At 47.7% G+C, this 143,891-nt stretch overlaps 1 protein-coding gene and 1 long non-coding RNA gene across 3 annotated transcripts; one reads left to right on the top strand and one right to left on the bottom strand.

The window, feature by feature from the left end:
* The first annotated feature begins 23,003 nt into the window (after positions 1-23,003).
* ARMC5 (armadillo repeat containing 5) lies at positions 23,004-111,063 on the top strand. Of its 2 annotated transcripts, XM_073546321.1 has the most exons (7): positions 57,183-57,594; positions 71,386-71,416; positions 72,196-72,303; positions 79,792-80,602; positions 91,310-91,896; positions 99,790-99,922; positions 110,128-111,063. In XM_073546321.1, the coding sequence occupies exons 1-7, from the start codon at positions 57,319-57,321 to the stop codon at positions 110,885-110,887; spliced, it is 2,706 nt and encodes a 901-aa protein (XP_073402422.1). In that variant the 5' UTR covers positions 57,183-57,318; the 3' UTR covers positions 110,888-111,063. The 2 variants fall into 2 exon arrangements, with proteins under 2 accessions (XP_073402421.1, XP_073402422.1); XM_073546320.1 differs by lacking the exons at positions 57,183-57,594; positions 71,386-71,416; positions 72,196-72,303 and adding an exon at positions 23,004-23,236.
* LOC141049673 (uncharacterized) lies at positions 80,974-91,008 on the bottom strand. Its single transcript, XR_012220410.1, has 2 exons — positions 90,510-91,008; positions 80,974-81,612 (listed from the first exon to the last, which is right to left on the bottom strand). It is a non-coding gene; the product is annotated as an uncharacterized lncRNA (long non-coding RNA).
* Positions 111,064-143,891: the final 32,828 nt, after the last annotated feature.

Here is a 143,891-nt window from a genome sequence, read left to right as displayed (position 1 = left end):
GGCACTGTCGCAGGCACTCGGGACCGTAATGTGCGGCTCCATGTATTTCTATGCAGCTGAGCGCTCCGGTCCGAGTGCCGGCGGCAGTGCCGAGTATTGAGACTCATGCGAGTTTCTCACAAGTGTGACCCCGGCCTAATCAGTATAGCGGCGCTGACCTGACTCTGTCTATAGTTACTGAGCACAATCCTGCTGACAGGGGCACTTTAAACCTGCACCTTTCATCTGTGTTCACTATTGATCTGCCTCTGCCAGGCCTCATTCAGCATGGCAGCATTCTGGGTCCATTACCAAATATCACTAACTTAAAGGGGATTTCCTCTTTTAGAAAGTGGACCCCAATTTGTGCAAATTAGAATTAAGTCTCAGAGAACTCGCCTTTCCTTGCTCCACTGCCGCCTCCCTGCTGCTGCTCCCGCCTCACAGTGCACATCACTGCTGCAGCCAATATGCAGAAACTGGAGATGGGAAATCGGAGTGGAGCCGTACCCGTACTATACAGTGAGGATATTATTTACTGTACTTAGTAAATGGCGGGATTGATTTTTTTTCTCTATAACGTATAAAAAATGTAATCTAGGTATAACACTGTGTCTGTGTTCAGACCTAGCATAAATGCTGTGGGTTTTTCTGCTGCTTTTTATCTGTGACTGTTGCTAGGTTTTGGGTGTGTGCTAGTTTCCCCTCCTTCTCCTACTTTAGTTTTACCCCATCCTCCAATCCCCAGTGCATACCTCTGCTGTTTGTGTCAGTATATTTGTATCATTGGTATTTTCCTTTATCCCTGTTTGTATTACCTGTTACAGAACCCCCAGCACCTCGAATAGGAGATGTATGTCCTTAATGCAGCAACCGACCGGCTGCGACCCCCTGGGCAGAGGTAAACGAGATATCCCACTTCTGACCTCCCCCCACCTTTGTAAATCCCCCGGCTATTGTAATGAACGTCTGGCGTCTTAATTGGAGACTGTTATCTACTGGCACAACACATATTGATTGTCCTGTCCTCTATATGTAGATATATTCTGAGACCGATAAGTAAAATGTTGTCACACTGGAAATACATGGAGTAGCAGTGATCTTTTATATGTTCCCATGTTACAAAGCCTTTCGAGCCAGCGTCCTTCATCCAGAAGTGAGGAAAAGCAGAGTGGACCTCCTGAGAAACGGGGTGGTAATGTAAGAGGTATTACAGCACAGAAGACCCCGTTACACTGGTGACAGTGGCGGGATATGATACCCCATCTACTGTATATGTAAAACAACTACCAGAAGTTAAAGAGGACTACATTAAAAACCTGGTGGAAGCGCAAGGATTAATCGCCAGCAACAAAACAAAAGCGGATTTGATAGCAGCCATCATGGAACACGACAGTGCAGCGCCCCCCAATGTGAACGTGGAAGAGACTGAATTCCAGAGAGAGGTAAAGAGCAGACAGGCGTTCTATGGCCCAAACCCTGCGGTAGAGATCATACGAGAGGTGATGGCTGATGTGCGTACTGATCTTAAGGAAAAGATGGCCGAGCGGACCAGGATAGAGCTAGCCAAGATGGAGATGGCAGAGCGGAGAGTCAGCGAGCAGGGGGAGCTCTGGCCTGCGCCCAGGTACCGTCAGCAGTAAGCCACAAAAAGATCCAGTATAATGCCTTCTGACAGTTGGGGGAGGCAGAGGAAGACATTGATGGCTTCCTGCAGGACTTTGAGCGGCAGTGTGCCCTTCATCAAATGAAGGTGGAGGATTAGGTTCAGATTCTGGCCAGCAAGCTGACAGGCCGGGCAGCGGACGCCTATCGCACGGTACCTGATGAGGACTGTATGGACTATGAGTGGGTCAAAGAAGTGATCTTGGCCCGGTATGCGCTGACACCAGAGGCCTACCGCCAAAAGTTCCACTGTTACACCCAGTCCCCGTCCTGGCGCTGCGCCCAGATCTGCCGCTGTTACACCTGGCCCCCGTCCTGGTGCTGTGTCCAGGCCTGCCGCTGCTCTCCGTTCTGGGCACTCACCTTGTGCCTCTCATGCTGCTACTCAGCATTCTGTCCTCCCTCCAGCTATTAGGGCACGCCCACCCTCTTGCCTTCTTAAAGGGGCAGCGTGCATTATTCAAAAAATGCAATCAACCAATGGCAGCGCACTGGCTGCTATTTCTGGCCTCTCCTCCATAGGGAGAGCACCGAGTATCTATCATTGCTACATCCGGTTCTCATGCTAACCTGTCTGCGCTGCATCTGCAGTCTCTGTGCATTGTCTAATGCTCTCTGTTTCCACAGTATCCTGTGTTAGCTGGTTATATCAGCAACCATCTGGGCCTAAGCCATCTGAGTCCAAGGACTGTGTGAAGGTCACTGGAACCGACTCCTTACCAACTAACCGGATCCAGGACCCAGCGCATTACGGACTCTGCTGTAACTTTTTTTATCTCTTTTGGTCCCGCTGGGACAGCTGCCACGTGTTCGGGGTCTAACTGGAGGGAGCACCTGTGTCCTCCGGGTATTCCATTCTGGCCCTGCCTGAGGGGCTTTACTACGGGTGCCCGGGGCTCACTAGTCACGCCCCCTTCGGAGGTTCCACTTAAAAACCAAAAACGAATGTGAACTTCACCATCTCTGCCTCTGCTTCCATTCGTTACATCCGTAGACTTATAAAACAGGTAACAGATACCCACGCTGAATGGGCCTGTAAACTATGGCGGTCACTGCTACAGTGGGTACAAGGGAGCCAAGCAACCACTAAGGAGGACGTCCTCCAGCTCTTCTTGTTAGAGCGATTCTTTACTGGACTAAACCCCGAGACACAAGAATGGCTTCCGGACAGACGGGATATGACTCTTGAGGAGGCCGCTCGTCTGGCCCATGAACATCATGATGCCAGGAGGTCTCAGTTGTCAGGGTCAAAGACTGTCACTAGGGGCCCTCCCATGGGTCTGGAGGCCCCTGAACCACAGAAGATTGTCGGGGGACCAGCTAAAACCCCGGCTTACCAGAGTCCCCATGGGGAGTCGGGGATGGCCTTGTTGAGGTCGGCCTGATGGAGGATTTGCCTGCAGACGTCTTGCTGGGAAATGACTTGGGGCCCATGTTGTCTGCATTCTCGGTGGCCCCTCTGGCTGAGACCTATCCTGTCACCACCCGGAGACAAGCTTGAGCTGCGGAGGCAGAATAATACTCAGAGGAGGCCCAGGTAAGAAACCCCAGCCCTACACGTATCCCCATAGCCAGACACATTTCTTGGGCCACCCCAGCTGAGTTTAAAAGGGAGGTACTTGAGGATCCTTCATTACAGGGATATCGTGGGAAGGCGCAGGAGGGGAGAGGAGTAATGGAAGGGGAACAGTTTGTATGGAAGCAGGGACTCCTCTACCAGGTTACAGAGCAGCACCACACAGGGACGAGCCCCACTATAAAACGACAGCTGGTAGTTCCCAAGAAGTATAGGCAGGAGCTACTGCGAATCTCTCATGACATACCCTTGGCCGGGCACCTCGGCATCAGTCGCACCAGGCATCGTCTGACACAAAACTTCTTTTGGCCGGAGGTAACCTATGATGTTCGTCAGTACTGCCAAACCTGTGACAGTTGTCAGCGCATTGGCAAGAGGGGGGATCGATGCAAGGCCAAATTATGCCCCCTCCCCATTGTGGAGGAACCATTTAGCCGAGTAGCGGTCGATCTGATAGGGCCGTTAACCAAACCCAGTCCGTCAAGGAAAAAGTATATATTGACAGTGGTAGATTATGCCACACGGTATCCAGAGGCGGTTGCGTTACCTAACATACTGGCAGAGACAGTGGCGGCTGCCCTGCTCCAGGTGTTCTCACGGGTTGGATTTTCCCAGGAGATTATCTCGGACCAGGGTACCCAGTTTACAGCAGAGGTGACCAACCAACTGTGGAAGCTGTACGGCGTAAAGTCCATCAGAAGCGCCCCGTACCACCTGCAAACCAATGGGTTGTGTGAACGTTTTAACGGAACATTAAAACAACTCATTGGGACTTTTACCAGGACCTGCGGGGACTGGGAGAAATTCCTGCCACACCTCCTGTTTGCCTATCGGGAGGTGCCCCAAGAATCCACAGGGTTCTTCCCGTTCAAAGTGTTATACGGGAGGCGGGTAAGGGGACCCCTAGACTTAGTGCTGGAACACTGGGAAGGGGAGGGAACCACAGAAGGGATACCTATTGTGCCCTATGTGCTGGGATTCCGGGACCGCCTACAGGAGCTGACTCAGGCTGTACGTGAGAACATGCAGGCGGCCCAACGGTGCCAGTGCGTATGGTAGAATCATAGAATCATAGAATCGTAGAGTTGGAAGGGACCTCCTGGGCCATCAAGTCCAACCCCCTGCTCAAAGCAGGATTCGCTAAATCATCCCAGTCAGATGTCTGTCCAGCCTCTGTTTAAAGACTTCCATTGAAGGAGAACTCACCACTTCTCGTGGCAGCCTGTTCCACTCATTGATCACTCCAACTGTCAAAAAGTTTTTTCTAATATCTAATCTGTGTCTCCTCCCATTCAGTTTCATCCCATTGCTTCTAGTCTTTCATTGTGTAAATGAGAATAAAGTTGATCCTTCTACAATGTGACAGCCCTTGAGATATTTGTAGACAGCTATTAAGTCTCCTCTCAGTCTTCTCTTTTGCAAACTAAACATTCACAAATCCTGCAACCTTTCCTCATAAGACAGGGTTTGCAGACCAGTCACCATTCTGGTCGCTCTTTTCTGAACTTGCTCCAGTTTGTTGTTGTCTTTTTTAAAATGTGGTGCCCAAAACTGGACACAGTATTCCAGATGAGGTCTGACCAAAGAGGAGTAGAGGGAAATAATGACTTCACGTGATCTAGACTGTATGCTTCTGTTAATACATCCTAGAATTGCATTTGCCTTTTTTGCTGCTGCATCACACTGTTGACTCATATTCAGTCTGTGATCTTTTAGCATACCCAAGTCTTTTTCCCATGTGCTGTTGCTTAGCCCTATTATTCCCATTCTGTATATGCTTTTTTCATTTTATTGCCCAGATGTAGTACTTTGCATTTTTCTCTGTTAAAAACCATTCTGTTAGTTGCTGCCCACTGCTCCAGTTTATTTATATCTTTTTGAATCCTCTCTCTCTCTTCTCTAGTATTAGCTATCCCTCCTAGCTTTGTGTCATCAGCAAATTTAATCAGTTTACCCTCAATTCCATCATCTAAATCGTTGATAAAGATATTGAACAGTACAGGGCCCAGGACAGAGCCCTGTGGTACCCCACTTGAGACATTCTTCCAACTGGATGTGCAGCCATTTACGACCACTCTTTGGGTCCGATCACTAAGCCAGTTATGAATCCACCTAACAGTTGCCTTGTCCATTCCATACTTAGTCATTTTTTCAATAAGGATTGTATGAGAGACTTTGTCAAATGCTTTGCTGAAGTCATGATATACTATATCTACAGCATTTCCTTGATCCACCCAATCAGTGATTACGTCATAGAAGGAAATTAAGTTAGTCTGACATGACTTATTAGTTACAAACCCATGCTGACTCTGTTTAATCACTTCATTCTTATCCAGGTACTGACATACATGTTGTTTAATAATTTGTTCAAAGATCTTTCCTGGTATAGAAGTCAGACTCACCGGCCTATAGTTGCCTGGGTCCACCTTCTTCCCCTTTTTGAAGATAGGAACAACATTTGCTCTTCTCCAGTCTTCTGGGACTTCTCCTGTTCTCCAAGAATTTTCAAAGATTATGGAGAGGGGTTCAAAAATTTCTTCTGCTATCTCCTTCAGTACTCTGGGGTGTAATTCATCTGGACCTGGAGACTTGAATTCATTTAGGTTAGCTAAGTGTTTCCTCACTATCTTTCTGTTTATAGATATCCTGGATTCTTCTATTCCCTTAATAGGACAGTGAAGAACAGTTGATGTTACATTTCCTTTCTGAGAGAAAACAGATGCAAAATAGGAATTTAAAAGTTCGGCCTTCTCAACATCCTGTCTTACCATTTCATAATTTTCATCCTGTAAAAATCCTATAGCATCTTTGACTTTTCTTTTACTTTTGACATATCCCCAAAATCCTTTATTATTGCTTTTGACATCTCTTGCAAGCCTCAATTCATTGTCAGCTTTAGATAATCTGATTTGTGCCTGCAGGTTCTGCAGACAGCATTATATTCTTCTTTAGATATGCCTCCCTCTTTCCATTTTATAAACATTTTTTTCTTCCTTTTTAGCATGTGCTTAAGTTCTGTGTTCATCCATCCTGGTTTCCTTAAATGCTTCCTATTCTTCCCTCTTTTCGGAATTGTTAACAATAGTGCTTTGAGAATTTCATTTTTCAAGATTTCCCATCCTTCCTGGACATTTTTGTCTTTAAGGATATCCAGCCATTGGATCCCTCCAATTCTCTTTCTGAATCCCTTAAAATCTGCCTTTCTGAAATCTAACCTTGACGTCTGAGTCTTCACAGGTTTTCCTCCTAGTTATCCAAAATTCTAAAATAGCATGGTCGCTACCTCCTAGGGTCCCAGCCACTTTTACCTCCTCAACCATTTCCTCCCTGTTTATAAGGATTAGATCCAAGGTAGCAGTTCCTCTTGTTTTCTCCCCTACCTTTTGGAAGATAAAGTTGTCAGCAAGAGAGGATAAGAATTTCCTTGACCTGTTAGTTTTGCCTGAGAGAGATTCCCAACAAATGTCTGGATAGTTGAAATCTCCCATGACAACTATGTCATATTTTTTGGAGAACTTGGCCATTTGATGCCTAAAGAGTTCATCCATATCTTCAGCTTGCACAGGCGGCCTGTAGTAAATGCCTACAATGGTGTCCTTTCCATTGTTCTGTCCTTGTATTCTTACCCAAACAGTTTCCACAGAACTCCCAGTCTCTGAAGCTTCAATCTCTGTGCAGATATACGCGTTTCTAACATACAATGCGACACCTCCTCCTCGTTTATCAAGTCTGTTTCTTGCAAATAAGTTGTATCCTTCAGTCTTGTATTCCAATCATGTGTATTGTCGGTACGATACGATACGGTACGATCGGAGGCCCAGAGAACGCACCTTTGAGATAGGACAGAAGATCCTGGTGTTAGAACCAACTAGGCAGAACAAGTTCCAAGCTGCATGGCAGGGGCCCTACCAGGTAGTGGGGAAAATAGCCGACACCACCTACAATGTCGCCGAATGTGACGACCCCAGGGTTATCCGCATGTTCCACGTGAATATGCTGAAGCCCTACCGGGAGCGCCCTGAAGAGGTAGTGGCCATCGGTGCACCTGAAGCAGAGGATTTAGCAGGACTACCCTTGCCTGATGTCTTAGGGGAGAGGACTCAGTCTAAAACATGGGACCAGGTACATGTAATACTATTGTAGGAACTCGAGGATTCTGATAGCGTGGGGCAATGAACAGAGACTGGTTTCTTTGTGTGCAGTGTATTTTTACACAGTGATAATATCCCAAACGGTATACTGATAACCTGCAATGAGACCAGTCCTCGACCTATATAGCAAGTCGGCAGAGTTCCCAAAAACAGAGTCCTCACAAAAATGTGATCAGAAGGTGAGTGTGACACTCTGGTGACGTGGTGAGGTTCACACTAGTGGTGAAGAGAGAGTCAAATCCAGATATGTAGCAGGCACAGGGAAGTCCAGAACAAGTTCACAGGTTGATCCCAGACGCAGCAAAAACACAAGAAATCCAGAAGCTGATTCACAAGTTGGTCCCAGAAGCGACGTGAACCAAGTGAGTCCAGAAACAGGTTCACATCAAAGTATAAGGTCGGTGATCGTTCCCACAGCTCTCACTGGGGAGAGTGAAGGATTGCGGCAACACACAATTCAGAAACACAGTCCTTACCGAGGGTTAAGTTCCAAAGTCAACAGACTAATGATAGCACGATGAGTGCAGCTTTCCTAAGCAGAGAACAGAGAATGTCCCGAGCCACAGTAGAAGCACCCTGAGGGAACAACCAGCACAGCTGACAGGAAGCAGAAGCAAAATACTCCAGCAAGGAAGGCAGCACCTGAACCGGGTTTTATACAAATGAACAGGAAGTAGGGCACACATAACAGCAACCTCCATCTTGACAAAGGGCAAAGTCATTCACAAGATGATTTAGAAAAACCCCGGATTACTGACAGTACACTTGGGAGAAAACCTAGGCCTCCGGGAGAGACAGCAGGCGGAGGCATTGTTGAGGCAGCGACAGAGGATGTTTTCGGGAAGACTGAGATACACTCGCCTGGCACAACACAAGGTTGAGACCCAGGATCAGACCCCCCTGAGATAACCCCCCATCCGCATCCCTGAGTCTGTACGAGAGGGGATGCGACAAGAGATACAAGAGATGTTGCGTTTAGGGGTCATTGAAGAGTCAGATAGTCCCTGGGCATCCCCCGTAGTGTTAGTGCCCAAGAAGGATGGGACTACACGGTTTTGTGTAGACTATCGTAAGCTCAATGAGAAAACAGTGACGGATGCATATCCCATGCCACGTGTGGATGAGTTGTTAGACCGGCTGGCGGGGGCAAAGTATTTGACCACCATCGATCTATGCAAAGGCTATTGGCAGATCCCCTTAGTCCTGACACTATTCCCAAGTCGGCATTTGTCACCCCGTTCGGCTTATTCCAGTTTCGAGTTATGCCATTCGGGATGAAGAATGCCCCGGCGACCTTCCAGAGGCTGGCTGACCGGCTTCTGGATGGTCTCCAGGACAATGCTTGTGCCTACCTGGACGACATCGCCATCTACAGTGCGACATGGGAAGAGCATCTAAATCACCTAGAGACAGTATTGGACAGGATCCACCAGGCCGGAATCACCCTGAACCCAATTAAGTGTCACGTGGGCAAAGCAGAGGTTCAGTATTTAGGGCATTTGGAGGGAAGTGGGAAACAGCGACCAGAACTAGCCAAGATTGAGGCCATAGCCAAATGGCCCATCCCATTTGTGACGAACGGCCCACCGCCATTCGTCCAAATACGGAGGACTAACGGGGATCCCGCTGCCACCAAAACGCGACGGACAGCAGACCCTGTGTCACCACTATGTCACAGTCCCACCACTGACACGGGTGTATCAGTGGACAGAGGGACGAGACACAATGCCGGCACACGGCTATCACAGGCACAGTGGGGGCGTATCTTAGTTATCCCACCACTGGCACCATGTGACAAAAATATCCAGCAAGCTAATCTCGCTCTGACAATTTGCCGCAGGGGGAGTTTAATTTGGATGCCCCACCACTGCTATCAATCTTCCAAGTACTGCAGGGATTTATGTATATCCCACTTTCTCAGTTCCACTTTGGAACTCGCAGCTCCCCGGCGCCCCCCTTACCCTTAGGTCAGTCAGGGAACTGCACCTAGGATAATTAGTCGCCGGACGGGCTGCCTGTTGTGAACCGGCAATTAGGCTTCTGCAGTAAGGGAATTATCAATGCTGTGGCCGCAGCCCCTCATTCAGCAATATAAGACCCTTCTGTACTGCCAGCAAGCCGCAATAGCCGTACACAACGTGCTGCCACCAGCTCCTGGTTTCTCCGCTTAAGTTATAGACTCAAGGGAGGGGTTCGAAGCCAACCCGACAAATTAGTAGCGATTATCTAACAAAGGCGTATAGTTCGATTCTTAGAGCATGGAGACAGGCTAAATATTAAATCATTTAATATGATTGGAATACAAGACTAGAAGGATACAACTTATTTGCAAGAAACAGACTTGATAAACGAGGAGGGGGTGTCACATTGTATGTTAGAAATGCGTATATCTGCACAGAGATTGAAGCTTCAGAGACTGGGAGTTCTGTGGAAACTGTTTGGGTAAGAATACAAGGACAGAACAATGGAAAGGACACCATTGTAGGCATTTACTACAGGCCGCCTGTGCAAGCTGAAGATATGGATGAACTCTTTATGCATCAAATGGCCAAGTTCTCCAAAAAATATGACATAGTTGTCATGGGAGATTTCAACTATCCAGACATTTGTTGGGAATCTCTCTCAGGCAAAACTAACAGGTCAAGGAAATTCTTATCCTCTCTTGCTGACAACTTTATCTTCCAAAAGGTAAAGGAGAAAACAAGGGGAACTGCTACCTTGGATCTAATCCTTATAAACAGGGAGGAAATGGTTGAGGAGGTAAAAGTGGATGGGACCCTAGGAGGTAGCGACCATGCTATTTTAGAATTTTGGATAACTAGAGGCGGAAGACCTGTGAAGACTCAGGCGTCAAGGTTAGATTTCAGAAAGGCAGATTTTAAGGGATTCAGAAAGAGAATTGGAGGGATCCAATGGCTGGATATCCTTAAAGACAAAAATGTCCAGGAAGGATGGGAAATCTTGAAAAATGAAATTCTCAAAGCACAGTTGTTAACAATTCCGAAAAGAGGGAAGAATAGGAAGCATTTAAGGAAACCAGGATGGATGAACACAGAACTTAAGCACATGCTAAAAAGGAAGAAAAAAATGTTTATAAAATGGAAAGAGGGAGGCATATCTAAAGAAGAATATAATGCTGTCTGCAGAACCTGCAGGGCACAAATCAGATTAGTTAAAGCTGAAAATGAATTGAGGCTTGCAAGAGATGTCAAAAGCAATAATAAAGGATTTTGGGGATATGTCAAAAGTAAAAGAAAAGTCAAAGATGCTATAGGATTTTTACAGGATGAAAATGATGAAATGGTAAGACAGGATGTTGAGAAGGCTGAACTTTTAAATTCCTATTTTGCATCTGTTTTCTCTCAGAAAGGAAATGTAACATCAACTGTTATTCACTGTCCTATTAAGGGAATAGAAGAATCCAGGATATCTATAAACAGAAAGATAGTGAGGAAACACTTAGCTAACCTAAATGAATTCAAGTCTCCAGGTCCAGATGAATTACACCCCAGAGTACTGAAGGAGATAGCAGAAGAAATTTTTGAACCCCTCTCCATAATCTTTGAAAATTCTTGGAGAACAGGAGAAGTGCCAGAAGACTGGAGAAGAGCAAATGTTGTTCCTATCTTCAAAAAGGGGAAGAAGGTGGACCCAGGCAACTATAGGCCGGTGAGTCTGAATTCTATACCAGGAAAGATCTTTGAACAAATTATTAAACAACATGTATGTCAATACCTGGATAAGAATGAAGTGATTAAACAGAGTCAGCATGGGTTTGTAACTAATAAATCATGTCAGACTAATTTAATTTCCTTCTATGACGGTATTACTGATTGGGTGGATCAAGGAAATGCTGTAGATATAGTATATCTTGACTTCAGCAAAGCATTTGACAAAGTCTCTCATACAATCCTTATTGAAAAAATGACTAAGTATGGAATGGACAAGGCAACTGTTAGGTGGATTCATAACTGGCTTAGTGATCGGACCCAAAGAGTGGTCGTAAATGGCTGCACATCCAGTTGGAAGAATGTCTCAAGTGGGGTACCACAGGGCTCTGTCCTGGGCCCTGTATTGTTCAACATCTTTATCAACGATTTAGATGAAGGAATTGAGGGAAAACTGATTAAATTTGCTGATGACACAAAGCTAGGAGGGATAGCTAATACTAGAGAAGAGAGAGAGAGGATTCAAAAAGATTTAAATAAACTGGAGAAGTGGGCAGCAACTAACAGAATGGTTTTTATCAGGGAGAAATGCAAAGTACTACATCTGGGCAATAAAAATGAAAAAAGCATATATAGAATGGGAGGAATAGGGCTAAGTGACAGCACATGTGAAAAAGACTTGGGTATACTAAAAGATCACAGACTGAATATGAGTCAACAGTGTGATGCAGCAGCAAAAAAGGCAAATGCAATTCTAGGATGTATTAACAGAAGCATACAGTCTAGATCACGTGAAGTAATTATTTCCCTCTACTCCTCTTTGGTCAGACCTCATCTGGAATATTGTGTCCAATTTTGGGCACCACATTTTAAAAAAGACATCAACAAACTGGAGCAAGTTCAGAAAAGAGCGACCAGAATGGTGACCGGTCTGCAAACCCTGTCTTATGAGGAAAGGTTGCAGGATTTGGGAATGTTTAGTTTGCAAAAGAGAAGACTGAGAGGAGACTTAATAGCTGTCTACAAATATCTAAAGGGCTGTCACATTGTAGAAGGATCAACTTTATTCTCATTTGCACAAGGAAAGACTAGAAGCAATGGGATGAAGCTGAATGGGAGGAGACACAGATTAGATATTAGAAAAAACTTTTTGACAGTTAGAGTGATCAATGAGTGGAACAGGCTGCCACGAGAAGTGGTGAGTTCTCCTTCAATGGAAGTCTTCAAACAGAGGCTGGACAGACATCTAACTGGGATGATTTAGCGAATCCTGCTTTGAGCAGGGGGTTGGGCCAGATGGCCCAGGAGGTCCCTTCCAACTCTACGATTCTATGATTCTATGATTTATTTTCCGAAAGAGGACAGTGATTACAGATAAAAGTTGCTATAAAGTTGAGACATTAATTATGTACAGTTACAAATATAAAATAAAAGATGGATGAACATAGAAAGTACACTCACGGTTGTTCATGGCTCTTTAGGCAAAACCATGCGGCGGAGAAAGAAGGCGGAGCCACACATCTCCACTCATCTGGAGTTCTTGTCAGCACAAGGACTGGAGCTCTTCTGAGCTGGGTTTGCCCAGGGAATGCCTTATAGACTTTCCTATGTGACATCACGGAGAGGTGCATTCTGGGTTAATCTCACCTCTCTCATCCCAATGTAGGAATCTTGCTAAAACTTATAATCCTCATAACTCTATGGGGGAAGCTAGTATGGACTCATCAGTGGTATCAATGGTTGCAATTTACCGAATAGAATCAAACAATACCATGCACGCCATAGGTATGACCTTCTATTTGGGAGCAAATCATATCTCAGGTTCTGGACAGGTTAGAACTTCGAAAGATACCCTGTAGCGGAGCTGGGACCGCTCAGATTACCAAAATATGATTTCATATCTCTACTTTGTACGGTTTTTGCAGGGCAGGCTCTTAAAGGTTTACTTCTAACTCCGGATTTCAGACAAAGAGTTTTTTTCCCGCACTTTTTTCCCTTTCAGCTGAGGAGAGGAACCAAATGGTTGTGACAGGAAGTTGGTTTATAACACTTGGGGGGGAAGGGAAGCTGCTGCAGTGTGCAATGTAACTGAGACACTGGCAGGCAGCTACTGACAAAATGGAGGATTTTTTAGCACATTCCAACAGAAAACAAATCTTGCAGACATTGTACATCACACCTCCCCCCTTAAGAGGGCGCTAAGGAGGCATTACCTCTCGGTAATCGGCCATGCGCACCTCAGCAGGTTCGCCCCGGCGGGACAACCCATCGGCATTGCCGTTTTCACTGCCCTTCCTGTGTTTTACAGTGAAGTCGTACTGTTGAAGGGCAAGGCTCCAGCGGAGCTACCTTCCATTGGTTCCGGACACTGTGTGCAACCAGCTCAGAGGGTTGTGGTCGGTTACCACCGTGAAGGCGCACCCGTACAGGTAGGGCTGCAAACGTTGCAGTGCCCACACCATGGCCAGACACTCCTTCTCGATGGTCGAGTATGCCACTTCCCTCGGCAAAAGTTTCCGGCTCAGGTACAACACGGGGTGCTCTTGGTCCCCCGAGTCGACCTGGCTAAGCACAGCACCGAGGCCAAACTCGCTGGCGTCGGTCTGTACCAGAAACGGGCGACTGCTGTCGACTGCTCTCAACACTGGAGAGTTGCACAGGGCTGCTTTCAAAGCTTGGAAAGCCGCCTCACAGTCATCTGTCCAGTTGACTGTTTGGGGTAGCCTCTGCTTGGTGAGGTCAGTCAAGGGTTTGGCAAGGGCGCTATAGTCCTGTACGAACCGCTTATAGTACCCTGCAGTGCCCAAGAAGGACTTCACCTGCTTCTTGGTCCTGGGGGTGGGCCAGGACACGATTGCATCCACTTTTCCTGGCTCCGGACTCATGGAACCCCCGCCTACCCGGTGCCCCAGGTAGTGGACCTTGTGCATGCCTATCTGGCACTTCCCCGGCTTGATGGTCAGGCCTGCCTGGTGAAGACGCTTGAGCACCTCCTGGAGGTGCTGAAGGTGTTCCTCCCAGGTGGAACTGAAGACGGCAATATCGTCTAAGTACGCCACTGCGTACTCCTCCAGTCCCCGAAGCAGGTGGTTGACCATCCGCTGGAAAGTGGCAGGGGCATTCTTCATGCCGAAGGGCATGACGTGGACTCGTACAGTCCAAAGGGGGTGATAAAGGCGGATTTCTCCTGCGCCTCAGGGCTCAGGGGAATCTGCCAGTATCCCCGACTCAAATCCATGATGGATATGTAGTTGGCGTTTGCCAACCGCTCGAGCAGATCCTCGATGCACGGCATCGGGTGAGCATCAGAGGTTGTGATGGCGTTGAGCCCCCTGTAGTCCACGCAGAACCGGGTGGTTCGATCCTTTTTAGGCACGAGGACTACAGGTGAAGCCCACGCGCTTTTTGACCATCGACTCACCCCCAGCATTAACATCTCATCGATCTCTTGGCGCATAACTTGTTGCACCGTTTCAGAGATCCGATAAGGTGTTCGCCGTAATGGGGCGTGATTCCCGGTGTCCACCTCATGAACCGCTAACTCCGTCCTCCCAGGACGGTTGGTGAACACGGCCCAGAAGGGTTCCAGGGTGGCCATCAACTGCAACCGCTGGGATACGGTTAGCGAATCACTTATCTCCATGTCCTCAATGGACCCATCGGCCTTGCCAGGGCCAGCATGTCCAGGAGGGGATCTTCCTCCCCATCGTCGGGCAGGTTGCAGACCGGTAGGACGCAAGCTTCACGTTCGTGGTGCGCCTTCAGCATATTGACGTGAAAGGCCTTGCGCCTACCCCGATCATGGTCAAGCGTGACCACGTAGGTGACCGGGTTGAGCTGTTGGTGGACGACGTACGGGCCTTCCCAGGCTGCCTGACGCTTATCCGTTGGTACGGGGACCAGCACCCACACCTTTTGACCCACCTGGTAGGTCCGCTCCCGGGCGTTCTGGTCGTACCAGTGCTTCTGGTCAGCCTGAGCCTGCGTCATGTTGTCATGCACCAACTGCGTCAAGGTCTGCATCTTGTCACGGAAGTGCATGACATAATCCACGATGGACACTTCTGTGGGGTTTGGCTCATCTTCCCAGGATTCTCTTATCAAACCAAGGGGTCCCCGGACTCGCCTGCCATACAGGAGCTCGAAGGGGGAGAACCCGGTCGAGGCCTGCGGAACTTCTCTGTAAGCGAACAGCAGGTGTGGGAGGTACCGCTCCCAGTCGCGCCCTTGGGTCTCAACCAGTATGCGGAGCATCTGTTTGAGGGTACCGTTGAAGCGTTCACACAAACCATTAGTCTGTGGGTGATACGCACTCGATACCAGGTGCGTCACCTGCATTTTCTCACAGAGAGCCCCCATTAGGCGAGACATAATTGGGGCCCTTGATCGGTAAGCATCTCCCTGGGAAATCCTACTCTTGAAAAGATGGTCACCAGTGCGTCAGCCACCTTATCTGCCCTGGTTGAAGACAGAGCTACTGCCTCTGGGTACCGGGTAGCGTAGTCTACCACGGTGAGAATGTATCGCTTTCCGGAGTTGCTGGGGACAGACAGCGGTCCTACAATGTCCACCGCGATTCTCTGGAAAGGCTCCTCTATCACCGGCAAAGGAATAAGGGGAGCCTTAAGAGCAGGCCCCGCCTTACCCACTTTTTGACAGGTGGCACAGGAGTGGCAGTAGTGTGTTACATCTGTCCCCATCTTGGGCCAATAGAAGTGTTGAGACAGCCGTGCCTTTGTTTTGCTGATCCCCAAGTGTCCAGCGAGTGGAATCTCATGGGCAATCCGCAACAACTCAGTTCTGAACTGATAGGGGACGACCAGCTGTCTTTCCCTCAACCACTCCTTTTTAGGATCTCCGGGTACTGTCTCCCGGTACAACCTTCCTCGTTCCCAGAACACCTTCTCCTTATCAGACTCGACGAGTCTTGACGAGGCCTCTCAATTTCTCCAGGCTGGCATCTGAGTGCAGAGCAGCCTGGAACTCCATGCTGGAGGCTGCCAGAAGTGACGTCAGGGTCCCCTCTTTACAGGGACCCTCTGGAACCGGCTCTGGGTTCACCCCTGGTTCAGTCTCTCCTGTAGCAGCAGAGGGTCCAGAAGACAGTGCGTTACCTGCGATCTGGGCACTCTGACTGCGTGTGACAGCTGCTATGTATGCTGCCTCCCTGGGGATTTCTACAGACCCACCAGCCGGTGCTGCCCTGGGCTCTACCTCCCCATTCACCCCCAACACTTCAGGAGCAGTGCTACTTATGGGCCAGTTACCTTCCTCGGTGGCACTGGTCAGCTGCATGGCATTACCTTCCTCATGGTCCCCATGCACCTCCCCATTTCCTTGAGCACCGTTGCTTGCTCCTGCCAGGGGTTCCTCAGCCGTCTCACTCTGCAGAGTGACGGGGCTGAGCACTTTGGTACCTGTGGACACATCTACCGTTTCAAAGAAAGGGTTAACGGGTTCAGTCGGCACAGATACATCAACATCATCATCATCCTTCCTAGGAAAAGAATGGTTATCAGTTTGCTTTGGTACATTCACATCAGCATCAGCATCGTACCTGGGGAAAGAATGGTTGTTAGTTGCATCATTACTCATCAAGGCATTAGCAGGTAACACATTCAGTTTCCCATCATCAACATCATCATTATCATCAGGGTTAACGTTACCCTTATTATCAGTTTGGGGAAGGGTGTCAGGGACATAGTATGCAACCATCCTCCGCAAGTCAGTCCCCAATAAAACATCAGTGGGCAAATTTTCAGACACTCCCACCTCCCTCAACCCGCTCCCAGCACCCCAATCAAGATAAACCCGGGCCACTGGCAAGGGACAACGGGTGCCTCCAATCCCGGTGACAGTCAGGGTTTTCCCCTTGACAAACTCTTCAGGGGCCGCCAGTCCAGGACGGATGAGGGTTCGTTCAGCCCCGGCGTCCTTGAGGCCTGTAGCAAGACGGGCCACCCACCTGAACAGGTTGAACGTTGTCGTCAGCCCTCCCAACAACACCTCCCACCAAAAGGACGGAGGCATTGGGCCCGGGGGCCTTGGCTGGGGGGTTCTTCGGCCTATCCGAACAGGTGTAAGAGAAGTGACCAAGCCGCTTGGAGAGGTGACACAGGCGACTGTCAGTAGCCGGCATGCTGTAGGCAACAGGGACTGGGCCTCTGGAGGGACGGCTAGCTGGGGCACTGGGGTTGGTTGCAGGCTTACCCCCTTTCCAGCTGATGGCAACTGGCCTCCGCGTCTCGGGCTTCCGGTTGGCCTCGTAGTTGTCAACGATCTGTGCCGCTTTGTCCGCATTCGTTGGTTCGCGGTCCAGGATGAACTGTCGGACCTCAGCTGGGCAGAGATGCAGGAACTGGTCTTTGATCATCAGGTCCTGTAGCTGCTCAAAGGATTCAACGGACAGTCCATGGATCCACTGGTCACAGTGGGTCCTGAGTCCTTGCACGACATCACTGTAGCTATCATGTGGGCCACGTTGGAGGTGTCGGAACTTCTTTCGGTATACCTCAGATGTCAGCCGATATTTGGCGATCAGCGCCTCCTTTATGGCGCGATAGTCATCATCATGCGCTTGCGGAAGAGAAGCAAACGCCTCCAGAGCTTTGCCTTTTAGCCCTGGGGTCAAGTACCTGGCCCATTGGTCTTCGGGCAGACGGTACTGTCTGCAGGCTTTCTCAAAAGCTCGCAGAAACGTATCCAAGTCCCCGTCCTTTTCCATCACGGGAAAATGCTCTGGCCGGGGTTTAGGAGTCTGGACGCTGCTGGGCTCACCGCTTTGGGCTGTGGGGGCATTCCCACCCCGCTGGAGTACCTCCAGTTCATGGGCCCTCTGCGCCTGATGCTCGGCTCTCTCAGCCTCTGCTTGGCACTCGCGTCTCTCCGCCTCCCGCTCGGCTCGCTGCTCTGCTCTCTCTCGAGCTTGCTGGATCAGCTGCAGGCGTCCGTCACTGTCTTCGGCAGGGAGTTCGTCCAAGGCCATTTGCAGATAGGGGTCCACCCCGTTCTGGTTGAATGTGGGGCCAGCGCTCATGAGTGGAGCCTCTGCTGCAGCCCCATTGTTACTTGAGCCCGCTTCTGCGTTCGCTGGGCTCTGGTCGTTTTCCCGTTGCACCAGAGCCGCGATCAGTTGGGCTTTGTTTTTGCTCGTGGTGTCGATCCGCCACACCCCGCAGAGGGCAATAAGAGATGCCTTGTTATGCTGCTTATACCACTCTGCTCCCATCGTAGCCATGGTTGCCAAATAAAAGACAGAAAAGAAAAACGGAGAGAAAGGGAGGGAATACTTGCAAGTACACACTAATGTCTCAGGACTAGTAACCACTGAGTCTGTTCTCCAAAACCTATGATGCAGGATTCCCGCAGGAACCGTGCAGGTTTTTAGTGAGAGGAATGATTGCTCAAACCAAATCACTAATGCTCTAGGATTATCCCACCGCTCTGCCACCAATATGTGACGAACAGCCCACCGCCGTTTGTCCAAATACGGAGGACTACTAACGGGGATCCCGCTGCCACCAAAACGTGATGGACAGCGGACCCTGTGTCACCACTATGTCACAGTCCCACCACTGACACGGGTGTATCAGCGGACAGAGGGACGTGACACAATGCCGGCACACGGCTATCACAGGCACAGTGGGGGCGTATCTTAGTTATCCCACCACTGGCACCATGTGACAAAAATATCCAGCAAGCTAATCTCGCTCTGACAATTTGCCGCAGGGGGAGTTTAATTTGGATGCCCCACCACTGCTATCAATCTTCCAAGTACTGCAGGGATTTATGTATATCCCACTTTCACAGTTCCACTTTGGAACTCGCAGCTCTACGGCGCCCCCCTTACCCTCAGGTCAGTCAGGGAACTGCACCTAGGATAATTAGTCGCCGGACAGGCTGCCTGTTGTGAACCGGCAATTAGGCTTCTGCAGTAAGGGAATTATCAATGCTGTGGCCGCAGCCCCTCATTCAGCAATATAAGACCCTTCTGTACTGCCAGCAAGCCGCAATAGCCGTACACAACACGCTGCCACCAGCTCCTGGTTTCTCCGCTTAAGTTATAGACTCAAGGGAGGGGTTCGAAGCCAACCCAACAAATTAGTAGCGATTATCTAACCAAGGCGTATAGTTCGATTCTTATAGCATAGATACAGAACTAAATAATTTTATCATTTATTCCCCGAAAAAGTAGGGCAGTGGTTACAGATAAAAGTTGCTATAAAATTGAGACATTAATTATGTACAGTTACAAATATAAAATAAAAGATGGATGAACATAGAAAGTACACTCACGGTTGTTCATGGCTCTTTAGGCAAAACCATGCGGCGGAGAAAGAAGGCGGAGCCTCACATCTCCACTTATCTGGAGTTCTTGTCAGCACAAGGACTGGAGCTCTTCTGAGCTGGTTTTGCCCAGGGAATGCCTTATAGACTTTCCTATGTGATATCACGGAGAGGTGCATTCTTTGTTAATCCCACCTCTCTCATCCCAATGTAGGAATCTTGCTAAAACTTATAATCCTCATAACTCTATGGGGGAAGCTAGTATGGACTCATCAGTGGTATCAATGGTTGCAATTTACCGAATAGAATCAAACAATACCATGCACGCCATAGGTACGACCTTCTATTTGGGAGCAAATCATATCTCAGGTTCTGGACAGGTTAGAACTTCGAAAGATACCCTGTAGCGGAGCTGGGACCGCTCAGATTACCAAAATATGATTTTCATATCTCTACTTTGTACGGTTTTTGCAGGGCAGGCTCTTAAAGGTTTACTTCTAACTCCGGATTTCAGACGAGTTTTTTTCCCGCACTTTTTTCCCTTTCAGCTGAGGAGAGGAACTAAATGGTTGTGACAGGAAGTTGGTTTATAACACTTGGGGGGAAGGGAAGCTGCTGCAGTGTGCAATGTAACTGAGACACTGGCAGGCAGCTACTGACAAAATGGAGGATTTTTTAGCACATTCCAACAGAAAACAAATCTTGCAGACATTGTACATCACACCACGCACTAAAACCCAGGTCATGGCATTTCTAGGGACAGCAGGGTATTATAGGAAATTTGTTCCCAATTACAGCAGCGTAGCCAAGCCCCTCACTGATCTGACCCGTAAGAACCAACCCCGCCAGGTAACCTGGACCTCAGAGTGTGAGGAAGCCTTCTGCCAGCTAAAGGACACCCTCACAAATACCCCGGTATTGTCCGCACCCGATCCAACTCAACGTTTTGTGGTGTAATGACCACTGTGTCCACTAGGGGGCGCTGTGTGGATGTCCCAAGAGAACGGATGAGTGGCAGAATCCTGAAGGATAGTTATGTATCTCAAAGTGGGTGGCTTTGAGTTGGAGACTTGTGTATGTGTGATCAGCAATATCATGGCTGAGGTGTTGTTTCTAAGGATAAGGGAGAAGTCTTCAGGTAACTAGAGAGATGGGCGGGATCTGGTTACCTACAAATCCACCCAGGGGTGTGTCTGATAACACCTATAGTAAAAGGCTAGTAGGTGAAGGACCTGTGATGAGGTCATAGCCATGTGACCCGGTGGGCGTGGCTACGGACCATATATGGTGGCCAGGGTAGGTCACATGGGTGAATGCTGGGACCTGATTGGTCCAGTTTGGAAGGTCCCGTGAGGAGAAGGATCTCCTCACAAACAGCCTGTGGAGCGGCTGTGTGTGTAATGGCGGCCGGTGTCTGAGAGTCCCTGAGGAGTGAGTGGATGTCTTCAGCCTGGAGAAACAGCCATGTGGGAACCCTGACGTGGGTGAGATAAGGATGAGGCTGAATAGCCTGTATAATGGACGCTATCCTGTAATGCTGTTTATATTGTTGTGGTTTATGATGACAAATAAACCTCATGGACTGTTATGGCTTATGAAAACCCGTACCGGATGTGATTGTGTGGCTGCCAAGGAGTGTCCCCCAACCTTGAATGACAGCGCTACCTCACAGTTTCCTTATTCACACAGACGCTTCTATGTTTGGATTGGGGGCAGTACTGAGCCAAGTCGGGCCGGACGGTCAAGACCACCCGGTAGCTTACCTGAGTCGGAAACTATTGCCCTGTGAAGTAAGCTATGCGGCCATCGAGAAGGAGTGCCTGGCGGTAGTATGGGCACCCAAGAAGTTACAACCATATTTGTATGGACGAGTTTTCCCTCCTAACGGACCATAATCCCCTAGTCTGGCTTAATCGGGTCTCTGGAGACACCAGATTACTGCGGTGGAGTTTAGCCCTACAACCTCAGGACTTCACCATCCACTACAGACCCGGCAAACAAAACGGTAATGCCGATGGACTAAGTCGACAAACGGAACTTGTACCAACCCCATAGACTTCGGTCATCCCCAAACCAATCTGTTAAGGATCAGACGGTGTATGCCGAATGCGTCGCTGAAAAGGGGGAGCCATGATACAGAACTCACCAGCACACCGAATAGGAGATGTATGCACTTAATACAGCAACCGACCGGCTGCGACTCCCTGGACAGAGGTAAATGAGATATCCCACTTCTGACCTCCCCCCACCTTTGTAAATCCCATGGCTATTGTAATGTACGTCTGGCGTCTTAATTGGAGCCTGTTATCTACTGGCCCGGCACATATTGATTGTCCTGTCCTCTGTATGTATATATATTCTGAGACTGATGAGTAAAATGTTGTCACACTGGAAATACATAGAGTAGCAGTGATCTTTTATATGTTCCCATGTTACAAAGCCTTTCGAGCCAGTGTCCTTCATTCAGAAGTGAGGAAAAGCAGAGTGAACCTCCTGAGAAAGGGGGTGGTAATGTAAGAGGTATTACAGCACAGAAGACCCCGTTACATGGAGTATATCCTGCACTGTATATGTGTCACAACTGCAGCCGCAGACGCGGCCCAGCAGGCACCTCGACGCCATGGCGAGGGGGCGGGCATCCCCCGGGAGCGCAATATGGACCTTCTGTACCACAGAGGGGGACCCGGGCCTACCCGAACTGGGAAGGGCAGCGACCAGGATTCTGTGGCAGCTGAGCATGTGGACAAGGACACGTAGGACTTGATGACACCGCACAACTTCAAGTATAAATAAAGTAAAGTTTACTTAAAGTAATCTCACAGTACACAGACAAAACAGGGCTATACCAGGCTCCCGATTCCACACCTCCCAGAAGGGTACCACCCAGTGGTCCCCAAGGCACCATCGGATCACCGAGGCACAAATAAGCGGGACATCGGGACACAGGCAGGACGTCAGGACACACAAGGTCATCAGGACACACGAGGTCACCCACAGGACATCAGATGGGAGTCGTTGGTTCCGGACATCCAACACGACCTACAGGCACCACTGCAGTCATCCAGCTCCAGGCAGCGGTCATCAGGTTCCAGACTGCGGTCGTCAGGCTCCGGGCATCGGACCTAGGAAGGAACTCAAGCGTGATGGTGCCAACACCGCAGGATTGCTGGGCCTGCATGGAGCTAGCACCGCATGGTAGTCAGAGCACAGGATAGTAGATGTTCAGCAGGAACACCGGTTACAAGAGTCTCAGAGTCACTGGGTGCGGGGCTCCAAACACAGAGGGATTCCAGGAAGATAACACAGCAGACAGTTCAGACATGGTCAGGTACAGGATCAAGGATTCAAGCCTGGATACACCGCCTCTAGGACAGGTCGAATTTAGACAGGGTCAGGTACAGGATCAAGGCCCGGATATACCGAGGGAACAGGACAAAGCGGAAGTCAAGGCACGGAATTTGATAGAATAACTGAGACAGACGAGGGCCACAGACACGAGACACACACAGCAAAGTCCAGGAGCTTTGTGAGTAACTCTGGCCCCACAAATAGCGCAGGGTAAGTTTAAAAAGGGGCTGCCCCTCAGCAATTGGCTGGGGACAGCATTTCAAGCACACACACTAACCCTGATAAAAGCAGGGAAGGTGTCGCTGCGCACACCCTAAGCACACACAGAAACCATTACAGCACAGTCAGTGCAGGAACTGCAGCCTAGAGCACCTGGCATCGTCTGCAAGCCTAGACACATGTGGAAAGTCATGCACCAGCTGCAAATGACCTCGCAACCCGCGGACAGCTTCCACAGCGGCCACCAGAGACCGCACATGAGAAAGGTCAAGCAGCAGAGCAAAGCCCTAACACCACATGTGCAGCAACGCAGCAGAGCAGGGAACTGAGCTGGCTCCATACAGGTAACAGCCAGCAGTATCCCAGCTCAATTAGGGTGAAAGGAGCAAAGGGTTAAAGCAAAAAACATGCATTGTCATGTGGACAAGAAAATACAAACAGAACAGGAGAATATCCTGCACTGTATATGGGGTATATCCTGCACTGCATATGGGGTATATCCTGCACCGTATGTGGGGTATATCCTGCACTGTATATGAGGTATATCCTGCACTGTATATGGGGTATATCCTGCACTGCATATGGAGTATATCCTGCACTGTATATGGAGTATATCCTGCACTGTATATGGAGTATATCCTGCACTGTATATGGAGTATATCCTGCACTGCATATGGGGTATATCCTGCACTGCATATGGGGTATATCCTGCACCGTATGTGGGGTATATCCTGCACTGTATATGAGGTATATCCTGCACTGCATATGGAGTATATCCTGCACTGTATATGGAGTATATCCTGCACTGTATATGGAGTATATCCTGCACTGTATATGGGGTATATCCTGCACTGCATATGGGGTATATCCTGCACTGCATATGGGGTATATCCTGCACCGTATGTGGGGTATATCCTGCACTGTATATGAGGTATATCCTGCACTGCATATGGGGTATATCCTGCACCGCATATGGGGTATATCCTGCACCGTATGTGGGGTATATCCTGCACTGTATATGAAGTATATCCTGCACTGCATATGGGGTATATCCTGCACTGCATATGGAGTATATCCTGCACTGTATATGGAGTATATCCTGCACTGTATATGGGGTATATCCTGCACTGTATATGGGGTATATCCTGCACTGTATATGGGGTATATCCTGCACCGTATATGGGGTATATCCTGCACTGTATATGGGGTATATCCTGCACTGTATATGGAGTATATCCTGCACTGTATATGAGGTATATCCTGCACTGCATATGGGGTATATCCTGCACCGTATATGGGGTATATCCTGCACTGTATATGGGGTATATCCTGCACTGTATATGGAGTATATCCTCCACTGTATATGGGGTATATCCTGCACTGCATATGGGGTATATCCTGCACCGCATATGGGGTATATCCTGCACCGTATGTGGGGTATATCCTGCACTGTATATGAGGTATATCCTGCACTGCATATGGGGTATATCCTGCACTGTATATGGGGTATATCCTGCACTGTATATGGGGTATATCCTCCACTGTATATGGGGTATATCCTGCACTGCATATGGGGTATATCCTGCACCGCATATGGGGTATATCCTGCACCGTATGTGGGGTATATCCTGCACTGTATATGGAGTATATCCTGCACTGTATATGGGGTATATCCTGCACTGTATATGGGGTATATCCTGCACTGTATATGGGGTATATCCTGCACTGCATATGGGGTATATCCTGCACCGTATATGGGGTATATCCTGCACTGTATATGGGGTATATCCTGCACTGTATATGGAGTATATCCTGCACTGTATATGAGGTATATCCTGCACTGCATATGGGGTATATCCTGCACTGTATATGGGGTATATCCTGCACTATATATGGGGTATATCCTGCACTGCGTATGGGGTATATCCTGCACTGTGTATGGGGTATATCCTGCACTATATATGGGGTATATCCTGCACTGTATATGGGGTATATCCTGCACTGTATATGGGGTATATCCTGCACTGCATATGGGGTATATCCTGCACTGTATATGGGGTATATCCTGCACTGTATATGGAGTATATCCTGCACTGCATATGGGGTATATTCTGCACTGTATATGGGATATATCCTGCACTGTATATGGGGTATATCCTGCACTGCATATGGGGTATATCCTGCACTGTATATGGGGTATATCCTGCACTATATATGGGGTATATCCTACACTGTATATGGGGTATATCCTGCACTGTATATGGGGTATATCCTGCACTGCATATGGGGTATATCCTGCACTGTATATGGGGTATATCCTGCACTGCATATGGGGTATATCCTGCACTGTATATGGGGTATATCCTGCACTGCATATGGGGTATATCCTGCACTGTATATGGAGTATATCCTGCACTGCATATGGGGTATATCCTGCACTGTATATGGGGTATATCCTGCACTGTATATGGGGTATATCCTGCACTGTATATGGAGTATATCCTGCATTGTATATGGGGTATATCCTGCACTGTATATGGAGTATATCCTGCACTGTATATGGGGTATATCCTGCATTGTATATGAGGAGTATATCCTGCACTGTATATGGGTTATATCCTCCACTGTATATGGGGTATATCCTGCACTGTATATGGGGTATATCCTGCACTGTATATGGGGTATATCCTGCACTGTATATGGGGTATATCCTGCACTGTATATGGGGTACATCCTGCATTGTATATGAGGAGTATATCCTGCACTGTATATGGGGTATATCCTGCATTGTATATGAGGAGTATATCCTGCACTGTATATGAGGAGTATATCCTGCACTGTATATGGGGTATATCCTGCACTGTATATGGGGTATATCCTGCACTGTATATGGAGTATATCCTCCACTGTATATGGGGTATATCCTGCACTGCATATGGGGTATATCCTGCACCGCATATGGGGTATATCCTGCACCGTATGTGGGGTATATCCTGCACTGTATATGAGGTATATCCTGCACTGCATATGGGGTATATCCTGCACTGTATATGGGGTATATCCTGCACTGTATATGGAGTATATCCTCCACTGTATATGGGGTATATCCTGCACTGCATATGGGGTATATCCTGCACCGCATATGGGGTATATCCTGCACCGTATGTGGGGTATATCCTGCACTGTATATGGAGTATATCCTGCACTGTATATGGGGTATATCCTGCACTGTATATGGGGTATATCCTGCACTGTATATGGGGTATATCCTGCACTGCATATGGGGTATATCCTGCACCGTATATGGGGTATATCCTGCACTGTATATGGGGTATATCCTGCACTGTATATGGAGTATATCCTGCACTGTATATGAGGTATATCCTGCACTGCATATGGGGTATATCCTGCACTGTATATGGGGTATATCCTGCACTATATATGGGGTATATCCTGCACTGCGTATGGGGTATATCCTGCACTGTGTATGGGGTATATCCTGCACTATATATGGGGTATATCCTGCACTGTATATGGGGTATATCCTGCACTGTATATGGGGTATATCCTGCACTGCATATGGGGTATATCCTGCACTGTATATGGGGTATATCCTGCACTGTATATGGAGTATATCCTGCACTGCATATGGGGTATATTCTGCACTGTATATGGGATATATCCTGCACTGTATATGGGGTATATCCTGCACTGCATATGGGGTATATCCTGCACTGTATATGGGGTATATCCTGCACTATATATGGGGTATATCCTACACTGTATATGGGGTATATCCTGCACTGTATATGGGGTATATCCTGCACTGCATATGGGGTATATCCTGCACTGTATATGGGGTATATCCTGCACTGCATATGGGGTATATCCTGCACTGTATATGGGGTATATCCTGCACTGCATATGGGGTATATCCTGCACTGTATATGGAGTATATCCTGCACTGCATATGGGGTATATCCTGCACTGTATATGGGGTATATCCTGCACTGTATATGGGGTATATCCTGCACTGTATATGGAGTATATCCTGCATTGTATATGGGGTATATCCTGCACTGTATATGGAGTATATCCTGCACTGTATATGGGGTATATCCTGCATTGTATATGAGGAGTATATCCTGCACTGTATATGGGTTATATCCTCCACTGTATATGGGGTATATCCTGCACTGTATATGGGGTATATCCTGCACTGTATATGGGGTATATCCTGCACTGTATATGGGGTATATCCTGCACTGTATATGGGGTACATCCTGCATTGTATATGAGGAGTATATCCTGCACTGTATATGGGGTATATCCTGCATTGTATATGAGGAGTATATCCTGCACTGTATATGAGGAGTATATCCTGCACTGTATATGGGGTATATCCTGCACTGTATATGGGGTATATCCTGTACTGTATATGGGTTATATCCTGCACTGTATATGGGTATATCCTGCACTGTATATGGGGTATATCCTGCACTGTATATGGGGTACATCCTGCATTGTATATGAGGAGTATATCCTGCACTGTATATGCGGTATATCCTGCATTGTATATGAGGAGTATATCCTGCACTGTATATGGGGTATATCCTGCACTGTATATGGGGTATATCCTGTACTGTATATGGGTTATATCCTGCACTGTATATGGGGTATATCCTGCACTGTATATGAGGAGTATATCCTGCACTGTATATGGGGTATATCCTGCACTGTATATGGGGTATATCCTGCATTGTATATGAGGAGTATATCCTGCACTGTATATGGGTTATATCCTGCACTGTATATGTCGTATATATCCTGCACTGTATATGGGGTATACACTGCACTGTATATGGGGTATATCCTGCACTGTATATGGGGTATATCCTGCACTGTATATGGGGTATATCCTGCACTGTATATGGGGTATATCCTGCACTGTATATGGGGTATACACTGCACTGTATATGGGGTATATCCTGCACTGTATATGGGGTATATCCTGCACTGTATATGGGGTATATCCTGCACTGTATATGGGGTATACACTGCACTGTATATGGGGTATATCCTGCATTGTATATGAGGAGTATATCCTGCACTGTATATGGGGTATATCCTGCATTGTATATGGGGTATATCCTGCACTGTATATGGAGCATATCCTGTACTGTATATGAGGAGTATATCCTGCACTGTATATGGGGTATATCCTGCACTGTATATGGGGTATATCCTGCACTGTATATGGGGTATATCCTGCATTGTATATGAGGAGTATATCCTGCACTGTATATGGAGTATATCCTGCACTGTATATGGGGTATATCCTGCACTGTATATGGAGCATATCCTGTACTGTATATGAGGAGTATATCCTGCACTGTATATGGGTTATATCCTGCACTGTATATGCGGTATATCCTGCACTGTATATGGGGTATATCCTGCACTGTATATGGGGTATATCCTGCACAGTATATGGAGTATATCCTGCACTGTATATGGGGTATATCCTGCACTGTATATGGGGTATATCCTGCACTGTATATGGGGTATATCCTGCACAGTATATGGAGTATATCCTGCACTGTATATGGGGTATATCCTGCACTGTATATGGAGTATATCCTGCACTGTATATGGGGTATATCCTGCACTGTATATGGGGTATATCCTGCACTGTATATGGGGTATATCCTGCACTGTATATGGGGTATATCCTGAACTGCATATGGGGTATATCCTGCACTGTATATGGGGTATATCCTGCACTGTATATGGAGTATATCCTGCACTGTATATGGGGTATATCCTGCACTGTATATGGAGTATATCCTGCACTGTATATGGAGCATATCCTGCACTGTATATGGAGCATATCCTGTACTGTATATGAGGAGTATATCCTGTACTGTATATGGAGTATATCCTGCACTGTATATGGGGTATATCCTGCACTGTATATGGGGTATATCCTGCACTGTATATGGGGTATATCCTGCACTGTATATGGGGTATATCCTGCACAGTATATGGAGTATATCCTGCACTGTATATGGGGTATATCCTGCACTGTATATGGAGTATATCCTGCACTGTATATGGGGTATATCCTGCACTGTATATGGGGTATATCCTGCACTGTTTATGGGGTATATCCTGCACTGTATATGGGGTATATCCTGAACTGCATATGGGGTATATCTTGCACTGTATATGGGGTATATCCTGCACTGTATATGGAGTATATCCTGCACTGTATATGGGGTATATCCTGCATTGTATATGAGGAGTATATCCTGCACTGTATATGAAGTATATCCTGCACTGTATATGGGGTATATCCTACACTGTATATGGGGTATATCCTGCACTGTATATGGGGTATATCCTGCACTGTATATGGGGTATATCCTGCACTGCATATGGGGTATATCCTGCACTGTATATGGGGTATATCCTGCACTGTATATGGAGTATATCCTGCACTGTATATGGGGTATATCCTGCATTGTATATGAGGAGTATATCCTGCACTGTATATGAAGTATATCCTGCACTGTATATGGGGTATATCCTACACTGTATATGGGGTATATCCTGCACTGTATATGGGGTATATCCTGCACTGTATATGGGGTATATCCTGCACTGTATATGGGGTATATCCTGCACTGTATATGGGGTATATCCTGCACTGTATATAGAGTATATCCTGCACTGTATATGGGGTATATCCTGCACTGTATATGGGGTATATCCTGCACTGTATATGGAGTATATCATGCACTGTATATGGGGTATATCCTGCACTGCATATGGGGTATATTCTGCACTGTATATGGAGTATATCCTGCACTGTATATGGGGTATATCCTGCACTGTATATGGGGCATATCCTGCACTGTATATGAGGAGTATATCCTGCACTGTATATGAGGAGTATATCCTGCACTGCATATGGGGTATATCCTGCACTGTATATGGAGTATATCCTGCACTGTATATGGGGTATATCTTGCACTGTATATGGGGCATATCCTGCACTGTATATGAGGCATATCCTGCACTGTATATGGGGTATATCCTGCACTGCATATGGAGTATATCCTGTACTGTATATGGAGCATATCCTGTACTGTATATGAGGAGTATATCCTGCACTGTATATGGGGTATATCCTGCACTGTATATGGGGCATATCCTGCACTGTATATGGGGCATATCCTGCACTGTATATGGAGTATATCCTGCACTGTATATGGGGTATATCCTGCACTGTATATGGGGTATACCCTGCACTGTATATGGAGTATATCCTGTACTGTATATGGAGCATATCCTGTACTGTATATGAGGAGTATATCCTGCACTGTATATGAGGCATATCCTGCACTGTATATGGGGCATATCCTGCACTGTATATGGGGCATATCCTGCACTGTATATGGAGTATATCCTGCACTGTATATGGGGTATATCCTGCACTGTATATGGGGTATATCCTGCACTGTATATGGAGCATATTCTGCACTGTATATGGAGTATATCCTGCACTGCATATGGGATATATCCTGCACTGTATATGGGGTATATCCTGCACTGTATATGAGGAGTATATCCTGCACTGTATATGGGGTATATCCTGCACTGTATATGGAGTATATCCTGCACTGCATATGGGATATATCCTGCACTGTATATGGGGTATATCCTGCACTGTATATGGGGCATATCCTGCACTGTATGTGGGGCATATCCTGCACTGTATATGGAGTATACCTGCACTGTATATGGGATATATCCTGCACTGTATATGGAGCATATTCTGCACTGTATATGGAGTATATCCTGCACTGTATATGGGGTATATCCTGCACTGTATATGAGGAGTATATCCTGCACTGTATATGGGGTATATCCTGCACTGTATATGGGGTATATCCTGCACTGTATATGAGGAGTATATCCTGCACTGTATATGGGGTATATCCTGCACTGTATATGGGGTATATCCTGCACTGTATATGAGGAGTATATCCTGCACTGTATATGGGGTATATCCTGCACTGTATATGGAGTATATCCTGCACTGTATATGGGGTATATCCTGCACTGTATATGGGGCATATCCTGCACTGTATATTAGGCATATCCTGCACTGTACATGGGGTATATCCTGCACTGTATATGGGGTATATCCTGCACTGTATATGGAGTATATCCTGTACTGTATATGGAGCATATCCTGTACTGTATATGAGGAGTATATCCTGCACTGTATATGGGGTATATCCTGCACTGTATATGGGGTATATCCTGCACTGTATATGGAGAATACCTGCACTGTATATGGGGTATATCCTGCACTGTATATGGAGCATATTCTGCACTGTATATGGAGTATATCCTGCACTGCATATGGGATATATCCTGCACTGTATATGGGGTATATCCTGCACTGTATATGGAGTATATCCTGCACTGTATATGGGGTATATCCTGCACTGTATATGGGGTATATCCTGCACTGTATATGAGGAGTATATCCTGCACTGTATATGGGGTATATCCTGCACTGTATATGGGGTATATCCTGCACTGTATATGAGGAGTATATACTGCACTGTATATGGGGTATATCCTGCACTGTATATGAGGAGTATGTACTGCACTGTATATGGGGTATGTTATGATTGAGTCACCGTAGGAGGCAAAAACAGAAATGCTAGCTAAGTCCAGAAAACCAGAGAAGTTGGCAGCTATCGGATTGCAGACCCCTGAACCTATCACAACAACTAACAGTAGCCGTGGGGGGCTCCTACGATGCCCTAGACCCCTCGATCACAGCCGGAGAATTAAATAGGCCTAAAGTCAGAAAGGGAAATCTAAACTGCCCCAGAGCAGACCCCAAAGCAATAGGCAGCCCCCAACATATAATGACGGTGAAGCAAGATGAAAACACTAACACAGACAGAAAGATAGACTGAGCAAAGACGGGGCCCAAGCTAACTAGATAGGAAAGGACAGGAAGGCTGCTGTCTGCAATCCGTGAAAACCCTATGAAAATAAGAGCCAACAGACTGACAGTGAAAAAGGCCCTGAAGACGCTAGGCTTCAAAAAAGCTATGTCAGTACTCAGGAATATACTGAAGACAGAGCAACCGGCAAAAGGAGATTCAGCTCACCCCCAGCAGGGAATGGCAGAATACTGAAAAGCAAGGAAAACAAAAAACAAAACAAAAAGCTAACAGGCAAAACAGAAACTTAGCTTTAGAGGAGCAGGAATCAGACTGGTGTCCTAGAAGTCCACAGAGAAATCACCCGCAGGGCAGAAGGGCGTCGGCAGCCATATATCCAGTCCGTGACTCCACTCAGCCAGTCATCCTCATTAGACTCAGGTGCCTGATAATCAGGCTCATTACCTTCCTTTACCAGAATAGGGAGTTCACCAGACCCCAGTGACGAAGGGGAAAATGAACTCACAACAGTACCTCCCCCTTGAGGAGGGGTACCGAACCACGCCACCAGGGCGATCAGGGTGAGCCCGATGAAATGCACGCACCAATCTTTTGGCATGAATATCAGAGGCAGAGACCCAGGAATTATCCTCCTGACCATAACCCTTCCACTTAACCAAATACTGGAGTCTCCGTCTAGCCAGATGGGAATCCAGTATATTCTCTACCTCATATTCCATGTTACCTTCAACCAATACAGGGTCTGGAGGTGCCACCCCAGGAACAGCTGGTTCAACAAACCTCTTCAACAAGGACTTATGGAACACATTATGGATTTTAAATGTGACCAGGAAGAGTCAAACGAAAAGAGACCGGATTAATAATCTCCAAAATCTTGTAAGGTCCAATAAATCTAGGCTTAAACTTAGGAGATGCCACCTTCATAGCGATATTTTTTGATGATAACCACACCATATAACCAATCTTAAACTGGGGACCAATGGTCCTATGTCGATTGGAAAACCGCTGGGCCTTTTCCTGGGAGAGAGATAACTTATCCACCACTTGGTCCCAGATCTGGTGCATTCTCTCCACCACAGTGTCAACACCTGGGCAGGCAGAAGGCTCCACCTGCCCTGAAGAAAACCGAGGATGAAACCCAAAGTTACAAAAAAAAGGTGACATCAAAGTGGCAGAACTAGCTCTATTATTTAAAGCAAATTCGGCCAAGGGCAAAAACGAAACCCAATCATCCTGATCAGCGGAAATAAAACATCTCAAATACGACTCCAAGGTCTGGTTTGTTCTCTCTGTCTGCCCATTGGTCTGAGGGTGAAAAGCAGAGGAGAAGGACAACTGAATTCCCAGCTTGGAACAGAAAGTCCTCCAAAATCTAGACACAAACTGAACTCCTCTGTCAGACACAATGTTCTCAGGAATCCCGTGTAAGCGAACCACCTGTTGCAAAAACAGGGGCACCAACTCAGAGGAAGATGGCAACTTAGGGAGTGGTACAAGATGAACCATCTTAGAGAACCTATCACAAATCACCCAAATAACAGTCATCCTTTGAGAGACCGGCATATCAGAGATGAAATCCATTGAAATATGGGTCCATGGCCTCCTGGGGACAGGCAAAGGCATCAACAACCCACTAGAGCGAGAACAAGATTTAGACCGGGAGCAAGTCCCACAGGACTGCACAAAATTCCTGACATCATGAGACATGGTGGGCCACCAAATAGAGCGACTCACCAGATCTCTAGTACCAAAAATACCTGGATGACCAGCCAATACAGAGCAATGAACTTCAGACATCACTCTCTTCTTCCACTGGTCAGGAACATACAACTTTCCACTGGGACAACGCTCAGGTTTGTCCTCCTGGAACTCTTCCAGAGCAAGTCTCAAATCGGGCGAGATGGCAGAAAGAACTACCCCTTCGCCTAAGATGGTAGCAGGCTTGGTCACCACAGGAGAATCAGCAAAGAAACTCCTAGAGAGGGCGTCTGCCTTGATATTCTTAGTTCCAGGAAGAAAAGAGACCACAAAATCAAAACGTGTAAAAAACAAGGCCCACCTAGCCTGTCTAGGGTTCAAGCGTTTAGCCGACTCTAGGTAAATCAAATTCTTGTGGTCAGTGAGGACCACAACTTGATGTTTAGCTCCCTCCAACCAATGTCTCCACTCCTCAAATGCCCATTTCATGGCCAACAGTTCCCGATTCCCCACGTCATAGTTACGTTCAGATGGAGAGAACTTTCGGGAAAAGAAAGCACAGGGATTCATTTTAGATGTTACAGGATCCTTTTGGGACAAAACAGCTCCTGCACCAATCTCAGAAGTATCCACCTCTACCTGGAACGGGAGTGAGACATCAGGTTGCCGCAAAACCGGGGCGGAGGTAAATCTTCGCTTCAGCTCCTGAAAGGAAGCAAAAGCCTCCGGAGACCAATTCAACACATCAGCACCCTTCTTAGTCAGATCAGTCAATGGCTTGGCAATACTATAAAATTTTGCTATAAATTTCCGATAAAAATTAGCAAAACCCAAAAACTTCTGGAGGGCCTTCAAAGAAGTGGGCTGAACCCAATCATAAATGGCCTGTACCTTGGCCGGGTCCATTTCAATAGTTGACGGAGACAAAATAAATCCCAAAAATGAAATCCTCTGTACTCCAAAAAGGCATTTCGATCCTTTGACATACAGGGAATTCTCCCTCAAGTTCCGGAACACAGTCCGAATATGTTCCACATGAGAATCCCAATCCTTGGAGAAGATCAAAATATCCAGATAGATAATCAAAAATGTATCCACAAAGTCTCGGAAAATGTCGTTCATGAAGCACTGGAAGACAGAAGGGGCATTAGTGAGCCCAAAAGGCATCACCAGGTACTCAAAATGTCCCTCCGGAGTATTAAACGCCGTCTTCCATTCATCCCCCTGCTTAATGCGGATAAGATTATACGCCCCCCTGAGGTCAAGCTTGGTAAACCAGCAAGCACCTCTAACTCTAGAGAATAGATCCGAAATCAGGGGTAACGGATACTGATATTTAACAGTAATTTTGTTGAGGGCACGATAATCAATACAAGGCCTTAATGAACCATCCTTTTTGGCCACAAAAAAAAAACCCAGCACCTAAGGGTGAAGAGGATGGTCTAATATGACCCTTCTCCAACGCCTCCTTAATATAGGATCGCATAGCCTCGTGCTCGGGTACAGATAAATTGAAAAGCCGACCCTTGGGGAATTTACACCCCGGGTTCAGCTCAATTGCACAATCATAACTCCTATGAGGAGGCAGAGACGCAGACTCATTCTCACTAAATACATCATAAAAGTCTGCCAAATAGTCAGGAACATCATGCGACTGAGGAGAGGTGGAGAAAACAGGAGGATCACTAAGGGCACACCGACAACCCCAACTCACCACAGACACAGATTTCCAATCCAAAACTGGATTATGGATTTGCTACCAGGGAAACCCCAGAACAACGGCATCATGCAAATTATGTAACACCAAAAATCTGCAATTTTCTTGATGGTCTGGGAAGACCCGCATGACCACCTGGGTCCAAAACTGAGGTTTATTTTTAGCCAAAGGAGTAGCATCAATCGCCCTCAAAGGGATAGGCGTCTGCAGAGGTGTCATCGGAAATCCACAACGTTTAGCAAAATCCAAGTCCATTAGGTTTAGCGCTGCTCCCGAATCCACAAAAGCCTTGGTGGAAAATGTGGACAGGGAGCAGATCAGAGTAATTGCCAGAAGAAACTTGGGTTGAACACCACCAACAGAAAACGTGTGTGCAAAGCGTTTCTCTCGTTTAGGACAAACAGAAATAATATGCGAGGCATCTCCACAGAAAAAACACAGCTTATTACGCCTTCTGAACTCATGACACTGCTCTCTGGACAAAACTCTATCACATTGCATAGGTTCAGACGTCTGTTCAACCGGTGGCAACACCTCTCGTGCAGTCCTGCGTTCACGTAAACGCCGATCAACCTGAATGGCTAATGACATAGAATCGTCCAGACCAGAGGGAACAGGAAATCCCACCATAGTATCTTTTATGGCTTCTGACAAACCCTTCCGAAAGAGAGCAGCCAAGGCACCATCATTCCAGGTAGTAAGGACCGCCCACTTTTGGAACTTTTGACAGTACAACTCTGCAGAATCTCGACCCTGGTTCAATGCCTGGTTATATAACACCACAATAGCTGTAGCTTTGGAATCCGCTGCCCCACTTACACATACCAAAGCTCGCAAAATCAACAGACAGCCCTGGCACACCAGCCTGACCAAAGAGCTGAGGCGAGCTTCCAGGGCTGCTGAGCGCAGATGGAAAAGATCCCACTCCAACGAGCACTTCATCGCATTCAAACAGTCCCTCACTACTTTCAAGACCACACTCGCCACAGCTAAACAAACCTACTTCTCATCTCTCATATCCTCCCTGTCTCACAACACTAAACAGTTATTCAACACCTTCAATTCTCTCCTCCGCCCCCCAGCACCTCCTCCCTCCCCACTCATCTCAGCTGAAGACTTTGCCTCATTTTTCAAGCAGAAGATTGATAACATCAGAGAAAGTTTTGGTCAACAACCCCCAGAACCCTTCCTCCCGACTTCCCAGCCCTCCACCTTCAAAACCAACTTCTCCACCATTACAGATCGACTCTCCACTCTACTCTCAAGATCACATCTCACCACCTGTGCACTCGACCCGATCCCATCCCACTTCATACCAAACCTCACCACAGTCTTCATCCCAACCCTAACCCATCTCTTCAACCTATCACTAACAACTGGTGTTTTCCCCTCAAGCTTTAAACATGCCTCCATCACACCTATCCTCAAAAAGCCCTCTCTTGACCCATCCTCTGTATCTAGCTATCGCCCTATATCACTTCTCCCCTACGCCTCCAAGCTACTGGAATAGCACGTCTACCTTGAACTGTCCTCCCATCTCTCTTCTTGCTCCCTCTTCGACCGCTTACAATCTGGCTTCCGGTCACACCACTCCACTGAAACTGCCCTTACTAAGGTCACCAATGACCTCTTAACCGCCAAGAGCAAGCGACACTACTCTGTCCTCCTCCTCCTGGACCTGTCGGCTGCCTTTGACACAGTAGACCATTCCCTATTATTACAGACCCTCTCATCCCTCGGCATCACAGACTTGGCCCTATCCTGGATCTCATCATACCTAACAGACCGGACATTCAGCGTCTCCCACTCACACACCACCTCCTCACCTCGCCCCCTATCTGTCGGAGTCCCACAAGGTTCAGTCCTAGGACCCCTGCTCTTCTCCATTTACACCTTTGGCCTGGGACAGCTTATAGAATCTCATGGCTTTCAGTATCATCTCTACGCTGATGACACACAGATCTACATCTCTGGACCAGATATCACCTCCCTACTAACCAGAATCCCTCAATGTCTGTCCACTATTTCATCCTTCTTCTCCGCTAGATTTCTGAAACTCAACATGGACAAAACAGAATTCATCATCTTTCCCCCATCTCATGTGACCCCCCCTACGAACCTATCAATTACAGTAAATGACTGCCCACTCTCCCCAGTCCCACAAGCTCGCTGCCTCGGAGTAATCCTTGACGCTAATCTCTCCTTCAAACCACATATCCAAGCCCTTTCCACTTCCTGCCGACTTCAACTAAAAAATATTTCACGAATCCGTTCATTCCTCACCCAAGAATCTGCAAAAACCCTAGTCCATGCCCTCATCATCTCTCGCCTTGACTACTGCAACCTCATGCTCTGTGGCCTCCCCTCAAACACTCTCGCACCCCTCCAATCTATTCTAAACTCTGCTGCCCGACTAATCCACCTGTCCCCCCGCTATTCCCCAGCTTCTCCCCTCTGTCAATCCCTTCACTGGCTCCCAATTGCCCAGAGACTCCATTACAAAACCCTAACCATGACATACAAAGCCATCCACAACCTGTCTCCCCCATACATCTGTGACCTCGTCTCCCGGTACTTTCCTGCACGCAACCTCCGATCCTCACAAGATCTCCTTCTCTACTCCCCTCTTATCTCCTCTTCCCACAATCGCATACAAGATTTCTCTCGCGCATCACCCCTACTCTGGAACTCTCTACCACAACATATCAGACTCTCACCTACCATCGAAACCTTCAAAAAGAGCCTGAAGACCTACCTCTTCCGACAAGCCTACAACCTGCAGTAACCACCGATCGACCAAACCGCTGCACAACCAGCTCTACCCTCGCCTACTGTATCCCCACCCATCCCTTGTAGATTGTGAGCCCTCACGGGCAGGGTCCTCTCTCCTCCTGTACCAGTTATGATTTGTATTGTTTAAGATTATTGTACTTGTTTTTATGTATACCCCTCCTTACCTGTAAAGCGCCATGGAATAAATGGCGCTATAACAATAAATAATATTAATAATAATAATAATAATAATAATAATGCCAACAGGGTCTTTTCAGCCTGATCAATAGCATTAGGTTCATCATACAACAACCCCAAGGCTTGAAAGAATGCGTTCACATTAGTCAGAATAGGATCATCTGGTTTCAAAGAAAACGCCCAATCCTGGGGATCGCCACGCAGCAAAGAGATGACAATTTTAACCTGCTGCGCGGAGCTCCCTGACGAGTTAGGCTTCAAGGCAGAAAATAATTTACAACTATTTTTGAAACTCAAAAACTTAGATCGATCCCCAAAAAATACATCAGGTGTAGGGATCTTTGGTTCAACAGCATGCGAACGAGCAAGGTAGGTGGAAATTCCCCGCACTTCCGCAGCGAGCTGCTCCACACGATTAGACAATTGCTTTATCTCCATTGAGAGAAAAAAAATTCCCCCTACGGCCTCAGAGATATAGAGGAAAGAATATACACACTTTTTTTTTTTTTTAAACACAATTCTTTCCTGCTATTGAGTACCCTAGGATCTGCGGTATGGCGGGTGATTCTGTTATGATTGAGTCACCGTAGGAGGCAAAAACAGAAATGCTAGCTAAATCCAGAAAACCAGAGAAGTTGGCAGCTATCGGACTGCAGACCCCTGATCCTATCATGACAACTAACAGTAGCCGTGGGGGGTTCCTACGATGCCCTAGACCCCTCGATCACAGCCGGAGAATTAAATAGGCCTAAAGAAAGAAAGGGGAAATGACCCCAACATATAATGACGGTGAAGCAAGATGAAAACACTAACACAGACAGAAAGGTAGGCTGCGCAAAGACGGGGCCCAAGCTAACTAGATAGGAAAGGACAGGAAGGCTGCTGACTGCAATCCGTGAAAAACCCTATGAAAATAAGAGCCAACAGACTGACAGTGAAAAAGGCCCTGAACACGCTAGGCTTCAAAAAGCTATATCAGCACTCAGGAATATTCTGAAGACAGAGCAACCGGCAAAAGGAGATTCAGCTCACCCCAGCAGGGAATGGCAGAATCCAGAAAAGCAAGGAAAACAAAAACAAAACACAAATGCTAACAGGCAAAGCAGAAAACTTAGCTTTAGAGGAGCAGGAATCAGACTGGTGTCCTAGAAGTCCACAGAGAAATCACCCGCAGGGCAGAAGGGCGTCGGCAGCCTTATATCCAGTCCGTGACTCCACTCAGCCAGTCATCCTCATTAGACTCAGGTGCCTGTTAATCAGGCTCATTACCTTCCTTTACCAGAATAGGGAGTTCACCAGACCTCAGTGACGAAGGGGAAAATGAATTCACAACAGGGTATATCCTGTACTGTATATGAGGAGTATATCCTGCACTGTGTATGGGGTATATGCTGCACTGTATATGGAGCATATCCTGCACTGTATATGGTGTGACGAACAGCACGAACCGCCGTTCGCCACTTACGGGCGACTAACGGGGGTCCCGCTGCCACCAAAATGCGACGGACAGCGGACCCTGTGTCACCACTATGTCACAATCCCACCACTGACACCGGTGTATCAGCGGACGGAGGGATGTGACACAATGCCGGCACACGGCTATCACAGGCGCAGTGGGGCTTATCTTAGTTATCCCACCACTGGCACCATGTGACCAAAAATATCCAGCAAGCTAATCTCGCTCTACAATTTGCCGCAGGGGGAGTTTAATTTGGATGCCCCACCACTGCTATCAATCTTCCAAGTACTGCGGGGATTTATGTATATCCCACTTTCTCAGTTCCACTTTGGAACTCGCAGCTCTCCGGCGCCCCCCTTACCCTCAGGTCAGTCAGGGAACTGCACCTAGGATAATTAGTCGCCGGACGGACTGCCTGTTGTGAACCGGCAATTAGGCTTCTGCAGTAAGGGAATTATCAATGCTGTGGCTGCAGCCCCTTATTCAGCAATATAAGACCCTTCTGTACTGCCAGCAAGCCGCAATAGCCATACACAACGCGCTGCCACCAGTCACGGTTACTTAATTCACAGTGTTAAATTAAGAGGGTCTGTGGCAAACCCCTTGAATTAGTAGCGATTATCTATCAAAGGCGTATAGTTCGATTCTTAGAGCATGGAGACAGGCTAAATATTAAATCATTTATTTTCCGAAAGATGACAGTGATTACAGATAAAAGTTGCTATAAAATTGAGACATAAAATATGTACAGTACAGATATAAAATAAAGGGATTAAAAACAGAGGTACACTCACGGTTGTTCATAACTCTTTAGGCAAACCCATGCGGCGGAGAAAGAAGGCGGAGCCACACATCTCCACTCATCTGGAGTTCTTGTCAGCATGAGGATTGGAGCTCTTCTGAGCTGGTTTTGCCAAGGGAATGCCTTATAGGCTTTGCTTTGTGACATCACGGAGAGATGCATTCTGGGTTGATCCCACCTCTCTCATCCAAGTTATGTTTTGGCTACAAAACTTAGATTAGCTATAACTTTATGGGAGAAGCTGGTATGGACTCATCAGTGGTATCATGTTTCCCAGCGTAATGAGCCCATCAAGAAAACATCAAACATCTATGCGATATGACCGTCCATTTGGGCGCAAATCATATCTCAGGTTCTGGACATGTTAGAACTTCGAAAGATACGCGGTATCGAAGCTGGGACCGCTCAGGTTACAAAAATATGATTTTCATATCTCTACTTGGTACGGTTTTCGCAGGGCAGGCTCTTAAAGGTTTACTTCTAACTCCTGATTTCAAACAAAGAGTTTTTTCCCGCACTTTTTTTTCTCCTTCAGCTGAGAGAAGAGGAGCCAAATGGTGTGACAGGAAGTGTCCTAGCTAATTAACATTCCTGCTCTGCCAGAGGAAGTGGCAGGGTTGATAACACTTGGGGGGGAAGGAATTCCTACTACTGACAGTTTACAATGGCCTAGGATGGAGGATTTCTAGCACAGTCCAACAGAAAACATATTTTGCAGACATTGTATATCACACCTCCCCCCTTAAGAGGGCGCTAAGGAGGCATTACCTCTCGGTAATCGGCCATGCGCACCTCAGCGGGTTCGCCCCGGCGGGACAACCCATCGGCATTGCCGTTTTCACTGCCCTTCCTGTGTTTTACAGTAAAGTCGTACTGCTGAAGGGCAAGGCTCCAGCGGAGCAATCTTCCATTGGTTCCCGACACTGTGTGCAACCAGCTCAGAGGGTTGTGGTCGGTTACCACCGTGAAGGCGCGCCCGTACAGGTAGGGCTGCAAACGTTGCAGTGCCCACACCATGGCCAGACACTCCTTCTCGATGGTCGAGTATGCCACTTCCCTCGGCAAAAGTTTCCGGCTCAGGTACAACACGGGGTGCTCTTGGTCCCCCAAGTCGACCTGGCTAAGCACAGCACCGAGGCCATACTCGCTGGCGTCGGTCTGTACCAGAAACGGGCGACTGCTGTCGACTGCTCTCAACACTGGAGAGTTGCACAGGGCTGCTTTCAAAGCTTGGAAAGCCGCCTCACAGTCATCTGTCCAGTTGACTGTTTGGGGTAGCCTCTGCTTGGTGAGGTCAGTCAAGGGTTTGGCAAGGGCGCTATAGTCCTGTACGAACCGCCTATAGTACCCTGCAGTGCCCAAGAAGGACTTCACCTGCTTCTTGGTCCTGGGGGTGGGCCAGGACACGATTGCGTCCACTTTTTCTGGCTCCGGACTCATGGAACCCCCGCCTACCCGGTGCCCCAGGTAGTGGACCTTGTGCATGCCTATCTGGCACTTCCCCGGCTTGATGGTCAGGCCTGCCTGGTGAAGACGCTTGAGCACCTCCTGGAGGTGCTGAAGGTGTTCCTCCCAGGTGGAACTGAAGACGGCAATATCGTCTAAGTACGCCACTGCGTACTCCTCCAGTCCCCGAAGCAGGTGGTTGACCATCCGCTGGAAAGTGGCAGGGGCATTCTTCATGCCGAAGGGCATGACCGTGGACTCGTACAGTCCAAAGGGGGTGATAAAGGCGGATTTCTCCTGCACCTCAGGGCTCAGGGGAATCTGCCAGTATCCCCGACTCAAATCCATGATGGATATGTAGTTGGCGTTTGTCAACCGCTCGAGCAGATCCTCGATGCGCGGCATCGGGTGGGCATCAGAGGTTGTGATGGCGTTGAGCCCCCTGTAGTCCACGCAGAACCGGGTGGTTCGATCCTTTTTAGGCACGAGGACTACAGGTGAAGCCCACGCGCTTTTTGACCGTCGAATCACCCCCAGCCTTAACATCTCATCGATCTCTTGGCGCATGACTTGTTGCACCGTTTCAGAGATCAGATAAGGTGTTCGCCGCAATGGGGCGTGATTCCCGGTGTCCACCTCATGAACCGCTAACTCCGTCCTCCCAGGACGGTTGGTGAACACTGGCCGGAAGAGTTCCAGGGTGGCCATCAACTGCAACCGCTGGGATATGGTTAGCGAACCACTTATCTCCATGTCCTCAATGGACCCATTGGCCTTGGCCTGGGCCAGCATGTCCAGGAGGGGATCTTCCTCCCCATCCTCTGGCAGATGGCAGACCGGTAGGACGCAAGCTTCACGTTCATAGTGCGCCTTCAGCATGTTGACGTGAAAGGCCTTGCGCCTACCCCGAGCATGGTCAAGCGTGACCACGTAGGTGACCGGGTTGAGCTGTTGGTGGACGACGTACGGGCCTTCCCAGGCTGCCTGAAGCTTATCCATTGGTACACGGACCAGCACCCACACCTTTTGACCCACCTGGTAGGTCCGCTCCCGGGCGTTCTGGTCGTACCAGCGCTTCTGGTCAGCCTGAGCCTGCGTCATGTTGTCATGCACCAACTGCGTCAAGGTCTGCATCTTGTCACGGAAGCGCATGACATAATCCACGATGGACACTTCTGTGGGGTTTGGCTCATCTTCCCAGGATTCTCTTATCAACCCAAGGGGTCCCCGGACTCGCCTGCCATACAGGAGCTCGAAGGGGGAGAACCCAGTCGAGGCCTGCGGAACTTCTCTGTAAGCGAACAGCAGGTGTGGGAGGTACCGCTCCCAGTCGCGCCCTTGGGTCTCAACCAGTATGCGGAGCATCTTTTTGAAGGTACCGTTGAAGCGTTCACACAAACCATTAGTCTGTGGGTGATACGGACTCGATACCAGGTGCGTCACCTGCATTTTCTCACAGAGAGCCTCCATTAGGCGAGACATGAATTGGGGCCCTTGATCGGTAAGCATCTCCCTGGGAAATCCTACCCTTGAAAAGATGGTCACCAGTGCGTCAGCCACCTTATCTGCCCTGGTTGAAGACAGAGCTACTGCCTCTGGGTACCGGGTAGCGTAGTCTACCACGGTGAGAATGTATCGCTTTCCGGAGCTGCTGGGGACGGACAGTGGTCCTACAATGTCCACCGCGATTCTCTGGAAAGGCTCCTCTATCACCGGCAAAGGAATAAGGGGAGCCTTAAGAGCAGGCCCCGCCTTACCCACTTTTTGACAGGTGGCACAGGTGCGGCAGTAGTGTGTTACATCTGTCCCCATCTTGGGCCAATAGAAGTGTTGAGACAGCCGTGCCTTTGTTTTGCCGATCCCCAAGTGTCCAGCGAGTGGAATCTCATGGGCAATCCGCAACAACTCAGTTCTGAACTGATAGGGGACGACCAACTGTCTTTCCCTCAACCACTCCTTTTTAGGATCTCCGGGTACTGTCTCCCGGTACAACCTTCCTCGTTCCCAGAACACCCTCTCCTTATCAGGCTTGGAGGTGGGCGTCTTGGCGAGACCTCTCAATTTCTCCAGGCTGGCATCTGAGTGCAGAGCAGCCTGGAACTCCATGCTGGAGGCTGCCAGAAGTGACGTCAGGGTCCCCTCTTTACTGGGACCCTCTGGAACCGGCTCTGGGTTCACCTCTGGTTCAGTCTCTCCTGTAGCAGCAGAGGGTCCAGAAGACAGTGCGTTACCTGCGATCTGGGCACTCTGACTGCGTGTGACAGCTGCTATGTATGCTGCCTCCCTGGGGATTTCTACAGACCCACCAGCCGGTGCTGCCCTGGGCTCTACCTCCCCATCCACCCCCAACACTTCAGGAGCAGGGCTACTTATGGGCCAGTTACCTTCCTCGGCGGCACTGGTCAGCTGCATGGCATTACCTTCCTCATGGTCCCCATGCACCTCCCCATTTCCTTGAGCACCGTTGCTTGCTCCTGCCAGGGGTTCCTCAGCCGTCTCACTCCGCAGAGTGACGGGGCTGAGCACCTCGGTACCTGTGGACACATCTACCGTTTCAAAGAAAGGGTTAACGGGTTCAGTCGGCACAGATACATCAACATCATCATCATCCTTCCTAGGAAAAGAATGGTTATCAGTTTGCTTTGGTACATTCACATCAGCATCAGCATCGTACCTGGGGAAAGAATGGTTGTTAGTTGCATCATTACTCATCAAGGCATTAGCAGGTAACACATTCAGTTTCCCATCATCATCATCATCAACATCAGGGTTAACGTTACCCTTATTATCAGACTGGGGAGGGGTGTCAGGGACATAGTATGCAACCATCCGCCCCAAGTCAGTCCCCAATAAAATATCAGTGGGCAAATTTTCAGACACTCCCACCTCCCTCAACCCGCTCCCAGCACCCCAATCAAGATAAACCCGGGCCACTGGCAAGGGACAACGGGTGCCTCCAATCCCGGTGACAGTCAGGGTTTTCCCCTCAACAAACTCTTCAGGGGCCGCCAGTCCAGGACGGATGAGGGTTCGTTCAGCCCCGGTGTCCTTGAGGTTTGTAGCAAGACGGGCCCCCACCTGAACAGGTTGAACGTTGTCGTCAGCCCTCCCAACCACACCTCCCACCAAAAGAACAGAGGCGTTGGGCCCGGGGGCCTTGGCTGGGGGGTTCTTCGGCCTATTCGGACAGGCGTTAAAGAAGTGACCAGGCCGCTGGCAGTGGTGACACAGGCGACTGTCAGTAGCCGGCCTGTTGTTGGCAACAGGGACTGGGCCTCCGGAGGGACGGCTAGCTGGGGCACTGGGGTTGGTTGCAGGCTTACCCCCTTTCCAGCTGGTGGCGACTGGCCTCCGCGTCTCGGGCTTCCGGTTGGCCTCGTAGTTGTCAGCGATCTGCGCCGCTTTGTCCGCGTTCGTTGGTTCGCGGTCCAGGATGAACTGTCCGACCTCAGCTGGGCAGAGATGCAGGAACTGGTCTTTGATCATCAGGTCCCGTAGCTGCTCAAAGGATTCAACGGACAGTCCATGGATCCACTGGTCAAAGTGGGTCCTGAGTCCTTGCACCACATCACTGTAGCTATCATGTGGGCCACGTTGGAGGTGTCGGAACTTCTTTCGGTATACCTCAGGTGTCAGCCGATATTTGGCGATCAGCGCCTCCTTTATGGCGCGATAGTCATCATCATGCGCTGGCGGAAGAGAAGCAAACGCCTCCAGGGCTTTGCCTTTTAGCCCTGGGGTCAAGTACCTGGCCCATTGGTCTTCGGGCAGTCGGTACTGTCTGCAGGCTTTCTCAAAGGCTCGCAGAAACGTGTCCAAGTCCCCGTCCTTTTCCATCACGGGAAAATGCTCTGTCCGGGGTTTAGGAGTCTGGACGCTGCTGGGCTCACTGGTTCGGGCTGTGGGGGCATTCCACCCCCGCTGGAGCATCTCCAGCTCATGGGCCCTCTGAGCTTCTGCATGGCGCTCAGCTCTCTCAGCCTGGGCTTGACGCTCGGCCTGGGCTCCTGCCGATATTGCCGGATCAGTGTCAGACGACCCTCACTGTCTTCGGCAGGGAGTTCGTCCAAGGCCATTTGCAGATAGGGGTCCACCCCGTTCTGGTTGAATGTGGGGCCAGCGCTCATGAGTGGAGCCTCTGCTGCAGCCCCATTGTTACTTGAGCCCGCTTCTGCGTTCGCTGGGCTCTGGTCGTTTTCCCGTTGCACCAGAGCCGCGATCAGTTGGGCTTTGTTTTTGCTCGTGGTGTCGATCCGCCACACCCCGCAGAGGGCAATAAGAGATGCCTTGTTATGCTGCTTATACCACTCTGCTCCCATCGTAGCCATGGTTGCCAAATAAAAGACAGAAAAGAAAAACGGAGAGAAAGGGAGGGAATACTTGCAAGTACACACTAATGTCTCAGGACTAGTAACCACTGAGTCTGTTCTCCAAAACCTATGATGCAGGATTCCCGCAGGAACCGTGCAGGTTTTTAGTGAGAGGAATGATTGCTCAAACCAAATCACTAATGCTCTAGTATTATCCCACCGCTCTGCCACCAATATGTGACGAACAGCCCACCGCCGTTCGTCCAAATACGGAGGACTACTAACGGGGGTCCCGCTGCCACCAAAACGTGACGGACAGCGGACCCTGTGTCACCACTATGTCAGAGTCCCACCACTGACACGGGTGTATCAGCGGACAGAGGGACGTGACACAATGCCGGCACACGGCTATCACAGGCACAGTTGGGGCTTATCTTAGATATCCCACCACTGGCACCATGTGACAAAAATATCCAGCAAGCTACTCTCGCTCTACAATTTGCCGCAGGGGGAGTTTAATTTGGATGCCCCGCCACTGCTATCAATCTTCCAAGTACTGCAGGGATTTTTGTATATCCCACTTTCTCAGTTCCACTTTGGAACTCGCAGCTCTCCGGCACCCCCCTTACCCTCAGGTCAGTCAGGGAACTGCACCAAGGATAATTAGTCGCCGGACGGACTGCCTGTTGTGAACCGGCAATTAGGCTTCTGCAGTAAGGGAATTATCAATGCTGTGGCCGCAGCCCCTCATTCAGCTATATAAGACCCTTCTAGACTGCCAGCAAGCCGCAATAGCCGTACACAACGCGCTGCCACCAGTCACGGTTACTTAATTCACAGTGTTAAATTAAGAGGGTCCGTGGCAAACCCCTTGAATTAGTAGCGATTATCTAGCAAAGGCGTATAGTTCGATTCTTAGAGCATGGAGACAGACTAAATATTAAATCATTTATTTTCCGAAAGAGGACAGTGATTACAGATAAAAGTTGCTATAAAATTGAGACATAAAATATGTACAGTACAGATATAAAATAAAGGGATTAAAAACAGAGTAAAAGAACAGATTAATCCAGCTCACCGCACTGCCTTGCTGGTAGGATCCAAATCCTGCGCACGGATTTGACTAGGCAGTCAATCAATAGTAGAAAAAAGGGAAGAAAGTTCCAGCGCTAGGAATGGAAAATTAAAAATCCATTTTATTGTGCCAATGCATATTAAAATTCCAGCAGGTACAGCATATCAGTCGGATGACTGCAGAACAACGCGTTTCGACGTCTCAGGTCTTAATCATGTTCTGACATTAAATTCAACCAACTTCCTTATGTTGGATTCTCCCACCTCCAATAATCAGAAACAGATGTGTGAACTGCTCCAAAGGAGCTCCTGATATGGTAATGGTAGGAGAGCCAAACAGAATGGAAGGAAAAACAGTCAGTGTAGACAACATAACATAAATAACATGCATAATATACTTTATCTTTTTTTTTCTCTCTTTCTTTCCTTTCCCCTCTCTTTCTCCCTTTTCCTTTTTCCTTTTAAAAGGAGATATAAAAACTCCTAATGTAAAATAAAAAAGATGAATATGAACATCAATAATTGCAACCACATATTTTAAAGTACATATCACATATTCATGTCCCATAAATAATGTACCATAAATTGTACTACAAAAGGATATGTACAAAAAAAAAAAAAAAAAAAAAACACGCAATCAAATATATAGGTAAATTCAGTATCCACCAAGACATCATCCCATCATTATTAGGGACAATTCCTGAGAGAAATTTTTATCCACATTAAATAAGTATGATGTCTACTGGATACACAAAAATCACATCATCTGAACTGTATCAAAGAGCAGTCTTTTCTCTTCCCTATTTCTCTCCTCCTACCCCTTCTTCCTTTCCTCATTCCTTTCTTTATCATATTTTTATTTATCAGATTAATATAAAGGAGAAAAAAGAAAAAAAAACAAAAAAAAAAAAACGAAATGAAAACATCTCCAAAAAAACTTTTTAAAAATTGTTTTTTCTCTTTTCCCCTTTCTCTTTTCTCCTCCTTTCTCCCTTTCTTCTTTTCCCTCTCTCCCTTTCCTTCCTTTCTCCTTTCCCTTCTCTTTTCTCTTTCTTTCTTTTTATTTTATATAAAAATATTTGATAAATCTCCAAATGAGAAAACCCCAACCAATACACAACAAACGATCCATACAATATATTGCAACCCCTGAAACCCAGTTTCAAAGCACTTTGCCACAGTTCACAAGGGGGATGTCAGTGGCTTTTACTTCATGGGAATAGAACAGGTGCACAGACCGATTAGGGGTGGAGATCACAGAAGGAAACTCTTGAACAGGGAGTCCTTCTGGATCTTCACCCTGGGCACAAGATATCCAGATGGAATGAATAGCCGACAGGATCTTATATTGCATTATTAAATACGTTTATCCCAGACTCTCATTCAGGGGTTGCAATATATTGTATGGATCGTTTGTTGTGTATTGGTTGGGGTTTTCTCATTTGGAGATTTATCAAATATTTTTATATAAAATAAAAAGAAAGAAAGAGAAAAGAGAAGGGAAAGGAGAAAGGGAGAGAGGGAAAAGAAGAAAGGGAGAAAGGAGGAGAAAAGAGAAAGGGGAAAAGAGAAAAAAAAATTTTTAAAAAGTTTTTTTGGAGATATTTTCATTTCGTTTTTTTTTTTTTGTTTTTTTTTCTTTTTTCTCCTTTATATTAATCTGATAAATAAAAATATGATAAAGAAAGGAATGAGGAAAGGAAGAAGGGGTAGGAGGAGAGAAATAGGGAAGAGAAAAGACTGCTCTTTGATACAGTTCAGATGATGTGATTTTTGTGTATCCAGTAGACATCATACTTATTTAATGTGGATAAAAATTTCTCTCAGGAATTGTCCCTAATAATGATGGGATGATGTCTTGGTGGATACTGAATTTACCTATATATTTGATTGCGTGTTTTTTTTTTTTTTTTTTTTTTGTACATATCCTTTTGTAGTATAATTTATGGTACATTATTTATGGGACATGAATATGTGATATGTACTTTAAAATATGTGGTTGCAATTATTGATGTTCATATTCATCTTTTTTATTTTACATTAGGAGTTTTTATATCTCCTTTTAAAAGGAAAAAGGAAAAGGGAGAAAGAGAGGGGAAAGGAAAGAAAGAGAGAAAAAAAAAGATAAAGTATATTATGCATGTTTTTTATGTTATGTTGTCTACACTGACTGTTTTTCCTTCCATTCTGTTTGGCTCTCCTACCATTACCATATCAGGAGCTCCTTTGGAGCAGTTCACACATCTGTTTCTGATTATTGGAGGTGGGAGAATCCAACATAAGGAAGTTGGTTGAATTTAATGTCAGAACATGATTAAGACCTGAGGCGTCGAAACGCGTTGTTCTGCAGTCATCCGACTGATATGCTGTACCTGCTGGAATTTTAATATGCATTGGCAGATTAAAAACAGAGGTACACTCACGGTTGTTCATAACTTTTTAGGCAAACCCATGCGGCGGAGAAAGAAGGCGGAGCCACACATCTCCACTCATCTGGAGTTCTTGTCAGCACGAGGATTGGAGCTCTTCTGAGCTGGTTTTGCCAAGGGAATGCCTTATAGGCTTTGCTTTGTGACATCACGGAGAGATGCATTCTGGGTTGATCCTACCTCTCTCATCCAAGTTATGTTTTGGCTACAAAACTTAGATTAGCTATAACTTTATGGGAGAAGCTGGTATGGACTCATCAGTGGTATCATGTTTCCCAGCGTAATGAGCCCATCAAGAAAACATCAAACATCTATGCGATATGACCGTCCATTTGGGAACAAATCATATCTCATGTTCTGGACAGGGTAGAACTTCGAAAGATACGCGGTATCGAAGCTGGGACCGCTCAGGTTACAAAAATATGATTTTCATATCTCTACTTGGTACGGCTTTCGCAGGGCAGGCTCTTAAAGGTTTACTTCTAACTGCTGATTTCAAACAAAGAGTTTTTCCCGCACTTTTTTTTCTCTTTCAGCTGAGAGAAGAGGAGCCAAATGGTTGTAACAGGAAGTGTCCTAGCTAATTAACATTCCTGCTCTGCCAGAGGAAGTGGCAGGGTTGATAACACTTGGGGGGGAAGGAATTCCTACTACTGACAGTTTACAATGTCCTAGGATGGAGGATTTCTAGCACAGTCCAACAGAAAACATATTTTGCAGACATTATATATCACATCCTGCACTGTATATGGGGTATATCCTGTACTGTATATGAGGAGTATATACTGCACTGTATATGGGGTATATCCTGTACTGTATATAAGGAGTATATCCTGTACTGTATATGGGGTATATCCTGTACTGTATATGGGTTATATCCTGCACTGTATATGGGGTATATCCTGCACTGTATATGTGGTATATCCTGCACTGTATATGGGGTATATCCTGCACTGTATATGTGGTATATCCTGTACTGTATATGAGGACTATATCCTGCACTGTATATGGGGTATACACTGCACTGCATATGGGGTATATCCTGCACTGTATATGTGGTATATCCTGTACTGTATATGAGGAGTATATACTGCACTGTATATGGGGTATATACTGCACTGTATATGGGGTATATCCTGCACTGTATATGTCGTATATCCTGTACTGTATATGAGGAGTATATCCTGCACTGTATATGGGGTATATCCTGCACTGTATATGAGGAGTATATACTGCACTGTATATGGGGTATATCCTGTACTGTATATGAGGAGTATATCCTGCACTGTATATGGGGTATATGCTGCACTGTATATGGAGCATATCCTGCACTGTATATGGAGCATATCCTGCACTGTATATGAGGAGTATATCCTGCACTGTATATGGGGTATATGCTGCACTGTATATGGAGCATATACTGCACTGTATATGGAGCATATCCTGCACTGTATATGAGGAGTATATCCTGCACTGTATATGGGGTATATCCTGTACTGTATATGAGGAGTATATCCTGCACTGTATATGGGGTATATCCTGCACTGTATATGGGGTATATCCTGCACTGTATATGGGGTATATCCTGCACTGTATATGGGGTATATCCTGCACTGTATATGGGATATATCCTGCACTGTATATGGAGCATATCCTGCACTGTATATGGGGTATATCCTGCACTGTATATGGGGTATATCCTGCACTGTATATGGGGTATATCCTGCACTGTATATGGGGTATATCCTGCACTGTATATGGAGCATATCCTGCACTGTATATGGGGTATATCCTGCACTGTATATGGGGTATATCCTGCACTGTATATCCTGCACTGTATATGGAGCATATCCTGCACTGTATATGGGGTATATCCTGCACTGTATATGGGGTATATCCTGCACTGTATATGGGGTATATCATGTACTGTATATGAGTATATCCTGCACTGTATATGGGGTATATCCTGTACTGTATATGGAGTATATCCTGCACTGTATATGGGGTATATCCTGCACTGTATATGGGGTATATCCTGCACTGTATATGGGGTATATCCTGCACTGTATATGGGGTATACCTGCACTGTATATGGGGTATATCCTGCACTGTATATGGGGTATATCCTGCACTGTATATAGGGTATATCCTGCACTGTATATGGGGTATATCCTGCACTGTATATGGAGTATATCCTGCACTGTATATGGGGTATATCCTGCACTGTATATGGGGTATACACTGCACTGTATATGGGGTATATCCTGCACTGTATATGGGGTATACGCTGCACTGTATATGGGGTATATCCTGCACTGTATATGGGGTATACACTGCACTGTATATGGGGTATATCCTGCACTGTATATGGAGCATATCCTGCACTGTATATGAGGTATATCCTGCACTGTATATGGGGTATATCCTGCACTGTATATGGGGTATACACTGCACTGTATATGGGGTATATCCTGCACTGTATATGGGGTATATCCTGCACTGTATATGGGGTATACACTGCACTGTATATGGGGTATATCCTGCACTGTATATGGGGTATATCCTGCACTGTATATGGGGTATATGCTGCACTGTATATGGGGTATATCCTGCACTGTATATGGGGTATACACTGCACTGTATATGGGGTATATCCTGCACTGTATATGGGGTACATCCTGCACTGTATATGGGGTATACACTGCACTGTATATGGGGTATACACTGCACTGTATATGGGGTATATCCTGCACTGTATATGGGGTATACACTGCACTGTATATGGGGTATACACTGCACTGTATATGGGGTATACCCTGCACTGTATATGGGGTATACACTGCACTGTATATGGGGTATACACTGCACTGTATATGGGGTATACCCTGCACTGTATATGGGGTATACACTGCACTGTATATGGGGTATACACTGCACTGTATATGGGGTATATCCTGCACTGTATATGGGGTATACACTGCACTGTATATGGGGTATATCCTGCACTGTATATGGGGTATATCCTGCACTGTATATGGGGTATATCCTGCACTGTATATGGGGTATACACTGCACTGTATATGGGGTATATCCTGCACTGTATATGGGGTATACACTGCACTGTATATGGGGTATATCCTGCACTGTATATGGGGTATATCCTGCACTGTATATGGGGTATATGCTGCACTGTATATGGGGTATATCCTGCACTGTATATGGGGTATACACTGCACTGTATATGGGGTATATCCTGCACTGTATATGGGGTATACACTGCACTGTATATGGGGTATATCCTGCACTGTATATGGGGTATATCCTGTACTGTATATGGAGTATATCCTGCACTGTATATGGGGTATATCCTGCACTGTATATGGGGTATATCCTGCACTGTATATGGGGTATATCCTGCACTGTATATGGGGTATACCTGCACTGTATATGGGGTATATCCTGCACTGTATATGGGGTATATCCTGCACTGTATATGGGGTATATCCTGCACTGTATATGGAGTATATCCTGCACTGTATATGGGGTATATCCTGCACTGTATATGGGGTATACACTGCACTGTATATGGGGTATATCCTGCACTGTATATGGGGTATACGCTGCACTGTATATGGGGTATATCCTGCACAGTATATGGAGTATATCCTGCACTGTATATGGGGTATATCCTGCACTGTATATGGGGTATACACTGCACTGTATATGGAGTATATCCTGCACTGTATATGGGGTATACACTGCACTGTATATGGGGTATATCCTGCACTGTATATGGAGCATATCCTGCACTGTATATGAGGTATATCCTGCACTGTATATGGGGTATATCCTGCACTGTATATGGGGTATACACTGCACTGTATATGGGGTATATCCTGCACTGTATATGGGGTATATCCTGCACTGTATATGGGGTATACACTGCACTGTATATGGGGTATATCCTGCACTGTATATGTGGTATACACTGCACTGTATATGGGGTATATCCTGCACTGTATATGGGGTATACACTGCACTGTATATGGGGTATATCCTGCACTGTATATGGGGTATACGCTGCACTGTATATGGGGTATATGCTGCACTGTATATGGGGTATATCCTGCACTGTATATGGGGTATACACTGCACTGTATATGGGGTATATCCTGCACTGTATATGGGGTATACACTGCACTGTATATGGGTATACACTGCACTGTATATGGGGTATACACTGCACTGTATATGGGGTATATCCTGCACTGTATATGGGGTATATCCTGCACTGTATATGGGGTATATGCTGCACTGTATATGGGGTATATCCTGTACTGTATATGAGGAGTATATACTGCACTGTATATGGGGTATATCCTGCACTGTATATGGGGTATACACTGCACTGTATATGGGGTATATCCTGCACTGTTTATGGGGTATACACTGCACTGTATATGGGTATACACTGCACTGTATATGGGGTATACACTGCACTGTATATGGGGTATATCCTGCACTGTATATGGGGTATATCCTGCACTGTATATGGGGTATATGCTGCACTGTATATGGGGTATATCCTGTACTGTATATGAGTATATACTGCACTGTATATGGGGTATATCCTGCACTGTATATGGGGTATACACTGCACTGTATATGGGGTATATCCTGCACTGTTTATGGGGTATACACTGCACTGTATATGGGTATACACTGCACTGTATATGGGGTATACACTGCACTGTATATGGGGTATATCCTGCACTGTATATGGGGTATATCCTGCACTGTATATGGGGTATATGCTGCACTGTATATGGGGTATATCCTGCACTGTATATGGGGTATACACTGCACTGTATATGGGGTATATCCTGCACTGTATATGGGGTATACACTGCACTGTATATGGGGTATATCCTGCACTGTTTATGGGGTATACACTGCACTGTATATGGGTATACACTGCACTGTATATGGGGTATACACTGCACTGTATATGGGGTATATCCTGCACTGTATATGGGGTATATCCTGCACTGTATATGGGGTATATGCTGCACTGTATATGGAGTATATCCTGTACTGTATATGAGGAGTATATACTGCACTGTATATGGGGTATATCCTGCACTGTATATGGGGTATACACTGCACTGTATATGGGGTATATCCTGCACTGTTTATGGGGTATACACTGCACTGTATATGGGTATACACTGCACTGTATATGGGGTATACACTGCACTGTATATGGGGTATATCCTGCACTGTATATGGGGTATATCCTGCACTGTATATGGGGTATATGCTGCACTGTATATGGGGTATATCCTGCACTGTATATGGGGTATACACTGCACTGTATATGGGGTATATCCTGTACTGTATATGAGGAGTATATACTGCACTGTATATGGGGTATATCCTGCACTGTATATGGGGTATACACTGCACTGTATATGGGGTATATCCTGCACTGTTTATGGGGTATACACTGCACTGTATATGGGTATACACTGCACTGTATATGGGGTATACACTGCACTGTATATGGGGTATATCCTGCACTGTATATGGGGTATATGCTGCACTGTATATGGGGTATATCCTGCACTGTATATGGGGTATACACTGCACTGTATATGGGGTATATCCTGCACTGTATATGGGGTATACACTGCACTGTATATGGGGTATATCCTGCACTGTTTATGGGGTATACACTGCACTGTATATGGGTATACACTGCACTGTATATGGGGTATACACTGCACTGTATATGGGGTATATCCTGCACTGTATATGGGGTATATCCTGCACTGTATATGGGGTATATGCTGCACTGTATATGGAGTATATCCTGTACTGTATATGAGGAGTATATACTGCACTGTATATGGGGTATATCCTGCACTGTATATGGGGTATACACTGCACTGTATATGGGGTATATCCTGCACTGTTTATGGGGTATACACTGCACTGTATATGGGTATACACTGCACTGTACATGGGGTATACACTGCACTGTATATGGGGTATATCCTGCACTGTATATGGGGTATATCCTGCACTGTATATGGGGTATATGCTGCACTGTATATGGGGTATATCCTGCACTGTATATGGGGTATACACTGCACTGTATATGGGGTATACACTGCACTGTATATGGGGTATATCCTGCACTGTTTATGGGGTATACACTGCACTGTATATGGGTATACACTGCACTGTATATGGGGTATACACTGCACTGTATATGGGGTATATCCTGCACTGTATATGGGGTATATCCTGCACTGTATATGGGGTATATCCTGCACTGTATATGGGGTATACACTGCACTGTATATGGGGTATATCCTGCACTGTATATGGGGTATATCCTGCACTGTATATGGGGTATACACTGCACTGTATATGGGTATATCCTGCACTGTATATGGGGTATACACTGCACTGTATATGGGGTATATCCTGCACTGTTTATGGGGTATACACTGCACTGTATATGGGTATATCCTGCACTGTATATGGGGTATACACTGCACTGTATATGGGTTATATCCTGCACTGTTTATGGGGTATACACTGCACTGTATATGGGTTATATCCTGCACTGTATATGGGGTATATCCTGCACTGTTTATGGGGTATACACTGCACTGTATATGGGGTATATCCTGCACTGTATATGGGGTATATCCTGCACTGTATATGGGGTATATCCTGCACTGTTTATGGGGTATACACTGCACTGTATATGGGGTATATCCTGCACTGTATATGGGGTATATCCTGCACTGTTTATGGGGTATACACTGCACTGTATATGGGGTATATCCTGCACTATATATGGGGTATATCCTGCACTGTATATGGGGTATATCCTGCACTGTTTATGGGGTATACACTGCACTGTATATGGGGTATATCCTGCACTGTATATGGGGTATATTCTGCACTGTATATGGGGTATATCCTGCACTGCATATGGGATATATCCTGCACTGTATATGGGGCATATCCTGCACTGTATATGGGGCATATCCTGCACTGTATATGGGGTATATCCTGCACTGTATATGGGGTATATCCTGCACTGTATATGGGGTATATCCTGCACTGTATATGGGTATACACTGCACTGTATATGGGGTATACACTGCACTGTATATGGGTATCATCCACAGTACAGTGTTAGGTTCTTTAGAAGGACGGAGATCTGGGGATTTATTCTGACAGAATTTTATAGTCTTTTTTCGGCCTTACTATGTTACATGGAGACATGGTGTAATAACACACTTCAGCCTGTAGAGGGCAGTCAGAGTCTTATGTGAGTAACACATGCGCTGTGTCCACGCCCCACAATCCCGTCCAATCACATCACGTTGTCGCCAGCCTTGTGATTTCCTCCTTGCAGAAACACCAGGTCCCGACATGCTTCGCGGTGACCGACGTGGATGCACATGCGCGGTCCTGCGAATCTGCGTCCGCTCTGGTGTCAGCCCTGATGTCTAGTTCGTCGCTTTCTTCCTGTCTGTCTCGGTTGGTGGCGGCGGTTGAGGACCCAGCAGGCCTCGGGAGGGCGCTGAGTGAGCTGCGGAGCCGCCATGTGTCCCGGGCGGGGGGCGCCGAGCTCTTCCGGAAGCGGGGCGGGCTGGCGCTTCTGCTCGCGCTGTTCACGGATCCCGCGCGGGCTGCTGTGCTCGGAAACTCGCGCAGGAACTTGGAACTCGCCCTCAGTCTCCTGGCCAATGGCTGCACGGAGGCGGGGAGCCGCTCCCAGGTAAGACACGCCCTCTGCCGCACGTCATTGGCTGCCTGAGTGGACAGTCACTGGATGCCCCTCCTCTTGTGCGCGGGGGCGTTCACCTTGTACTGGACGATGGCGGGGGGGGTGATATCCTCCTTCTACGGTCGGGGGGGTGATTGGGGGGGTGATATCCTCCTTCTACGGTCGGTGGGGTGATTGGGGGGTGATATCCTCCTTCTACGGTCGGTGGGGTGATTGGGGGGTGATATCCTCCTTCTACGGTCGGTGGGGTGATTGGGGGGTGATATCCTCCTTCTACGGTCGGGGGGGTGATTGGGGGGGTGATATCCTCCTTCTACGGTCGGGGGGGTGATTGGGGGGTGATATCCTCCTTCTACGGTCGGGGGGGTGATTGGGGGGGTGATATCCTCCTTCTACGGTCGGCGGGGTGATTGGGGGGGTGATATCCTCCTTCTACGGTCGGCGGGGTGATTGGGGGGTGATATCCTCCTTCTACGGTCGGTGGGGTGATTGGGGGGTGATATCCTCCTTCTACGGTCGGGGGGGTGATTGGGGGGGTGATATCCTCCTTCTACGGTCGGCGGGGTGATTGGGGGGTGATATCCTCCTTCTACGGTCGGTGGGGTGATTGGGGGGGTGATATCCTCCTTCTACGGTCGGGGGGGTGATTGGGGGGGTGATATCCTCCTTCTACGGTCGGTGGGGTGATTGGGGGGTGATATCCTCCTTCTACGGTCGGCGGGGTGATTGGGGGGTGATATCCTCCTACGGTCGGTGGGGTGATTGGGGGGTGATATCCTCCTTCTACGGTCGGTGGGGTGATTGGGAGGTGATATCCTCCTTCTACGGTCGGCGGGGTGATTGGGGGGTGATATCCTCCTTCTACGGTCGGTGGGGTGATTGGGGGGTGATATCCTCCTTCTACGGTCGGGGGGGTGATTGGGGGGGTGATATCCTCCTTCTACGGTCGGGGGGGTGATTGGGGGGGTGATATCCTCCTTCTACGGTCGGGGGGGTGATTGGGGGGTGATATCCTCCTTCTACGGTCGGGGGGGTGATTGGGGGGTGATATCCTCCTTCTACGGTCGGCGGGGTGATTGGGAGGTGATATCCTCCTTCTACGGTCGGTGGGGTGATTGGGGGGTGATATCCTCCTTCTACGGTTGGGGGGGTGATATCCTCCTTCTACGGTCGGGGGGGTGATTGGGGGGGTGATATCCTCCTTCTACGGTCGGGGGGGTGATTGGGGGGGTGATATCCTCCTTCTACGGTCGGGGGGGTGATTGGGGGGGTGATATCCTCCTTCTACGGTTGGGGGGGTGATATCCTCCTTCTACGGTCGGGGGGGTGATTGGGGGGGTGATATCCTCCTTCTACGGTCGGCGGGGTGATATCCTCCTTCTACGGTCGGGGGGGGTGATTGGGGGGGTGATATCCTCCTTCTACGGTCGGGGGGGTGATTGGGGGGTGATATCCTCCTTCTACGGTCGGGGGGGGTGATTGGGGGGGTGATATCCTCCTTCTACGGTCGGGGGGGGTGATTGGGGGGGTGATATCCTCCTTCTACGGTCGGGGGGGGTGATTGGGGGGGTGATATCCTCCTTCTACGGTCGGGGGGGTGATTGGGGGGTGATATCCTCCTTCTACGGTCGGGGGGGTGATTGGGGGGTGATATCCTCCTTCTACGGTCGGGGGGGTGATTGGGGGGTGATATCCTCCTTCTACGGTCGGGGGGGGTGATTGGGGGGGTGATATCCTCCTTCTACGGTCGGGGGGGTGATATCCTCCTTCTACGGTCGGGGGGGTGATTGGGGGGTGATATCCTCCTTCTACGGTCGGGGGGGGTGATTGGGGGGGTGATATCCTCCTTCTACGGTCGGCGGGGTGATATCCTCCTTCTACGGTTGGGGGGGTAATTGGGGGTTTGATATCCTCCTTCTACGGTTGGGGGGGTGATTAGGGGGGTGATATCCTCCTTCTACGGTCGGTGGGGTGATTGGGGGGGTGATATCCTCCTTCTACGGTCGGTGGGGTGATTGGGGGGGTGATATCCTCCTTCTACGATTGGGGGGGTGATATCCTCCTTCTACGGTTGGGGGGGTGATATCCTCCTTCTACGGTTGGGGGGGTGATATCCTCCTTCTACGGTCGGGGGGGTGATTGGGGGGGTGATATCCTCCTTCTACGGTCGGGGGGGTGATTGGGGGGGTGATATCCTCCTTCTACGGTCGGGGGGGTGATATCCTCCTTCTACGGTTGGGGGGGTGATATCCTCCTTCTACGGTTGGGGGGGTGATATCCTCCTTCTACGGTTGGGGGGGTGATATCCTCCTTCTACGGTCGGGGGGGTGATTGGGGGGTGATATCCTCCTTCTACGGTTGGGGGGGTGATATCCTCCTTCTACGGTCGGTGGGGTGATTGGGGGGGTGATATCCTCCTTCTACGGTCGGTGGGGTGATTGGGGGGTGATATCCTCCTTCTACGGTCGGGGGGGTGATTGGGAGGTGATATCCTCCTTCTACGGTTGGGGGGGTGATATCCTCCTTCTACGGTCGGGGGGGTGATTGGGGGGTGATATCCTCCTTCTACGGTCGGTGGGGTGATTGGGGGGGTGATATCCTCCTACGGTCGGGGGGGTGATATCCTCCTTCTACGGTTGGGGGGGTGATATCCTCCTTCTACGGTCGGTGGGGTGATTGGGGGGGTGATATCCTCCTTCTACGGTTGGGGGGGTGATATCCTCCTTCTACGGTCGGTGGGGTGATTGGGGGGGTGATATCCTCCTTCTACGGTTGGGGGGGTGATATCCTCCTTCTACGGTCGGTGGGGTGATTGGGGGGTGATATCCTCCTTCTACGGTCGGGGGGGTGATTGGGGGGTGATATCCTCCTTCTACGGTCGGTGGGGTGATTGGGGGGTGATATCCTCCTTCTACGGTCGGTGGGGTGATTGGGGGGGTGATATCCTCCTTCTACGGTCGGTGGGGTGATTGGGGGGGTGATATCCTCCTTCTACGGTCGGTGGGGTGATTGGGGGGGTGATATCCTCCTTCTACGGTCGGGGGGGTGATTGGGGGGGTGATATCCTCCTTCTACGGTCAGTGGGGTGATTGGGGGGTGATATCCTTCTACGGTCGGTGGGGTGATATCCTCCTTCTACGGTTGGGGGGGTGATATCCTCCTTCTACGGTCGGTGGGGTGATTGGGGGGTGATATCCTCCTTCTACGGTCGGGGGGGTGATATCCTCCTTCTACGGTCGGGGGGGTGGTTGGGGGGGTGATATCCTCCTTCTACGGTCGGGGGGGTGATATCCTCCTTCTACGGTCGGGGGGGTGGTTGGGGGGGTGATATCCTCCTTCTACGGTCGGGGGGGTGGTTGGGGGGGTGATATCCTCCTTCTACGGTTGGGGGGGTGATATCCTCCTACGGTTGGGGGGGTGATATCCTCCTTCTACGGTCGGGGGGGTGATTGGGGGGGTGATATCCTCCTTCTACGGTCGGTGGGGTGATTGGGGGGTGATATCCTCCTTCTACGGTCGGTGGGGTGATTGGGGGGGTGATATCCTCCTTCTACGGTTGGGGGGGTGATATCCTCCTTCTACGGTCGGGGGGGTGATATCCTCCTTCTACGGTCGGGGGGGTGATATCCTTCTACGGTCGGGGGGGTGATATCCTCCTTCTACGGTTGGGGGGGTGATATCCTCCTTCTACGGTCGGGGGGGTGATATCCTCCTTCTACGGTCGGGGGGGTGATATCCTCCTACGGTCGGGGGGGTGATATCCTCCTTCTACGGTCGGGGGGGTGATATCCTCCTTCTACGGTTGGGGGGGTGATATCCTCCTACGTTCGGGGGGGTGATATCCTCCTTCTACGGTCGGGGGGGTGATTGGGGGGGTGATATCCTCCTTCTACGGTCGCGGGGGTGATATCCTCCTTCTACGGTCGGGGGGGTGATATCCTCCTTCTACGGTCGGGGGGGTGATATCCTCCTTCTACGGTCGGTGGGGTGATTGGGGGGGGTGATATCCTCCTACGGTCGGTGGGGTGATTGGGGGGGTGATATCCTCCTTCTACGGTCGGTGGGGTGATTGGGGGGTGATATCCTCTTTCTACAGTCGGTGGGGTGATTGGGAGGTGATATCCTCCTTCTACGGTCGGGGGGGTGATTGGGGGGTGATATCCTCCTTCTACGGTCGGTGGGGTGATTGGGGGGGTGATATCCTCCTTCTACGGTCGGTGGGGTGATTTGGGGGGGTGATATCCTCCTTCTACGGTCGGTGGGGTGATTGGGGGGGGTGATATCCTCCTACGGTCGGGGGGGTGATTGGGGGGGGTGATATCCTCCTTTTACGGTTGGGGGGGTGATTGGGGGGGTGATATCCTCCTTCTACGGTCGGGGGGGTGATATCCTCCTACGGTCGGGGGGGGTGATATCCTCCTTCTACGGTCTGTGGGGTGATTGGGGGGGTGATATCCTCCTACGGTCGGTGGGGTGATTGGGGGGGTGATATCCTCCTTCTACGGTCGGTGGGGTGATATCCTCCTTCTACGGTCGGTGGGGTGATTGGGGGGGTGATATCCTCCTTCTACGGTCGGTGGGGTGATTGGGGGGGTGATATCCTCCTTCTACGGTCGGTGGGGTGATTGGGGGGGTGATATCCTCCTTCTACGGTCGGGGGGTGATATCCTCATTCTACGGTTGGGGGGGTGATATCCTCCTACGGTCGGGGGGGTGATTGGGGGGGTGATATCCTCCTACGGTCGGGGGGGTGATTGGGGGGGTGATATCCTCATTCTACGGTCGGTGGGGTGATTGGGGGGGTGATATCCTCATTCTACGGTCGGTGGGGTGATTGGGGGGGTGATATCCTCATTCTACGGTCGGTGGGGTGATTGGGGGGGTGATATCCTCATTCTACGGTCGGTGGGGTGATTGGGGGGGTGATATCCTCATTCTACGGTCGGTGGGGTGATTGGGCGGGTGATATCCTCCTACGGTCGGGGTGGTGATTGGGGGGGTGATATCCTCCTACGGTTGGGGGGGTGATATCCTCCTACGGTTGGGGGGGTGATATCCTCCTTCTACGGTCGGTGGGGTGATTGGGGGGGTGATATCCTCCTTCTACGGTCGGGGGGGTGATTGGGGGGGTGATATCCTCCTTCTACGGTCGGTGGGGTGATTGGGGGGGTGATATCCTCCTTCTACGGTCGGTGGGGTGATTGGGGGGGTGATATCCTCCTTCTACGGTCGGTGGGGTGATTGGGGGGGTGATATCCTCATTCTACGGTCGGGGGGGTGATTGGGGGGGTGATATCCTCATTCTACGGTCGGGGGGGTGATTGGGCGGGTGATATCCTCATTCTACGATTGGGGGGGTGATATCCTCATTCTACGGTCGGTGGGGTGATTGGGGGGGTGATATCCTCCTACGGTCGGGGGGGTGATTGGGCGGGTGATATCCTCCTACGGTCGGTGGGGTGATTGGGGGGGTGATATCCTCATTCTGCGGTCGGCGGGGTGATTGGGGGGTGATATCCTCATTCTGTGGTCGGGGGGGGGTGATATCCTCCTACGGTCGGTGGGGTGATTGGGGGGGTGATATCCTCATTCTGCGGTCGGCGGGGTGATTGGGGGGGTGATATCCTCCTTCTGTGATTGGGGGGGTGATATCCTCATTCTACGGTCGGCGGGGTGATTGGGGGGGGTGATATCCTACGGTCGGCGGGGTGATTGGGGGGTGATATCCTCATTCTGTGGTCGGGGGGGGTGATATCCTCCTACGGTCGGTGGGGTGATTGGGGGGGTGATATCCTCATTCTGCGGTCGGCGGGGTGATTGGGGGGGTGATATCGTCCTTCTACGGTCGGTGGGGTGATTGGGAGGTGATATCCTCCTCCTACGGTCGGTGGGGTGATTGGGGGGTGATATCCTACGGTCGGTGGGGTGTTTGGGAGGTGATATCCTCCTTCTACGGTCGGTGTGGTGATTGGGGGGTGATATCCTCCTTCTATGGTCGGCGGGGTGTTTGGGGTGGTGATATCCTCCTTCTACGGTCGGCGGGGTGATATCCTCCTTCTATGGTCAGTGGGGTGATTGGGGGGTGATATCCTCCTTCTACGGTCGGTGGGGTGATTGGGGGGTGATATCCTCCTTCTACGGTCGGTGGGGTGTTTGGGGGGTTGATATCCTCCTACGGTTGGGGGGGTGATATCCTCCTTCTACGGTCGGTGGGGTGTTTGGGGGGTTGATATCCTCCTACGGTCGGCGGGGTGTTTGGGGGGGTGATATCCTCCTTCTACGGTCGGCGGGGTGATATCCTCCTTCTATGGTCAGTGGGGTGATTGGGGGGTGATATCCTCCTTCTACGGTCGGTGGGGTGATTGGGGGGTGATATCCTCCTATGGTCAGTGGGGTGATTGGGGGGGTGATATCCTCCTTCTACGGTCGGTGGGGTGATTGGGAGGTGATATCCTCCTTCTACAGTCGGGGTGATTGGGGGGTGATATCCTCCTCCTACGGTCGGTGGGGTGATATCCTCCTATGGTCGGCGGGGTGTTTGGGAGGTGATATCCTCCTTCTACAGTCGGGGTGATTGGGGGGTGATATCCTCCTACGGTCGGCGGGGTGTTTGGGAGGTGATATCCTCCTTCTACAGTCGGTGGGGTGATTGGGGGGTGATATCCTCCTTCTACGGTCGGCGGGGTGATATCCTCCTTCTATGGTCAGTGGGGTGATTGGGGGGTGATATCCTCCTTCTACGGTCAGTGGGGTGATTGGGGGGGTGATATCCTCCTTCTACGGTCGGTGGGGTGATATCCTCCTTCTACGGTCGGTGGGGTGATATCCTCCTTCTATGGTCAGTGGGGTGATTGGGGGGGTGATATCCTCCTTCTACGGTCAGTGGGGTGATTGGGGGTGATATTCTCCTTCTACGGTCGGTGAGGTGATTGGGGGGGTGATATCCTCCTTCTACGGTCGGCGGGGTGATATCCTCCTACGGTCGGCGGGGTGATTGGGGGGGTGATATCCTCCTTCTACGGTCGGCGGGATGATTGGGGGGTGATATCCTCCTACGGTCGGCGGGGTGATTGGGGGGGTGATATCCTCCTTCTACGGTCGGCGGGGTGATTGGGGGGGTGATATCCTCCTTCTACGGTCGGCGGGGTCATTGGGGGGGTGATATCCTCCTTCTACGGTCGGCGGGGTGATGGGGGGGTGATATCCTCCTTTTACGGTCGGCGGGGTGATTGGGAGGTGATATCATCCTCCTACGGTCGGCGGGGTGATTGGGAGGTGATATCATCCTCCTACGGTCGGCGGGGTGATTGGGAGGTGATATCATCCTTCTACGGTCGGTGGGGTGATTGGGGGGTGATATCCTCCTTCTACGGTCGGCGGGGTGATTGGGGGGTGATATCCTCTTTCTACGGTCGGCGGGGTGATTGGGGGGGTGATATCCTCCTTCTACGGTCGGCGGGGTGATATCCTCCTTCTACGGTCGGCGGGGTGATTGGGGGGGTGATATCCTCCTTCTACGGTCGGCGGGGTGGCGCTTCTGCTCGCGCTGTTCACGGATCCCGCGCGGGCTGCTGTGCTCGGAAACTCGCGCAGGAACTTGGAACTCGCCCTCAGTCTCCTGGCCAATGGCTGCACGGAGGCGGGGAGCCGCTCCCAGGTAAGACACGCCCTCTGCCGCACGTCATTGGCTGCCTGAGTGGACAGTCACTGGATGCCCCTCCTCTTGTGCGCGGGGGCGTTCACCTTGTACTGGACGATGGCGGGGGGGTGATATCCTCCTTCTACGGTCGGTGGGGTGATTGGGGGGTGATATCCTCCTTCTACGGTCGGGGGGGTGATTGGGGGGGTGATATCCTCCTTCTACGGTCGGGGGGGTGATTGGGGGGGGTGATATCCTCCTTCTACGGTCGGGGGGGTGATTGGGGGGGGTGATATCCTCCTTCTACGGTCGGGGGGGTGATTGGGGGGGGTGATATCCTCCTTCTACGGTTGGGGGGGGTGATTGGGGGGTGATATCCTCCTTCTACGGTTGGGGGGGTGATTGGGGGGTGATATCCTCCTTCTACGGTTGGGGGGGTGATATCCTCCTTCTACGGTCGGGGGGGTGATTGGGGGGGTGATATCCTCCTTCTACGGTCGGCGGGGTGATATCCTCCTACGGTCGGTGGGGTGATTGGGGGGGTGATATCCTCCTTCTACGGTCGGCGGGGTGATATCCTCCTTCTACGGTCGGTGGGGTGATTGGGGGGTGATATCCTCCTTCTACGGTCGGGGGGGTGATTGGGAGGTGATATCCTCCTACGGTTGGGGGGGTGATATCCTCCTTCTACGGTCGGTGGGGTGATTGGGGGGGTGATATCCTCCTTCTACGGTCGGGGGGGTGATTGGGAGATGATATCCTCCTTCTACGGTTGGGGGGGTGATATCCTCCTTCTACGGTCGGGGGGGTGATTGGGGGGTGATATCCTCCTTCTACGGTCGGGGGGGTGATTGGGGGGTGATATCCTCCTTCTACGGTTGGGGGGGTGATTGGGGGGGTGATATCCTCCTTCTACGGTCGGTGGGGTGATTGGGGGGGTGATATCCTCCTTCTACGGTCGGGGGGGTGATATCCTCCTTCTACGGTTGGGGGGGTGATATCCTCCTTCTACGGTCGGTGGGGTGATTGGGGGGGTGATATCCTCCTTCTACGGTTGGGGGGGTGATATCCTCCTTCTACGGTCGGTGGGGTGATTGGGGGGTGATATCCTCCTTCTACGGTCGGGGGGGTGATTGGGGGGTGATATCCTCCTTCTACGGTCGGGGGGGTGATTGGGGGGTGATATCCTCCTTCTACGGTCGGTGGGGTGATTGGGGGGGTGATATCCTCCTTCTACGGTCGGTGGGGTGATTGGGGGGGTGATATCCTCCTACGGTCGGGGGGGTGATTGGGGGGGTGATATCCTCCTTCTACGGTCAGTGGGGTGATTGGGGGGTGATATCCTTCTACGGTCGGTGGGGTGATTGGGGGGTGATATCCTCCTTCTACGGTTGGGGGGGTGATATCCTCCTTCTACGGTCGGTGGGGTGATTGGGGGGTCATATCCTCCTTCTACGGTCGGTGGGGTGATTGGGGGGGTGATATCCTCCTTCTACGGTCGGGGGGGGTGATTGGGGGGGTGATATCCTCCTTCTACGGTCGGGGGGGTGATTGGGGGGGTGATATCCTCCTACGGTCGGTGGGGTGATTGGGGGGTGATATCCTCCTTCTACGGTCGGTGGGGTGATTGGGGGGGTGATATCCTCCTTCTACGGTCGGTGGGGTGATTGGGGGGGTGATATCCTCCTTCTACGGTTGGGGGGGTGATATCCTCCTTCTACGGTTGGGGGGGTGATATCCTCCTTCTACGGTTGGGGGGGTGATATCCTCCTACGGTCGGGGGGGTGATATCCTCCTTCTACGGTCGGGGGGGTGATATCCTCCTTCTACGGTTGGGGGGGTGATATCCTCCTACGGTCGGGGGGGTGATATCCTCCTTCTACGGTTGGGGGGGTGATATCCTCCTTCTACGGTCGGGGGGGTGATTGGGGGGGTGATATCCTCCTACGGTCGGGGGGGTGATATCCTCCTTCTACGGTCGGGGGGGTGATATCCTCCTTCTACGGTCGGGGGGGTGATATCCTCCTTCTACGGTCGGTGGGGTGATTGGGGGGGTGATATCCTCCTTCTACGGTCGGGGGGGTGATTGGGGGGGTGATATCCTCCTTCTACGGTCGGTGGGGTGATTGGGGGGTGATATCCTCTTTCTACAGTCGGTGGGGTGATTGGGAGGTGATATCCTCCTTCTACGGTCGGGGGGGTGATTGGGGGGTGATATCCTCCTTCTACGGTCGGTGGGGTGATTGGGGGGGTGATATCCTCCTTCTACAGTCGGTGGGGTGATTGGGGGGGGTGATATCCTCCTTCTACAGTCGGTGGGGTGATTGGGGGGGGGTGATATCCTCCTTCTACGGTCGGGGGGGTGATTGGGGGGGTGATATCCTCCTTCTACGGTCGGGGGGGTGATTGGGGGGGTGATATCCTCCTTCTACGGTCGGGGGGGTGATTGGGGGGTGATATCCTCCTTCTACGGTCGGGGGGGGTGATATCCTCCTTCTACGGTCTGTGGGGTGATTGGGGGGGTGATATCCTCCTACGGTCGGTGGGGTGATTGGGGGGGTGATATCCTCCTTCTACGGTCGGTGGGGTGATATCCTCCTTCTACGGTCGGTGGGGTGATTGGGGGGGTGATATCCTCCTTCTACGGTCGGTGGGGTGATTGGGGGGGTGATCTCCTCCTTCTACGGTCGGTGGGGTGATTGGGGGGGGTGATATCCTCCTTCTACGGTCGGGGGGTGATATCCTCATTCTACGGTTGGGGGGGTGATATCCTCCTACGGTCGGGGGGGTGATTGGGGGGGTGATATCCTCCTTCTACGGTCGGGGGGGTGATTGGGGGGGTGATATCCTCCTTCTACGGTCGGTGGGGTGATTGGGGGGGTGATATCCTCATTCTACGGTCGGTGGGGTGATTGGGGGGGTGATATCCTCATTCTACGGTCGGTGGGGTGATTGGGGGGGTGATATCCTCATTCTACGGTCGGTGGGGTGATTGGGGGGGTGATATCCTCATTCTACGGTCGGTGGGGTGATTGGGGGGGGTGATATCCTCATTCTACGGTCGGTGGGGTGATTGGGCGGGTGATATCCTCCTTCTACGGTCGGGGTGGTGATTGGGGGGGTGATATCCTCCTTCTACGGTTGGGGGGGTGATATCCTCCTACGGTCGGTGGGGTGATTGGGGGGGTGATATCCTCCTTCTACGGTCGGGGGGGTGATTGGGGGGGTGATATCCTCCTACGGTCGGTGGGGTGATTGGGGGGGGTGATATCCTCCTTCTACGGTCGGTGGGGTGATTGGGGGGGTGATATCCTCCTTCTACGGTCGGTGGGGTGATTGGGGGGGGTGATATCCTCATTCTACGGTCGGGGGGGTGATTGGGCGGGTGATATCCTCCTACGGTCGGTGGGGTGATTGGGCGGGTGATATCCTCATTCTACGATTGGGGGGGTGATATCCTCATTCTACGGTCGGTGGGGTGATTGGGGGGGTGATATCCTCCTACGGTCGGGGGGGTGATTGGGCGGGTGATATCCTCCTACGGTCGGTGGGGTGATTGGGGGGGTGATATCCTCATTCTGCGGTCGGCGGGGTGATTGGGGGGTGATATCCTCATTCTGTGGTCGGGGGGGGTGATATCCTCCTACGGTCGGTGGGGTGATTGGGGGGGTGATATCCTCATTCTGCGGTCGGCGGGGTGATTGGGGGGGTGATATCCTCCTTCTGTGATTGGGGGGGTGATATCCTCATTCTACGGTCGGCGGGGTGATTGGGGGGGTGATATCCTACGGTCGGCGGGGTGATTGGGGGGTGATATCCTCATTCTGTGGTCGGGGGGGGTGATATCCTCCTACGGTCGGTGGGGTGATTGGGGGGGTGATATCCTCATTCTGCGGTCGGCGGGGTGATTGGGGGGGTGATATCGTCCTTCTACGGTCGGTGGGGTGATTGGGAGGTGATATCCTCCTCCTACGGTCGGTGGGGTGACTGGGGGGTGATATCCTACGGTCGGTGGGGTGTTTGGGAGGTGATATCCTCCTTCTACGGTCGGCGGGGTGATATCCTCCTTCTATGGTCAGTGGGGTGATTGGGGGGTGATATCCTCCTTCTACGGTCGGTGGGGTGATTGGGGGGTGATATCCTCCTTCTACGGTCGGTGGGGTGATTGGGGGGTGATATCCTCCTTCTACGGTCGGTGGGGTGTTTGGGGGGTTGATATCCTCCTACGGTCGGCGGGGTGATATCCTCCTTCTACGGTCGGTGGGGTGATTGGGGGGTGATATCCTCCTACGGTCGGTGGGGTGATTGGGGGGGTGATATCCTCCTTCTACGGTCGGCGGGGTGATATCCTCCTTCTACGGTCGGTGGGGTGATTGGGGGGGTGATATCCTCCTTCTACGGTCGGTGGGGTGATTTGGAGGTGATATCCTCCTTCTACGGTCGGCGGGGTGTTTGGGGGGGTGATATCCTCCTTCTACGGTCGGCGGGGTGATATCCTCCTTCTATGGTCAGTGGGGTGATTGGGGGGTGATATCCTCCTTCTACGGTCGGTGGGGTGATTGGGGGGTGATATCCTCCTATGGTCAGTGGGGTGATTGGGGGGGTGATATCCTCCTTCTACGGTCGGTGGGGTGATTGGGAGGTGATATCCTCCTTCTACAGTCGGGGTGATTGGGGGGTGATATCCTCCTCCTACGGTCGGTGGGGTGATATCCTCCTATGGTCGGCGGGGTGTTTGGGAGGTGATATCCTCCTTCTACAGTCGGGGTGATTGGGGGGTGATATCCTCCTACGGTCGGCGGGGTGTTTGGGAGGTGATATCCTCCTTCTACAGTCGGTGGGGTGATTGGGGGGTGATATCCTCCTTCTACGGTCGGCGGGGTGATATCCTCCTTCTATGGTCAGTGGGGTGATTGGGGGGTGATATCCTCCTTCTACGGTCAGTGGGGTGATTGGGGGGGTGATATCCTCCTTCTACGGTCGGTGGGGTGATATCCTCCTTCTACGGTCGGTGGGGTGATATCCTCCTTCTATGGTCAGTGGGGTGATTGGGGGGTGATATCCTCCTACGGTCAGTGGGGTGATTGGGGGGTGATATCCTCCTTCTACGGTCGGTGGGGTGATTGGGGGGGTGATATCCTCCTTCTACGGTCGGCGGGGTGATATCCTCCTACGGTCGGCGGGGTGATTGGGGGGGTGATATCCTCCTTCTACGGTTGGGGGGTGATATCCTCCTTCTACGGTCGGCGGGGTGATTGGGGGGGTGATATCCTCCTTCTACGGTCGGCGGGGTGATTGGGGGGGTGATATCCTCCTTCTACGGTCGGCGGGGTCATTGGGGGGGTGATATCCTCCTTCTACGGTCGGCGGGGTGATGGGGGGGTGATATCCTCCTTTTACGGTCGGCGGGGTGATTGGGAGGTGATATCATCCTCCTACGGTCGGCGGGGTGATTGGGAGGTGATATCATCCTCCTACGGTCGGCGGGGTGATTGGGAGGTGATATCATCCTTCTACGGTCGGTGGGGTGATTGGGGGGTGATATCCTCCTTCTACGGTCGGCGGGGTGATTGGGGGGTGATATCCTCCTTCTACGGTCGGCGGGGTGATTGGGGGGTGATATCCTCTTTCTACGGTCGGCGGGGTGATTGGGGGGGTGATATCCTCCTACGGTCGGCGGGGTGATTGGGGGGGTGATATCCTCCTTTTACGGTCGGCGGGGTGATTGGGAGGTGATATCATCCTCCTACGGTCGGTGGGGTGATTGGGAGGTGATATCATCCTCCTACGGTCGGCGGGGTGATTGGGAGGTGATATCATCCTTCTACGGTCGGTGGGGTGATTGGGGGGTGATATCCTCCTTCTACGGTCGGCGGGGTGATTGGGGGGTGATATCCTCCTTCTACGGTCGGCGGGGTGATTGGGGGGTGATATCCTCTTTCTACGGTCGGCGGGGTGATTGGGGGGTGATATCCTACGGTCGGCGGGGTGACTTTGAGGTATCCTCTTCGGATGGTTGCTTTTTGGGCTGATGAAGCTGTGAGTGGGGGGCTGTGGTGTCCAGTCCAGCACCATGTTTTGGGCAGAAGAGTTTGGGCTTTGGGGGGCGCAGCCGTTGGTATCATTCTTACTTTATCTTTCAGGTGCGGGAGCTGGATGGCATTCCTGCCCTGGGTGAGTTTTCTCGATTGTCCGGTTGCTGTCTGCTTTGTTGTGATTTTCTGGGACTCTGTTTGCTCTTACTGGCGGGTGGTTGCTCCCTACCTGCAGGTACTGTCTGTGTAGAGCTGTCTTGGACTGCTCCGGCTGGTGAGTCTGCAGCTTCTATTGACTTCTCGACAACAGAGCAGCACCTTCTCTCCAGCTCTACTCTATGGCCGGGGCGTCTCTTCCGATGTCCTGATGATTACTGACTGCAAGGAGCCGGCTGGCAGTCAGCATGAGCTTGGATATGACGCCCAGTAGACAGAGAAGTTGCTGCTCTGTCGATCGGAGCTCGAGTAAAGCTGCAGGACCGGTCTGGCAGAGATCGGTGTCGGGCACAACAGGTGGGTGGCTGGCATCCAGGGCTGTGGAGTCGGTAAGCCAAATCTCCGACTCCTCAATTTCCATGACTTCGGACTCCACCAAAATGGGCTCCGACTTCACAGCCTTGTTGGGAACGACCTGCCTGTAAGTTCTTATTCCCCGATAAACCCTTTAGGGATCACGACTCGTCCTCCCACTTATGTAGTTCCTATATAATGCTGGCCACGTTCCTGGCTCACCCCACGCCCGTAGTTCTAGTGTAGTGACGGGGTGACTGACAAGTTCAGGCATTAGAGAGGGTCCTGTATGCATTACTGTCAGGTGACTGGCCACAGCTGCTTCTCCCGGTCTCGGGAGACTGCCGTGTTACTCCCTGGGGGGCTGATGCGGCTTCATTGCACTTATTCTTTGCGCTTCTTTCACAGTTTCTATCTTGCAGTCTGTTTGCATCGATTCCATATGGAACCGTGTCTCGCGAGCTTTAGGGAATTTGGCTTTGGACCCACTAAATAGTGTGATAATCCACCAGTCGGGTAAGTGAGGAGACGTCGGCCGCGCTCTGCTCCGCGTTATCTAAATGTACGATGGAATCTCTGTGGCTGAGGGGAACATGGCCTCCTAACTGGTGACGTCAGGGATTTGGCCGCACTCGTTGCTCACCACGTCTTGCTCATCCTCACGTCTCCATGACCAGTGTGGTATCAGAGATCAGTGATTGCCCCTTGTCTTTGGAGATCACATTTTAGCCATTAGTGATATTGGGAAGATTTGTCGTCTGGCCATGAGATCATCGTGGCTGGCCATGAGATCATCGTGGCTGGCCGCTCGGCACTAGTGCTCACTGCAGAGTTGTACTGGAATGCTGATTGCACCAATCACAAGTGCCAGGAATTCATGACGTGTACTGGGAGCACCGGATCCGTGGTGGTGCTGCATGCTCCACTGGTGATGGACACTTCAACGGTAGTGGGCAATGTTACAGCCCCTCTCCGGCGTGTGTGGTGTTTGGGCTTCTGTTCTTGTTCTCTGTTAGAGATCACGTATGTAAATGTAATGCGTGTAGTTACACTCAACGGTTCCCACCATCTTTACCCGTTTTCAACCCCACTCTGGCACCACTTTACTGGCAATACCGCGCAGTAGTTGCTATGTGAAGCGGAGGTCCCTTATTGAGACTTCTCAATGTCTCTGGGATGTCAGAACCAGATCCGCAGTGTCATCCGGAGCAGGCAATGATCCGGCGTGGTACAAAAGCCTTTTTGTGATGCCGGTGTGGAGCTGACAGCAGGTGAAGATGCCGACCGGTGACTGTGTAACGACATGACTTCTACAATCTTTTCTCTTCATTTTTTGCAATGTTTAAGATCTAATAGATGGAAACGTGTCTGCTTGGCTTATGTGTTTTTAATTTAAGTTTTATCTAGATGCACTATGGATATCATTTTAAACATTTTGAAATAAAAATGGACTTTTAGTGCAGCCTCTCGGATTGTGGAACTAATTCCCATCAATTACCCTTGCTGCACAGTGAGTGTCCCTGCAATCTAATTCAAGAAGGGTGAAGTACATGACTTACATATGTGATCGCTAACAAAGGGAGAGGAAAACAAACAACCCCCTTAGGCCTGTTTCACACTTCCATTTTTGACCATCAGTCAAAATCCGCCGTTTTTAAAAAAAAAAAAAAAAAAAAAGCGGATCCGCCCTCTTGACGGATGGCCATCCGTTGGATCGTTTTTTTTACGGATCCGCCAAATTTTTTGCGTCCGCCGACATGCCCAGACGGACCATGCAACGTTTTTTTTTGCTGCAGGATCCGCATTTTAGAGTGCGCATGCCCGGAGGAAGGAAGTCAGCCGGATATTTAACCTTGAAATCATTTCTGGCGGACGGAAACAATCTCTCTCTCTCTCTAATGACCCTCATATATCAGCGGACCCCACAGTATAACATGTGTCCTGTATACCCTAATGACCCTCATATATCAGCGGACCCCAGAGGACCGGACCCCACAGTATAACATGTGTCCTGTATACCCTAATAACCCTCATATATCAGCGGACCCCAGAGGACCGGACCCCACAGTATAACATGTGTCCTGTATACCCTAATGACCCTCATATATCAGCGGACCCCAGAGGACCGGACCCCACAGTATAACATGTGTCCTGTATACCCTAATAACCCTCATATATCAGCTGACCCCAGAGGAGCGGACCCCACAGTATAACATGTGTCCTGTATACCCTAATAACCCTCATATATCAGCGGACCCCACAGTATAACATGTCCTGTATACCCTAATAACCCTCATATATCAGCTGACCCCAGAGGACCGGACCCCACAGTATAACATGTGTCCTGTATACCCTAATAACCCTCATATATCAGCTGACCCCAGAGGAGCGGACCCCACAGTATAACATGTGTCCTGTATACCCTAATAACCCTCATATATCAGCTGACCCCAGAGGACCGGACCCCACAGTATAACATGTGTCCTGTATACCCTAATGACCCTCATATATCAGCTGACCCCAGAGGAGCGGACCCCACAGTATAACATGTGTCCTGTATACCCTAATAACCCTCATATATCAGCGGACCCCACAGTATAACATGTCCTGTATACCCTAATAACCCTCATATATCAGCTGACCCCAGAGGACCGGACCCCACAGTATAACATGTGTCCTGTATACCCTAATAACCCTCATATATCAGCTGACCCCAGAGGAGCGGACCCCACAGTATAACATGTGTCCTGTATACCCTAATGACCCTCATATATCAGCTGACCCCAGAGGAGCGGACCCCACAGTATAACATGTGTCCTGTATACCCTAATAACCCTCATATATCAGCGGACCCCACAGTATAACATGTCCTGTATACCCTAATAACCCTCATATATCAGCTGACCCCAGAGGACCGGACCCCACAGTATAACATGTGTCCTGTATACCCTAATAACCCTCATATATCAGCTGACCCCAGAGGACCGGACCCCACAGTATAACATGTGTCCTGTATACCCTAATGACCCTCATATATCAGCTGACCCCAGAGGAGCGGACCCCACAGTATAACATGTGTCCTGTATACCCTAATAACCCTCATATATCAGCGGACCCCACAGTATAACATGTCCTGTATACCCTAATAACCCTCATATATCAGCTGACCCCAGAGGACCGGACCCCACAGTATAACATGTGTCCTGTATACCCTAATAACCCTCATATATCAGCTGACCCCAGAGGAGCGGACCCCACAGTATAACATGTGTCCTGTATACCCTAATAACCCTCATATATCAGCTGACCCCAGAGGAGCGGACCCCACAGTATAACATGTGTCCTGTATACCCTAATGACCCTCATATATCAGCTGACCCCAGAGGACCGGACCCCACAGTATAACATGTGTCCTGTATACCCTAATGACCCTCATATATCAGCTGACCCCAGAGGAGCGGACCCCACAGTATAACATGTGTCCTGTATACCCTAATAACCCTCATATATCAGCGGACCCCACAGTATAACATGTCCTGTATACCCTAATAACCCTCATATATCAGCTGACCCCAGAGGACCGGACCCCACAGTATAACATGTGTCCTGTATACCCTAATAACCCTCATATATCAGCTGACCCCAGAGGAGCGGACCCCACAGTATAACATGTGTCCTGTATACCCTAATAACCCTCATATATCAGCTGACCCCAGAGGAGCGGACCCCACAGTATAACATGTCCTGTATACCCTAATAACCCTCATATATCAGCGGACCCCACAGTATAACATGTCCTGTATACCCTAATAACCCTCATATATCAGCTGACCCCAGAGGACCGGACCCCACAGTATAACATGTGCCCTGTATACCCTAATGACCCTCATATATCAGCTGACCCCAGAGGAGCGGACCCCACAGTATAACATGTCCTGTATACCCTAATAACCCTCATATATCAGCTGACCCCAGAGGAGCGGACCCCACAGTATAACATGTGCCCTGTATACCCTAATAACCCTCATATATCAGCTGACCCCAGAGGAGCGGACCCCACAGTATAACATGTCCTGTATACCCTAATAACCCTCATATATCAGCTGACCCCAGAGGAGCGGACCCCACAGTATAACATGTGCCCTGTATACCCTAATAACCCTCATATATCAGCGGACCCCAGAGGACCGGACCCCACAGTATAACATGTGTCCTGTATACCCTAATAACCCTCATATATCAGCTGACCCCAGAGGAGCGGACCCCACAGTATAACATGTGTCCTGTATACCCTAATGACCCTCATATATCAGCTGACCCCAGAGGACCGGACCCCACAGTATAACATGTCCTGTATACCCTAATAACCCTCATATATCAGCTGACCCCAGAGGACCGGATCCCACAGTATAACATGTGCCCTGTATACCCTAATGACCCTCACATATCAGCGGACCCCAGAGGAGCGGACCCCACAGTATAACATGTCCTGTATACCCTAATGACCCTCACATATCAGCGGACCCGAGAGGAGCGGACCCCACAGTATAACATGTCCTGTATACCCTAATAACCCTCATATATCAGAGGACCCCAGAGGACCGGACCCCACAGTATAACATGTGCCCTGTATACCCTAATGACCCTCACATATCAGCGGACCCCAGAGGAGCGGACCCCACAGTATAACATGTGTCCTGTATACCCTAATGACCCTCACATATCAGCGGACCCGAGAGGAGCGGACCCCACAGTATAACATGTCCTGTATACCCTAATAACCCTCATATATCAGAGGACCCCAGAGGACCGGACCCCACAGTATAACATGTGCCCTGTATACCCTAATGACCCTCACATATCAGCGGACCCCAGAGGAGCGGACCCCACAGTATAACATGTGTCCTGTATACCCTAATGACCCTCACATATCAGCGGACCCCAGAGGAGCGGACCCCACAGTATAACATGTCCTGTATACCCTAATAACCCTCATATATCAGAGGACCGGACCCCACAGTATAACATGTGCCCTGTATACCCTAATGACCCTCACATATCAGCGGACCCCAGAGGAGCGGACCCCACAGTATAACATGTGTCCTGTATACCCTAATAACCCTCATATATCAGCTGACCCCAGAGGACCGGACCCCACAGTATAACATGTGCCCTGTATACCCTAATGACCCTCACATATCAGCGGACCCGAGAGGAGCGGACCCCACAGTATAACATGTCCTGTATACCCTAATAACCCTCATATATCAGCGGACCCCAGAGGACCGGACCCCACAGTATAACATGTGCCCTGTATACCCTAATGACCCTCACATATCAGCGGACCCCAGAGGAGCGGACCCCACAGTATAACATGTCCTGTATACCCTAATAACCCTCATATATCAGAGGACCCCATAGGACCGGACCCCACAGTATAACATGTGTCCTGTATACCCTAATAACCCTCATATATCAGCGGACCCCAGAGGACCGGACCCCACAGTATATCATGTGTCCTGTATACCCTAATGACCCTCATATATCAGCGGACCCCAGAGGTGCGGACCCCACAGTATAACATGTGTCCTGTATACCCTAATAACCCTCACATATCAGCGGACCCCAGAGGTGCGGACCCCACAGTATATCATGTGTCCTGTATACCCTAATGACCCTCATATATCAGCGGACCCCAGAGGTGCGGACCCCACAGTATAACATGTGTCCTGTATACCCTAATGACCCTCATATATCAGCGGACCCCAGAGGTGCGGACCCCACAGTATAACATGTGTCCTGTATACCCTAATGACCCTCATATATCAGCGGACCCCAGAGGTGCGGACCCCACAGTATAACATGTCCTGTATACCCTAATGACCCTCATATATCAGCGGAACCCAGAGGTGCGGACCCCACAGTATAACATGTGTCCTGTATACCTTAATGACCCTCATATATCAGCGGACCCCAGAGGAGCGGACCCCACAGTATAACATGTGTCCTGTATACCCTAATGACCCTCATATATCAGCGGACCCCAGAGGTGCGGACCCCACAGTATATCATGTCCTGTATACCCTAATGACCCTCATATATCAGCGGAACCCAGAGGTGCGGACCCCACAGTATAACATGTGTCCTGTATACCTTAATGACCCTCATATATCAGCGGACCCCACAGTATAACATGTGTCCTGTATACCCTAATGACCCTCATATATCAGCGGACCCCAGAGGACCGGACCCCACAGTATAACATGTCCTGTATACCCTAATAACCCTCATATATCAGCGGACCCCAGAGGTGCGGACCCCACAGTATAACATGTGTCCTGTATACCCTAATGACCCTCATATATCAGCGGACCCCAGAGGACCGGACCCCACAGTATAACATGTCCTGTATACCCTAATAACCCTCATATATCAGCGGACACCAGAGGTGCGGAACCCACAGTATAACATGTCCTGTATACCCTAATAACCCTCATATATCAGCGGACCCCAGAGGACCGGACCCCACAGTATAACGTGTCCTGTATACCCTAATAACCCTCATATATCAGCGGACCCCAGAGGACCGGACCCCACAGTATAACGTGTCCTGTATACCCTAATGAACCTCATATATCAGCGGACACCAGAGGTGCGGAACCCACAGTATAACATGTCCTGTATACCCTAATGACCCTCATATATCAGCGGACCCCACAGTATAACATGTCCTGTATACCCTAATGACCCTCATATATCAGCGGACCCCACAGTATAACATGTGTCCTGTATACCTTAATGACCCTCATATATCAGCGGACCCCAGAGGAGCGGACCCCACAGTATAACATGTGTCCTGTATACCCTAATGACCCTCATATATCAGCGGACCCCAGAGGACCGGACCCCACAGTATAACATGTCCTGTATACCCTAATAACCCTCATATATCAGCTGACCCCAGAGGTGCGGAACCCACAGTATAACATGTGTCCTGTATACCCTAATGACCCTCATATATCAGCGGACCCCACAGTATAGCATGTGTCCTGTATACCCTAATGACCCTCATATATCAGCGGACCCCAGAGGTGCGGACCCCACAGTATAACGTGTCCTGTATACCCTAATGACCCTCATATATCAGCGGACCCCACAGTATAGCATGTGTCCTGTATACCCTAATGACCCTCATATATCAGCGGACCCCAGAGGTGCGGACCCCACAGTATAACGTGTCCTGTATACCCTAATGACCCTCATATATCAGCGGACCCCAGAGGAGCGGACCCCACAGTATAACATGTCCTGTATACCCTAATGACCCTCATATATCAGCGGAACCCAGAGGTGCGGACCCCACAGTATAACATGTGTCCTGTATACCTTAATGACCCTCATATATCAGCGGACCCCAGAGGAGCGGACCCCACAGTATAACATGTGTCCTGTATACCCTAATGACCCTCATATATCAGCGGACCGACCGGACCCCACAGTATAACATGTCCTGTGTACCCTAATAACCCTCATATATCAGCGGACCCCAGAGGTGCGGAACCCACAGTATAACATGTGTCCTGTATACCTTAATGACCCTCATATATCAGCGGACCCCAGAGGAGCGGACCCCACAGTATAACATGTGTCCTGTATACCCTAATGACCCTCATATATCAGCGGACCCCAGAGGACCGGACCCCACAGTATAACATGTCCTGTGTACCCTAATAACCCTCATATATCAGCGGACCCCAGAGGTGCGGACCCCACAGTATAACGTGTCCTGTATACCCTAATGACCCTCATATATCAGCGGACCCCAGAGGTGCGGACCCCACAGTATAACATGTCTTGTATATCCTAATAACCCTTCTATATCAGCGGACCCCACGGTATAACATGCTTCACCTTATGGGGGCCGCAGCTTTGTGTCTCTGACCACACTTTCCCTCTTGCCTACTGACTGTTTCCTTTTTGTCTCTCTCTTCCGTCTTCCTACAGGTGCAGTCTCCAGTCTGGTGCAGATCTTACAGCGCTCTAAAGATGCCGGCTGCCTCCAGAGTTGTATGCGGGCCCTTCGTATCTTGGGGGATTCTCCAGCACACAGAGTTTCAGTCTGTGCCCTTGGGGGACTGGTGCCTTGTGTCCAGATGCTGAACTCTCCAGACTCCGATGTGGTGTGCACTGCTGTGCGTGCTGTTAGTGAGCTGAGCCGCAGCTGCACCCTGGACTGCGCAGAGCAGCTCAGCCTCGCTGTTCCCACCCTGGTGATTCTCGCCAATGGAGAAGGAGTGAAAGCCGCTGTGCGCCAAGCTGCCCTCGGAACACTGTCCAATCTCTGTAATCAGGGAGCCCTGCGCCCCATGCTTGGCAATGCTGGCGCTATTGATCTCCTCATAGCTGAAGTCAAGGCGGTACTGGGGGCCCCTACGCGGTGCCTTCCTCTCGTGCGATCACTGTGTCTGTGCTGCCGTGAAGCTTTAAATCGGCGTCGAGTCAAAGAATTGGGAGGATTGGAACTCCTTCTAGACCTACTGCGTGACCCTCACTATCGCTCAGCCCACCACAAGATAATCGCTGCATTCCTGCACTACTGCTATGACACGCCTGCCCTCGTCATGCTCAGCTCTGGAGGTCTGGCACCCTTGTTGGCAAAGAGGTTAGAGGATGTGGTGAGGGCCGCAGAAGATAGAGGAGATTCATACTGGGCCAAAGAGATGGATGGAGAGGAAGATCCTGGATCTGCTTCTTTTGATTTCCCATCCGAGCCCAAGAAGAAAGTGGACGTGGGAACATCGGAGGAGAGTTTGAAGTAAGGGCAGACGGGACATTGTGGCTTGTGTGAGGTCTGATACGGGGACTTATAGATCCTTCAGACGTAAGCTGACTATAGGGCCATGTGGGTGGCCGCTTCCATGGCTCTATGAGATGCACTCCTGGCATTTCTTTTGACCCAGGCTTTTCCACCCACATTGATGTTGTAGATGACGTCTAGCGGAATGTGTGTACATAACCTGTGGTGATTGGGTTATTAGCACCACTAACGTTCTTCCCTTTGTTACAGTCAGGTAGTCCTTATGTTGGGGGAGGATCTGGAGTGACCCTTCACGGTTGACCAAATGATCTCCAAATTATTCCACAGGGCGTTGCCAGCAACTGAAAATGACCAGACGGAGACGTGTCTCTGTTTGGTAGGATCACGGCAGATCACTAACCCCGTTTATTATGTCACTTCTTTTATAGTATTAGCATACAGCACTTGACCTATAAAAATACAGAAAAACCGGAAACTACATATATGTCCGTATCTACGTAGCACAGAAAGAAGCACAATAGCATATTCATCAGAGTCTTACACAATAATACACCCCCGGGTCTCATATCTTGTTCAGGCTGGAACAGTCTGGTTTTATAACGGCCATGAACTTAAGTTACAGAATTTATCTCGTAAACAACAAGATGGAGTCACAAACACAAAAATGGAGCCTTTAGTTTTGATCTTAGTTTAGCCCTTCACAATCCCCCCTAGATAAATTTTGTTAACTAGTATTCAGTATTAGAGGTGCTGTCCCAAGCCATAAGCTCGGGGGGTACTGGTCTTCACTTAGCTGATGCCGTGTTATCAGTCATGTCTTTTGCGGCACACCTATCCCCCCTGTATGCTACAATTTGCGAATAACAATTGATGACGGTGGAGATCTTTTGAAGGTAGCCACGCTCTTGGCTTCAACATCTTCATCAAGTAACATTTTGAGATCGGTGTAGAGAAGAGCAGGGGCGACGACACCTTTGGTATCATTAGCTGTCCTAGTGCAGAATTTCCTAATACATACAGAAATACACCAAAGAACAAGTTTTAGTATCACATATACAACAAGGATACAGGCAGCAATGTGTAACAAGCTCTGTAAGATCCCAGCTATCCAGCCCCCAATTCCCTTAAACCAATTGGCTGGATTGAGAAAGGAGAAGGTGTCTGACCACCAACTGTCCTTAGTACGACCATTGTCTTTATCGTATTGATCTCTGAGTCTTTGAATGTCTTCTAACTTTAACCTCATAGTACTGTTAGGATCTATATAATGACAGCAAGCGGGTCCAATGACCTGACACATACCACCTTGTGCTGCTGTTAAGTAGTCCAGCACTATGGTATGTTGATTAGTGACTATAATAAGTTGATTTTGGACAGCAACACTAGTATTAAGTATGTCCAATATATCCCAAATTTGATCATCTAGATAGTCTGTGGCTCTAACCAATTTATCCCACATTTGTGTAATCATAGGGTAAATGGAAATAGAACTGACAACTTTATTGGCCACACTCATCTGCACTATATGTGGCCTCCCTGAAGGGCGGGGTGAATTGTCTGCAGCTCTTTTGTATAATGTGTGTTTGGGTATAGCCTGTGTATCCAAGTGTTTGGAATAACAAAGGTGGCCGGGGTCAAGCGACCCAGAGTACAAGTACCTCTTACCCCTACTGGCAACCATTTATAAGCATTGTCTCCACATACCCAGAACATGTCATCAGGTAAATCCCATAGGGCTGAATGTTGCAGCACCAATCTATGAGCTAAGTCTATGAATGCAGATGCATTCTGAAGCATACATCAAGCTGGAGATTGTCCTAAAGGACTACAATCACCTACATCGGGATTTCCACAAGTGGGGGTTCCTGGCACATATTCAGAGGACTCATTACAAGATATATTGCCAGGAATACTGGCACAGGTTTCTTTAGAACCCTGTGGAAACAAATTAGAAAATTCCCATGATGTATTATGTAACCTTCTTTCTAACAAAATTGGTTTGAAGGCATCAGTAGAGTGTGAAGTTACATTAAAACGGACTTGTAGATCATACGTCAGAATTTGCCCTAGATTGGTTAGACTAGTCTTATTCTTAGGGACCCAAGCCCCTCCTTTATAAGCCAAATATTGGAGTTGTGTACAGCTTCCTGAAAGGTTACCTTGCCAACAGGGGTACCGCACCCATCCCATAATAGGTATACCAACAGTAATATTCCATAACTTAGCATTATCTGTGGCATTATTAGCGAGTGTGTCAGAACAGTCAGTCCAAGCAAATAACTCCTCAGGTGGAACATGGATAGCCAAAAAGGGGATGCTCGTGGCTGACACTGGTGAATACCTGCAGATCCAGCAGTCTGCCAGAGACTGGGAATTGTCCAACAGATCTCTTTTCATGATGTTGTATAAACTTGTTATTCAAGGACGTTGGGCAATTTAGGCTGTCCCATGCAGTTACCAATAATATGGAAAATGCGAAAAACAAAACATTATGCCCCCTTTATTTGCTATTGGCTTGTTTAACCAGCTTGCAGTGCGATGCGTGGATCCAAGTCGGTCTTCCTTCTAGTTTCACTAATGTAGGGGTGATGAGGAGGACTTGATAGGGACCGTCATAGAAGGGTTCTAGTCCGTGCTTTCTGACATGCCTTTTCACAACTACCAAATTACCAGGCTTCAGGTTATGACAGGTGTCGGTTTCTGCTGAATCTGGAAGAGAATATGCAAATAATGTCCGTGGAGCCTCATTTAAGAGTCTCAAACACGAGACTAGCCAGATCTTCCTCCAGGGAAGGATCCAGCCAAGGAGTGGCTCCTTTCGGTAACCACCATTACCACCATATTAAGTGGCCCTTTAAGTCAATATCCAGCTCTTTACGAGTTTACAGATATGACAAGGGAAATACCAAGGCCAGGTATCCATCCACAGACAGCTGTTTCGGGGTGTTGCCCCTCATCAGTGTGGAGTAGGATTCTGGCTAGGTGGGAGCAATGCCTAGTAGACCAACATCACGAAGCAATCACTGACCTCAGGGAGACCAGTCAAAGAAAACACTGCGGCAGCCAGCAAAGGCACTCAATCGGTGAAATCCTAGGTGCATTGCTCCCTGGGGAAATAAGAATATGCAAATAAAGTCCGTGGAGCCTCGTCTCAAACACGGGACTAGCCAGATCTTTCTCCAGGGAAGGACCCAGCCAAGGAGTGGCTCCTTTCGGAAACCACCATTACCACCATATTAATGTTGGTCTAATCCTACTCCACACTGATGAGGGGCAACACCCCGAAACAGCTGTTTGTGGATGGATACCTGGCCTTGGTATATCCCTTGTCATATCTGTAAACTCGTAAAGAGCTGGATATTGACTTAAAGGGCCACTTAATGTGGTTTCCGAAAGGAGCCACTCCTTGGCTGGGTCCTTCCCTGGAGGAAGATCTGGCTAGTCACTCTTAAATGAGGCTCCACGGACTTTATTTACATATTCGTATTTCCCAGGGAGCAATGCACCTAGGATTTCACTGATTGAGCGCCTTTGCCGGCTGCCGCAGTGTTTTCTTTGACTGGTCTCCCTGAGGTCAGTGATTGTTTCGTGAATCTGGAAGAGAAGAAACTACACTGGGTGCAGAATTATTAGGCAAATGAGTATTTTGATCACATCATCCTTTTTATACATGTTGTCCTACTCCAAGCTGTATAGGCTTGAAAACTAACTGCCAATTATGTAAATCAGGTGATTTGCATCTCTGTAATGAGGAGGGGTGTGGTCTAATGACATCAACACTCTATATAAGGTTGCTTAATTATTAGGCAACTTCCTTTCCTTTGGCAAAATGGGTCCGAAGAAAGATTTGACGGACTCTGAAATGTCAAAAATTCTGAGATGTCTTGCAGAGGGATGCAGTAATCTTGAAATTGCCAAACTTTTGAAGCGTGATCACCGAACAATCAAGCGTTTCATGGCAAATATCCAACAGGGTCGCAAGAAGCATGTGGATAAAAAAAGGCGCAAAATAACTGCCCATGAATTGAGGAAAATCAAGCGAGAAGCTGCCAAGATGCCATTTGCCACCAGTTTTGCCATATTTCAGAGCTGCAACGTTACTGGAGTATCAAAAAGCTCAAGGTGTGCCATACTCGGGGACATGGCCAAGGTAAGGAAGGCTGAAAAACGACCACCTTTCAACAAGAAACATAACATAAAACATCAAGACTGGGCCAAGAAATATCTTAAGACTGATTTTTCTAAGGTTTTATGGACTGATGAAATGAGAGCGACTCTTGATTGGCCAGATGGATGGGCCCAAGGCTGGATCAGTAAAGGGCAGAGAGCTCCACTCCCGACTCAGACGCCAGCAAGGTGGAGGTGGGGTACTGGTATGGGCTGGTATCAAAGATGAACTTGTGGGACCTTTTCGGGTTGAGGATGGAGTGAAGCTCAACTCCCAGACCTACTGGCAGTTTCTGGAAGACACCTTCTTCAAGCAGTGGTACAGGAAGAAGTCGGTATCGTTCAAGAAAAACATGATTTTCATGCAGGACAATGCTCCATCACATGCATCCAAATACTCCACAGCGTGGCTGCCCAGTAAAGGTCTAAAAGAAGAAAAAATAACACATTGAACAGCACGGTCAGTTTCTTCTGATAACTGCTGAGGCTGGAAATTTGTAACTGGGGGCCTAGCACCAAACAATATCTAATATGGGGACAGGCCATGTTTTCCAATAGGGGTAGTACGAATGTGGTATAGTACAATGGGTAGGAGCTCTTGCCATGGAGCCGTAGTCTTCTGCATCATTTTGGTCAATTGTCCTTTTAGTGTGCCGTTCAGCCTCTCAACTTTCCCACTGGATTGTGGATCGTATGGAGGGCTACAGTCGATCAAAGCATTGTCAGAACTTCTTGGTACACATGAGAAGAAAAGGCCGGACCTTGATCACTTTCAACAACTTCTGGAACCCCATATCTGCATATGACTTCCATCACTAGTTTCTTCGCTGTGGTTTTTGCAGTCATGTTGGCAACAGGGAATGCTTCCGGCCAACTGGAGAACATGTCAACAACCAAACAGTATTCATACCTTCCAGACTTAGGTAACGTAATATGGTCCACCTGGAACCTTTGGAAAGGATAGTCGGGCTTAGCAAGGTGCTTTGGGGGTACATGTTGAAGTTGACCAGGATTGCAGGTCTGACAGATATTACAGGCACGGTTGAGCGCTGTCAAAACTGTGGAAATTCCCGGGGCCCAGTAGAATTTTTGCACCAGTGTGAGGGCCTGATTCTTTCCTTGATGTGTAGGCCCATGTGGCAATAGCAGGGTACATCCCCTTAAGGAGACACACAAGTTGGTCCTTTTTCCAGAGACCATTATCCATACGTGCCCCATCAGTCTTCCATTGCTTTACCTCTTCCTTTGGAGACATTCTCTGCATCGTCATTAAGCGGTCTCGCGGGGTCCGACAGAAAACCTCAGTTTGTCGTAGATCATCAGATTCTTGTAGAGTCAGCATCTCTTGCAACTGTTTCTTTTAAGGCATTGTAAAGGGGTTGCATTATGTGGGATGCATCCGGTATCCACTGACGACAATAAGTACATAGTCCAAGAAAACGCTGGAGTTCAGTTTCATCTTTTGGGAAAGGAAGGGAGCTGACGGCTATTTTTCTTCTGTTACGTGTCTGACACCCTGAAGGAGACAGTGACCCAAGAATATCACTTGACCAAGGCAGAACTGAAGTTTCGAGGCTGAAACCCGACAGTTCAAATCTGACAGATACTTGAGGAGACTAACAGTGGCAGCAATGGCTTCCTGCACCGTTCGTGCACACAACAAAAGATCACATACTGAAGCAGTGTGACCTGGGGGTGATCTAACTGCCAGGGCAAAAGACTCGCTCATGTTTTTTGCAAACTGGTTGGGACTGTTTTGGGCCCCTTGTGGGATAACTGTCCATGTTACCTGTCGACCCTGATAAGTGAATGCAAACAGAAACTGGCAATCTGGGTGTAACGGAATGCTAAAGAAGGCATTGGCAAGGTCAATGACTGTAAGCCAAGCAGCATCCTGGGGTATTTGGGACAAAAGAGTATGTGGATTAGGCACCACTGGAGTTTCCAGAACAGTAGCTGCATTAACTGCCCGTAGATCTTGTACCAGCCGGTACACAGAGGGTTGGCCAGGTGGGGTATTTTTCTTAACGGGAAACAAGGGTGTATTACATAGAGAAACGCAGGGTACCAGAGCACCATTATCAAGTAACGTTTGTATTTGTCCCTGGAGGCCCCGCTCCTGATCATGTTTCAAAGGATATTGATGGACTTTGGGAAAAGGGGCACCAGGTTTGAGAAACACTTTTACTGGTTCTACAGGCATTTTCCCTATATCATTTGGCCCTTTTGACCAAAGTTTAGATGGTATCTCTGAGAGGTATAGGGTGAGTCGTTGATCCTCAGGCAATATTGGGGGTGGATCTGAGCCTATTAGGGCCATCATAACTGTAGGAAGGGCATGCAAAATACAGATTTCCTCACTGTCTTTATCTGCATAATGGTTATGTAATGTAACAACCATCTGACTATCATCTTGGAGTTGTATTCTGGAGCGGAGCTGTGATAATAAATCTGCCCCTAGTAAATTTACTGGACACGTGGGAGAGATCCCGAACTGAGCCGTGACTTCAGGGAAGGGTCCCACAGGGATGGGTTTTGTAAAAGTATGTTTATTGGGTCTGCCATCTACTCCGATTAAAACAAGCTCTTGATCTGAGAATTGAATAGGGATATCCGTAGGTACATCTGATGACTTGATTATAGAATTGGCCGCCCCAGTGTCTACCATGAACTTAACAAGGGTGTCCCCTACAGAGAGTTTGACAGATGAGCATGCCCCAGGTTTGGTGGAAGACATTGTGATGGCAGACCCTGGTTGGCCACCCCTTCAGTATGGACAATTATCAGGATTTTGGGGCTGTCCGTAACCGGGGTATTCTCTAGGGTTCCCAGTATTTAGGTTACGATTGGAAGTGGAACTTGAGGGTAGCATCTATCAGTGGGGGTGTGACAATCTCTCTGAAAGTGACAGTCGGCCACAGCGCCAGCATTGCAGACGAGAATTGGCGCGGCGGAGCTGGGGAGTAAAGTTCTCAATCATAGGATTGGAAGAGATATTGGAGTAGGGGACTGAGTTTGTGTATAGTTGGAGGGCGGAAGCTGGAGTCTGCTGTGTGGGCCACTGATAAGAAACGAGCTGTGTGCTTGCAGCTGGGGTGGGGGCTGGGGTTGGAGCAGAAGCTGGAACTGCTGCTGGTTTGCATTTTTGGTTTTCCTGCTGATGCAGAGCGGGCTAAATTCTTCTGAAAACTTTTTATTACTTTTAATGCATCCTCCGGAGTGGAACTCTCGATGTCAGGTCTAACTGACATTATCGCCTCTTTCAATTCGGGTTTAAGGCCGGACATCAAAGCTGCCACAAAAAGGTGTGAATTGGCTTTATTATACAGTGAGAATCCCAGATCTCTAAATACCACCATAAGACGCCCATAAAACTTCTCGGCAGTCTCCCCCTTGTCCTGTGTGACATCTGTGAGAGCGGTAGCTTGGTCCGCTAGTCTATCTTGTGCCCAAACATTGAAAGCATTGCAGAAATCAACACCACTCTCATAAGTTCCCCCATCCAGGTTCACATTGTACGTTATGCCACCCTCAATAATTGGAAAATACCCCTCCTCAGCTTTTACTCGAAGTAAGTGTAATAGATCTCTTCGGGGAGTGGAATAAATCTCTTGATTTGCTGCCATTTGCCTGTAGAAGGCCATGGGGGAAGTCTCTGGATCGGGTAATTGATTGCAAGGGTATCTATTTGGGATGGGGAAAAGGGGGTATACTTTGGCCTGTCAGGAGTAGTTTCCACATCATCCTCTTCAAATTCGGATATTACTGACTCAGGGGTGGGAGGAGATGGCGGTAGTACGGGCACAAGAGGCACCTGCTGCGGAAGCGGGGCAGGAGGCACTGTTACAGTTAGAGATTGTATTGCCTGATGGGCCGTTAGGTGGCTGTCGAGGACAAATCGGACCTCCTCCAATTTTATGGGGTTTTCCTGTATACACCGCTCTATTGCTGATACTATGACCATGGCGGCATCCTTCCTGGAATATTGAAAGATACCGGAAAAGATTAATGGTATGGCCACTGTACGTTGAGGCATCGTACCTGGGGGGACAGAGGAGGCATACAGGATTGCGTTCTTGACAGCCTCAGTAAGCAATTGCTGGGACCTAGGAATGTTGGTTGGATTATATCGTGGTCCCACTGCATGTATTACATATTGACACGGCAGCTGTCCTGCTCTGGTTGCTGCGACCTGTCCTGTTTCTACCTGGCCATACGTTTGTACATACGAATTAGATTCTTCCTGTATCATGGTTCCGCCTTTCTGTGAAATTGTTGCGGCCAGTTGTCCAGCATGGCGGAGTTGATTATTCGCGGCAATTACTATGACCCCAACGTGCTGCTTCGTAAGATCCTCTGTCCCTATCCTAAAGAGCACATCATGACGGTGGGGTCCAGGAATAACATTGGAATACATTTCCTGGAAATCTATCTCCTCTGTGTATCCTGTCTCTGACTGGGTGACTAAAGTAGGAGGGGGTGGATACTCACAACCACTAGCAATACTAGACATAGCAGGGACTGGTGCTGGCGGCGTTTAACAAGGAAAAGGTTGGGAGTACGACTCCAGGTCTCCTTGCTCCACAATTGCAACAGACCTCTCTCCACTGAGGATTAGTAACTCCGCATATGTCACAAATCCACCTGGCAGGATCATAGGGTGGGGGCGCACTGGGTTTTGGCAACCCAGGATATATTGGTGCCCTGGGGTTGAGGGGCTTGATTTTCTGGGAAGGGACCTTATTATCTAGCAGGGAGACCCCTTGTTCTAGATCATCATTTTTAGTTGTTTGTCTTTCTGGCACAGTACTCTGTCACTTGCTTCTCAGTCACTTTCTCAGTTCCTTCTTGCACCACAAAACATCCAGTCCTTGTCATAGTAGTAGACAATTTTCCTTTTTCAACATAGCAATAACAGAAACAATCAGAATTCACTTCCTCTTCTACTATATGACCTTCATCACGGAATTCTTCAGCGTCTTTAAGCAAACCATCATCAGTCAACATTCCTTTGTTCTTCCTAATACCTTCATCCCATAGCGTAGGCTGTAGCCTCCCGCCCTTAGGGAATCCCATAATTGAAAATATTTTTCCTGCATTCCTGACAGATTTCTTTCCCCATCTTTGAATCATAAGACTAACAGTATCCGATCCATCACACAAATCCAAACTCTTCTTTTTCTTCCACAGAAACATGATTCTCTCCTTTAGAGCTAAATATCCTTACTTCAGTTGTCCACAGTACTGGTGCGGCCGTACAGTCTGTTCCACCTGGTCTATCTTCCACTGGGATGGCCCCAAAATTCCAACGCGGTACTTGGTGAAAGGAGGGGGTGTCTCAGACTATCCCTCCATCAGACACCTCTGGTTATGTGTGTGTGTGTGTGTGTGTATATATATATATATATATATATATATATATATATATATATATTCCTGAGTTATGTACCCTACCCAATCTTCGTTCATTTCACCACGCCTGATTCTAACAGTGATCAGGATTTCAGGATATTTTAACTATAAAGAGAGTCACAATCACTGGTCATTCCGAGGTCTCCGTCCCTTATGACGGACCCCCGGTTCCTTATCACTGGGCCCCCAACAGGACTGCATCTCTATATGATTCCACCCAAGCATCACCCCACTGTCGGGGACAAACCTCAGATCCTCTTTGCAGCAACAAACACAGGAAAACCACAGCAAATGGTCAGTCTGAACAGTATGAGTGCCAACTTACCGTGGTTGTCGTGGGGGATGATCAGTCCAAATTTTCCAGTGCCTGTGTCCGGTCCAAGGATCCTTTGTCTTGTTGTCCTCCTGGGGTAGAAGAGTCCCTATTTGGGGGCCCCACGTTGGGCACCAAGCTGTTGGGGGAGGATCTGGAGTGACCCTTCACGGTTGACCAAGTGATCTACAAATTAATCCACAGGGCGTTGCCAACAACTGAAAATGACAAGACGGAGACTCTGGGAGGATCAAGGCAGACCACTAACCCCGTTTATTATGTCACCTCTTAGTATTAGCATACAGCACTTGACCTATAAAAATACAGAAAAACCGGAAGCTACATATATGTCCTTATCTACGTAGCATAGAAAGAAGCACAATAGCACATTCATCAGTCTTACACAATAATACACCCCGGGTCTCATAGCTTGTTCAGGCTGGAACAGTCTGGTTTTATACCAGCCAAGAACTTTAGTTAAGTTACAGGATTTATCTCGTAAACAACAAGATGGAGTCACAAACACAAAAATGGAGCCTTTAGTTTTGATCTTAGTTTAGCCCTTCACACTTAGTGCTTCAGAAGTGTCTGGGACTCTATTCCCTGCAGCATGTTGGGGCCTAAGCTGGCCCATAAGTTTAGAGTAACCAGATATTGTTTTACTTGGGACTGATGCGAACTACTGACAATGGGCAAATGCAAAGTCAGAACAGATGATGGGATGTGTTCTTCTCAGCCCCGACGCCCCGCTGGCACCGATGCATGTGTTTCCCAATGGTTGGCACCTCTGATTCATTTTTGTCATTCCTCAGGTGTTGGCTGCTGTCGGAAGGCTACATCAATACGTTGGATGATCTTCCACCAGACTGGTCCTTGGAGAAAATTCCCAATGGAGACCCGAATATCAGAACCTCTTCTGACACGCTCGACTTTCTGCCTCAGTCTCCTACACTCTCCAGACTCACGAGAGTGTCAGCCTCTGGTACCTGTCAGCAGTGCTGCTCCCCTCCTTTTTCTTCTACAGCATGTCCATCCCCAATGCAAGAAGTACTGCGCCATCAGGCACCCTTGGGTCCCAGGTCTCCTCCTTCGGACTTTTGGGGTCCAGAGTTTCCAGTTCTCATTCTCTTGTCTCGTTTTTCTCAGTTATCTGATTCAAGCTCCTGTCTGGTCTCCCATTCGGTGTTACGGGGTCTATTGACTTATCTCACCTGTCACCCGCAACCTTCTAGAAGTGCTGCTAGGCTTCTTCAGCGTTTGACCTGTGACCCCACCTGTCTGGAAGCATTTATTAGGACAGGAAGTATCTGCACCCTTAGATGCAGGCTACTCCTGAGTACATCACCAGATAAAGATCCAGAGCTGAGGACCCGGCACCCCGAGAGGGCAAAAAAGCTGGGTAAGGTCCTGCAAGGATAATCCAACTAGAACTTGCACGGTTCAATAACCTTTCTCGTCTTCTCATCTGTGCTTGAGAATCTTTGTGAATATAGCACCAACCTATACCTCAGTGTTTTACCAGCAAAGAAGTGTGGAATCATGAGAAAATGAAATGGCTGCATGGTAAAAATCCTGATCCTGTGATTAGAGAGCTCCCCGTAGTGGTGGCTGCAGACAGGATCTCATCATGTATCTCTGTATACAGGGAGCTCCCCCTAGTGGTGGCTGCAGACAGGATCTCATCATGTATCTCTGTATACAGGGAGCTCCCCCTACTGGTGATTGCAGACAGGATCTTATCATGTATCTCTATACAGGGAGCTCCCCCTACTGGTGACTGCAGACAGGATCTTATGTATCTCTGTATACAGGGAGCTCCCCCTACTGGTGACTGCAGACAGGATCTTATGTATCTCTGTATACAGGGAGCTCCCCCTAGTGGTGACTGCAGACAGGATCTCATCATGTATCTGTATACAGGGAGCTCCCCCTACTGGTGACTGCAGACAGGATCTTATGTATCTCTGTATACAGGGAGCTCCCCCTACTGGTGACTGCAGACAGGATCTTATCATGTATCTCTGTATACAGGGAGCTCCCCCTACTGGTGACTGCAGACAGGATCTTATCATGTATCTCTGTATACAGGGAGCTCCCCCTACTGGTGACTGCAGACAGGATCTTATGTATCTCTGTATACAGGGAGCTCCCCCTAGTGGTGGCTGCAGACAGGATCTCATCATGTATCTCTATGCAGGGAGCTCCCCCTAGTGGTGGCTGCAGACAGGATCTCATCATGTATCTCTGTATACAGGGAGCTCCCCCTACTGGTGACTGCAGGCAGGATCTTATCCTGTATCTCTGTATACAGGGAGCTCCCCCTAGTGGTAGCTGCAGACAGGATCTTATCATGTATCTCTGTATACAGGGAGCTCCCCCTAGTGGTGGCTGCAGACAGGATCTTATCCTGTATCTCTGTATACAGGGAGCGCCCCCTAGTGGTGGCTGCAGACAGGATCTTATCCTGTATCTCTGTATACAGGGAGCTCCCCCTAGTGGTGGCTGCAGACAGGATCTTATCCTGTATCTCTATACAGGGAGCTCCCGCTAGTGGTGACTGCAGACAGGATCTTATCATGTATCTCTGTATACAGGGAGCTCCCCCTACTGGTGACTGCAGACAGGATCTTATGTATCTCTGTATACAGGGAGCTCCCCCTAGTGGTGGCTGCAGACAGGATCTCATCATGTATCTCTATGCAGGGAGCTCCCCCTAGTGACTGCAGACAGGATCTCATCATGTATCTCTGTATACAGGGAGCTCCCCCTACTGGTGACTGCAGGCAGGATCTTATCCTGTATCTCTGTATACAGGGAGCTCCCCCTAGTGGTAGCTGCAGACAGGATCTTATGTATCTCTGTATACAAGGAGCTCCCCCTAGTGGTGGCTGCAGACAGGATCTTATCCTGTATCTCTGTATACAGGGAGCTCCCCCTAGTGGTGGCTGCAGACAGGATCTCATCATGTATCTCTATGCAGGAAGCTCCCCCTAGTGACTGCAGACAGGATCTCATCATGTATCTCTGTATACAGGGAGCTCCCCCTAGTGGTGGCTGCAGACAGGATCTTATCCTGTATCTCTGTATACAGGGAGCTCCCCCTACTGGTGACTGCAGGCAGGATCTTATCCTGTATCTCTGTATACAGGGAGCTCCCCCTAGTGGTAGCTGCAGACAGGATCTTATGTATCTCTGTATACAGGGAGCTCCCCCTAGTGGTGGCTGCAGACAGGATCTTATCATGTACAGTGCCTACAAGTAGTATTCAACCCCCTGCAGATTTAGCAGGTTTACACATTCGGAATTAACTTGGCATTGTGACATTTGGACTGTAGATCAGCCTGGAAGTGTTAAATGCACTGCAGCAAAAAAGAATGTTATTTCTTTTGTTTAATTTTTTTTTAAATTGTGAAAAGTTTATTCAGAGGGTCATTTATTATTCAACCCCTCAAACCACCAGAATTCTGTTTGGTTCCCCTAAAGTATTAAGAAGTATTTCAGGCACAAAGAACAATGAGCTTCATATGTTTGGATTAATTATCTCTTTTTCCAGCCTTTTCTGACTATTTAAGACCCTCCCCAAACTTGTGAACAGCACTCATACATGGTCAACATGGGAAAGACAAAGGAGCATTCCAAGGCCATCAGAGACAAGATCGTGGAGGGTCACAAGGCTGGCAAGGGGTACAAAACCCTTTCCAAGGAGTTGGGCCTACCTGTCTCCACTGTTGGGAGCATCATCCGGAAGTGGAAGGCTTATGGAACTACTGTTAGCTTTCCACGGCCTGGACAGCCTTTGAAAGTTTCCTCCCGTGCCGAGGCCAGGCTTGTCCGAAAAGTCAAGGCTAACCCAAGGACAACAAGGAAGGAGCTCCGGGAAGATCTCATGGCAGTGGGGACATTGGTTTCAGTCAATACCATAAGTAACGTACTCCACCGCAATGGTCTCCGTTCCAGATGAGCCCGTAAGGTACCTTTACTTTCAAAGCGTCATGTCAAGGCTCGTCTACAGTTTGCTCATGATCACTTGGAGGACTCTGAGACAGACTGGTTCAAGGTTCTCTGGTCTGATGAGACCAAGATCGAGATCTTTGGTGCCAACCACACACGTGACGTTTGGAGACTGGATGGCACTGCATACGACCCCAAGAATACCATCCCTACAGTCAAGCATGGTGGTGGCAGCATCATGCTGTGGGGCTGTTTCTCAGCCAAGGGGCCTTGCCATCTGGTCCGCATCCATGGGAAGATGGATAGCACGGCCTACCTGGAGAGTTTGGCCAAGAACCTCCGCTCCTCCATCAAGGATCTTAAGATGGGCCGTCATTTCATCTTCCAACAAGACAACGACCCAAAGCACACAGCCAAGAAAACCAAGGCCTGGTTCAAGAGGCAAAAAATCAAGGTGTTGGAGTGGCCTAGTCAGTCTCCTGACCTTAACCCAATTGAAAACTTGTGGAAGGAGCTCAAGATTAAAGTCCACATGAGACACCCAAAGAACCTAGATAACTTGGAGAAGATCTGCATGGAGGAGTGGGCCAAGATAACTCCAGAGACCTGTGCCGGCCTGATCAGGTCTTATAAAAGACTATTTTTAGCTGTAATTGCAAACAAGGGTTATTCCACAAAATATTAAACCTAGGGGTTGAATAATAATTGACCCACACTTTTATGTTTAAAATTTATTAAAATTTAACTGAGCAACATAACTTTTTGGTTTGTAAGATTTATGCATCTGTTAATAAATCCTGCTCTTGTGTGAAGTTTGAAGGCTCTAACTTATTTGCATCTTATCAAACCTGCTAAATCTGCAGGGGGTTGAATACTACTTGTAGGCACTGTATCTCTGTTTACAGGGAGCTCCTCCTAGTGGTGGCTGCAGACAGGATCTTATCCTGTATCTCTGTATACAGGGAGCTCCCTCTAGTGGTAGCTGCAGACAGGATCTTATGTATCTCTGTATACAGGGAGCTCCCCCTAGTGGTAGCTGCAGACAGATTCTCACCATGTATCTGTAGCGCTGCCACTGGCACCCCTGTATGGTGTCCCCTTCTTTCTCCATGCAGGGATGCTGGCTTACTCACAACCCTTGGCACTGTCCCCAGATTTCTGCTTCCTGTGTGCGAGTTGCAGTCCCGGCGGGGCTCCTAGTGCGAGCTCCTCTGTCCTTAAGGGGGCAGCGCTCGCATATACTAAATGGTGTCAGCAAGTAGCTGAGGAATTTGGTATAATTAGTACACCTGCAATGTATATAAGACATTGGAGGGGCCAAGCAATGTGTAGAATCATTAGTGAGTGAGGTGTACTGCTAGTGAGTTTTGAGGTCCCCGAGCAGCCAGTGCCTGAGTGTCAGAGCTAAGCCCTTAAAGGGAATCTGTCACCACTTTTGGAATATCATGTAAAAATATCATTCGATTTAGTGTCAGCTCTGCATTATACAAGTACTTTTTATACCCCTTGAGGCTTCTTTTACAGTTACCGGATTTTTTGCGGCCCTTTATGGCGGGTCTTATTTGTGGGCCGTACTGCCGCAATAATGGACCGCAAAAAACTTGCAGATCGCCGTTTTTCAGGTTTCCAATACTATGGAAAAAGTATTGGAAAGAAAGACGGCGTTCCGCAAAACCGGAAGTGACGGTGCACCACAAAAACAAACTTCCGTTGTTTTTGTGGCCCCGTTGATTTTCAATGTTGGCCTTGTCCGTAAGCCGTGAAAAAGATTGAGCAGACTTGAACTTTTTTCACAGCCACAAATACGGCACACGGCGCTCCGACCAATTCTTGCTGGCCGATTTTGCGGCCCCATAGAAATCTATTGGGGCCGCAAAAATGGCCAGCTAAAAACAAGGGTACAAGAAGCCTGACTCCCCACCAATGATACATAAATACCGTTTTTATTCCTCCCGCGGTGTATGTAAATATGCTCGGTCCGGTTCGATGGGCGGGGCTTACTGTCCGTCTCTCCCCCCCCCTCCTGGCTTGCTCTACGCATTCCTTTCGGGTAATTCCTGCGTTCGCAGTATGCTTTGCCTAACTGGGCAAAGCCGAAAAACAGTATTGCGCATGCGCCAGCATACGTGATTGCTTTCTATGGCCCGGAAGTATACTTGTGATATTCACAGAAACGAATACATACAGAAAGACGAGGGGGGGTGGAGACGGACAATAAGCCCCGCCCATCGGACCGGACCGAGCATATTTACATACACCATGGGAGGAATAAAAACCGGTATTTATGTATCATTGGTGGGGAGTCAAGGGGTATAAAAAGTACTTGTATAATGCAGAGCTGACACTAAATTGAATGATATTTTACATGATATGCCGAAAAAGTGGTGACAGATTCCCTTTAATCCATGTCGGCGTACTTGACCCCCTGGGGTCTGCAGCTGAAATACCAGGCTCTGCCCAGGAATGGTACATGGCGGCTGCCTGCAGCCCAGTCTGTCTCCACCATCTGGAGCTCCAGTAAACACCTAGTAGCCGGTTAGCCTCACCCCTTCCTTGGCAGGGCCTGCCCTCTGGCACAGTGGGTCCACAAATCCACATGTGCCACCATTGGGTGTAACAGTATGTCTGTATACAGGGAGCTCCCCCTAGTGGTGGTTGCAGACCAAATCTTGTACAGTTGTGTGAAAGTGTTCACCCTGCTTTCTTATTCCTTTGCTTGTTTGTCACACGTAAATGTTTCAGATCACCAAACAAATATAAGTATTCGACCGCTAACACAAGATACAGTTTTTAAATGAAAGTCTTCAATATTAAGGGAAGAATTCCAAACCTACAGGGCCCTGTGTGAAATAGTGATTGCCCCCTAAACCTAATAACTGGTTGGGTTACACAGCAACAACTGCAATCGAGCGTTGGCGATAACTGGCAATGAGTCTTTTACAACGCTCTGGAGGAAGGTCATGCCACAGCCTCTCAATCGGATTAAGTTCAGGACTTTGACTAGGCCACTCCAAAGTCTTAATTTCGTATTTCTTAAGCCATTCGTAGGTGGACTTGCTTGTGTGTTTTTGGATCATTGTTCTGCTGCATAAACCAAGTGCGCTTCAGCTTGGTCACGAACAGATGGCCGGACATTCTCCTTTGGAAAACACAATTCATGTTTCCATTTACCACAGCAAGTCCTCCAGGTCTTGAAGCAACAGAACAGCCCGAGACCATCACACTTCCACCACCATATTTTACTGTTGGTGTTTTTATTATTATTATTATTGCGCCATTTATTCCATGGCGCTTCACATGTGAGGAGGGGTATACGTAATAAAAACAAGTACGGTAATCTTAAATGATACAAGTCACGACTTGTACAGGAGGTGAGAGGACCCTGCCCGCGAAGGCTCACAATCTACTATGATGTTCCTTTTCTGAAATGCTGTTATTTATATACCAGATGTAATGGGACATAAATCTTCCAAAAAGTTTAACTTTTGTCTCATCAGTCCACAGAGTATTCTCTCAAAAGTTTTGTGGATCATCAAGATGTTTTATGGCAAAACTGAGCCTTTATGTTCTCATTGTTCAGCAGTGGTTTTCGTCTCGGAACTCTGACATGCAGGCGTTTTTGCCCAGTATTTCTTATGGTGGAGTCATGAGCTCTGATCTTAACTGAGGCAAGGGAGGCCTGCAGTTCTTTGTTGTAGGGTCTTTTGTGACGTCTTGGATGAGTAGTCACTGTGCTGTTGGGGAAATTTAGTTTGGCTGGCCACTCATGGGAAGGTCCACCACTGTTTTGTCTTTTCGCTATTGGTGGATAATGGCTTTCACTGGATCGATGGAGTCCCAAAGCTTGAGAAATGGCTTTATAACCTTTTTCCAGACTGATAGATCTCAATTACTTTTTCTCATTTGTTTCATAACTTCTTTGGACCTTGGCATGATGTCCAGCTTTTGAGGATCTTTTAGTCTACTTCACTTTGTCAGGCAGGTCCTATTTAAGTGATTTCTTAATTGAGAACAGCTATGACAGTAATAAGGCCAGGGTGTGAGAAACCACAATTAATTTGTTTTAAGGGGAGGGGCAATCACTTTTTCACACAGTGCACTGTAGGTTTAGATTTCTTTTTCCCTTTATAAAGACCTTCATTTATAAACTGCATGTTTTGATTACTTGTGTTATCTTTGTCTAATATTTACACTTGTTTGTTGATCTGAAACATTTTAAGGCTATGTGCCCACGTAGCGTTTTATTCCGGACACTAAAAACCGGACTCCTTCCCAGAAATAGCGCGTTTTTTCCGCGCAATTTCACCGCGATTTTGCCGCGATTTCCGCGTGCGATATTAAAGCACTTTCCAAGCGATTTGAAGCATCGCTTGGAAAGTGATTGACAGGTTGGTCACACTGGTCAAACATAGTGTTTGACCAGTGTGACCAGGTTTTTACTATTGAGGCCGCCTATGCGGCATCGATAGTAAAAGATAGAATGTTAAAATGCTAAAAAAAAATTTAAAAATCGGGGTATATTTACCTTCCGATGTCCCGCGCTGCATTCCCGGGCCTCAGCGTTCCCAGCGATGCCTTGCGAGACCTGTGATGACGTTGGTCTCGCGTTACTATAGTGATCTCGTGAGACTACGTCATCACAGGGCCTTGCCACAAGACATTACTGGGAACGCTGAGGCCGGGAATGCAGCGCGGGACGTCGGAAGGTAAATATACCCCGATTTTTTTTATTTTTTATTTTTATTTTTTATTCTTTTTTTTACAGGGGGATGGTGCCCAGGGCCTGGAGGACAGTCTCCTCTCCTCCACACCGTGGGTACCAACCGCACATGAGACGCTTTACTTCCCGCATGGTGGGCATAGCCACATGCGCGAAGTAAGTGGTTCTCATGCATTCCTATGGGTGCGGAATCGCGGCAATTCTTTGCGATTCCGCACAAAAGAGTGAGCATGCTGCGATTTTTTTTTTCCGCGATGCGATTCCGCCGTGGAAAAAAGCGCATCATTAGCACAGCATGTGCGGAATGCCATAGGAATGCATGGGGGGCGTTGTGTACACGATTTTTAAACATTTTCGCAGCGTTTTCACGCCTAAGATCGCGGCAAAAACGCTTAAAAATCGCTACGTGGGCACACAGCCTAAGAGTGACAAACATGCAAAAAAATAGGAAATCAGAGAGGGGCCAAACCTCCAACTCCTCAATCTCCATGACTCCGACTCCACCAAAATGGGCTCCGACTCTGAGTCTCCAAGTCCACAGCCCTGGAGGGGGTAAACGCCTTTTACACACAACTGTATCTCTGGAGTCTTTCATTATGTTGACACTTTCCTTCTCTGCAGGCCATGTGCTCCTCCGTAATCTTCGTATTCAGGCTGAGTCACCATTTGGGGTTGGAATAATTACCCACATGTTGGCATCTGGATCACCGAGCGAGAGACTGCAGTGCGCCCTTTGTCTGCCCTTCATTTACAGGTAGGAGGTCTGGGTCTCTGTTGCAGTGTTTTTCCTGGAGTCTCACAGACCCCTATTAGGCTGTTTTGTGTGGGTGATGAATGTAAGCCTTTCCCTTCAGGAGTTTTCATTGTCACATACCGAACCGACCCTGTTGCACCTCTTTGGTCTGTACTTGGGGTTCCTGCCCACACTTGTACATTACACATCATGTCTGCTGAGGCTCTTGGGTAAGTGGACACAATAAAGGAAAGCCATCTTCTCCATGTATAGGAGCAGTACGTAACACTTATGTCCGTGTGACATATTTTAGGGACCAGTAGAGAGTAGTGTGAAGTCCAGTTAGCTCCACAGCACGGCTGTCCTCGGCAGATGCCAGGACATTGAGACCAGAACAGGTCTATTTGTGGGTCCTCCTGCCCATCCAGCCATAATACTAGTACATTAGTGATGTGCCTCTGCCTTGTGGCACTGATCCTCGTATCCTGAGGAAAGTCAACTGAGCCCACTGAGTAGATAGATGTCAGGGGAAGGAAGGATGGGACAAGTCTGCTCCTGACTCTTATACTAGACAATAGGAATTATTCCTTTTTCTCTTTCCCACGCTCATCTCCCCATTTCCTATGCAATGAGTTGTTCCCATCCTGTATATGGCATACCCACTGGTTAGAGAGGATGACACTGTTCACAAGGCGCGCAATATGGAGATGGTTGACAAAAAAGTGTTCTTCGAGGTAATTGGAGGGTGTAGGATTTCCTGAAGAGAAAGGATCTTGGGTTGCTTTTAACTGTGGTAGTCAGACTGGCTGTGGCATTATATGTATCCAGCGGACAGGACGGTACTGGAGATTGTGTGGGGGGGTATCAGGAGATTAGGGCAGAGATGTATGGAGAGGATGGGTTATATACTGGAGATTATGTGTGAGAGGTATCAGGAGATTAGGGCAGAGATGTATGTAGAGGACAGGTTATATACTGGAGATTATGTGTGAGAGGTATCAGGAGATTAGGGCAGAGATGTATGTAGAGGACAGGTTATATACTGGAGATTATGTGTGGGGGGTATCAGGAGATTAGGGCAGAGATGTATGTAGAGGACAGGTTATATACTGGAGATTGTGTGGGGGGAGGTATCAGGAGATTAGGGCAGAGATGTATGGAGAGGACGGGTTATATACTGGAGATTATGTGTGGGGGGTATCAGGAGATTAGGGCAGAGATGTATGGAGAGGACAGGTTATATACTGGAGATTATGTGTGGGGGGTATCAGGAGATTAGGACAGAGATGTATGGAGAGGATGGGTTATATACTGGAGATTATGTGTGGGGGGTATCAGGAGATTAGGGCAGAGATGTATGTAGAGGACAGGTTATATACTGGAGATTATGTGTGGGAGGTATCAGGAGATTAGGGCAGAGATGTATGTAGAGGACAGGTTATATACTGGAGATTGTGTGGGAGGTATCAGGAGATTAGGGCAGAGATGTATGGAGAGGACGGGTTATATACTGGAGATTATGTGTGGGGGGTATCAGGAGATTAGGGCAGAGATGTATGGAGAGGACAGGTTATATACTGGAGATTATGTGTGGGGGGTATCAGGAGATTAGGACAGAGATGTATGGAGAGGACGGGTTATATACTGGAGATTATGTGTGGGGGGTATCAGGAGATTAGGGCAGAGATGTATGTAGAGGACAGGTTATATACTGGAGATTATGTGTGGGAGGTATCAGGAGATTAGGGCAGAGATGTATGTAGAGGACAGGTTATATACTGGAGATTGTGTGGGAGGTATCAGGAGATTAGGGCAGAGATGTATGTAGAGGACAGGTTATATACTGGAGATTATGTGTGGGAGGTATCAGGAGATTAGGGCAGAGATGTATGTAGAGGACAGGTTATATACTGGAGATTATGTGTGGGGGGTATCAGGAGATTAGGGCAGAGATGTATGTAGAGGACAGGTTATATACTGGAGATTATGTGTGGGGGGTATCAGGAGATTAGGGCAGAGATGTATGTAGAGGACAGGTTATATACTGGAGATTATGTGTGGGAGGTATCAGGAGATTAGGGCAGAGATGTATGGAGAGGACAGGTTATATACTGGAGATTATGTGTGGGGGGTATCAGGAGATTAGGGCAGAGATGTATGGAGAGGACAGGTTATATACTGGAGATTATGTGTGGGGGGATATCAGGAGATTAGGGCAGAGATGTATGGAGAGAACAGGTTATATACTGCAGATTATGTGTGGAGGGGTATCAGGAGATTAGGACAGAGATGTATGGAGAGGACGGGTTATATACTGGAGATTATGTGTGTGGGGTATGAGGAGATGAGGGTAGAGATGTATGGAGAGGACAGGTTATATACTGGAGATTATGTGTGAGGAGGTATCAGGAGATTAGGGCAGAGATGTATGGAGAGGACAGGTTATATACTGGAGATTATGTGTGTGGGGTATCAGGAGATGAGGGTAGAGATGTATGGAGAGGACAGGTTATATACTGGAGATTATTTGTGTGGGGTATCAGGAGATTAGGGCAGAGATGTATGGAGAGGACAGGTTATATACTGGAAATTATGTGTGAGGAGGTATCAGGAGATTAGGGCAGAGATGTATGGAGAGGACAGGTTATATATTGGAGATTATGTGTGGGAGATGTCAGGAGATTAGGGCAGAGATGTATGGAGAGGACAGGTTATATACTGAAGATTATGTGTGAGGAGGTATCAGGAGATTAGGGTAGAGATGTATGGAGAGGACAGGCTATATACTGGAGATTATGTGTGGGGGGTATCAGGAGATGAGGGCAGAGATGTATGTAGAGGACAGGTTATATACTGGAGATTATGTGTGAGGAGGTATCAGGAGATTAGGGCAGAGATGTATGGAGAGGATGGGTTATATACTGGAGATTATGTGTGGGAGATATCAGAAGATTAGGGCAGAGATGTATGGAGAGGGCAGTTTATATACTGGAGATTGTGTGGGGGGAGGTATCAGGAGATTAGGGCAGAGATGTATGGAGAGGACAGGTTATATATTGGAGATTATGTGTGGGAGATATCAGAAGATTAGGGCAGAGATGTATGGAGAGGACAGGTTATATACTGGAGATTGTGTGGGGGGTATCAGGAGATTAGGGCAGAGATGTATGGAGAGGGCAGGTTATATACTTGGGATTATGTGAGGAGGTATCAGGAGATGAGGGCAGAGATGTATGGAGAGGGCAGTTTATATACTGGAGATTGTGTGGGGGGTATCAGGAGATTAGGGCAGAGATGTATGGAGAGGGCAGTTTATATACTGGAGATTAGGGCAGAGATGTATGGAGAGGGCAGTTTATATACTGGAGATTGTGTGGGGGGAGGTATCAGGAGATTAGGGCAGAGATGTATGGAGAGGACAGGTTATATACTGGAGATTATGTGTGAGGAGGTATCAGGAGATTAGGGCAGAGATGTATGGAGAGGATGGGTTATATACTGGAGATTATGTGTGGGAGGTATCAGGAGATTAGGGCAGAGATGTATGGAGAGGACAGGTTATATTCTGGAGATTGTGTGGGGGAGGTATCAGGAGATTAGGGCAGAGATGTATGGAGAGGATAGGTTACATACTGGAGATTGTGTGGGGGGTATCAGGAGATTAGGGCAGAGATGTATGGAGAGGACAGGTTATATACTGGGGATTATGTGTGGGGGTATCAGGACATTAGGGCAGAGATGTATGGAGAGGACAGGTTATATACTGGAGATTGTGTGGGGGGTATCAGGAGATTAGGGCAGAGATGTATGGAGAGGACAGGTTATATACTGGAGATTGTGTGGGGGAGGTATCAGGAGATTAGGGCAGAGATGTATGGAGAGAACAGGTTATATACTGCAGATTATGTGTGGAGGGGTATCAGGAGATTAGGACAGAGATGTATGGAGAGGACGGGTTATATACTGGAGATTATGTGTGTGGGGTATCAGGAGATGAGGGTAGAGATGTATGGGGAGGATAGGTTACATACTGGAGATTGTGTGGGGGGTATCAGGAGATTAGGGCAGAGATGTATGGAGAGGACAGGTTATATACTGGAGATTATGTGTGTGGGGTATCAGGAGATGAGGGTAGAGATGTATGGAGAGGACAGGTTATATACTGGAGATTATGTGTGTGGGGTATCAGGAGATTAGGGCAGAGATGTTTGGAGAGGGCAGTTTATATACTGGAGATTGTGTGGGGGAGGTATCAGGAGATTAGGGCAGAGATGTATGGAGAGGGCAGGTTATATACTGGGGATTATGTGTGGGAGGTATCAGGAGATTAGTGCAGAGATGTATGGAGAGGGCAGTTTATATACTGGAGATTGTGTGGGGGGAGGTATCAGGAGATTAGGGCAGAGATGTTTGGAGAGGGCAGGTTATATACTGGAGATTATGTGTGGGAGGTATCAGGAGATTAGGGCAGAGATGTATGGAGAGGACAGGTTATATACTGGAGATTATGTGTGAGGAGGTATCAGGAGATTAGGGCAGAGATGTTTGGAGAGGGCAGTTTATATACTGGAGATTGTGTGGGGGGAGGTATCAGGAGATTAGGGCAGAGATGTATTGAGAGGACGGGTAATATACTGGAGATTATGTGGGGGGTATCAGGAGATTAGGGCAGAGATGTATGGAGAGGACGGGTAATATACTGGAGATTATGTGGGGGGTATCAGGAGATTAGGGCAGAGATGTATGGAGAGGGCAGTTTATATACTGGAGATTGTGTGGGAGGTATCAGGAGATTAGGGCAGAGATGTATGGAGAGGACAGGTTATATACTGGAGATTATGTGTGGGAGATATCAGGAGATTAGGGTAGAGATGTATGGAGAGGGCAGGTTATATACTGGGGGATTATGTGAGGAGGTAGGAGATTAGGGCAGAGATGTATGGAGAGGGCAGGTTATATACTGGAGATTGTGTGGGAGGTATCAGGAGATTAGGGCAGAGATGTATGGAGAGGACAGGTTATATATGTGTGAGGAGGTATCAGGAGATTAGGGTAGAGATGTATGGAGAGGGCAGGTTATATACTGGGGGATTATGTGAGGAGGTAGGAGATTAGGGCAGAGATGTATGGAGAGGGCAGTTTATATACTGGAGATTATGTGTGGGAGGTATCAGGAGATTAGGGCAGAGATGTATGGAGAGGGCAGTTTATATACTGGAGATTATGTGTGAGGAGGTATCAGGAGATTAGGGCAGAGATGTATGGAGAGGACAGGTTACATACTGGGGATTATGTGTGGGGGTATCAGGAGATTAGGGCAGAGATGTATGGAGAGGACAGGTTATATACTGGGGATTATGTGTGGGGAGGTATCAGGAGATTAGGGCAGAGATGTATGGAGAGGACAGGTTACATACTGGGGATTATGTGTGGGGGTATCAGGAGATTAGGGCAGAGATGTATGGAGAGGACAGGTTATATACTGGAGATTATGTGGGGGGTATCAGGAGATTAGGGCAGAGATGTATGGAGAGGACAGGATATATACTGGAGATTGTGTGGGGGGTATCAGGAGATTAGGGCAGAGATGTATGGAGAGGACAGGTTATATACTGGAGATTGTGTGGGGGGTATCAGGAGATTAGGGCAGAGATGTATGGAGAGGACAGGTTACATACTAGGGATTATGTGGGGGGTATCAGGAGATTAGGGCAGAGATGTATGGAGAGGACAGGTTATATACTGGAGATTATGTGTGGGTGATACCACGAGTTTAGGGCAGAGATGTATGGAGAGGACATGTTACATACTGGAGATTATGTGTGGGGGTATCAGGAGATTAGGGCAGAGATGTATTGAGAGGACAGGTTATATACTGCAGATTATGTGTGGGGGGTATCAGGAGATTAGAGCAAAGATGTATGGAGAGGACAGGTTATATACTGGAGATTATGTGTGGAGATGTATCAGGAGATTAGGGCAGAGATGTTTGGAGAGGACAGGTTATATACTGGTGATTATGTGTGGGAGGTATCAGGAGATTAGGGCAGAGATGTATGGAGAGGACAGGTTATATACTGGAGATTATGTGTGGGAGGTATCAGGAGATTAGGGCAGAGATGTATGGAGAGGACAGGTTATATACTGGAGATTATGTGTGGGAGGTATCAGGAGATTAGGGCAGAGATGTATGGAGAGGACAGGTTATATACTGGAGATTGTGTGGGAGGTATCAGGAGATTAGGGCAGAGATGTATGGAGAGGACAGGTTATATACTGGAGATTATGTGTGGGGGGTATCAGGAGATTAGGGCAGAGATGTATGGAGAGGACAGGTTATATACTGGAGATTATGTGTGGGAGGTATCAGGAGATTAAGACAGAGATGTATGGAGAGGACAGGTTATATACTGGGGATTATGTGTGGGAGGTATCAGGAGATTAGGACAGAGATGTATGGAGAGGACAGGTTATATACTGGAGATTGTGTGGGGAGGTATCAGGAGATTAGGGCAGAGGTGTATGGAGAGGACAGGTTATATACTGGAGATTATGTGTGGGAGGTATCAGGAGATTAGGGCAGAGATGTATAGAGAGGACGGGTTATATACTGGAGATTATGTGTGGGAGGTATCAGGAGATTAGGGCAGAGATGTATGTAGAGGACAGGTTATATACTGGAGATTATGTGTGAGGAGGTATCAGGAGATTAGGGTAGAGATGTATGGAGAGGACAGGTTATATACTGGAGATTATGTGTGAGGAGGTATCAGGAGATTAGGGCAGAGATGTATGGAGAGGACAGGTTATATACTGGAGATTATGTGTGGGAGGTATCAGGAGATTAGGGCAGAGATGTATGGAGAGGACAGGTTATATACTGGAGATTATGTGTGAGGAGGTATCAGGAGATTAGGGCAGAGATGTATGGAGAGGACAGGTTATATACTGGAGATTGTGTGGGAGGTATCAGGAGATTAGGGTAGAGATGTATGGAGAGGACAGGTTATATACTGGAGATTGTGTGGGGAGGTATCAGGAGATTAGGGCAGAGATGTATGGAGAGGACAGGTTATATACTGGAGATTATGTGTGGGAGGTATCAGGAGATTAGGGCAGAGATGTATGGAGAGGACAGGTTATATACTGGAGATTGTGTGGGGAGGTATCAGGAGATTAGGGCAGAGATGTATGGAGAGGACAGGTTATATACTGGAGATTATGTGTGGGAGGTATCAGGAGATTAGGGTAGAGATGTATGGAGAGGGCAGGTTATATACTGGAGATTGTGTGGGGATGTATCAGGAGATTAGGGCAGAGATGTATGTAGAGGACAGGTTATATACTGGAGATTGTGTGGGGATGTATCAGGAGATTAGGGCAGAGATGTATGGAGAGGACAGGTTATATACTGGAGATTGTGTGGGGATGTATCAGGAGATTAGGGCAGAGATGTATGGAGAGGACAGGTTATATACTGGAGATTATGTGTGAGGAGGTATCAGGAGATTAGGTTAGAGATGTATGGAGAGGACAGGTTATATACTGGAGATTATGTGTGAGGGGGTATCAGGAGATTAGGGTAGAGATGTATGGAGAGGACAGGTTATATACTGGAGATTGTGTGGGAGGTATCAGGAGATTAGGGCAGAGATGTATGGAGAGGACAGGTTATATACTGGAGATTGTGTGGGGAGGTATCAGGAGATTAGGGTAGAGATGTATGGAGAGGACAGGTTATATACTGGAGATTATGTGGGGAGGTATCAGGAGATTAGGGCAGAGATGTATGGAGAGGACAGGTTATATACTGGAGATTGTGTGGGGAGGTATCAGGAGATTAGGGCAGAGATGTATGGAGAGGACAGGTTATATACTGGGGATTGTGTGGGGAGGTATCAGGAGATTAGGGCAGAGATGTATGGAGAGGACAGGTTATATACTGGAGATTGTGTGGGGAGGTATCAGGAGATTAGGGTAGAGATGTATGGAGAGGACAGGTTATATACTGGAGATTATGTGGGGAGGTATCAGGAGATTAGGGCAGAGATGTATGGAGAGGACAGGTTATATACTGGAGATTGTGTGGGGAGGTATCAGGAGATTAGGGCAGAGATGTATGGAGAGGACAGGTTATATACTGCAGATTGTGTGGGGAGGTATCAGGAGATTAGGGCAGAGATGTATGGAGAGGACAGGTTATATACTGGAGATTGTGTGGGGAGGTATCAGGAGATTAGGGTAGAGATGTATGGAGAGGACAGGTTATATACTGGAGATTGTGTGGAGAGGTATCAGGAGATTAGGGCAGAGATGTATGGAGAGGACAGGTTATATACTGGAGATTATGTGGGGAGGTATCAGGAGATTAGGGCAGAGATGTATGGAGAGGACAGGTTATATACTGGAGATTGTGTGGAGAGGTATCAGGAGATTAGGGCAGAGATGTATGGAGAGGACAGGTTATATACTGCAGATTGTGTGGGGAGGTATCAGGAGATTAGGGCAGAGATGTATGGAGAGGACAGGTAATATACTGGAGATTGTGTGGGGAGGTATCAGGAGATTAGGGTAGAGATGTATGGAGAGGACAGGTTATATACTGGAGATTGTGTGGGGAGGTATCAGGAGATTAGGGTAGAGATGTATGGAGAGGACAGGTTATATACTGGAGATTATGTGGGGAGGTATCAGGAGATTAGGGCAGAGATGTATGGAGAGGACAGGTTATATACTGGAGATTGTGTGGAGAGGTATCAGGAGATTAGGGCAGAGATGTATGGAGAGGACAGGTTATATACTGCAGATTGTGTGGGGAGGTATCAGGAGATTAGGGCAGAGATGTATGGAGAGGACAGGTAATATACTGGAGATTGTGTGGGGAGGTATCAGGAGATTAGGGTAGAGATGTATGGAGAGGACAGGTTATATACTGGAGATTGTGTGGGGAGGTATCAGGAGATTAGGGCAGAGATGTATGGAGAGGACAGGTTATATACTGCAGATTGTGTGGGGAGGTATCAGGAGATTAGGGCAGAGATGTATGGAGAGGACAGGTTATATACTGGAGATTGTGTGGGGAGGTATCAGGAGATTAGGGTAGAGATGTATGGAGAGGACAGGTTATATACTGGAGATTGTGTGGGAGGTATCAGGAGATTAGGGTAGAGATGTATGGAGGGGACAGGTTATATACTGCAGATTGTGTGGGGAGGTATCAGGAGATTAGGACAGAGATGTATGGAGAGGACGGGTTATATACTGGAGATTGTGTGGGGAGGTATCAGGAGATTAGGGTAGAGATGTATGGAGAGGACAGGTTATATACTGGAGATTGTGTGGGGAGGTATCAGGAGATTAGGGCAGAGATGTATGGAGAGGACAGGTTATATACTGCAGATTGTGTGGGGAGGTATCAGGAGATTAGGGCAGAGATGTATGGAGAGGACAGGTTATATACTGGAGATTGTGTGGGGAGGTATCAGGAGATTAGGGTAGAGATGTATGGAGAGGACAGGTTATATACTGGAGATTGTGTGGGAGGTATCAGGAGATTAGGGTAGAGATGTATGGAGGGGACAGGTTATATACTGGAGATTGTGTGGGGAGGTATCAGGAGATTAGGGTAGAGATGTATGGAGAGGACGGGTTATATACTGGAGATTGTGTGGGGAGGTATCAGGAGATTAGGGTAGAGATGTATGGAGAGGACAGGTTATATACTGCAGATTGTGTGGGGAGGTATCAGGAGATTAGGGTAGAGATGCATGTACGGGACAGGTTATATACTGGGGATAATGTGGGGAGGTGGTGTGATTACGACAGATGTATGGAGGGAACAAGTTATGGATGACCTTGCTATGTTAGGTGAACTCGATTCTCTGGTTTTTGGCAGTCGGTGAGGGATTGGCAGGTGAGTAATAAGATGACAGGTGGCTTCATCTGGCGTTGAGGGTGGCTTGGAGGGGTACATAAGTCTTAGATGGGAGCTATAGACTAGGATGTTGCAGACGTCCATGAAGGAAATTTGTTTTGTCTTTTCCCTATTTATCTTTTTCATGGCCATAATTGGAGTTCCCAAATGTGTGCTGTTCGTACAAGGTATAGATCGTGTCGCTCTGGTTTCTCGGTGGTGGTGTTTGTCTTTACTGTGTGTTCAGTGAAAGTTTGTGCATGTTTCTGTGACTTTTGCAAGGTTTTCACCCCTTGTTTTCCTTCCATTTTAGGAAACCCTCTTTGCATCAACAGCAGCTGATTTCTGGAGCTCTTCAGTTGGTATTGGAAACATTGATGACTTCTGAGGATCCAGCTTACTTCTTCCATGCTTCAGAATGCCTATCCGCCTTATTAAACTCTGAAGATTACTTGGCCCCTGGTCAATCCCCGTCATTAATTTCCTCGAAATGCTCTTACTTGGAACTCCTCTCTCAGGGCCAGGGCAATCTGGTATTTGTGCTAGATGGAGGCGACTGTATAGCTGGTAATCGTGAGAAGGTTTCTGAAGAAAGTGATGTGTTCAGAGCTATGCTGCAAGGTGGCTATGCTGAGTCCCAGCAGCACGAGGTCCGTGTTTGTGAGGTGCCAGCCTGTGCCTTCTTACCCCTGCTCCATTACCTGCATGGCTGCGCCCAAGACTCCCTGTGTCCTACCCTGCAGGAACTGAGGCCAGTATCCGGAGAAAAGCTGGATCAGTCTCCACTAGTGTCCACCTTGGCTGCTGCTGGTAGATTTCTTTTACCGGGTCTACAGAGTGTTCTGGAAAAAGCTATACGAGACAGTCTAAGCCTGGAGAGTCTGCCCTATGTCTACAGCTTTGCCGAGACCTATGAAAGCGCTCCGCTCAGAAGAGACTGCTGCTCTTACCTTCTGAGAAGGCCTCACTCCCCACCAAAGAAGTCGCACATTCTTCTTGAATTGTATGGGAGAGCTCAAGACAAGCAGCGGCTTTCCCAAGTATTGGCAAATCTTGTTCATGATAGACCCTGACACTCCTTTTGAGCTTTCACACTGTGCCTTGTCCTATCTTCCCATTCCCCTCCCGCCTGGAGTCCTTCCTACTGTGTGCGATATTCTCCTGACTGCTCAGCCCCTTGTGCTGTAGGAAGTTGCACGTTACTAATGTAGCCCATATTGGGTGTGGAATAAATGGTGCACTATGCTCATTGCTTGTCTCCATTGACTTTCTTTGCATACAAATGCAGCTAATGTCTCATCATTAAGCCGAAATGTGGCAAATTCTAGACACTGTCCCAGGTGTGAGATAGTGTTATATTTCCTATCACAATTTTACTTTTTCCATAGGAAAGAAACGTGGCATGGATACCATCTTTCATCTGACAGATATTAAGTTGGAGGTGTTAGGACGGCCTTACGGTGATTTGAGTGAATGCATTATCTTCGTCACGACACCAAAAATGTATTTCACATAAATATTTCAAGGAGGCACATGCCAATATTCATGCCAGAGGTAGCTCTTGTTTTAGGAATTGTATTTCCTCCTTTGAGTATACAAATTCTAGACTTGATAGCTGTCTCTCAGCAGATCTTTGCTGTAATTACCTGTTCACAACAGGTGGTCGTACTTCAATGAGGTTGAAGTGTCTTCTCTTTCTCTCTTCCCCAGTTATGATTAACCCCTTTTACAACAAATGAGGGACATAGTATTTCATGACCAGGAGTCAGTTCCAGCATCATGACGTGTTATGTCTATCATGGTTGAAAACTCACTGCGTGTAAACACCAGGGCTGTGGAATCGGTAAGCCAAACCTCCGACTCCTCAATTTCCCTTACACCGACTCCCACACATATTGCTTATATTTAAGTGAAAAATGTATTGTAGTACAATGTGAACATCAGACATTTAATCATTTTTATGATCCAACAATCAAGATATTTAGATGGAACAGAATATCTATTTATTGGAATCTAATATATAAAGCTCAAGTGTATGTGTGTATGTCCGGGATAGGCATCCGCACCGTCGCAGCTACAGCCACAAAATTTGTCAGTCACACGTCTGGACCCTGAGAGTGTCCTAGGCTATGTTGTGAGGTGAAACTTTAACCCCGCTCGTTCCAATTCACCAAACAATTTTGCCCCTATCTACATAATGGGAAAAAAGTGTGTATCAAGCCCCGCCCCTCATTATGATGTCATAATGGTTGACTATGGGATGGAGGATGTGTGATGGGTATATGGGCACTGGACTATGGGATGGAGGATGTGTGATGAGTATATGGGCATGGGACTATGGGATGGAGGATTTGTATGATGGGTATATGGGCACGGGACTATGAGATGAAGGATGGGTATATGGGCACTCGACTATGTGATAGCGAATATGTATGATGGGTATATGGGCACGGGACTATGGGATGGAGGATGTGTGATGGGTATATGGGCACGGGACTATGGGATGCAGGATATGTATGATGGGTATATGGGCACTCGACTATGTGATGGCGAATATGTATGATGGGTATATGGGCATGGGACTATGGGATGGAGGATGTGTGATTGGTATATGGGCATGGGACTAAGGGATAGAGGATGTATGATGGGTATATGGGCACGGGACTATGGGATGGAGGATAATTATAATTTGCTATAACTAACCACAGTTAGTTACTATGCCCGGGCAGCGCCGGGCTCTTCAGCTAGTACAACTTTAAAACACAAAAAAACTGTAATAAATTGTAAATATGTAATACATTATGTAGTATCGAAAAAAAAAAAATCTATATAATTTTCCCTTCGCCCATGACAGCACCACCTGAGAGAGGGATCCGCCAGGACAGGAACCTACTGAGACATAAGGGGCGGCACCTCTCCCCCGCTTCAGTTGGGTGCCTGTCCTGGAAGGAACCCCACTGTCGGTGGTGCCTGTCATGGGCGAAGAAAAGAAAATGAACCCAGCCCCGTCCCGGCGCGGGAAGAACAGGTGTCTCACCTGCAGCGCCGGCCGTCGGGTGCTGGATGCGCAGTCCCCGGGGCCCTCCGGGGTTCCGGGTTCGTGCGGGCGCCGGTGGGATCCCCGGGGTCTGCGGGAAGCCCCCACCGCGCCGCCCTCCCCTCGCGCACGCCGCATCTCGATCCCCATAGCAGGGAAGAGACGCTGGCTTCTACCGGCTGCTGACGTCAGCGGCGTGTTGCATGCTGGGTGCGCTGGCTGACGTCAGAGAAGGGCGACGGTATAATGGCGCCGGGTGCGACACCGGCCGGCTTTCTGAAGCGGTCGGCCGGCGGTCGCAGGGGAGAGACGCTCACCTGAGTGGAGGCGCGTCATTTAAAGAGAGGAGGCAGCAGCAAACGGGCGGTGCAACATGGAGTCAGAGCAGGAACGTTCAGCGTCCCTGCCTCCCTCTCAGCCCTCTGGCAGAAAGCATGGAAGCCATTCCAGCTGCAGTCGCCCCAGCCGCTGGTCGGGGGACTCCTCAAGATCCAAAGAGCGCAGGTCACGTGCTCCGACGCAGCCTCCGAATCCGGTACCCTTGATTTCGGGTGGTGAATGTTAGCATTATGTTAATAGGGGCTTCTGTTGTATGCTTCACCCTGTAGGAAAGGCCCAGAAAAGCGGGAAGCAAGAAGAACAATAGGGATTGTGCTATATGTAAATCTCCCCTAGCAAGAGATTGGCAAAAAGATCTCTGTGCTGCGTGCATTCAGCGGACTATGGCGGAGGAAGCGCCTAGTTTCGCAGCCAATCTGATATCTGCCCTAAGGTCAGAAATGGAAGGCTCAATTAAGTCCCTATTGAAAAAAAGGGAAAAAAAACAGGAAGAATCCCCCTAGTTCCCCCTCGGATTCCGCGTCAATGTCATCTCAGGTGGAAAAATCAGACTCCTCAGACAGCGACATGGGGGGTAAACCATGTTTCCCCGTAGAAGACACAGACGCCCTCCTAAAGGCCATTAGAGCTACAATGGGCCTACAGGAAGAAAAGGCGGCTAAAACCCTAGAGGACATTATGTTTGGGGGGCTTCAGGAGAGGAAAAAACGAACCTTTCCAGTAAACGAGAAAATCCAGGCACTTATTGAGAAAGAGTGGAAAAAGCCCGAAAAATCGGGGGCCTTTCCATCCACCTCTAAGAGACGATATCCCTTTGATCATAAGGATGCGGAGATATGGGACAAAATCCCCAAAATAGATGCAGCAGTGTCCAGGTCCTCCAAAAGGTTGGCCCTGCCCCTGGAAGACGCAGGGGTTCTTAGAGACCCGCTAGACAAGAAGGCGGACTCATATTTGAGGCATGCATGGGAAGCGACAGCAGGACTAAAACCGGCGATAGCGGGCACTTGCACGGCACGCTCCCTCATGATCTGGCTGCAGCAGTTAGAAGAAAAGCTGGCTTCAAGGGTCCCAAGAGAGAAAATCTTATCGGAGATGTATCTCTTGCACGGGGCAGCAGCTTTTTTGGCCGTTACCTTGGCGGACTCTATGCGGATGACAGCCAGGGCAGCGTCACTATCAAATGCTGCTAGACGCGCGTTATGGCTTAAGGCTGTCCGGGTGACCTTCAGTCCAAGACCAAATTATGCTCTCTCCCCTGCGATGGTCGATTCTTGTTCGGCAAGAACTTGGACGATATTCTGGAGAAAGCAGGCGATAAGAAAAAAGGCTTCCCCAGATTCCCTATGGATCAGAGGAGACAGCCCTTTCGGAGGGGGAGATTCAATAGGGGGCGTCCTCCCGCTGACAGGAGAAGATGGGAGGATAAAAGAAAAAAAGAATCGGGATTTATGTTTGGTGGAGGCACCTCCACCTCAAAGAAGTCGCCACAGTGACGCCAGTATTCCAGTGGGGGGGAGATTGGCACTCTTTTTCCAAGCTTGGGAGAAGATCTCCAACGCCTGGATCCTAACCATCCTAACAGAAGGCCTGAAAATTCCCTTCATTCGTCAGCCAAAATCCGTGGTCGTCATCACACCCATCAGGAAGGTGACCGAAGAGCAGGTGGCCTTAGAAACAGAGATCCTGAGCCTGATAGACAAGCGGGTACTCTCAGAGGTACCACGCCTACATGAAGGGAAGGGGTTCTATTCACCCCTTTTTCTGATTAAAAAACCTGATCAAACATTCAGGACAATCCTAAATCTCAAACGGCTCAATCTATGGATAAGGAACTCGACCTTCAAGATGGAATCAGTAACTACGGCGGTGAAGCTGCTACACCAAGATTGCTTCATGGCCGTAGTCGATTTAAAGGATGCGTATTATCACATCCCTATCCACCCAGATTACCAGAAATACTTGAGGGTAGCACTTTATATTCAAGGCATACTAAGGCACTTTCAGTTCAGGGCTCTTCCGTTTTCACCAAGGTCATAGCGGAAGTGACAGCCTTTCTCCGGATTCATGACATGGTCATAATACCATACCTGGACGATTTTCTGATAGTGGGCAGCTCAGAGGACCACTGTACACTGTGTTCCAAATTATTATGCAAATGATATTTTTCTCTGATTTTCCTAAATAGTCGGTACAAATGACAGTCAGTCTAATAAAAGTCATCACCCGTTAGAGTATACATCAAATTTTATTGAAGAAACCTCCCAATGATAACAGTATAATCTCCAAAATGAATAAAAACTCAAATTGCACTGTTCCAAATTATTAAGCACAGTAGAATTTCTAAACATTTGATATGTTTTAAAGAACTGAAAATGCTCATTTGTGGAATTTGCAGCATTAAGAGGTCACATTCACTGAACAAAAAAGCTATTTAACTCCAAAACATCCTAACAGGCCAAGTTATATGTTAACATAGGAACCCTTCTTTGATATCACCTTCACAATTCTTGCATCCATTGAACTTGTGAGTTTTTGGAGAGTTTCTGCTTGTATTTCTTTGCATGAAGTCAGAATAGCCTCCCAGAGCTGCTGTTCTGATGTGAACTGCCTCCCACCCTCATAGATCTTTTGCTTGATGATACTACAAAGGTTCTCTATAGGGTTGAGGTCAGGGGAAGATGGTGGCCACACCATGAGTTTATCTCCTTTTATGCCTATAGCAGTCAATGACTCAGAGGTATTCTTTGCAGCATGAGATGGTGCAGTGTCATGCATGAAAATGATTTTGCTCCTGAAGGCACATTTCTGCTTTTTATACCATGGAAGACAGCTGTCAGTCAGAAACTCTATATACAGTACTTTGCAGAGGTCATTTTCACACCTTCAGGAACCTTAAAGAGCCCTACCAGCTGTTTCCCCATGATTCTGGCCCAAAACATGACTCCTCCACCTCCTTGCTGATGTCGCAGCCTTGTTGGGACATAGTGGCCATCCACTACTCCATCCATCTGGACCATCCAGGGTTGCTCGACACTCATCAGTAAACAAGACTGTATGAAAATTAGTCTTCATGTATGTCTGGGCCCGCTGCAACCATTTCTGCTTGTGAACACTGTTTAGGGGTGGCTGAATAGTAGATTTATTTACCACAGCAAGCCTTTGAAGGATCCTACACCTTGAGGTTCGAGGGACTCCTGAGGCACCAGCAGCTTTAAATATCTGTTTACTGGTTTGTAATGGCTTTTTAGCAGCCGCTCTCTTAATCCGATGAACTTGCCTGGCAGAAACCTTCCTCATTCTGCCTTTATCAGCACAAACATGTCTGTGCTCAGAATCAGCCACAAATCTCTTAACAGTATGATGATCACGTTTACATTTTTGGGAAATATCTAATGTTTTCTTCTCTTGACCAAGGCATTGCACTATTTGATGCTTTTCAGCAGCAGAGAGATCCTTTTTCTTTCCTAAATTCCTTGAAACCTGTGCCCTACTTAATAATGTGGAACATCATTCTTAAGTAGTTTTCCTTTAATTGAGCTCACCTGGTAAACTAATTATCACAGGCGTTTGAGATTGATTTCAGTGATCCAAAGAGCCCTGATACACAATACCATCTATGAGTTTATTTGAAAAACAAAAAATTACATCTAAATCCAATGTGCATAATAATTTGGAACACACTGTACAGTGCAGTTGACCCGGGTGATCAACACCTTGCAGGAATTAGGGTGGATAGTCAATTTCAAAAAATCAAAATTGCAACCCCTAAAAAAACAGACCTTCCTAGGATTTATGCTAGACTCAGAAAGGCAAGAGTGTCTGCTCCCAGAGTCCAAAATAGAAAAGGTGCAAAATCTGGCCTTGACGGGCCAAAACCAACCACGTATGACATTAAGAAGAGCAATGTCCCTGCTAGGTACCCTAACATCCTGTATTCCGGCGGTCAGGTGGGCTCAGTTTCACACCCGGCAACTCCAGGGGGAGATACTAACAGCACAAAGATCGCTAAGAGGGCGTTTAGAAGGAAAGCTGGAGCTTTCCTTAAAACCAGAGACTCTCTCAACTGGTGGCTGGACGAGACAAATCTGACCTTGGGAATACCGTGGGACAGACAGACGTCAGATATAATCTTAACAGATGCAAGCTCCTCGGGGTGGGGGGCACACCTAAAGGGCATCATAGGTCAAGATTCCTGGACGCGTCAAGAAAAGGAAGCATCCTCCAACCTGAGAGAACAGTGGGCAGTGAGCAAGGCCCTAAGTCACTTTATTCCACTACTCCAGGGTCGAAATGTACGCATCATGTCAGACAACAAGGTAGCGGTGGCATACATCAACCACCAAGGAGGGACAAGATCACACTCCTTAATGGAAGCGGCGAGAGACATTCTGAGCAGAGCAGAGGAACACCTACACTCCTTGACAGCCTTACATATAAAAGGGGCAGAAAACATAGAGGCAGACTTCCTGAGTCGCAATACCCTGAAGCAGGGGGAATGGGCGCTAAACCGGTCCATTTTTCAAAAAATAACTCTGCTTTGGGGGAAACCGGTGATAGACCTCTTTGCCAACAAGCACAACAGGCAAACAGAAAGGTTCTGCTCTCTAAACCCGAGAGAAAAACCATGGGCAGTGGACTCGTTGCACATCCAGTGGAACTTAAGGCTGGCTTATGCGTTCCCCCCCCAGTGGCTCTAATTCCAAAAGTTGTCAGAAAAATCAGAAACGATCAAGCCAGGGTGATTCTAATAGCTCCATTTTGGCCAAAAAGGCCCTGGTTTGCTCTGCTACGAAGGATGTCCCTCTCCGATCCATGGGTTCTGCCAGAAATCCCGGACCTACTAGCTCAAGGTCCAATATTCCACGCTCAGGTCAAAGGATTCCATCTGACGGCGTGGAATTTGAAAGGTCACTTTTAACGGATAGAGGTTTCTCCCCCGGGTTGGTTGCCACCCTGCTAAAGAGTAGGAAACCAGTGACGACTAACATCTACGGCAGAACATGGAATAAGTTCCTGCAGTTCTTAGGTAGGCCGTTAGGAAAAGAACCCCCAATTAATGCCATCCTGGAGTTCTTACAATCGGGGTTGCAGATGGGGTTAGCAGTGAACACACTTAAAGTTCAGGTGTCTGCACTAGGGGCGCTCTACAACTGCAAATTGGCATCAAATAGGTGGGTAGCCAGATTTATTAAATCCTGCCATAGAGCTAGGCCTATCCCAATACCCCGGATAGCCCCCTGGGATTTAAACCTGGTGCTAGAAGCCCTTACAAAAGATCCGTATGAGCCATTACATCAGCTACCCCTAAAGTTTCTGACCCTAAAAACAATCCTGTTAGTGGCCCTTACGTCAGCCCGCAGGATAAGCGACTTACAGGCTCTCTCAGTAAATCCACCTTATATGCAAGTCTTTCAGGATAGGGTAGTGTTAAGAACAGACCCCGCTTATCTGCCCAAAGTAGCATCAGATTTCCATCGGGGCCAGGAAATTGTCCTTCCATCTTTCTGCGAGAACCCAAAAAATCTGGGGGAGGAAAAATTCCATAGTCTGGATGTTAAGAGAGCTCTCGTAGAATACATATCTATGACTAGCCAGTGGAGGAGGTCCCAGTCCCTATTCGTAGCTTTTCAGGGTGCCAGGAAAGGCTGTGGGATTTCAAAAGGGACTATTGCTAGATGGAGTAGGGAGGCCATTAGTGTAGCCTACACAGCTAGTGGTATCCCGATTCCTGACGGCATCAAGGCTCATTCCACCAGAGCCGTGGCGACCTCCTGGGCTGAAAAAGCAGAGGTATCGATTGAACAGATTTGTAAGGCCGCTACCTGGGCCTCACCTTCAACCTTCTTTAAGCACTATAGGTTGAATCTATCCTCCTCTGCTGACTTAACCTTTGGTAGAAGGGTGCTGCAAGCGGTGGTCCCTCCCTAAGGTGTTTCGAAGTCTCCAAAAATCTCTCAGGTGGTGCTGTCATGGGTGAAGGGAAAACCACCATGGTTACTTACCGGTAGCCGGTTTTTCCGGAACCCATGACAGCACCCGTATATTCCCCCCCCTTTTTCACCATATGGGTGTGCACAATTAGTAGGGTGTTTTTTGAGTGTTGTGGTGTTGGATTAAACATGTAACTAACCGGGAAGTCCTCTCAGTGCTCTGTAACCCAACTGAAGCAGGGGAGAGGTGCCGCCCCTTATGTCTCAGTAGGTTCCTGCCCTGGTGGGGTGGATCCCTCAGGTGGTGCTGTCATGGGTTCTGGAAAAACCGGCTACCGGTAAGTAACCATGGTGGTATTGTGTGTGTGTGTATATATAGATATATATAAAACACTATGTAATAAACTATGTAAGTGGCAAAAAAACAGATTTCAACAAAAACATACTAAAAAACATTTGTGCAGTCTGTGAATTTGTTCTAAGAAATAGAATTGCCTCCATCAGATCCTCCTTCATAGATGACCTCACATCTGACCTAATAATGTTAAGGCCAGAGAACAACCTCTCTACAGTAACTTGGGTTGGAGGCAAAGCCGTAACACATGGGAACATCTCTAACAATTTCCGGGTATAAAGGAATTGCCTCCTGCACAGTCAGTTTTGATGAACGGTTGAATTTTTTTTTCTTTGAGAGCAAGTGAAACATTTTGCTGACATATGGTCAATCTGCTGCTATAGGAGACGGAGTGAAATCTTTTTCCTTGCAGCAACGCTTTGCCTGCTCCATGTCATCCAAATACTTGTCAAAGTCAAACTCCTCATCTGATGAGGATGAAGATATGGCAGCAGTAGCACTGTCAGGACCTGAGTCCTCTTGCGCCTGGCAGTCCTCCTGTAGGCCACTCATCCTAACTGCTACCTCAGTCAGAGCTTCTTCTCCTTTAGTAAGCTGTTGATCGTCAAGCAGTATACGATGACTTGGGTCCACGTAAACAGCTGCCAGAAAAATTTTATTTTCCAATACCTGTGTCTCTCTCCGTTTCATTGAAGCAGAAATGCCATCTGCGATTAAACCTCCTCTTTGGGACAGACAAAATAGCAAGTTCTTCCACTCCCTTATGAAAATGCCAGGAGTTAAATCCTCAGCTTGTAATTTTTTAGTCACCGGTAAATGGGTGATTAAGCAATTCCTTCAATTCAGCCACCTGTGTCCATTGACCTTCATTTAGGGTTACCTGAGGGTTCGCCATATCTATAAGAAATGGTTTTAGTTCAAGCAATCGCTCAATCATTAATTAAGTGCTGCCCCACCGAGTTGCTTGATCGACAATTGCCCCTTTCCCAGCACGTCTCTTCAAGATGGAACCAATTTTAGGGGTTCTCGCAGCAATAACCAATTTCCTCACTTTTCCAATCAGATTTCCAGCATGTCCCTCTTGCAGACTGTCTCTTATTGCCAGCTGCAGCGTGTGCACAACACAGCGCATGTGATGGATAGGAAAGAGGCGTGAAGCAGCTTCAACAAGATCATCTCTTTCTACAGTATAATGTTCTGTTCTTCTGTAGTAATATCTGTTTGTTCCTCGCTTACATGAACAGCACTGTGGCCTTCCATCTCATACACACTGAATCCTAAATGTTCCTCTAGCTGCTCATGACTCTCATTCATCAGTGTAATTGCACTTATCATGTCTGAAGCATTGTCCGTCACAATACCAAGAACCTGTTCTTGTGTGAATGTAGCCTTAGATCAGGAATAGAACAGCCATTTATAGGACATTTCATAACTTTCCCAAATTCCTATGAAAAAATATTCAGCACATCCTGCATTGAACTACTGTACCCAATTTATTATATATTTTCGGAGTCGGTCCATTTTACACCAACTCCAACTCCGACTCCACCAAAATGAGCTCCGACTCCACAGCCCTGGTAAACACGCAGTGACAGTTCCGTGCCGACAGCTGTCACTGACAGCAGAGCGACACAAATAGGTGGAGGAACCCATGTCAGCGGTCCCAGCACTCAGGATGCTGTGATCAGTCAGTCACTCTCACTGATCACCGCATGATCGTGCAGGAGGTGCTGAAATATCAGTATCTCTTCCATAATCACCGCAGCTTACAGCCAGGGACGGTGCCAGCCTCACTTCTGGCTCATTAACCCTCCAGACACTGTGATCGTAATATTTGGAACAATGTGAGAGGGAGGGAGATCCCTCTTTCACCCCCATCTTCATCTCTGTGATGAAATCACGGGAAGCCGACCGTTGTCATGACACCGGGAGGTTTAACCCCTTAATGACCGGAGCTTTTTTCCAGAGCCATAACTTTATTTTTCCATCAATATGGCCATGTGAGGGCTTATTTTTTGTGGGACGAGTTGTACTTTTGAATGAACGCCCAAGGCTCTGTTCTAGGACCCCTACTCTTCTCAATCTACACACTCGTTCTGGGGCAACTCAAGTCCCACGGATTCCAGTACCATCTTTATGCCGATGATACTCAGATCTACCTCTCTGGCCCAGACGTCACCTCTCTGCTCTCCAGAATCCCAGAGTGTCTATCAGCCATATCCTCCTTCTCCTCTCGCTTCCTCAAACTCAGTGTGGACAAATCTGAACTGATCATCTTTCCCCCATCTCACAGATCTTCCTTAGCCGACCTTTCTATAACAATTGACAACATCACGCTTTCCCCTGTACCGGAGGGCCGCTACCTCGGAGTAACCCTTGACTCTGCCCTGTCCTTCAAACCACACATCCAAGCTCTCTCCACCTACTGTCGCCTCCAGCTCAAAAATATTTCCAGAATCTGTTCATTCCTCAACCCTCAATCTACTAAAATGCTTGTGCACGCCCTCATCATCTCCCGCCTCAACTACTGCAACATCCTTTTCTGTGGTCTCCCTGCTAACACCCTTGCACCTCTCCAGTCCATTTTCAACTCTGCCGCCCGACTTATTCATCTCTCTCCTCGCTACTCCTCCACTTCTCCCCTCTGCAAATCTCTTCACTGGCTCCCATTCCCTCAGCGTATCCAGTTCAAATTACTAATACTGACTACAAATTACTAATACTGACCTACAAGGCCATCTATAACCTGTCTCCCCCATATGTCTCTGAACTAATCTCCCATTACCTTCCCTCACATAATCTCCGGTCCTCCCAAGATCTCCTTCTCTCCTCCACACTTATTCGCTCCTCACCCAACCGCCTCCATGACTTCTCCCGAATAGCCCCCATCCTCTGGAATTCTTTGCCCCAACACGTCCAGCTATCAACCACACTCAGATCCTTCAGACGGAACCTAAAAACCCACCTCTTCAGGAAAGCCTACAGCCTGCAGTGATCCCCGCTGCCTCCTCACCACTACTGGAGCTACCGCCTCACCATCACTGGAACTGCTGTAACCCCCTGACCTACTGTCTCCTTCCCCACCATCCTGTAGCATGTAAGCCCGAAAGCCCAGGGTCCTCTCTCCCCTCTGTATCAGTCTGTCATTGTTAGTTTACTGTAAGTGATATCTGTAATCTGTATGTAACCCCTTCTCATGTGCAGCACCATGGAATCAATGGTGCTACATAAATAAATAATAGTAATGACATCATTGGTTTTACCATGTTGTGTACTTGAAAACGGGGAAAAAATTCCAAGTGCGGTGAAATTGCAAAAAAGTGCAATCCCACTTTTTTGCTAGGTTCACTAAATGCTAAAACTGCCCTGCCATTATGATTCTCCAGGTCATTACGAGTTCATAGACACCAAACATGTCTAGGTTCTTTTTTATGTAAGTGGTGGAAAAAAATTCCAAAGTTTGCTTTAAAAAAAAAAAAAAAAAAAAAAAAAAAAGCGCAATATTCCGAGGCTCGTAGCGTTTCCATTTTTCATGATCTTGGGCTGGGTGAGGCCTTATTTTTTGCGTGCCGGGCTGACGTTTTTAATGATACCACTTTTGTGCAGGTACGATCTTTTGATCGCCCGTTATTGCATTTTAAAACGTAATTCTGGTGTGTTGATTTTTTTTTTCTTGCTATGCCGTTTAGCTTTCCTCTTAGTTTTTTTTATTGACAGATCGGGCGATTCTGTACACGGCGATACCAAATATGTGTACGTTTAATTTTATTGTATTGTTTTATTTTGATTGGGGCGAAAGGGGGATTATTTTTTTTTTTTTTTTTTTACTTTTTAAACACTTTTTTTTTTTTAATACCTTTGGCATGCTTCAATAGCCTCCACAGGAGGCTAGAAGCATGCCATACTTGATCGGCTCTGCTACATATAGGCGATGCTCAGATCGCCTATATGTAGCAGAAATACCGCATTGCAATCTGCCGGCAGCAACCATAGAGGTCTCTATGAGATCTCTGGTTGTGACGGCAATGCGTCGCTGAACCCTGATCACGTGACGTGGGTCAGCGATGCACTCATTTCCAGCCAGGCGCCGGAAGCGCTAGTTAAATGGCCACTGTCAGTGTTTGACAGCGGGATTTAAGTAGTTAATGGGTGCTGGCGGATCGCCATTCCACCCGTGCCTATTGCGGGCACATGTCAGCTATTTATAACACCTGACATGTCGCGGCTTTGTGGTAGGCTCACCGCCGGAGCCCACCTCAAAGCAGGGGATACCGACCGCTGACGTACTAGCCCGTCAGCAGTCGGTAAGGGGTTAACAATGACCTGGTGTGCCAGGTACTGTGGCCTGTTACTCAGCCACAGCCAAGGTGTTACAGGAGAAACTGCCTTTGTAATTGTACAGGTATCATGCATTGCAATGCATGATGTAAAAATAAAGAATAAAAGTGCTCACATTTGGTATTTGGGGATCCCCAATTGCCTGACCTATAAAACTGTCCCACTCGTAAACCTCTTCAGTGAACACTGTAAATATAAATATAGTTTTTTGCCACTTTTTCTATCCTAACGCAAACAAAAAGCCCAAAGTCTGGCGCTGAGAGGTGGGAGTGACTATGGTCGTGGGAAGTAGTGAATATTCATTCTGTTTAATAGGAGGCATAGTGTTAGCAACAGCCGCTGGCTTCCTGCAGCGGCTGGGCGATTACATGAGCCTACTATCAAAGAAGATGAATATTCACTGCTGCCCACGCCAACAGTCCTGGGCATGGGGAGAAGTGACTGTTCCAGTAGCTGATCTTGGCATGTGAGGGCGCATGGCAGTGAAGTTATGCACTGTTACAAGCGGAAATCAGCCGGTGGCATCAGCTCTGTGAGGGAGAGAAGAAAGGGGAGTATAATCATTTTTTATTTTTTTTGTATGTGTGCACCGTGATGAGGGCTATTAATACCAGGATGATGATATGGTGGCCACGGATATCCGGATGTTACTGCTGCTTCGTCTAACACCATAGTAAATATATACACACACTGCTCAAAAAAAATAAAGGGAACACAGAATATAACTAAAAGTAAATCAAACTTCTGTGAAATAGAAACTGTCCACTTAGGAAGCAGCACTGATTGACAATCAATTTCACATGCTGTTGTGCAAATGGAATAGACAACAGATGGAAATTATTGGCAATTATCAAGACACCCTCAATAAAGGAGTGGTTCTGCAGGTGGGGACAACAGACCACATCTCAGTACCAATGCTTTCTGGCTGATGTTTTGGTCACTTTTGAATGTTGGTTGTGCTTTCACACTCGTGGTAGCATGAGACGGACTCTACAACCCACACAAGTGGCTCAGGTAGTGCAGCTTATCCAGGATGGCAAATCAGTGCGAGCTGTGGCAAGAAGGTTTGCTGTGTCTGTCAGCGTAGTGTCCAGAGGCTAGAGGCGCTACCAGGAGACAGGCCAGTACACCAGGAGAAGTGGAGGGGGCCATAGGTGGGCAACAACCCAGCAGCAGGACCACTACCTCCGCCTTTGTGTGAGGAGATACAGGAGGAGCACTGCCAGAGCCCTGCAAAATGACTTCCAGCAGGCCACAAATGTGCATGTGTCTGCACAAATGGTTAGAAACCGACTCCATGAGGATGGTCTGAGGGCCTGATGTCCACAGATGGGGGTTTCATGTTTCCATTTACCTCATCGTCTTCCAGGCAGCAAAACAGCCCTATACAGTCGCACTACCACAACATTTTACAGTTAGTATGATGTTCTTTTTCTGAAATGCTTTGTTACTTCTACGCCAGATGTAAAGGGACATAACTTCCAAAAAGTTTAACTTTTGATTCGTCAGTCTACAGAGTATTCTCTAAAAAGTTTTGGGGATCGTCAAGATATTTTTTGGCAAAACTGAGAAAAGCCTTTATGTTCTTATTGCTCAGCAGTGGTTTTCGTCTTGCAGCTCTGCCATACAGGCCATTTTTGAACAGTCTCTTTCTTATGGTGGAGTCGTGAACACTGACTTTAATTAAGTCAAGTGAGTTCTGTAGTTCTTTGTATGTTTTTGTGGTGACCATTTGGATGAGTTGTCTTGGGGTAATTTTAGTCGCCCAGCCACTCCTGAGAAGAATCACCACGGTTTCGTGTTTTTGCCATTTGTAGATAATGGCTCTCACTTTGGTTCGCTGTAGACTCAAAGCTTTAGAAATGGTTTATACATTTTTCCAGACCAATAGATCTTAATTACTTTGTTTCTCATTCGTTTCAGAGTTTATTTGGATCACAGCATAATGTCTAGCTTTTGAGGATTCTTTAGTCTACTTCACTTTGTCAGGCAGGTCCTATTTAAGAGATTTCTTGCTTGAGATCAGGTGTGGCAGGAATCAGGCCTGGGTGCGGCTAGGGAATGTGAACTCGGGTTCCCAAACGTGATAAACCACAGTTAATTTATGTTTCAAAGGGAGTGGGTGGGATTCACGTTTTCACACAGGGCCCTGAAGGTTTGGATTTGTTATCCTTAATAATAAAGACCTTCATTAAAGGCCTGCATTTAATGCCTTCCCAACCTTATACATATTCAGTACGTCTTGGTTGGTACTTACAGACCTTGGAGTTACTGAGTACGTCCAGGCGATTTTGCGCACACAGGGACGGTGTGTGATCGGCGCCAGGTGCCAGCCCGCACTGCTTCTGGCACACTAACTCATGCAGAGGAAGGGAGCCAACTCTCCTGCGATTGGTGCCACCCGATCATTGCCATGGTGACTTGATGTTGTCATGACAACATCCAGGTCAGGAGGCTATTGTCATGATCCAGACCAGGTTTTGAGTCCTGTCTTTCCATGTTCCCAGTCTGGTCATTTCAGGGGTTAACTTTTCTCAGCTTCAGTCTGGTTTTAGGTTTGGGGGGGGTCAAAACCCACAGCGTGTGTCTGAACAGCTATGGAACCTTCTAGAAGGGTGCTTTGATTGTGAGCATATTCGTAGTATCATAAGTTTCCCAGTTAGTTTGTTGACTCTCTGGTTTTGAATTTGCTAGCATTCCGACCTGCTTCTGTCTTTGCCTTATGCGCTCCCGACCGTTGCTGACCCCCTGGCTTCTTCCTAATCACGTGTACTGCTGTGATTTCTGGTACTTCTGCTTCTGACTTTTTTTGACTCGGCTTGTCTGACCATTCTTTCGCTACCTGGTGGTGCTTGTGCTACTTAACAGTGTTGTTATGCTGTGTGTGCAACCTCTCTTCCCTCACCAGCACCTCCTGGTGAAGGTTGCGCTGTCATGAACTCATTTTCTGCTCCACCAGTTGAGAGTTCCCCTTCCGTTCTCCCTCTGGTGGTGACAGGAGGTAGTGCGGTTGGTTTAAGTGGTAATGATCTGCCACCTGATGAGGAAGATAACGATTGGATCTCTGGAGTATCAGACTGGATATAAGTTTGTTGTGTAATCAGCCTGCCCCTGCTGGGGCTATGCTGAAATTCCACTCCTATTAATCAGTATTTGCCAATCTGCTTTTTGTCCCTTATTAGATTGGTATCTTTTTTGCTCTGTCTCAGAATATTTCAGAGTGCTGATATAGGTTTAGAAGTCTAGTGACTTCAGGGTTAATTTTGCTATCAGAAGTGTTGGACAATATTTTTGTAAGTTGTTTTTGGCAGATTGCAGACAGTGTCTTTCCTTTTCTGTCCTTTTTAGTTAGCCGGGCCCCATCGTTTGCTCAGCCTATTTTTTTGCCTTTGTGTTTTCATCTTGTTTCACCGTCAATACATGTGGGGGGCTGTCTTTCCTTTGGGGTCTGCTCTGGGGCAGTTAGTTTTCCTCTTTTCCTTCTTTAGGCTAATGAAGTTCTCCGGTTGTGACGAGGCGTCTGGGACCAACGTAGGAACGCTCCACGACTGCTTCTAGTTGTGCGGTTAAGATCAGGGTTCTGCAATCTGCATAGTTTCTAACTTCTCTGGTTTTCTGAGACTTAGCTTGTTGTCTTGTTTTTTCCTCCTCGGTTTCCCAATCATAACATTGCGCTATACAGCACTGCAGTAGCATGACATTATAGCGGACCCATACATTTAAAGGGGATTTTGCATTTTTTTTCTATGATCATGGATCCGCTTTGTAGCAGATCAGGTGTCCAATCTGACCTAAATTATGCAGGATTTATCAATGGAACATAGGGCTCTTGCTTCCTCTCACAAACAACTAAAGCAGGGGCTTTTTCACACTAATAAATCTTTTCAGGGTTCCATGACTAAATCAGCTGCTAGGCAATCTAACCCTACTGATGTGTCCCTAAACTCTCCTGAACCTACAGTCAGGCTCCCTGATACTTTCTCTGGAGAGGAGGGGTTTCTTGCATTCAAAGAAAGTTATAAGCTTTTTTCCCTTAGACCCAGATCCTCTGGAGATGAGAGTCAATGGGTAGGCATAATTATTTCATTACTCTGGGAGGGGCCTCTAACCTGTACTTTTTCTTTACCTGCTTCTGCCCCTGAACTCTCTGTGGACAGATTCTTTGAGGCTTTGGGACTGATTTATGACAAACCAGAACGGGTCAGGGCAGCAGAGGATATGATCATGGGTCTCTTCCAGAGTAAACTCACTGCTGAATGGTATTGTTCTGAGTTTAGACAGTGGTCTGCTGAGGTGTCTTGGGATGACTCTGCTTTGAGATGCCAGTTCAGGAGAGGACTTTCTGATCATCTCAAGGATGCGCTGGCCCTCCATCCGCCACCCAGTTCCCTGGAGGAGGCCATGACTCAGGCCATTCTTATGAACCAGAGGTTACGGGAGAGAGGAATTATAACCCCCCTTTCTCATGTACAGCACCATGGAGTTAATGGCGCTATATAAATAAATAATAATCCAGAGTGAGATTCCTGTTTTGCCTGCCAAGTCTGAGGTGAGGCCATTCACGGAGACTATGGAGGTTGGTGCCACCAACTTCAAGGAGAAAGAGAGGAAGCGATGACGTGATGGGAAATTTATGTTTTTACTGTGGAGATCCGGGACATTGGAAGGACTGCCCTTCTTGTCCATCGAGTATCAAGCTGCTGAGTCTGGGTGATTGTCGAAGAGGTCACCCAGACTCTCAAGGTACAATTTTCATCATTTCAAAAAGTTTTGTTAGAGGTGGAACTATGTTATGGAGGTGGTTTCGCATCCACTTCAGCTTTTGTGGACTGTTGGTCTTCCATGAACTTTATTGACTCTAGTCTCGTGTCCAAGTTAGGGACAGTTAGGCTAAAGACTCCCATCCATATCATTGCCATTGGCTCAAAATGTTAAGTTTGTCTCTGAGGAGTTCCTCCCCAAGGTGGGGTCCTTGCACGAGGAACAAAGTTCATGTTATGCTATGAATAATCTTCCTGCAGGACTGGTGTTGGGGTTCCCCTGGTTAGAGAGGCATAATCCTGTCATTGACTGGGGATCTCATGATATTGTTAAATGAGGTCCCAATTGTTCTAATGGTTGTCTTTCTGCTGCTTCTGTGTCTGCCATTAGTCTGGAGGGTATTCCAGAGTACCTAAAGGACTTTGGGGACGTGTTCTCCGAAAAAGAGGCTGAGGTCTTGCCACCACATCGTTCCTATGATTGTACCATTAATCTTATTCTGGGTTCTAAATTGCCCAAAGCCCGTTTGTACAATCTTTCTGGCCCAGAATGCACCACTATGAAAAACTATATCTCTGATAGTCTACACAAAGGTAACATCCATCCCTCCGTCTCACCTGTGGCCGCTGGTATTTTTTGGCAAGAAAAAAGATGGTGGTTTATGCTCATGCCTCGATTTCCGGGAACTAAATAAAATTACGGTGAGAAATACCTACCCTCTCCCACTCATTCCTGATCTCTATAACCAATTGTCAGGGGCTAAGTGGTTTTCCAAACTCGATCTCAGGGGTGCATATAACCTTATCTGCATTCGGGAAGGCGAAGAGTGGAAAACTGCATTTCTCACCTCCGAGGGTATGTTTGAAACTTTGGTCATGCTCTTTCGTCTCACGAACATGCCCGCAGTATTTCAGAACTTCATGAATGTTTTTTCTGATTTCATCGGGCGGTTTATGGTTGTATACCTGGATGATATCCTTGTTTTCTCGCCTGGCAAGGAATCCCACATTGGTCATTTACGTGCTACGGGGAAATTCTCTGTTCGCTAAACCCAAGAAATGTTTGTTTTGTGTCCAGGAGCTTTCTTTTCTGCCAATGGGTTTTGGATGGATCCCGGAAACGTACAGGCCTTAGTTGATTGGGTGCAACCCAGAGACCTCAAAGATCTGCAGCATTTTCTGGGCTTCGTCAAATATCGAAAATTTATCAAAGGGGTTTTCTCAGGTAGTCAAGCCACTCACCGATCTCACTCGCAAGGGGGCTGATCTCAAAGTCTGGTCACCCTTGGCGGTTGAAGCATTTAATACTTTAAAGAAGTATTTTATGTCTGGTCCTGTATTGATTCAGCCCGATCCATCAGAACCATTCATTGTAAAATGAAAATGCAAATCAGTTAACAAACATAATAGAGACAAATATAATTGACAAGACAGTGAAACACGAGGGAGGGAAGGAGAAAAGATCCCAGGGAAAGATGGCACATTTTACTGAGTAAATATCGATATTAAGCCTTCTGAGCCAAGTTTACGTCCCACAGATTCCACGTTGCTTCAAAACTTTCAAGCGTATTATTTATTAAAGCTGTGAGGTGCTCCATACTTCGTATATCCTGTATCCGAAAATGCAACTGACGGAGAATAAGCCAGCTTCCATTTCCTTGCTATTAAATATCTCGCAGCTGTGGTCAGATGTAAAAGAATCCACTGAATCCTACTTCCAATCTGGAATGGGGGAATATTGAGCAAGAAGAATTTAGGGTATACTGGAATATGATGACCCATAACTTCGAAGATTAAAGTTTTAACCTTACTCCAGAACCTTTGTATAATTGAACATGTCCAAAAAATATGGGTTAGATCTCCATCATCAGAACTGCACCTCCAACATTGGCTAGATATATTAGGATTACATTTATGCAATAACGAAGGAGTATGATACCAAAACATAAGTAACTTAAACTGGTTTTCCTTATAAATATAACAAGTGGTAGTCTTGGTTGCACTCCTCCAGACTCCCTGCCACACACCCGGAGAGATTCCCCCAAGAAACCCTCCCACCTATCCTCATAGGAATGTCTTAGAGTCGCCTCCGGATATGGGCCCAATAAAATCTTATAGAGGTCAGATATAAGACCCTTGGTCGATACTCCTACCCTGCAAAGTCGGTGGCCCTCTCTTGAGGAGGGTACTGTCATGATCAGGGGTTAACTTTTCTCAGCCTCAGTCTGGTTTCAGGTTTGCTATTTAGCGCTGCTGCGTAGTGCAGGCAGTGTCAGCTATAGTTCTGCCTTCGGCGTGGCTATCTGACTCTGGTATATCCTGATTAGTCCTGCTGTGATCCCTGACTTGCCCCGTGTCTGTTTATTCCCTCTGTCTGTCCTGACTCAGTGTTTCCCTGCTAGCCCGTTGACTCTCTGGTTTTGACTTGGCTAGCATTCAGACCTGCTTCTGTCCTTGCCTTATCCGCTTCCGACCGTTGCTGACCCCCTGACTTGTTCCTGACCACGTGTACTGCTGTGACTTCTGGTACTTCTGCTCCTGTTTTTTTGACTCTGCTTGTCTGACCATTCTTTAGCCACCTGGTGGCGCTTGTGCTACTGCTCAGTGTTGCTACGCTGTGTGTGCAACCTCTCTTCCCTCACCAGCCCTCCTGGTGGAGGTAGCGCTATACTGCACTGCAGTAATAATATTTATTTTTATATAGCGCTAACATATGCCGCAGCGCTTTACAGTTTGCACACATTATCATCACTGTCCCCGATAGGGCTCACAATCTAATAGCTTGCAGTAGCATGACAGCTATGGCAAGCCCGAGACCATGCGTTGAGAGTTACAATCCATTGCAATGGATTATAACTGCGATCAGGTTGGTGAAAGTGAATGTCCCATGTGGGACATAGTTAAAAATGTAAAAAAAACACATACACAATTGTAAAAATAAAAATATTTTTAAAAAAAAATCAGAATAAAGAATTAAAATATAGGGTACTGAGGTTAAACAAAAAACACATGCTTTTTCATCATATTGCTGAACAAAAAGCAGAACAAAAAGAGTAATGTAGGGGCGCATGCGTGGGGCTCAATGATGGCGGTTGTACAGCTCTGAGCTTCACTCCCTGATGAGCTAAAAATAGCCCCACTCACAGCACGGATCGCATCGGAGCTGCCATCAGTGTGTCCCCCATCTACCCGGAGACCCTGCGACCAGTGGCATAACTACAAAGTTATGGGCCCTGGAGCGAACATTCAAATGGCCCCCCCCATGCCAAAATACATGCACATCTCTGCTCCGCACACCTCGTACACACACGGCTTTGCTCTGCTCACCTTGTACACACATGGCTCTGCTTCATCCACCCAGTAAACCCCTCCTGACCCCACACATAAACTTACCCTCATCCAGCAGCATAACAACCAGCACAGCAGAGTCCTCCATCACTAGAGTCCTGCATTCACGGAGGCTCCTAATCATGTGACCCCTGACTCCTCCCCTCCTGTGACCTCATCACAGGTCCTGTGCCACAGAACAGCCATCGCGTCACGCCAATTGCAGCCTGGCAGACACGGAGCTGCAAGGCCAATGAGTGGCTGCAGGTCCGCGATCGGGCCCCTAAGGACTCCGGGCCCCGTCACAGCTGCGATCGCGGTAGTCCCGCCCCTGCCTGCGACCCATGATGCCAAAGGGAGGTCACGTTCAGCCTGCAAGCCACTCCATAGCAGACATCCTCACAGAAGGCAATAGCAACAAAATGACCGCCACTGCAGCAGCTATCTCCTCTCCAGCGACGCAGGTACATACCGCTGCAGGGGGAGAAGATCTCTCCTCTCAAGGAGACGCCATTGTGCCCACAGCAGCGCTAATAAAAACGCGGCAGGAGACCTTCAGATCTGAGCTCACTTCTGCCATGCAGAATGTCACCTCACAACTACAGAACATTATTCAGTGCATTTCTGCACTGGAGGAAAAAATGGACTCAGTGGCTGACACGCTGGGGGATGACCAGGAGGTTATAAAGCAGCACATGGAACGTATAAATGATCTTGAGCTGAAATGTGAGGACTTTGAAAACAGATCACGCAGAGGCAATTTGCGCATTCGTGGCCTCCCTGAAAACATCCTAGCCCTTAAAGACACAGCAACTGCTCTTTTCACTGCACTGCTCCCACAGACAGACCCGGCTCTGCTACATATAACCAGAATACATCGAGCTCTGGGCAAGCTGAGATCAGATGACACCCCGAGAGATGTGGTGCTTAAACTGCACTAAGAAGAAACCAGAGATTTAATTTTGGCTGCAGCACGAGAACCCTCAGCCCCACCAGATTCGGTACACCTCTTTGCGGACATCGCGCCTGCCACGCTCTTCAGGAGGAGAGCCCTCTGGCCAATTACCATGGCCCTGCAAGCAGCACAAATAAAATACCGGTGGGTTTTCCCCTTCGCTCCCTATCTTTTTCACACAATAATAAAAGCTTTGCATGCCACTCCCTGGATGAAGGCAAACACATTCTGGACCAAGGTGGCATTTCGATCCTGGACCCTACCCACTCCTTACCACAACGAAAGCCAAGACCAACCAGAGAGTGGAGAGAAGTCCCCAGAGCAAGAAGTCAGCGTTAGAATATCACCTGAATAACTTTCGGCTCGCTAGACGTCACCTCGAACATGTGCCTGGAGTTTGTGGCATCAAGTTCCAGAGTTTGGGGATGTTATTATTTAAATCCAAATTGGGTGTACGACCCTTCCTTAATGGGTCGCAGTTCAGTAATTTTATTTAATATATCTTATACTAAACGGGTTAAATGGGACAGGAATTTCTGGGGTTCCTTTCTTTCTTTTTTACATACTTTTCCTATAGCTTATATTACAACTCCACTAATGCGATTTGTGCACTACCATCTATGATGCTCAATACTACTCAACTACCTATCCTAGAGGTTCATGGATTTGCAATATAATCTGGGGTTTGGCTCTCAGGGTTTATTCATGTTGCCCAGTATTAGTGATTTCTGGATCACCCCTTTAATATGTTCATTGGGCAGGTTACCCATTTGAATGTATTTGTATGTTATATGTTTTTCTCCTTCCCTTCCTCCCCTTTCCCCCTACTGTATATCCACAAGGATGTGTTTATTTACAATGCTCTCATTGTCAGGGTCCCCGGGTCGGATCGTACCTGTGGTTTTATGCCAATGTGGCGGGAACTAGAGAGGAGTTTTACTACAGCGGACTAGACCCTTTTGATCATGTGTAAGGTATTATCTCATAACGTTCAAGGGCTCAATTCTCCTCGTAAAAAAGCTTTTCTCGATTATAAGACGCAGAATCCTGATGTCATCTGCCTTCAGGAAACTCACTTCTCTAGTTCCTCATGTCCAAAGTATTTTGACTCTGACTACTCATGTTTTTTTGTTATCTCATAATGGTCACATAAGACAAGAGGGGGGGTGGCTGTTTTTGTTAAGAACAGCTTTCCACTTCAGATTGTTGATTCTATGTTGGACAAGGAGGGAAGATTCATAATACTACAAGGTTCTCTACAGGGGAAAAATATATGCATAGTGAACAGTTATCTCCCTGCATCATCACAATTTCCAGCTTTTAAATTAATATTGTCTAAACTTGATATTCTGTCAATTCATCATTGCATCATGCATTGCGCGAATGACCTCTGGTGATGTGGCGGTCACGCGAGGCCGCTGCGTCGTCGGGGGTCGTTTGCGCAGTGCATCTCTGGGAACGGAGGATGGTGGCTGAGAGGCGGGAGGACTCCGGGGGCCGATAGAGGGTGAGTGTATCCCTATTTTTGAAAAGTCTCCTCTCCTCCAGACCCTGGGTACCATCTGCACATGAAGTGCTCACTTTACGCATGGCGGGCATAGCCACATGCAGCACAGTGGCTCAGTGGATAGCACTGCAGTCTTGTAGCGCTGGAGTCCTGGGTTCGAATCCCACCAAGGACAACATCTGCAAGGAGTTTGCATGTTCTCCCTGTGTTTGCGTGGGTTTCCGCCAGGTACTCCAGTTTCCTCCCACATTCCATTGACATACTGTGATGGTGTGATATGCTATGTGGATGTCATTTTTTGTATATTCCTATTTTTCTATTTCAGCTATTTTCACAGTGTTTTTCTTATTACATTGTAAGTCTACAGCCTCACTGTATCTGTCTCTTGAAGACCCCCCTGTAGTGCATTAATCCCTAAGGCCCTTTGTTCTCCTCTGGGGGGCCTGGAAACCTCCCCAACTTGTTTGACTTTCCCTGGACAAGGAAGGGGGTGGAGAGAGAACAGGAGCTGGGCAAGTCAGTTCCGGTGTGGACAGGATCGTGCACAGACAGCACTTCAGAGAGAGAAGGACCCATTTTATCCTCTGGTGCTAGAGTTTTGGAATCTCGTTCCCTGGACATTTTATCCTGATACTGGACTGCATTCTTATTCTGGACTATCTTATCCTTTGTGTGGTGGACTGAATATGGACCTTTTCGTATTTTTGCCTGAATAAAGGTCTTGGAATTCTTCACCCTTCGCTTGCTCTGTTGATTGTGTGATACCAGAGAAGGACCCCGTGACACATACTGATAGGGAATTTAGATTGTGAGCCCCATCGGGGACAGTGATGATGTGTGCAAACTGTAAAGCGCTGCAGAATATGTTAGCGCTATATAAAAATAAAGATTATTATCATTTAATTTGGTGTGGTGATTTCAACTTCACCCTGAACCCTACTCTGGATAGTAGTGCTTTGAAACATTCTGACATCACCAAAATAGAAAGGAAAAAACATTCTTCATCTTATGCGCACCATCTAGCAGATATCTGGAGGGAATTACACGGGAGTACTAGGGGATACACATTTCTCTCCAGCACACAAAACATACTCTCGAATTGATCTTCAGTTGACGAAAGTTAATTCACTTCCAACAGTTCTGCATACATGTCATGTACATTCAGCATGGTCTGACCATGACGCTACTATTTCGGTTTTTAAATTTGACGTTATTACTTCTGGGTTATATAGATGGCGGCTAAATGAATCCCTATTAACAGATCATGTGACCGTTAAGAAGATATTTCCAAATACTTTGAAATCAATGAGACAAGAGAGCCATTACTGGTTCTCGGATTAAACTGGCAGCCAACAAAAAAAAAAGCCAGAACTGAACTCCAAACTACATTAGAAAACAAATTGCAAAACTAGAACTAGCAAACCAATTGTCCACTTCTCTCTATCTCTCCAAACAAATTCAGGAAACTGCCGTTGGATGCTATTCTTACCACAAAAACGGAAAGAGCTCTAACATGGACCAAAGCCTCGTTCTATAAATACGCCAACAAGCCAAGTAGAATGTTAGCACGCAAACTGCAAATGAGAGAATCATTCAATACTATCTTCTCCATAAAAGACTCGACAGGACGTGTGTGCTCACCAAGACACTATTTATGATATATCCCATAATTACTATCAGAACCTCTACTCTACGCCACAGCCACCCCACCTCATGCATACTTTCCTACAGGATTTCCACCCGCCTAACATCTCTGAATCTATGTCCCAACAACTCTATTCAGATATTTCTGAAGAAGAGTTACAATTGACTATCAAAAATTTAAAAAGGGTAAAGGCCCCAGGTCCTGATGGCATTACAGCAATCTATTATAAAAAGTTTAACGAAATCCTCACACCCCAAATAAAAAGTTTTTGTAACTTCCTTTTAAGTGGCTCCCAGATGCCCCCAGTTTTATGTGGCACACATCACCATAATACCCAAACCTAAAAGAGATCATCTAATGACAAAAAACTACAGACCTATCTCTTTATTGAACGTAGACTTAAAAATTTTCAGATCAATTATCACCAGTAGGCTGAATGGTCTAATACCATCTCTTATTCATCATGATCAAGTAGGCTTCATGCCTGTGAGGCAGGCACCAGACAATATTAGATGAAATCTTAATATTATACATTCAGCAAACCTATGCAAAAACAACTTCTATTACTGGCCCTAGATATTGAAAAGGCTTTTGACTCATTATCTTGGCCATATTTGTTATTGGTTCTCTCTAAATTTGGCTTCCCTCCTAAACTTATCTCGTGTCTTAGATTATTATATGATTGCCTGACAGCATATCTAAAACTCCCTGCCACACACCCAACTCCCATAAACATGCGAGGCAATAGACAGGGCTGCCCGTTATCCCCGGCCCTCTTTGCATTATCTATGGAACCCCTTGCTGAAGCAATTAGAAAAAAATACAAATATAGCAGGACCCACAGATTTAGGTGACCAATACAAGGTCAGTCTCTTTGCGGACAACCTCCTTTTAACCATCACCAACCCTCACACTAGCCTCCCTAACCTATTCTCATTGCTCCATAATTTTGAAGCTATTTCAGGACTCAAGATCAACGTAGACAAATCCAAAGCACGATTTATAAACACTCCAAAGGATATACAAAGATAATATTGTTTCCCATTTCAAATTTATAAGAAACCATCTGACCTACCTAGGTATTAATTTAATATCAAACAGGTCGTTTCTTTTCAGGTGGAATTATATCAGGCTGATCTAACAAGTGGTCTTCTATGACCCCTTAACCCCCAAGGGTGGTTTGCACGTTCATGACCGGGCCAATTTTTACAATTCTGACCACTGTCCCTTTATGAGGTAATAACTCTGGAACGCTTCCATGGATCCCGGTGATTCTGACACTGTTTTCTCGTGACATATTGTACTTCATGTTAGTGGTAAAATTTCATTCAAATAACTTGTGTTTGTGAAAAAAACGGAAATTTGAATTTTTATGCCCTTAAAATCACAGAGATACGGCACACAAAAAACTTGATAAGTAACATTTCCCACATGTTTACTTTACATCAGCACAATTTTGGAACCAACATATTTTTTTTGTTAGGAAGTTATAAGGGTTAAAGTTGACCAGCGATTTCTCATTTTTACACCATTTTATTTTTAGGACCACATCACATTTGAAGCCACTTTGAGGGGTCTATATGATAGAAAATACCCAAAAGTGACACCATTCTAAAAACTGCACCCCTTAGGGTGCTCAAAACCACATTCAAGAAGTTTATTAACCCTTTAGGTGCATCACAGGAATTTTTTTAATATTTAAAAAAAATGAACATTTAACTTTTTTTCACAAAAAAATACTTCAGGTTCAATTTTTTTTATTTTACCAAGGGTAACAAGAGAAATTGGACTGCAAACGTTATTGTGCAATTTGTCCTGAGTACGCTGATACCTGATATGTGGGGGGAACCACTGTTTCGGCGCATGGCTGAGCTCAGAAGGGAAGGAGCGCCGTTTGACTTTTTCAATGCAAAATTGGCTGGAATTCAGATCAGATGCCATGACACGTTTGGAGAGCCCGAGCCCCTGATCTACCTAAACAGTGGAAACCCCCCACAAGTGACCCCATTTTGGGAACTAGGCCCCCCAAGGAACTTATCTAGATATGTGGTGAGAACTTTGAACCCACAAGGGCTTCACAGAAGTTTATAACGTACTGCGGTACAATTAAAAAATTATTTTTTCCACAAAAATGATCTTTTCACCCCCAATTTGTATTTTCCCAAGGGTAACAGGACTGTAAAAGTTATTGTGCAATTTGTCCTGAGTACGCTGATACCCCACATGTGGGGGTAAACCACTATTTGGGCGCATGGCAGAGCTCGGAAGGGAAGCAGCGCCATTTGACGTTTTTGGCTGGAATTGAGATCGGACACCATGTCGCGATTGGAAAACCCCTGATGTACCAAAACAGTAGAAACCCCCCACAAATGACACCATTTTGGAAACTAGACCCCCCCAAGGAACTTATCTAGTTGTCTGGTGAGCACTTTGAACCCCCCAGTGCTTCACAGAAGTTTATAACGCCCGGGTGTGAAAATAAAAAAAATCGTATTTTTTCCACAAACATGATCTTTTAGTCACCAATTTTTTTTATTTTCCCAAGGGTAACAGGAGAAATTGGACCCCAAAAGTTGTTGTCCAATTTGTCCTGAGTACGCTGATAGCCCATATGTGGGAGAAAACTACTGTATGGGCACACGTCAGGGCTCGGAAGGGAAGTAGTGACGTTTTGGAATGCAGACTTTGATGGAATGTTCTGTGGGTGTCATGTGCGTTTGGAGAGCCCTTGATGTACCTAAAAAGTGGAAACCCCTCACAAGTGACCCCATTTTGGAAACTAGACCCCCTAAGGAACTTATCTAGATGTGTGGTGAGCACTTTGAACCCCCAGTGCTTCACAGAAGTTTATAATGCCCGGGCGTGAAAATAAATCATTTTTTCCACAAAAATGATATTTTTGCCCCCCAATTTTTTATTTTCCTAAGGGTAACAGGAGAAATTGGATCCCAAAAGTTGTTTTGCAATTTGTCCTGAGTAGGCTGATACCCCATATGTGGGGGTAAAACACTGTTTGGGCGCATGGCAGAGCTTGGAAGGGAAGGAGCGCCGTTTGACTTTTTCAACTCAGAATTGGCTGGAATTGAGATCAGACGCCATGTTGTTTGGAGAGCCCCTGATGTGCCCAAACAGTGGAAACCCCCAATTATAACTCCAACCCGAACCCCAACACACCCCTAACCCTAATCTCAGCCCTAACCCTAGCCCTAATGGGAAAATGGAAATAAATACATTTTCTTTTAGTTTTATTATTTTTCCCTAACTAAGGGGGTGATAACGGGGGGTTTGATTTACTACTTATGGCGGTTTTTATGTTTGGCGGCTGTCACACGCTAAAAGACGCTTTTTATTGTAAAATAGTGTTTGCATCACCACATATTGAGAGCTATAATTTTTCCATATTTTGACACACCGAGTCATGTGAGGTCTTATTTTTTGTGGGACGAGTTGACATTTTCATTGGTACCATTTTCGGGCACGTGACATTTTTTGATCGCTTTTTATTCCGATTTTTGGGACGCAGAATGCACAAAAACCAGCGTTTCATGAATTTCTTTTGGGGGGTGCGTTTACACCGTTCCGCGTGCGGTAAAATTGATAAAGCGGTTTTATTCTTCGGGTCGGTACGGTTACAGCGATACCTCATTTAGGTCGTTTTTTTAATGTTTTGTCGGTTTTATGCAATGAAAACTATTTTATATAAGAAATAATTATTTTTGCATCGCTTTATTCTGCGAGCTATAACTTTATTTTTTCGCTGATGATGCTGTGTGGCGGCTCGTTTTTTGCGGGACAAGATGACGTTTTCAGCGGTACCATGGATATTTACATGCGTCTTTTTGATCGTGCGTTATTGCACTTTTTGTTCGGCGGTATGATAATAAATCATTATTTTTTGCTTTGTTTTTTATTTTTACTTTTTAAGGGGTTCGCTAAAGGGGCTAACTAATGGGACAGTTTTATAGGGCAGGTCATTACGGACGCGGCGATACCCAATATGTGTACTTTTATTGTTTTTTTTTTATTTCCAAAAAATGAATTTATTGGGGAAATATATTTTTTTTTTCTAATTTATTTGGCGATTTTTTTAAAATTATTTTCTTTTTTTTTAAACTTTATTACATTGTCCCAGGTGGGACATCACTGTCCTGTGACAGATCGCTGATCTGTCACATCACAGATCACTGTGACAGATCAGCAATGTCACAGGCACTACACAGGCTTCCTCCTTGCCTGCGCTTTGCAGGCACTGAGGAAGTCGGCTCCCTGCAGGCCCCCGAAGGTCCCCGTCGCCATCTTGGATTCAGGGGCCTGCAGGGAAGGAGCCCCCGGCAGCAGCGCTGCACATTGCGCTGCCGTAGGGGGCTCAGGGAAGCACGGAGGGAGCCCCCTCCCTGCTGATGCTTCCCTTTAACCCCCGGTACACCGCGATCGTGTTTGTCTGTGATAATCAGCTGACACACGGCCGCGATCAGCGGCGCTCACCACGTGGGCGCCGCTGATCGCTATGACGTACTATCCCGTCCCAGGGAATTAAGTCCCAGGGCACATGGACGGGATAGTACGTCATATGGGATTAAGGGGTTAAATATATCCTGGCTTCGTAGAGTACATTCAATAAAGATGGTGTCATTGCCCCGTTTCCTATACCTCTTTCGATCCATACCAATACCAACTAAAACAAACATTCTCTAAGATTCATACTGCAATATTTAAATTTATATGGCAAGGGAAAAAACCTAGAATCTCACGAAAAATTATGTTTTTCCATAGGAGCCTAGGAGGTATAGCACTACCGAACTTCGCATTGTAGTTTAAGTCTGCACAAATAGCTCAAGTAACAAACATATGTTCACACAACAATAAACCAAGATGGGTTCATTTGGAATCTTTCTTCCTTAAGCCGCTTTCACTACTTGGCCTAATGTGGTCCACAGAGAAACTCCCAAAAGGCATAAATATTATAGCACCCTTTACAGCCCATTCTTTCACTCTCTGAAGGAAGGCCAGATTTAAATTTAAATTGCAGTCTGCCCCTTCTCCACTAATTTCCCTGTTTTGTAATCCGATGTTCACCCCCAGTCTGGACCCGTATCGCTTCTCATTGTGGATCTTAAAGGGGATCTCAACACTAAAACAGCTATGTTCTCCATTTAACAAACTGTTAGACTTACAAGAGTTTGCCCAAAAATATGAACCTCTGGTCACCGAGTTCATGCGCGTGAACCAGTTATTCCATTTTGCCCGGCGACTTCTCCCTATCAAAATCTGTCTTCGTAGCTCAAGCTTCTAGCAAAAATGTATACCTGATCCTATGGGAAGGGGTACAATATCTGATATACTCGATTATTAACCCACCTCATGATGAGTAAATATTGAAATATACAGTATGACAGTGGGAGGAGGAGGTGGGGTTCAACTTGTCATTGGAGGATTGGAGATTTTGCTGTGATACATTGCCCAAGGACAGCCACCACCAATCATCTCTCGTCGAGACGTCATTGAAGGTTCTTCACAGAACCTCTCTCGTACCGACTAAACTTCATAACATAGATCCTAATATATCTGCTTTATGCTTTCGAGGGTCTATTCAACAAGGAGATATGAAGCATGTATGGTGGACTTGCCCGGTGGTCTTGGATCTATGGCAAAAAGTCAGACTCCTAATAGAACAAATGTTGGGCAGGAAAATAGACTTGGGCCCCGCTGTCTTCCTCCTAGGAGCAAAACACCCGTTACTTTCCAAGGGTCTGCACAAATTAGTAAACTTTCTTTTTATGGCTACCAAAATCCATATTACTGCAAAATGGAAATCCCCCTTGCTTTCAATATTGCTTGTTAAAGAAAGAATGAATAACATTATGCTGTTTGAACGCATAGAGGCTACTAGAAATGACATGTGGGATCACTTTTTAAGACTTGGGGTCCTTGGATGGAACTGGAGCCGAATACACAACTAGACCAGGTGTTGTGCCTCTCTCCATAGTATCTTGGGATGGGGAGGTGGGAGTGAGGACTAGAACGACAGTCCGGCTTCGTTTTTCGTCTGTTTTGAAATTAAGATGAGTACATATGGCTACTTTTAAATCACATACTGTGGGTTTAACATCTCTTTCCTATTGTTCTACCCTCCCTTTGTCGCTGTCTTGTCTTCCCCCACGTCAGTTGTATATTTGTCTTTATTGTGTAAATTTGAATTTCCCCTGCGAGGGAAAATATATTCAAGTAAAGTTGTATTTTCAGTTTTATTTCTAAAATGTTCAAATACAGCTTTATTGAAATTAAAAAGACTAATGTAAATAAAAATGGTATCTCTGAAAACCTCATCTAGTCCCGCAAAAAACAAGCCACCACATACAGCACTACCAGCGGAAACATAAAAAGTTATAGCTCTCAATACAGTAATGCAAAATTATTTTTTTCTATAAAAGTTTTCATTGCGTAAAAGCCAAAACATTAATAAAAAAAAATAGAATTAGACTTACCGGTAATTCGGTTTCTAATAACCCACCACGGCAGCACACAGGAGGATGTCATATCATACTAATAGGGACAGGAATCACGGAAGAGGTCAAATAGCCCCTCCACCTCCTTTCCCCAGTGTTATTATAAAGGACCACAATAGTATGAATGCTTTAAATCATATTTACTATTACTGGATCCAATAATTGAGCAATGGGAGGGAATTACGTGCTGTCGTGGTGGGTTATTAGAAACTGAATTACCGGTAAGTCTAATTCTATTTTCTCTAATAACCCAGTTAGCAGCTCTGCTTATCAGTTCAATGACAAGCTGGCTTTTTCCCCCCATGAGACTGCTACTGCTCTGGTGGAATGAGCCGTGAACTTCTGTGGAGGTGTGAGATTCTGAACCTGGTAAGCTTCCACGACTGCTCTTTTTATTCAATTGGCCACCGTAGTCTTGGATGCCTTCTTTCCCCTATTCTGACCATAGGGTTGAACAAACATTATTATCTCTCCTCCACTCTTTGATTACGTGGAGATAATGTAGTACCACTCTCCTTACATCAAGAGCATGGAACTCTTCTTCTTTACTGTTCTTTGGGTTCTGGCAGAAGGAAGGTAGTATTATGTCCTGATTCTTATGAAAATCTGAAACTAACTTTGGCAGAAATGAAGGATCAAGACAGAACACCAGCCAGTCTTCTAATATCTTCAGGTAGGGCTCATTTATTGAAAGAGCCTGTAACTCCGCCACTCATCTGGCTGTTGTGATTGCCACCAGGACAGCTTGTCTAGCATTATTGATACTAGGGGCGCAAGTGATGAAAGAGTTAATCCTTTAAGGACAACATTCAAGTCCCAGGTGGGGACCAGAATGACTGATCGGGGCCGAAAACGGGTGGCTGCTGTCATGAACCATCTCATCAAACAATGTTCAGCAAGGGTCTTGTCGAAGTATGAGCTCAACACCGCCACCTGTACTGCGTACTGGGTCTGACTCTTTTTTCCAAGCCTTCTTGTAGAAAATCCAGGATCTGGGCGATGTTGGGCTGTCAGGGATCTGGCTGGTCCAGTGCACACCATGATACAAACATTTTCCAAGTTTTGTGGTGTATGGGGTTTGTTACTGGCTTCCTACTTTTTTTTGTAGGGTGTTAATGACTCTCAGACCCTTAGCCTTTAGAATAGAGAAATCAGAAGCCAGGTTGCTAGATGTAAATTCTCTATGTCCGGATGGAAGATTGGCCCTTGGTGCAGGAGATCTTTAACTGGTAGAAGAATGAGAGTACTGTCCACACACAGGCTGGTTATGGTGCCATACCAGTTTCTTTTCAGCCAGAGGAGTGCCACCAGAATGACTTTGGTCTGCTTGAATGTTATGTTCTGCAGAGTTTTTGATACGACTGGGATCGATGGA

This window comes from Dendrobates tinctorius, unplaced genomic scaffold (genome assembly GCF_039654945.1).
Source record: "Dendrobates tinctorius isolate UK_male_01 unplaced genomic scaffold, ASM3965494v1 ptg000146l, whole genome shotgun sequence".
NCBI lineage: Eukaryota > Metazoa > Chordata > Amphibia > Anura > Dendrobatidae > Dendrobates > Dendrobates tinctorius.
The sequence above is the reverse complement of the archived record's forward strand: the minus strand, read 5'-3'. Positions and strand labels throughout refer to the sequence as shown.

Excerpts from the sequence above, each read along its gene's own strand:
- ARMC5 (XM_073546321.1), top strand. The coding sequence starts at position 57,319 with ATGTCTAGTTCGTCGCTTTCTTCCTGTCTGTCTCGGTTGGTGGCGGCG. Across the intron at positions 71,417-72,195 it reads GGATGGCATTCCTGCCCTGG|TTTCTATCTTGCAGTCTGTT; the intron begins GTGAGTTTTCTC and ends CTTCTTTCACAG. Across the intron at positions 99,923-110,127 it reads TGTCTGCCCTTCATTTACAG|GAAACCCTCTTTGCATCAAC; the intron begins GTAGGAGGTCTG and ends CTTCCATTTTAG.